Source organism: Taudactylus pleione, unplaced genomic scaffold (assembly GCF_031769625.1).
Source record: "Taudactylus pleione unplaced genomic scaffold, aTauple2 ptg000571l, whole genome shotgun sequence".
NCBI lineage: Eukaryota > Metazoa > Chordata > Amphibia > Anura > Myobatrachidae > Taudactylus > Taudactylus pleione.
In genome coordinates, this window is record NW_028284973.1 from 3,056,610 (window position 1) to 3,200,788 (window position 144,179).

At 44.1% G+C, this 144,179-nt stretch overlaps 1 protein-coding gene across 4 annotated transcripts; it reads right to left on the reverse strand.

Annotated features, from left to right (window-relative positions):
• Positions 1-31,104: 31,104 nt before the first annotated feature.
• Positions 31,105-106,994, reverse strand: ETV1 (ETS variant transcription factor 1). 4 transcript variants are annotated; one of them, XM_088453097.1, is made up of 13 exons: positions 106,660-106,994; positions 106,073-106,201; positions 105,482-105,569; positions 104,860-104,907; positions 98,180-98,233; positions 74,550-74,679; positions 70,881-71,069; positions 64,371-64,618; positions 51,653-51,721; positions 51,497-51,565; positions 38,106-38,275; positions 34,444-34,545; positions 31,105-31,661 (listed from the first exon to the last, which is right to left on the reverse strand). In XM_088453097.1, the coding sequence occupies exons 2-13, from the start codon at positions 106,115-106,117 to the stop codon at positions 31,440-31,442; spliced, it is 1,434 nt and encodes a 477-aa protein (XP_088309223.1). In that variant the 5' UTR covers positions 106,118-106,201; positions 106,660-106,994; the 3' UTR covers positions 31,105-31,439. The 4 variants fall into 4 exon arrangements, with proteins under 4 accessions (XP_088309223.1, XP_088309224.1, XP_088309226.1 ...); XM_088453098.1 differs by lacking the exon at positions 106,660-106,994 and adding an exon at positions 106,305-106,391; XM_088453100.1 differs by lacking the exons at positions 51,497-51,565; positions 51,653-51,721.
• Between the last annotated feature and the right edge of the window lie 37,185 nt (positions 106,995-144,179).

The window sequence follows — 144,179 nt, forward strand, 5'->3', positions numbered from 1 at the left end:
AGTGGTGACACTGCTGTTGTTGCTTTATAAGGCGATGCATCTACCCAGTGGGCTGTCACAGTCATATAGTCCTTATTCTGCCCTGTTCCACTTGATCACATGTCCGTGGTTAAGTGGACATTGGGTACAACCACGTTTTTTAGGACACTGAGGACACTTTTTCTGACGTCTCTGTACATTCTCGGTATCGCCTGCCTAGTGAACTGGAATCTAGACGGGATTTGGTACCGGGGACACGCTACCTCCATCAATTGTCTAAATCCCACTGCACTAATGGTGGATACCGGACGCATGTCTAACACCAACATAGCTGTCAAGGCCTCAGTTATCCACTTTGCAAGAGGATGACTGCTGTTATACTTCATCCTCCTTGCAAAGGACTGTTGGAGGGTCAATTGCTTAGTAAAAGAAGTAGTGGTGTTCCAACTTCCTCTATGGGATGATGAACGACTCCCAGCAGCAACAGCAGCAGCAGTAGGCATAGCAATGCAGGATCCTCCGGAGGAATCCCGGTTAGGAGAGGAGTCAGTCATGCCAGTGACATGGCCTGCAGGACTACTTCCGATCCTGACTGAGGAGGAAATTGACGAGGAGGGAGTTGATGGTGTGGTTTGCAGGCGCTTGGATACAACAGGACAAAGGGATTTAGGTGTCCCTGAACTGTTTATGGTCTTAGCCACAGTTTGTGAACTTTACAGTAACACTTTATGAACGCTCTGCAGGTGACGTATAAGGGAGGATGTTCCAAGGTAGTTAACGTCCTTACCCCTACTTATTACACCTTTACACACGCAACATATGGCAAGACAGTTGTCTGGATTTGGACTGAAATATTTCCAGACCAAAGAGGTGGAATGTTTGGTCTTCTGCCCAGGCATGACGATGGGCTTTTTCATCCCACGGACAACAACTGTCTCTTCCGGTGCCTGATTTAAATAAACCACATCACCATCAGAATCCTCCTCATCAACTTTCTCCTCAGCGCCTGCTACACCAATATCCTCATCCTGTTGTACTTCAACAGTGACATCTTCAATTTGAATATCAGCAACTGGACTGTGGGTGCTCCTTCCAGCACTTGCAGGGGGCGTGCAAATGGTGGAAGGAGCCACCTCTTCCCATCCAGTGTTGGGATGGTCAGGCATCGCAACCGCCGCCACACTTGGACTCTCCATGGGGATTTGTGATATCTTCTTAGAACGCACAGTTCTTCACTGTGCTTTTGCCAGCTTAACTCGTTTCATTTTACTATCGGGAGGAGGGCTTCCATCGTCATGTGAAGCTGAACCACTAGTTATGAACATAGGGAAGGACCTTAGCCGTTCCTTGCCACTCTGTGTCGTAAATGGCATATTGGCAAGTTTCCGTTTCTCCTCAGATGATTTAAATTTATTTTTAAAGGTCATTTTTCTGCACTTTGGCATATGGGATTTTATATGCCCTATACTATGACATTGGGCATCGGCCTTAGCAGACAACGTTGATGGCATTTCATCGTCTATGTCTTGACTAGTGGCAGCAGCTTCAGCACTAGGAGGAAGTGGTTCTTGATCTTTCCCTATTTTATTTTTATCGGACAAATTTTTGTCCTCCATTTATGTGATATTGATATATACGTGCAGCTAAGGCCCACACAAACACAGAATTTTATTTTTTTTCCAGCACTTTGGGGGTTACACCACCCTTCAACAGATGAGCCAGGCGGCCCTTGACTTATGACACAGGCGCACGCTTGGCGCTGCTACTTTGTTGATGCACGTGCGGCTACAATGCACACAAAAAGAAAAAAATTTATTGTTTATTTTGCACTTGGAGGGAGCACCCCTGATGGACAGAGCACCCCCTGGACAACACTACAGCAACCCTTTAGGACTACAGCCTTTATGGGACACTGCACAACACAGCCCAGCCAGCCCCTATGGACTTTGGAGTTTGGACACAGCCCCTATAGACAACAGCAGCACCAGCACAGCAAACCCCCACCCTCCCTCTTCACTGTCCACAGCCGGAGTGAAAAATGGCGCAGACGCAGGGACCTTTTATGGAATCCAAAACCTGCGAGAATCCGACAGCGGGATGATGACATTTTGCCTCGATTTCAGATACGAGCCAGGTGGGAAAACTCAAACCTGACTCGGATCCGGCTCGGATTGGGGGGCTCGGATCTCAATATTCCGAACCCGCTCATCCCTATTATATATTATCTATATATAGAGTTTTTCAGCACACAACAAATGGGACTTCTCTTACCCCTTCTACTCCCTTAAATATATATGGCTATGCGTCAAAAATGAGTCATGCTTTTAAATAGTATTATTGTTTAGTATTTACGGTGATGAATTAGTCCCGTGACGCAAACACTTTCAGCAATGTATCAAGCTGCCAAATCAAAGACAGTGGATGAAATTTATTGTACTGTACTTTTACTGGCCATAACGCCTGTGAAATGGGGATTTTATGGTTTGTTGTAGAATGATGTGTATAGTAGACTATATTATCGTGTTTGCTTTACCGACTCAGTAAGGGTGTCAAATAAAACATGAAAATGACCTAAAAACTGAACCTTTCACTTCTTTTTCCACTCAGACTAATTAGCAGAAATTCTAACAGACAGGCAGCCCATAAACATGTAGAATCAACAGTTTCATTTGTTACTAACACAAGTTTCCGAGATTTATATAGACTTGTGTTAATGTTTTTGGTGGAAACTTTGTGGCAAGCTGCAACTTGAGATGTTACTTTATTTGGGGTGGAGGAGGAGGGGTGCAGAGAGTTTGCTTTTATTTTAGACATTATTTAAATTCCAATTTTATCAAATAAGATTTATGCAAACATAAATGCCATAAGTGCACCTATTAAATAGGAATGAAAGAGGTGAATGGAATAAAATGAAAATATATACCCTTATATGTACTGCATACCTCATTATATATATATATAAAATAGCAAACAGAGAGAGGGCACTCAGAGACTGTCATCAAAATAAATCTAACATATATTGAGGTGAAATAATGGTGACTACAATATATTTAAATTCAGGGAATTTTAGTTCCAAAATATTGCAATAATTTGTCAAGCTGGAAAAACCAAGTCACGGTCTCCCCTTCTGGTCAATGCTTGGGTGTGGTTCTGTCTCTTTGAGCCTGGAAGAAGCATTATTTGTATTTAAAATCTAATGTAATAGCTGGCAGGGCCGTAGCTAGGGTAGTGCGGCCGGTGCCATCGCACAGGGCACCATAGGTCAGGGGGCGCTGTTTGGGCCTGTCAAATTTCTGTTTATTATCATTCTTGCTTGTAGCTTCCTCTTAATTCATCCCCAGCATCTCCTGGCCTCTCCTATCTCTTCCCTGGCCCTTCCCCATGAGGCCACGGCCCTTTTTTGGGTGCATTGTGTCCCTTTGAAAAATGAGGGAACGCCAATGCTCTTTCTGGCACAGGGCACCAAAAAGTCTAGCTACGGCTCTGATAGCTGGAGCCAAATGAGGCAGAGCAATGCTCACATTTTTGAGTGTCAGTGTAGGGACTGACCAGAATGGGAAGACCGTGAAGTGTTTGGTCAGGGTGACAAATGATTGCAATATTTTGGAACTAACATTACCTGAATTTAATAATATTACAGTTTGGAATATAAGCAGGTGAGTGCTGAGTTTGCGTATATATATATTATTAGGCAAAACAGTAAACACGTGGGGTTGTATATTTTAAAAGTTAAATATATATATGTATATTTATTTAAGCTATATAATATACAACCACACGTGTGTACTGCTTGCCTAATAGTAAATATATGATGTATATATAGAGACAAAAGCACTGAGGAAATTGTTGATGGGTGGTATATATGTCCCAGGTTCCTAACTCCTGTTTGGTAGTTATCCAGATAATGAGCAGCCTTGATTGACAGACAACCTGAGAGAGGCTGATAAAAAGTGTATCAGTTTCTCTAGGCACTCTACTTGGGGAGCAGGCTGACAGACCTGTTGAGAGACACCGATATGGCTCCACGTACGTGCTGTATGTAAATGCTGCTTTGTGTACATTGGACAATAGGTCCTCCCAGTGATGGAGACTTATGTATAGTTAATGCCGGACAGACTAGAATTTTTTTCTATGCTTTGTTTATTTTGTGCTGTGAAATAAAACAAGCTGGGGATATTTGGAATTATGTAGTAATAATCGACTGCTGCAAGAGAAGTGCTAACATTTGACCTGATCTTGTGACAATATGTATATAATATATAAGTGTAATTTATTTAATTTTTTTATGCGGCGCAGGGTTTTCAGCTCTGAAAACTCTGCGACCACTTTTTTTTTAATTGGATACCACGAGTATCGGGAGTGCGCATACCCGTGGTAATTAAAAGTGGGGTGCAAGGTTTTCTCCTCGCTAAACCTCGCATCCAATTGAATATGCTCCTTAGAGTGTCATCCCTATATCTATCCCAATCGTCAGCTATATCTTTACTAATATAATAAGAACATTGTGTCTGCCTGTTTGTTCCAAGTTGGTGCAAAAATACTGAACTGATTTTCATGAAAGCTGCATCTTTTATAGTGAAAACCCCTAGAAATAATCTGCACTTTGTTTTATCTCAATCCTTCAACTTAAAGCTGAGCAATAACGAAAAAAAATGTATTGACATCATCAATACAAGACATAGGTGTGACCTCAAACGCGGCCAGTAAGGGTTGAAGGGAGAGGTGTTCTGGGGCTGCGGTCACTTGAATAGGAGAGGCTACATAGCTGTCTGTGCACAGGGCACACACTGACATTGGTGTGAGTGGTGGGTGAATAGGAGAGGTTACATAGGAATCTGTGCACAGGGCACACAGTGACATAGGTGTAAGTGGTGGGTGAATAGGAGAGGTTACATAGCACTCTGTGCACAGGGCACACAGTGACATAGGTGTGAGTGGTGAGTGAATAGGAGAAGTTACATAGCACTCTGTGCACAGGGCACACAGTGACATTGGTGTGAGTGGTGGGTGAATAGGAGAGGTTACATAGCAATCTGTGCACAGGGCACACAGTGACATAGGTGTGAGTGGTGGGTGAATAGGATAGGCTACATAGCAGTCTGTGCACAGGGCACACAGTGACATTGGTGTGAGAGGCGGGTGAATAGGAGAGGTTACATAGCAGTCTGTGCACAGGGCACACAGTGACATTGGTGTGAGTGGTGGGTGAATAGGATAGGTTACATAGCAGTCTGTGCACAGGGTACACGGTGACATTGGTGTGAGAGGCAGGTGAATAGGAGAGGGTACATAGCAGTCTGTGCACAGGGCACACAGTGACATTGGTTTGAGTGGCGGGTGAATAGGAGAGGTTACATTGCAGTCTGTGCACAGGGCACACAGTGACATTGGTGTGAGAGGTGGGTGAACAGGAGAGGTTACATAGCAGTCTGTGCACAGGGCACACAGTGACATTGGTGTGAGTGGCGGGTGAATAGGATAGGTTACATAGCAGTCTGTGCACAGGGCACACAGTGACATTGGTGTGAGTGGTGGGTGAATAGGATAGGTTACATAGCAGTCTGTGCACAGGGCACACAGTGACATTGGTGTGAGTGGTGGGTGAATAGGAGGGTACATAGCAGTCTGTGCACAGGGCACACAGTGACATTGGTGTGAGTGGCGGGTGAATAGGAGGTTACATAGCAGTCTGTGCACAGGGCACACAGTGACATTGGTGTGAGTGGGGGTTGAATAGGAGAGGTTACATAGAATTCTGTGCACAGGGCACACAGTGACATTGGTGTGAGTGGTGGGTGAATAGGAGGTTACATAGCAGTCTGTGCACAGGGCACACGGTGACATTGGTGTGAGAGGTGGGTGAATAGGAGAGGTTACATAGCAGTCTGTGCACAGGGCACACAGTGACATTGGTGTGAGAGGTGGGTGAATAGGAGAGGTTACATAGCAGTCTGTACACAGGGCACACAGTGACATTGGTGTGAGAGGTGGGTGAATAGGAGAGGTTACATAGCAGTCTGTGCACAGGGCACACAGTGACATTGGTGTGAGTGGTGGGTGAATAGGATAGGTTACATAGCAGTCTGTGCACAGGGCACACAGTGACATTGGTGTGAGTGGTGGGTGAATAGGAGGGTACATAGCAGTCTGTGCACAGGGCACACAGTGACATTGGTGTGAGTGGCGGGTGAATAGGAGGTTACATAGCAGTCTGTGCACAGGGCACACAGTGACATTGGTGTGAGTGGGGGTTGAATAGGAGAGGTTACATAGAATTCTGTGCACAGGGCACACAGTGACATTGGTGTGAGTGGTGGGTGAATAGGAGGTTACATAGCAGTCTGTGCACAGGGCACACGGTGACATTGGTGTGAGAGGTGGGTGAATAGGAGAGGTTACATAGCAGTCTGTGCACAGGGCACACAGTGACATTGGTGTGAGAGGTGGGTGAATAGGAGAGGTTACATAGCAGTCTGTACACAGGGCACACAGTGACATTGGTGTGAGAGGTGGGTGAATAGGAGAGGTTACATAGCAGTCTGTGCACAGGACACACAGTGACATTGGTGTGAGTGGTGGGTGAATAGGATAGGTTACATAGCAGTCTGTGCACAGGGCACACGGTGACATTGGTGTGAGAGGTCGGTGAATAGGAGAGGTTACATAGCAGTCTGTGCACAGGGCACAGAATGACATTGGTGTGAGAGGTGGGTGAATAGGAGAGGTTACATAGCAGCCTGTGCACAGGGCACACAGTGACATTGGTGTGAGAGGTGGGTGAATAGGAGAGGTTACATAGCAGCCTGTGCACAGGGCACACAGTGACATTGGTGTGAGTGGTGGGTGAATAGGAGAGGTTACATAGCAGTCTGTGCACAGGGCATACAGTGACATTGGTGTTAGTGGGGGTGAGTAGGAGAGGTTACATAGCAGTCTGTGCCCAGGGCACACAGTGACATTGGTGTGAGTGGTGGGTGAATAGGAGAGGTTACATAGCATTCTGTGCACAGGGCACACAGTGACATTGGTGTGAGTGATGGGTGAATAGGAGAGGTTACATAGCAGTATGTGCACAGGGCACACAGTGACATTGGTGTGAGAGGTGGGTGAATAGGAGACGTTACATAGCATTCTGTGCACAGAGCACACAGTGACATTGGTGTGAGAGGTGGGTGAATAGGAGGTTACATAGCAGTCTGTGCACAGGGCACACAGTAACATTGGTGTGAGAGGTGGGTGAATAGGAGGTTACATAGCAGTCTGTGAACAGGGCACACAGTGACATTGGTGTGAGAGGTGGGTGAATAGGAGAGGCTACATAGCAGTCTGGGCACAGGGCACACAGTGACATTGGTGTGAGAGGTGGGTGAATAGGATAGGCTACATAGCAGTCTGTGCACAGGGCACACAGTGACATTGGTGTGAGAGGTGGGTGAATAGGATAGGTTACATAGCAGTCTGTGCACAGGGCACACGGTGACACTGGTGTGAGAGGTGGGTGAATAGGAGAGGTTACATAGCAGTCTGTGCACAGGGCACACAGTGACATTGGTGTGAGAGGTGGGTGAATAGGAGAGGTTACATAGCAGCCTGTGCACAGGGCACACAGTGACATTGGTGTGAGAGGTGGGTGAATAGGAGAGGCTACATAGCAGCCTGTGCACAGGGCACACAGTGACATTGGTGTGAGTGGTGGGTGAATAGGAGAGGCTACATAGCAGTCTGCCCACAGTGACACTGGTGTTAGTGGGGGGTGAAGGTGCTGCTACCACCAGCCTGTATAGCGCTGCTGGTCGTGTAGGTCACTCCCGCCACAGGGCCCCTATGCAAAGCAATACAACTAGAGCACCTCAAAATAAGAAATTGTTAGCAGAAGCGATTTCACCGTGTGTAAAGCCAAGGGCGACAGCTAGGCCCAGTTGTCAAACATTAAAAGCAATGCACACTCTCCTTGGAGAAGTACGGCACTCAGGGACAACAAAGCAAACAAAAAAAGAAGTGTATTAGACCAATGTTCCAAGCCATCGGCCTTTTCTTCAGGGTCTCATTAACAGAGCTTGGCAGCTTTCTCTGGAGGTAAGTAATGCACACAGCCTGTCCTGAGTGGCCACAGCAGGCAGGGTCACATACTGCCATATTTCTTTTATGTTAATATTTTCTCTTATTTGTAAAGTGACTACATATTTTATGCACTTTAAGTTGAGGGAATCATGATACAAATAAATGACATATCAGGAAACCGAAGGTAATAATCTCTTCAACTAAGGCAGTGGTGTCAAACTCGGGCCCTTCAGCTTTTGTGGGACTACATATCCCAGCATGCCCTGCCACAGTTTTAGCATGCCCTAATAGCAAAACTGTGGCACTGCATGCTGGGATGTGTAGTTCCACTACAGCTGGAGGGCCCGAGTTTGACACCACTGATCTAAGGGGTCAATCCGATTAGGTGCGAATTGTGAGGTGTAAGGTGCGAGGTGCTATGTTCTCTTCGAATTCGCATAGCAACTAAATTTTGCAATCCAATTAGCAACTCGCACTGAACCAGTCAGACTGAAGTCGCATTTTTCCATTCGCACTTCCCTGAGGGTGAGAGATGGAGAGGAAAATTTTTATTTAAAGGTTAAAATGTTGGGACACCGTGCAATACTTCTTGGACACCTCCCTAATGACTAATTAGGCTATTGGAAGTTTCAAATTAGCTTAATTAGTCCAATAATTACGTTATTTTTTGGGGTAAAAAAAAAGTGTCCTCAAATTACCCCAAAATCAACTTTTTTGTTAGTTTAGGCACCAAAAATTGAACTACAATGTTTTTTTTAATTGAAAATAATTGTTTTTTTTTTATAATTTATCATGGTGCCCTCAAAGTACCCCAAAATCTAATTTTTTCCTACTTTTTTTTTGCATTTTTCGTTTAATTAGTTTGAGCCTAAACAAAAAAAGTTTGTTTTTTATGATTTTCTTGCATTTTTAAAAAAAAAAGCATAAATCAGCCATTTGACACCATTTAAAAACTTACAACACCTTCCTATTGCACACAAACAGCCTCCTATGCGGTTCTGCTAACAAAATTATCCATTTTGGGGGGTCCAGGTTGGTCTCCCCACTTTTTCATGCACTTCTCTCAAATCTTATTTGGCAGTCAATTCGCAAACCTCCGCTACGAGTAAGGTGAATAGGCATTTTTAATTGGATTGAAGAATTCTGGGAAGAGCGCATCGATGCGAAGTCTGCAAGTTTCAAAAAACAAACTCGCTACTCACAATTCGCACCTAATTGGATTGACCCCTAAGAGAACTAGGCAGACTAGGTCACAGTTACTCTTCTATGGACCTACCATGGAGAGCTGGGCAGTTATCTTCCCAAAAGAATAATAGATTCAATAAAATAATATAAATAATAATAATAAAATAAAATCACGGAAAATCAGAATTACCTGCTTTTTTCTAAAACCTGTGGCAGCCTAATTAATATGTTTGTGCAACTATGGCTATTAAACAACACTGAGCAAAGGCATTGTACTGAGCAAAGGGAAGTTGGCATACTGGTCATTTTGCCAATATTGAAGACAGCGTTTACAGAAAAATAGAGGTTCTGTTAATAATAATAATATCAACGTAAGCAAATGTACATGAACACGTAAAGGTCCACGTGGGCCTGGAGCTGACATTTATGAAGGGTCTATGGTGTGCCGCCGCAGGGGGTGTGACCAGTGCCACGGGGATGTGACTAGTGTTGTGGGGGTTTGGTCTGCACAGGCCATGTATTAATAGTGGCATTTGAGGAAGGTGCTTCTGTAGAACCGAAACAACTGTTGACGGGCAGTCATGCCATGTGATGGCCACTGCTGATGTACCAAAAGCAGGTTTGGACATATTGAAACTGATGGCCTCAATGAAAAATACCCTTGTATACTTGTGTATGTTTCATTACATTTTTCTACAGTTTTTCAAAAAAGTCTTGAGTGCCGGTCTCTGGTGATTATACTGGACTGCAACATGCTTAATGTTTATGGCCAGCATTAACATTATTTTTACTAAAATAAGGTGTAAAAGGGTGTTTTCACACCCTTTTCACATTATTTTAGTTTCACCTAAAGTTACTATAGGGCAATTGGAGTAGAATTCGTAAAATTGTACTCCAACCCCTAATTATCACTTATTCTTAGTAAGCAGCTCGCATTTCCCATAATTGTAATGGGAAATGTGATCTGTCTGCAAGTTACTAAAAACAAATTGTGAAAAAATACCGGGGGAAGCCCTGTGATAATAACACCACCTGGATCAGGATGTGGCACAAAATGGCTGCCCTCACTGTGTGTTAGCAACAGAATCGGTATGAAATACCGCCGGTTCGATTCCCGGCAGCGCCTGGCCGTCAACAGCAGAGTGTCACGCTGGGAGGCGGGTTTTTGAAAGCCGAGGTCTGAGGCTGCGGGAGGAGGCGAAGGCGAGGGGCCTGGACGTATGATCTCCGCATCCACAAGTCTTGGTCGTTGGCTAGACCTAGTCAATGGTGCAGAGTTTAACTCACAAGGAGGTGTTCGCCAGTGACCCCTCCAAGCGGGATATGGGCTTGTGCGGCTCCCTGTAAGCAGGTCACGGTCCTTTGACTTGGTGACCAAGGCCTGCAGGGAAAAGAGAATCAAAAACACCTGTGGCCCAAGGGTAATGCCTGGAATAGGCACGTGGGGAGTGGGATAGAACTCCTGGCTGGAGAAAGGCGCTTGAGGTGCTGGCTAGAGAGGTGTGGAGATTTATTGGTAGGCTGAGGTAACAGCTGGATATCCCACGAAGTATATACCGGATTGCCGGCTGGAGATCATGCACTAGGGTGCAATGAGATGAAGCTTAACCTGCACACAGGCTGTGATGGTGAAAGCACTGTGATGAGATGAAGGGTTAACTTGCAAACAGGCTGTGATGGTGAAAGCACTGCGAGGAGATGAAGGGTTAACTTGCACACAGGCTGTGATGGTAAAGGCTCTGCGATGAGATGAAGGGTTAACTTGCACACATGCTGTGATGGTAAAAGCACTGCGGTGAGATGAAGGGTTAACTTGCACACAGGCTGTGATGGTAAAAGCACTGTGGTGAGATGGAGGGTTAACTTGCACACAGGCTGTTGATTAGTAAAGGCACTGTGGTGATATGGAGGTTAAACTTGCACACAGGCTGTTGATTAGTAAAGGCACTGGTGAGATGGAGGTTAAACTTGCACACAGGCTGCTGATAGTAAAGGCACTGTGATGAGATAGCTCAGAAGCTCTGGAAGAAACACACTGGAAGCACGGGAACCTGGAACGAGACTGCTCTAGTTACACTAGCGGCGACAATGATTGTTCAGGCAACTACCTGGAGCACAGGAGCCGGATATATACCCCTGGAAGTCTGCTGATAGGCCCACAGCGTCAGCTGACCAGCCGGGCCACTCAGGGAAGGAAGTACTGACATAGGGAAAGTGTCATGGCGGCACCCATGATGGAAACTGAGATTCCCGCTAACCGGGTCGCCTGACACCACAGCTACAGGGTGAATGCTCAGCTCCTCCCACGTCACCGCGCCAGCCACCCGACTGCCCGGGAAGTCAGAGGAAGCCGGCGGGACGGTAAGGGATGGCCAATCCCCGGCTGAACTCTGACAGTACCCCCCCCCTTTCAGGGTGGACACCGGACACCCACCAGGCTTACCAGGAAATTTGATGTGGAAGGCTCGAATTAATTGAGGTGCATGAACATCTGTGGCTCTGATCCAGGCCCTCTCCTCAGGACCATAACCCTTCCAATCAATGAGGTATTGGAGAATGTTGGATCTGAACCGAGAATGCAGAATCTTCCCAACTTCAAATTCTGTACCTTGAGAAGTTTGTACTTGAGGTAATTTAGGAGAGGTGGTTTGGAACCGATTTAACACCAAAGGTCGCAATAGAGAAATATGAAAGGTATTAGATACCTTCAATTGAGGTGGGAGTGCGGTATGGACCAATGAAGCGTGGGGCCAGCTTCATACTGGGAACTTTCAGTCGGATGTTCTTAGTAGATACCCAGACTTTATCTCCAACTCTCAGCAGAGGAACCGCGACCCGTCGTCTGTCAGCGAATCTTTTATAATTCTTGGATGATTGTTTCAACGAGGCATGTATCTTCTTCCAAATGGCTGAAAAAGATTCTACAACGTCAGTAACTGCAGGGACCTCCACCGAAGGTAAATGTTGGAAATCTGGAATCCGGGGATGTTTACCAAACACAGTATAAAAAGGTGTGGAATTGGAGGAAGTGTGGTACTTGAAGTTATGTGAAAACTCGGCCCAAGGTAGTAAGTCCACCCAATCATCCTGTGAAGAGGACACAAAAAGTCTTATAAAGGTCTCCAGTTCCTGATTAATCCTCTCGGTTTGCCCGTTAGTTTGTGGGTGGTAAGCTGATGAGAATTTTAATTTGGTTCCACAAGCGCTGCATAACGCCCTCCAAAACTTGGCTATGAATTGGACTCCTCGGTCGGAAACAATTTCTCTAGGAAGACCATGTAACCTAAAAATCTCTTTAACAAAATTTTTTGCCAAATGGGGAGCAAATGGCAGGCCTATTAATGGTATAAAATGCGCCATTTTTGAAAAACGATCCACCACTACCCATATGGTGTTATGTCCTTTGGAGCGTGGAAGCTCAGAGATAAAATCCATGGATATATGGGTCCAAGGAATAGTAGGAACGGGTAACGGGCGTAGAAGACCTGCACTTTTTTTGCGAGAAACTTTATGCTGTGAGCATTTTACACATGACAAAATAAATTCTTGAACATCTTTTCTCATCGAGGACCACCAATAAGAACGCTGAAGAAACTTGTATGTTTTGAAAATACCAGAATGCCCAGCAAATAGAGAACTATGAGCCCAGGTTAACAACTTTTTTCGTAATTCGGGAGTCACAAAAATTTTCCTCGGAGGCGGAGTCAATATTTGAGTTGAAACGAAGACCATAGGATCCAGGATTGGGCGAGATCTTAGATGATCTTCTTCCTGTGTGTCGAATAGAAAAGAACGGGAGAGAGCATCTGCTTTTTTGTTCAAATTACCGGGGCGAAATTGAAGCTTAATGTTAAACCTTGAGAAGAACAAGGACCTGCGGGCCTGCCTGGCGTTTAAGCGATGAGCTATCTGAAGATAAATTAAGTTTTTATGGTCAGTAATAATGGTAACTGGAAACTTGGCCCCTTCCAGAAGATGACGCCACTCCATTAACGCCAGACGCATAGCCAGGAGTTCTTGATCTCCAATCGCATAGTTTTTCTCTGCAGAGGAAAATTTATGAGAGAAGTATCCACATGGATGATTCTTCCCGTCACTGGAAATTTGGGATAATACCGCCCCTACACCCACCGAAGAGGCATCCACTTCCACAAAAAAATGGTTTATCCAGTTGGGGTTGGCAAAGGATAGGGGCAGTAGAGAATGCCTCTTTCAATCTCTGGAAGGCCTGTATGGCTGAGTCCGGCCACTGGGCTGGGTTAGCGCCCTTCTGTGTGAGACTAGTAATGGGAGACACCACAGTGGAAAAATTCGGTATGAATCGCCTATAATAGTTTGAAAATCCCAAAAAACATTGGGTAGCTTTTAAAGATTTTGGTAATGGCCATTCAGAGATCGCTTTCAGTTTCTCTGCATCCATCTGAATGGTTTCCCCAGAAATTATATGTCCTAGGAAAGGAACTGTGGTTTGTTCAAAAAGGCACTTGGATAACTTTCCATAAAGGTGGTGTTTTCGAAGGCGAGCTAGAACTTCTCGAACATGTTGGCGGTGAGTTTGGAGATCCTTAGAAAAGATTAGAATATCATCTAAATAGACGATGACAAAGCTGTAGAGAATGTCCCGAAAGATCTCATTTACATAGCCTTGGAATATAGCCGGCGCATTGCAGAGTCCAAAAGGCATCACTAGATATTTGAAATGACCATCTCTGGTATTGAAGGCGGTCTTCCACTCATCCCCAGCTTTGTATCGTATCAAATTGTATGCCCCATGAAGATCTAGTTTAGAGAACACTTTAGCTCCACGGACCTTGTCAGCTCAGGAATTAAAGGTAAAGGATACCGATTTTTTACAGTAATTTGGTTGAGGCCACGGTAGTCTATACAGGGCCGGAGGCCTCCATTCTTCTTGCTCACAAAAAAGAACCCTGCCCCTGCAGGGGAGGTGGAAGGCCTTATGAACCCTTTGGCTAGATTTTCCTTAATGTAAATTGCCATGGCGGTTGTTTCTGGAACTGACAAAGGATAGGTCCGGCCCCGAGGGGGAATCTTCCCCGGGAGAAGTTCTATTCCACAATCCCACGACCGATGAGGAGGGAGTAGATCAGCAGCCTGCTTGCAGAAGACATCGGCAAAATCTTGATATGCTTATGGTAGACTGGAGACAGAAGGATCTTTTGGCTTGTCGGTCGGGGGGAACTTTGCACCTGTACTGGGGTGCACAGAGTGGGTACATACAGGAAGTACGTGGGTTAGGCACCGATGGAAACAGTTTGGTCCCCATGATACAATTTGCATATTGGACCAATCAAAGGTAGGATTATGCTTCCTTAACCAAGGTAAATCCAGAACTAGCTCGTAAGCATAGTTAGGAAGTATGAGGAATTCAATGGTCTCTTGGTGCAGGCAACCAACCCTGAGAGTCACGGGCTGGGATTTCAAGGATATGAATTCATGTAGCACGGTTTTACCATCTACACCGGAGAGCAGTAGTTTGTCAGGTAAAGGTACCACCGAAATACCAAGGGACTGGATTAAAGATTTGGAGATAAAATTTCCCACAGCACCGGAATCTATAAGGGCTTTAACATCCCTTGTCCTGAACTGGTGGGAAAGAGATACAGGCAATAAACTGTCAGTTAATTGGGAGTGCTTAAAAATGACTCCTAATTGAATGCTCCCGACATCAACTAGGGTCTCGCATTTCCTGCCAGCAGGGGACAATTCTTTAACATGTGCTCAGGGGCAGCGCAATAAAGACACAATTTATTTTGAAAGCGCCGATTGCGTTCGGCCGTGGTTAGCCTGGTTCTGTTGATCTACATAGGTTCCTCACCCCTGGAGGTGGGGGAATAGGATTGACTTCCTGAGGCCGGACGATCTCGAGGGCGATCCCCATGACATCTATTACCCCACCGCTCCCTATGGCATAAATCAATCCTTATGCAGAGGGAAATAGTCTCAGAAAAAGACGTAGGTAAATCCCTGGATGCTAATTCGTCTTTCATCCTTTCGGACAACCCATGGAGGAAGGCTGCTTTGAGTGCATCTTCGTTCCATCTAAGTTCCGATGCAAGGGTCTGAAACTGCACCACGTACTGTCCCACCAAGCGAGTACCTTGGCGGACACGGAGTAAGTCGGAGGAAGCAGAAACCGATCTGCCGGGCTCATCAAAAATCTGTTTGAAGGCTGTCACAAAGTCTTCGTATCTAGAAACTAACGGATCAGCCCTTTCCCAAAGAGGGGAAACCCAGTCCAATGCAGCCCCAGTCAGTAATGAAATTACATAGGCGACCTTGGACCGGGAGGTAGGGAAATTCTGGGGGAGGCACTCAAACTGGATTTCACATTGGTTTATGAAACCACGACAACGTTGTGGAGTACCGTCAAACCTTTCAGGGGTGGCCAAGTGGAGATGAGACTTCTGTGGCGTAGCCCCTTGAGGTAACCCTGGAGAACCAGCAGGAACGACAGGTGGCGAGGCCGTGGACATAGATGCCAGTGTATTTTGTATGGTCATTAACTGTCCGGACAATTTGTTGCAGGTACTGAGCCACATGTCGCTGTGCCATCTCTTGGTTATCCATACGGCTTGTTAACTCTTGAAGAGTCCCAGTACCTTGGGCACCTGCGGCTTCCATTGGGCCTGAACAAACTGTCACGCTGGGAGGCGGGTTTTTGAAAGCCGAGGTCTGAGGCTGCGGGAGGAGGCAAAGGCGAGGGGCCTGGACATATGATCTCCGCATCCACAAGTCTTGGTCGTTGGCTAGACCTAGTCAATGGTGCGGAGTCTAACTCACATGGAGGTGTTCGCCAGTGACCCCTCCAAGTGGGATATGGGCTTGTGCGGGTCCCTGTAAGCAAGTCGCGGTCCTTTGACTTGGTGACCAAGGCCTGCAGGGAAAAGAGAATCAAAAACACCCGTGGCCCAAGGGTAATGCCTGGAATAGGCACGAGGGGAGTGGGATAGAACTCCTGGCTGGAGAAAGGCACTTGAGGTGCTGGCTAGAGAGGTGTGGAGATTTATTAGTAGGCTGAGGTAACAGCTGGATATCCACGAAGTATATACCGGATTGCCGGCTGGAGATCATGCACTAGGGTGCAATGAGACGAAGGGTTAACCTGCACACAGGCTGTGATGGTGAAAGCACTGTGATGAGATGAAGGGTTAACTTGCAAACAGGCTGTGATGGTAAAAGCTCTGCGATGAGACGAAGGGTTAACCTGCACACAGGCTGTGATGGTGAAAGCACTGCGATGAGATGAAGGGTTAACTTGCAAACAGGCTGTGATGGTAAAGGCTCTGCGATGAGATGAAGGGTTAACTTGCACACAGGCTGTGATGGTAAAAGCACTGCGGTGAGATGAAGAGTTAACTTGCACACAGGCTGTGATGGTAAAAGCACTGTGGTGAGATGGAGGGTTAACTTGCACACAGGCTGTTGATTAGTAAAGGCACTGTGGTGAGATGGAGGTTAAACTTGCACACAGGCTGTTGATTAGTAAAGGCACTGTGGTGAGATGGAGGTTAAACTTGCACACAGGCTGCTGATAGTAAAGGCACTGTGATGAGATAGCTCTGAAGCTCTGGAAGAAACACACTGGAAGCACGGGAACCTGGAACGAGACTCCTCTAGTTACACTAGCGGCGACAATGATTGTTCAGGCAACTACCTGGAGCACAGGAGCCGGATATATACCCCTGGAAGCCTGCTGATAGGCCCACAGCGTCAGCTGACCAGCCGGGCCACTCAGGGAAGGAAGTACTGACATAGGGAAAGTGTCATGGCGGCGCCCATGATGGAAACTGCGATCCCCGCTCACCGGGTCACCTGACACCACAGCTACAGGGTGAATGCTCAGCTCCTCCCACATCGCCGCGCCAGCCGTCCGACTGCCCGGGAAGTCAGAGGAAGCCGGCGGGACGGTAAGGGACAGCCGATCCCCGGCTGAACTCTGACACAGAGTTCCCAGCAGCAGAAGCCCGACAGCGCTGGAAATCCTGATAACTAACCTAACCCCCTAACCCTAACCCTCCTTAGGGGTGCCTAACCCTAACTTCCCCACCAAGTGCCAAACCCTAATCCCCCCTCCAAGTGCCAAACCCTAACCCCCCCTTTCCCGCTGTCTAAACCTAAGTCCCTTGGGGGGGTGCCTAACCCTAAGTCCCCCCCGGGGGTGCCTAACCCTCCCTCCCCCTAGGCTAACCCTAACCCTCTTCGGGGGGTTGCCTAACCCTAAATCCCCCCGGGTGCCCTAAATCTAACCCTCCCCCCCGCGGCTGTCCGCTCGGGGCGCCCGGCATCCCTTCGATCGGGATGCCGGGCGCATGTCTCCCGGCGTCGGGGAAATGTCAGGCATCTACATCTAGACGCCTGGTATTAAGGCTTCCCGATTGTATACCGTTAGCAACAAGTACTTTGTAGATGTCACTCAGGTGATCAGGTTTTAGGTGTTTGGTTCACATAGGATTGGACCCAAGTGGGCTTCAGTGAGCCTGCTCCCATATATGCCCCAAACATCTCTGTGCGATGGTGCAGACACTGCATAATTGTTACAAGTTGCCGGCACAACTTGTCACTCTCCGACACTGCGGACATTGGGTCCACTACTTCTGCCTCACATGTGCACCATCAGTTTCTAAGCAACCCGGACACCGGATGACGTCACGAGTTACTGGGAACAAGAGATGATCACCCGCAGGCCCGCCAAGAGCCGCGGCAGGCCTGGGTAAAAAGGGGGGTGTGACCTAATTGCGGGAGGCGTAGCCATGCCCCCTTTGAGAATTAAAAAAAAAATTGCAGCATAGTTCGCTGGCGAGGGGGCGCTCCAAGCCCCCTCAGCCTGGCGCAAAACTAATTGGGATGCGATCAGTGTGATCGCTCTCCCCCTACAGGCATAGAAGGATTGCTGTGGCTGCTGCTGTGAGGGAGGGATGGGGCGGCGCCAGACCTGGGCTCCCACTGGGCCCCTCAGGAAGCCCGGGTAAATAGTACCCGCTCCCCCCCCTCTTGGCGCCCCTGATCATCCATTGATTGGTTCCCCACCTTTTTTATACCAGGCAGTGTCTTCATGGCTTTGCCAGACTCAGCGTTTCCTGTGAGATCTCCTAGCTTTGCTGCATGGTCCGTCCCCTCTCCAGCCACACTGCCAGCTCTAAGCCGCATCTCACCACCGGCTCTCCAGCCACACTGCCGGCTCTCAAAGCCGCATCTCATCACCGGCTCTCCAGGCACACTACCGGCTCTCTAAGCCGCATCTCGCCACCGGCTCTCCAGCCACACTACCGGCTCTCAAAGCCGCATCTCACCACCGGCTCTCCAGCCACATTACCGACTCTAAGCCGCATTACCTTTCCGGTTTCTGTTGCTAGACTCAGCGTTTCCTGTGAGATCTCCTAGCTTTGCTGCATGGTCCGTCGGCTCTCTAGCCACACTACTGGCTCTAAGCCGCATCTCCCCACGGGCTCTCCAGCCATGTTTGTGACGCCCACTTCTGTCGCTTAGCTTAGTCAGCCAGCTGGCTCGGTGCAACCATTTGGCCTAAACTGGATGAAATCAATAATGTGCGCTGTGAGATGATCAAAACTGCCTGGAAATAAATGTTATTGAGATTAATAATACTGTAGGAACAAAAACAGGCCCAAATTATATGATTTCAGCTGTTTTTTTAATTTTTTTGAAAAAATACAGATCCAAAACCAAAATATGCAAAGGGCGGTTTTGCAAAACCAAGGGCCTGATTCAGACCCGCTCGCTATATGCGTATGCAAATTTTTCAAAGTGACGGCATGGGAAGCGATTGCTCACCAAGGCATAAGCACGCCCACCATGTCTTAGCGAGTGATCACTTTGTGTAAGCGTATGCCCATTAATGTAGGCAGAGCCGCCCACCAGCACATGTCATCTACAAGAAGTGTATTAAAACATTGGTACATCGAGGACCATCGGAAGCGAACGGAGTGCTTGTGGTTGCCTTTACCCTACCGCAAGCTCTGCGAGGATTTCAGTGCAAAAAAAAGGCAAGTGACGTGTACTATGACGCTGCCTGTTAATTATGCACTCCTCTGAAACTGGTTTGAAACACTCAGGCACGCCTGCGTTCACACCTCCACTCCCCCGTTATTACAGGACAGCCCATGTTACCACCCACAAACGGCCTCTCCTGTCACTCATTACATTGGGCTGTCTTTGCTGGGCGAGTGAGCGGTATGCGATCGCAATGAGTAGTTCTCGCATGCGCGGAACGATGCGTGCGCATGTGCGTACGCAGACCATCGGGCCGCTTGCGAGAGTACGCATCTAGCGAGCGGGTCTGAATCAGGCCCCAAATCCAGATCTAAAGCATAAAGGAAATACAGATCCAAAACCAGCAAAAATGGGCCGTGCACATCTCTAATTACAAGTGCCCATGTGTGGAACTCTGCTACTGGTGGATGGGGGAAGAAAAGCGGAGGTAGTCTACAGAGAGAAAATCAGACCAGTAACAGAATCCCTGGGGGCAGATCTGCCAAACAGAAGAGGACAAAGGCCTGTAAATTCAAATTTAATATGAGTAGTCCGGCATATGGTAATTAGGAGCAAGTTGCTTTAGGTAAACATACAGTATAGGAGAGAGAATGTCTAATCATGAGGTTTAGAGCTGTAGATTTCATCATAACACTCAGGCAGAATACTGTATTGGGTCCTAAAATTAATTCCCTTTATACATAAGCTTACTGTGCATTTTATTTTAACACCATAACCTAAAACAAGTGCTACAGAAGGGCCAGATTGCCCGCTTCCTTATCACAGGCTAATCTATTCTTGGTAGGAGAGTGTGAGAAATATTATTTCACTATATCTAATTAATAAAAATAAGTTTAGACAGAATCTCCTGATTCCCAGCTTTTTGGCAGATTAAGGAACACCCAGAAGTGACAAATCTGTGCACCTCATTGAGGCACATTAGACGGTCTACACCCGTGCACGCAGGGGGGGGTTTCCGAGTACCTACAAACCCCTCTGCCCGCAGCTGAACAAATTTTTTCTTTTTTTTGTAAAGAGACACTGCCTGGGCTGGATGTAGGGGGAGCTGCAGCGTGCAAGCCCATCCCAGTCAGTTCCCATAGGCCGGGGCACCGTGATCGGATGAGAGCGCCTGCCGCTCTGTCCAAAACTGCAAGCCAGCAATGTGGAGTCCCGGAGCCGCAAGACGTAGGTGGGGGAGGGGATAATGTTTATTGTATAAAGCCAGATAACTATTGTATGTCTATGCGGCCTGCTGCCACCATAAAACTGCTGTAGGGGCAGTCAGGTTCTGTGTGCAGGAACCCTCTCCCGGAGCCCCGGCTGTCAGATGATGTGACTGCAAGACACGTTTATGGGAGCAGTCATCTCCAGGTCAGTGACCGCCGTGACTGTGCTCAGTGCTGGGGGGTATCTTCCTCTGTTCTCCCCAGCCCCAAGGGTCACTTACACAGGACTCCAGCGGAGGTAGGGAGCTGCTCCCAGCCACCTATAATATCCTAGGGAAGGTGAGTGAGATGCAGGCACCATGTATGTACATGACTGCTGCCGCCTGAGTGAGGGATAGACAGTATATGAGAGGTGCAAGAGGTAAATAAGTAAGGGATGGAAGAGGAGCAGAGGTAACATGTGAGACATTAAAGAAAGGGGAAATAAAACAGATATGGGGAACAGGTGGATGGTATGAACACAGGTAGGATAACTTTCATGAAAATGGGTGCAAGCATATCTTTAAGTTCCTAAAATGATTTTTAAAAATTCTTCAAAAATGCACCTGTCGCTTCTACGGCAATGAAGAAAACACCCGCCGCATATAAGGGAGCCCCTCTGGATTTAATGTTGCTATTTTAGAAGTGTTTTCCCTTAATTTTTTTTTCACCCCAAAATTTAAGCTCATTTTTTGGGGTGTCCCGATTATTATTATTTTTTTTACATAGATATTTTTTAGGGGAAATTTCCATTCTATTTTTTTGAAGCCTGCACCCCTAAACCCCAATTCTGCACTTTTTTTGCCAGCAAAAAGCTGGTGAAAACGTATCCCCGTTTTTTTACATTGACTTATCGCACCGGCGAAAAGTCAATGTAATTGAATATGGGGATAATTGAAAGTGTTGAAAATGACGCCATCGGCCATAATTTCGCGGTTCCAACATTTCACCAGATAATTGAATATGGCCCATCAGTGGCGTCCCTCCCCGTGGTGACACCCGGTGCGGGGAGGGACGCCATGCGTGCGGCACCCGCCGAAATGTGGCCGTGCCCTTCCAGAGGGGGTTGTGTCGGGGGCCGTGGGCTCACAGGTCGGACCTTTGGGAGGGGCATGGCCTTGCGGCGCGAACCCGGCCCGTGGCCGCGGTAAACAAAATGTATGAAACATTATGTATCAATGGGGTGGTGCCGGTGGGGGGTGCAGGAGGTGCAGGCATGGGCAGTGCCGGCTCCCTCACTAACATGAGCCGAGTGCTGCACTTAATGCTATAGTGCAGCACCCGCCTCCTGTCACTGAGGTGGAGCCTGCACCTTGGTGTCACCCCTCGGCTGGTGACACCTGGGTGCGGGCCGCACCCCCCGCACCCAACTTGTGACGCCACTGTGGCCCATAGTGTTAAAAAGTATCTAAAATTGATTTCACATTATCAAAATCCCTAAAGCTTTTAGGGTTCTAAGTGTTCTCCAAATGCCAGGCCATTCAAGTCAATATTCAATACCCAAACTCACTGATTTTATTGCCAGCATTCTCTCCTGTAGCCGTATGTGTGTGTATCACATGTTGGGGGTGCCGGCGGGGGGAGGGGTGAAGGATCTTTAATAAATGATGGTGTACTTACAGTGTACTTATTTACCCGCATTCAATTTGCCTGCACTCACGTTTTTAAGTGAACGAGGTCTCTGTCAATGTGTGTGTCTGTGTGTAGTTTTGTCAGGGTGTCTGTGTCAGTATGTGTGTGCATGTCTGTGTCATTGTTTGTGTAATGCCGAACTGTCCAGTAAATACATGTATATGGAATATTTATTGTGGTTAGATTTTTTTTTTATTGGAAAACCCCCTTTCAAAATCTTTTGTTTGCCACTGGTCTATCACCGAAGAAGTTACTACAGACTCATTGCGGCACATTAGATGGTCTATCACCGAAGGTTATATCCTTACTACAGACTCATTGAGGCACATTAGACGGTCTATCATCGAAGAAGTTATATCCTTACTACAGACTCATTGAGGCACATTAGACGGTCTATCATCGAAGAAGTTATATCCTTACTACAGACTCATTGAGGCACATTAGACGGTCTATCACCGAAGAAGTTATATCCTTACTACAGACTCATTGAGGCACATTAGACGGTCTATCACCTAAGAAGTTATATCCTTACTACAGACTCGTTGAGACACATTAGACGGTCTATCACCTAAGAAGTTATATCCTTACTACAGACTCATTGAGGCACATTAGATGGTCTATCACCGAAGAAGTTATAGCCTTACTACAGACTCATTGAGGCACATTAGACGGTCTATCACCGAAGAAGTTATAGCCTTACTACAGACTCATTGAGGCACATTAGACGGTCTATCACCAAAGAAGTTATATCCTTACTACAGACTTATTGAGGCACATTAGACGGTCTATCACCAAAGAAGTTATATCCTTACTACAGACTGACGAGCACCAATCCCGTTTATCGTCCCAGTCTGTGGATCACACACAATGCAATCATCAATCCCGGTAGCACTGAGCCACCTTCTCCCTGTCATTGTGTGATGCCAACATACTGGGCAGGGCCTTAGTGCAGTATGTGCCGCAGGGGCTGCACTTTATATAGTTGCCCCTCAGAGGACCCCCTTAGTGTGCCTGCGGTGGGGCAGTGGGTATTTGGTGGGGGAGGGGTGTTAAATTAAAGCATTACCCCTGGCGCCAGAATATGACTGGTATAAATGTGGTCAATAGATCGCAACCCCAGACCAATAACATGTTCAGTAGATACTGTCACTTTCTGTAAGAGCTTACAATCGGTCATTGTGCTTTTCCCATACCAAACCGCAATGCAGTTAGTCCATACTTGCCGCCAGGTCAGCACTGCAGGGGGTGTGGCAGTGCCATAGGTGAGCGATGCGGGGGTGTGGCAGCACAATGGCGCCATCGTGGCCCCACCTCCAATATACAGTGCTGAGATCGCAGGCATTGTAAAGCAGGTGGAAGGGGCTTTGATGACACTATTCATCGTGAATCAGAGCAGGCAAGTGTGAGTTAGTCAGGATGTTTTCTACAGCACAGTGATAAAATTAACATACAGTAGGTTCCTACAGACAAATTTACAGCCCGCAAATTTGTAGGTAGAAAAAAGAGTCTGCTGCTTATTTCACCAAGGAGGAAATATTAATGGCCCAAGACATATCCTCAGAGAAGTGGACACTCAGCAAGTCTATACCTCTGCACCATTCAGAATTAATGGATGCAGGTCTGACCAAGAAGATCATCTAAAATCGATAACTATCTCCTTGTTTTATAGTAGTTAGGACAAAATTATTTTCTTTACTCCACTCGGCAAGTTATCGACTTCCCTCCGATTTGCCATCTCATCCCAGTATGAATGAGGCCCACAATGGTGGTATCATCCGCAAACTTCACACTTGAATTAAGTCTAAATACTGAGACTCAATCATAAGGAAAATAAAATCGAAACTTAAATCACCCCCTTACGGTGTACCAGCACTAAACCTAATATGGAGTACAATACAGGAGTCTGAATGGTGGCACAGTGGTCACTACTGCACAGCGCTGAGTCATCAGTACCAACAAGGGACCTATCTGTGTGCAGTTTGTATGTTCACCTTGTATTTGCGTGACTTTGAGAAATGAACCCATAGTTTGTGAGTGGGGCAGGGAATTTAGAATGTAAGCTATACTAATGTGACTATTGCAATATACTGTAATTAATGCAAAACTACATACTGTAAATGTTGGTAATATACCAAACCAACGCACGGCAAAATGATTCTATGCATTTCAAGATACAGAGAAAATTGGACTTTCTCTGTATCATAGTTTAAATAGAATATCAATGAATTTTATGTTTAAATTTTATTTTTTTTAAAAGCTGCTTCATTCCAAGAAGATTATTTTGCTATTATCATTTCTTTAAAACAGGATCAAATAAAGAAATTGAACTAAAGGACATCATAAGCTTTTTTTCCTTTTATTTTTCAAAACAAATGTTTCTCCTCCTACATGATATAAAAGATTGGTGAATTTGGTGATTTGTGGAAAATAGAGATATTGGCTTAATATGACACTTATGTTGGTGAAGGAAACCACAGGAAATACCCTCAACTGAGAGCTGATGCATAAATAAAGGTCATTTTGCGCAGAGGAAATGGCTGCGCATCATTCATTTATCTTATTACAATAATTTCTGGATTAGACCAGGCCCATCAGTGTCCTCTTCCATACTACAGTAGGAGCACCTTCCCTCCTCCCAATTCCGCTATAGCTTCCCCTCTGCCTGTGACAATCCTATACAAATGGCCTTTCGCTCTGCAAACCTCTGTGGTCAGGCTGTTTTGCACTATGGCCCTCATTCAGAGCCGCTCGCTATTTGCGGTCGTTCGTTTAAAAAAAAAGGGGTGGCTATTCAAATGAACCGTTCGCACTTTGCGGTCTGTTCACGCCTCTAAGTCTGAACGAGCGAGCAAAACTTGCGGTCGAAATTTTGAAAAATACGCCCCCTGGCCACTCGCATCATACGTCATGTCCGCTATTTATTAGATTAATCGAGTACATCGAACAGCGTATGAACTGCTCGCTATTCTTGTGGTTGGTTTTTTCAACCGCTATTTTGCAAGTAGTTCTGACTAAAAAAAAAATAAGTGACGTGGTCAATGACGCTGCTGGATTAATTATGCACACCCATAAAACGCCCGTTTTGACCTTTAAGCACGCCTGCGTTCTGAATTCCACTCCCCGTTTTCAAGCACCTTCCCCTGTTACCACCCACATACGCCTCCTCTTGTCACTCAAAATAGCAGACATTCGCTATTTTGCGAACAAATGATTTTCGGACGCACTGACTGGTTCGCGCATGCGTATTACAATCCGTACGCATGCGCAGTTGTGCGAACATCGCTCAGTGCGAACGAGCGGCCGCTTATGAGCGGCTCTGAATCAGGCCCTATGTCATTGACCCCCAGTGTATGGGAATGGTGATACGTGGACAGATGAGCAAGAACCATGATTATTACTTCCTATTCAGTCCTCCATGACCAGAAGCGGTTAGTAACATGCATGCTCCTACACTGAGGTATCACCTCTCCCGGGATTAGGAAGCCATTAGCACCAATACTATGTAATAAAGCATTGGGATAGTATTAATGGGGTCATCTTGAGTAGAAGTCCTACTAATTTTGTCCCCTGTATTTCCACAACCAGGATAAGCTCAATGAGCCTGGTGCTTGTTGATGAAAATACGGGGGACCCCTATGTAATTTTTCCCCCTGTATTTTATCAACTAGGACCGGCTCAACAGAGCTTGGTGCTGGTTCTTAAAATATGGGGGACCCCTACTCAATTTTCCCCCTGTATTTTAGGAACCTGGACAGGTTCAACAGAGCCTGGGGCTCATTATGCTTTTAGGGGAGAACCCCACCTCTTTTGTTATTTACATTTTGCTATTTTTTTTTACATACAGAAGCATGCATGGATCTGACTAATCTGTGCATGTTTCTGTGTAACTCGGACCTGCTCAGGCTAAACTCGCTAGTTAAACACTCGCACTCTATTACATTGCCTGACCTGAATGGCAAAACATTTGGACGTGTGTTTTGTCATTGTCACTATGTTGGATGCACCATTTTCCCAGCATGGTGGTTGGATCATTTGTGAAAATTGTGTTCTAGCACTCTGTTTATTGCATTGTTGTTTTCACTCACTTAATGGAGATTTATTGACTTTTGACCCGGTTTGCACAAGCACTACTCTATTTTTTGTTATTGTTGATATTTCGGGGGTTGGATGTCAGTTTAAGGAAGAGCATTTCACTCTGAAAAAGGGAAAAAAAAACTATTGATAAGTGAATATATATCATAACTCTGGTACGCCTCCAATTAGATATATTTATGGTGGTGGACACACATTTTAATTATGTTCACAATATGCTTCACTAGATGGCGCTATCTTCTCCCCCATTGCTAGAGATTTACATATAACAGGTTGAACAATGGGTTTTTGGGTTTTGTATGGAGATGTTTCTTCCATATTACTCAGATGTATAAAAAGACTATTAACAAACTATATATTAGGGTGGAGTCAGGGACAAAAAAAGGTCCAAATGTCGACAGTGAAACAATATATTTCGACAGTCAAAATATGGTCACAGTTAAAATGTAGACAAATCAATAGGTCGACAACCAAACTGTAGACACAGTTAAAATGTTTTGTTCAAAGCTTGTTATTTATGAAATACAAACAAGTGATCTTCTCTTATGCATAGTAATTTGGTTGGTAGGGGAAACTCTTTCTTTGGAACCTGAACATTTATTTTTTTATTTTTTTTATAACGCTAACTGATCAAAAAGTCATCCCGACTCTTATTACCTATATGCCTATATTTTTACGGATTACTTACAACATTTTAAAAACAATTAAAGTAAAGTATTTTAATCAGTAGATTTCCCTTTGATATAAAACCAGGTAACTATTATTCTTGCTCTTGCAGTTCGCTATGGCTTTTGGAGCGTATCTAAAGAGCTGCGACGTCAAGATAAGGACAGGCTCATTTTCCAGGCTCCCGAGACCCTAAAATGCTGACTTGCGGGCCCCCTCCACTCTCGAGCGGTTCCACTGCCGCCGCGGCTGGTGGGTGCAGCAGTAGAGTCTGGCTTAGTGCCAGAATCTACTGCGCATGCGCGGGACACCAGTACTGCGCATGTGCGAGTCACCGGGAAAATGGCCGCCGCCATTTTCACAGTGATTTTTGCTGCTCTGCTGGCGCAGCATTCTGGAAACAACGGACAGGTAAGTATAAAGAGTATATGGGTGCAGGGAGCGCGGTATGGGCCCCCCTATACCCAGGGGCCCGGGTGCACCGCACACCCTGCACCCATTATAGATACCACAAAAAAATAGGCCCATCACCATGACAGTGTTATGATGACCAGCCACCCAACTGGTCACACAGTCGCCATAAATCAAAAGTATTAAAATTGTATTCCTATTTTCCACACAAAATTATGCAAATTTTCTATTTTTTTAATGTATTTAGGGAGCATTGGGGCTGATAGTGTAAAGGTGTAGACGCCCACACCCCCACAGCAATGGCCACACCTCCCCCACTGCTCACAATAGGCCCCTGATCATTTTCAACCTCAGGCCCATGTGGCCCTTAATCCGACCATGGTCCTCGTCTGCCTTTTCGGTTTGTCAACCTTTTGACCCTGACGACATTATGACAGTCGACCTTTTGGTGCTGAGTTCTGACTACATCCCGTATTGGAGAACATAGAAATGTTCCTATAATGCTTTGATTTGGTTCTCTAGCAATACATGAGGATGCTGCTCCGCGGTTAGTGACAAGGAAATTGCATCAATGCAGAGGGTCAGGTCTGTCTGACACCATCTCCCTTACATGTCAGCGATCACTTCATGTGATCTAGAAGTGCAGAACCATTGCAGTGTCCTTTCCTGCACCTCACCATGCCCAGCACAAAAAGTTGGCAGCACACAGAATAGCAAGGCTTTCTTGCAGTAAAAATGCCCGGGATTCTATCTGCATACAGTTCATATATTCATCCCGTCTTTGCATTATTTTCAGCAAAATGGAACACAGACCCGCAGTACCAGTAGCTTAACTCTAAATTTCTCTTTGTGTAGGTCAGTGGCCTGGAATTTTGACTGCAAACTCTATTGTGGCAGAAGATAATACACCTGTATAAAGTTATCTGCTTGTAAGGCTGTTGAATTATATAAACATAAAAATACAAGAACAGTGTGCTGAATGAGGCAGGACACAAATTAATAAACTCGAAGTCCAAAGCCATTTAACAAGAAACTTCTGGCCCTAATCCCTCTCCCTAACATCTTAAACTGAAATCCAAACTCTAACTCTATTCATTACAGTTGGTATTTTTATTATAGGATATAAATTGGAGTATTTTTTGGAGTTATGTACAGGAACATGTAAAAGTTTTTTTTTTATTGGTTTATCCTCTAAAATGCAAATAAAAAACATTTATTCCAAAATGACAAAAAGAAATGTGGTTGGGTGGAGATGTTTGGCTTCCATTCAGGGGGAAGGATGATTTTAGGTGGAAAAGGCCGTCAGGTGGCCACCCTGTTACTATATCTTTACAAATGGAACTTATGCAATAAAACCATGAGCGAAACTCAGCTGCATGTATTGATAGACGCAACAGCTTACAAATCATCTACAAATGCATGAAGGTTGTATACAATATTTTTTTTTAATTGAATGACAAAGTGTTTAGTAAATTTCGAACAAATCCTGCATAAAGTTTGGTCAATCGGCAGGTTAAAAATCCCATTAGCGCAAATACATTCATCAGAATCAGCCTTTGCGCGATTTGTAGCTTTCCGTTCCACGGTGCCAATGGAGAGATTTTTTGTCAAAAAAAAAAAATTAGGAGTGCATCAGTATTTTCACTTATAGGTGAACTGCAATCTTGCCTGGGAAAAAAATGAAGATAAAACAAAACACAAAAACTAGGAAAAAAAAAAAAATCACACAATTCATATCGTTCCCATACATTTTCAATACATATTCTTTCTGTACAGGTATTTTCTTAAAAATAAAACAAAATGTCATAAATGTAACCTTAAAGATTCTCCCAATCATATTTGCTTTTCATTTACATTAAGCATCCAAAGCGGGTGGCAGCAGAACCAGTCAATATATCAGCTTCAAAATTTGCCTCCTAACAGTTCGTTAATAGACAACTTCGTATTTTGTGTTATAAAAGATCCCGCTGAGCTTCCCACACAAGCAGACGCTTACCAGTCATTTGTTGATGCGTACTAGTTGATTGCAGTGCAGCTAAGCTATGTCTTAAGCAATAAATGATTTGAGTCATCTACTTTGTCCTGAAACGCTACCTGTAGTTACAGCATTGCGTATAATGACCTTATAATAAATCTAGCATCCAAGAGAGTAGTACAGAAAATATACAGCAGCAGAAGCATTTTTTTTCTAGCATTTATACATGTTATGAACATAACACAGCAGTAAAAGGCATTAATGCATATTAATGGGTCATGTGTCTAAAAATGACTAAAGTAGCTATTTAGTGTATTGGATAGTTGTTTTCTTCCCAAAGAGTGCGTGCTGTAGCCAAACAGCATAACATCATATGACCGAGTACAGTTAATTCCTATTGATTAAATAACTTATTCATAGTGTATTTTTTTTTTAATCTACCATCATTAATACTTACAAGGACATCTTTATTCAATAAGCTTTGAAGGCTGTGCGTTGTACTTCTTTTTGTTTTTTGTCACAAAAACAAGTTACCTAAAAATGTATCTTGTAATCTTCAAAAATGTAATTTTTATTATATTTTGGGAGGGGGGGGGGGTTAAAACTCCACCCAAAGCTTGAAAATTAGTTTTGGGTGGAGTTCGCCTAAAGTCACAAAAACAAGTTGCCTAAAAATGTAACTTTTAACCTTCAAAAATGTATATGTAAATTTTAGTATATTTTTTTTTGGGGGGGAGGGGGATTTAAAAGTCCACCCAAAGCTTGAAAATTAGTTTTGGGTGGAGTTCACCATTTTCTGATGAAATCTGAAACGCCTTGTTCTCCCGATCCACTAGGGACTCCAACCCTTTCAATGGTCCAGAAGAGGTCTATGGTATACCACCACGATTACTTGATTAAAAATAAGTCACAGGAACCCTCTCACTGTTCACTTCACATGATCATGCACTGGGCAGTTCATGTCCGAGGGATGCCACGGCAAGTTTGATTGAAACAAAACTATGAAGGCTACAGGGGATGTGCCCTGGATAGTTGAAGGCTTGGTGGATCGGGAGAATGACGTATCGTAGGCAAGTGCCACCTGCAGATTGTCCTAATATGTAGTATTAGGGGGTCCACCTAAGTTAAGGCTTGGGCAACGGTCTTCTTTAATGTTATTCTAGAAGTAGTTAAGATGTTTGATGTTGTATTGGACTTTAATACCTAATTCACTGACAGTTCAAACGACCATTTTTGGGCAACCCTCCAGTTTGATTGGGTCACCTACCCACATAGCATTTTGCGAATGGTTCTGCTTAATTATCTGGACTAAGACACTGTAGTCTAGTTTGACAGGATATGGTGGAGAACAATGGCTGCAGAGACCCAAACCCTTACAAGATTTTAGGACTGGAGATGACTGAATTTATTACACACATCCTGGATAGGCAGCTTCTCTGTCCTTCACCCAGTCTTTCACGCAGGCAAGACCTTGAGTCTGGTGTGCGGGTATTTTCTCAGTGAGGAATAACTATGTATACAGCAAATAATTGTTCTGCATTTGCGAAAGTTGTGAATACGGTAGCCCATCCACATACAGCAACTTACATTAAGGATTGATTGGTATTTCAAACAGCAACCAGGCTTTTTGCCCAGCCACCAGAATTTCTTTGCAACTACTCCATGCGGCAACTCATATCAGAACAAAATATTAAAAAGAAACAAATATAAGCTACAAAAAAAAAATATGTAATCATTTTCTGGGTTCTTTGAAATATTTCAATCAGAAAAAAAAATAAATACAAAAAAAAAAATCCTAAAATTAAAACAAATAGTTATTTATACAATAAAAATTAACTGTACCCTGTGTTTGTAGAAAAAAGAATGTAGAATATATTATGAGATCTTAAACGGGGAAAAAAAAAAAAAAAGGAAAATTGACATGACTTAGTAACGATGTACCATAAGCTTTAAGTTCCCTTCCCAAGCATAAAAGGAATATTATGTCCATCTTTTTCTTGTCCTATTACATACATTGTTTACATTTCATCCCCTGTCCCACAAATAAAGTGCTCTGTCCGCGGCAGACCATTGTAGATATGCAACAGGAAAAGCCAATTTATGAACTACTAAATATATATATATATATATATATGTATATATATAAAAAAAGTATATTTTGCTTTTCTTGGTTCTTTCGAAGAAAAGTGGAAACGATCCTCAGCGTTTTATGTCTTTATCGTTTAGTAAACGTATCCTTCATTGTATGGATGACTATTACAGTAGCCGCCGTCCGGCATGTAGGGAATATTTTCGTCAAAATGGGACAGCGGTACTGTGTCTTCTTCATTAATGTGCCGCTCCATGTCCGTTTTCAATAACGGTCGCTGATTGTCCGGAAATGCCATGGAGAAAAGAGCTTCTGGATCGCATACAAACTTGTACACGTATCTCTCGCCGGCGACCTTAAAACGAGAAGAAGAAAAAAAAGTAATTGCACCAATTCTCTATGGCCTCCATCTTCCAAGGTGGTAACAACCACTGAAAACGCTAAACTGATCTCCAGACTATACTTTTAATGAAAGTTGTCCTACACCAACCAGTAGAAGCTAAATCACATGAAGATACTTTGCTGGTGCCTCAGAACATCTGTACCCTTCAGGCACAACATGAATTCACAAGCATGGTAAAGGAGGGCAGAACATTTGTTACTAAGGGGCTGGTGCGGAGGTTAACACAAGTGAATCATACGGACGTATCTTGCATGTTCTCACAAAGCGTCAGCTCTGAAACCGAGTGAACTGCAAGTATGGGCGATGCAACCCTCGTCGCATCCGAAGGAGCATAGCTAAATGGTATTGGGGCGAGGTACAATGAAGGGAGTGCCAAAGTAAATGTGGGCACAGGTGATGAGGACCAGGCATACAGAGAGGCGTACAAATTTGCATTCGGGAAAATACATGCATTTTATTCCAGGCATGCAGTGTGTGGACAATTACGGCTGGCTCGCAATCAACTCTGCAGCAGCCCTTCTGTGAGGAAAGTACAACAGACACAAAACCAAACCAAAAGAGCTTTCAGACTTCTAGAGAAAAATACAGTGTCCATCTGTACCTACATCGATGACTGGACGGCTGTTACTATGGTCCTACCATCTGGGGGAGAAGTTGTGTTTCAATAAAAAAATATTCAAGGCAGGAGACATGTTTTAAATTTTGCCGCACTGCTCCTTTCATACCCAATAATGCTGAGAAGGAGCAGAGGAGAATTGTAAATGTACAAACAAGGGAAACGTAGCTTCTGTGAGTAGGCTGCACTAGAGAGTTTATTTAGAGGAGTGGATGACAGCTGCTGTAGTAAATCTTACTCCCAACGCCAGTCTAAGGTGTCACCTGAACTCTAAACCAGACAACAACTCAGAAAGCTGTAATTAGATTATCTCAAGTAATTTGGAAAATTTTACATTTCTAAATGAACCTTAGATTCGCTTAATCCAGTCACACTATGGCTGGAGACCTAAACTTTCTGTAACTAAGGCACTCCATGAAGACAGGTGTAACCAACCGACTAAGCAGATACATCGGAATGGGTATGTAATGCCGGCTGTCGTGATGCCTCCTGTCAGAATACCGACAGCAACATCCCGATGGTTGGTATCCCGACAGGGGTCGGGTTAGTATACTTACCCTCCCCCCTTCCCCCCTTTAACCCTCCCTTCTTGTAGCCTAACCCTTACCCTCCTCACCCCGCACCCTAACCCTCACCTTTAGTGCCTAAACCTAACCATCCCTCTTAGTGCCTAACCCTAACCTCCACCCCAGTGGTGCCTAACCCAAACCCTCCCCAAGAGGGGTGCCTAACCCTAACCTCCCCGCCCCAAAACCTAACCCTGCTACGCTCCCTAAACCTACTCCCCCCCCCCCCCCCAGCGCATGGCTAATGCTAAGGGTGCCCCGGACTTGCCTCGTTCGGTCTGACGTCCTTCGGCGTTGGGATTAAGATAGGCGTCGGTATTTGGACGCCTATCTTAAGTCCCTTATCGGGATTTCAGTGTAGGTATTGGGACCGGCGGCATCATAACTACATCCCGATACATCTATGCCTGCTATGCCCTGAGCAAAGTCAATGAATATCATTAAGGTTAAATTACACAGGTGATACGAGGAAAGGGAACAAGGCAGCATCATAATAAGTAGTAGAATTAAGAACCAACAACCCCCCACGGAATGGGTATGATATATCGTCAGCCGCATGGCCGGCGGTTTGATTCCCGTCAGCGTCAGCCCGACAGGTGCAGAGTGCGACGCAGCGGAAGCCCGACAGCGCTGGAAATCCCGATCGTGGATAGGTAAGTATCCACTAACCTAACCCCCCTAACCTTAACCCTCTTAGGGGTGCCTAACCCTAACTTCCCCCCCAAGTGCCTAACCCTAATCCCCCCTCTAAGTGCCTAACCCTAACCACCCCCTTCCCCGCTGCCTAAACCTAAGTCCCCCGGGGGGGTGCCTAACCCTCCCTCCCCCTAGCCTAACCCTAAGTCCCCCCCGGGAGCCCTAAACCTAACCCTCCCCCCCCGCAGCTGTCCGCTCGCGGCGCCCGGCATCACTACAATCGTGATGCCGGGAGCCGGTCTCCCGGCGTCGGGGAAATGCGGGCGTCTATATCCAGACACCCGGCATTTCACCCTTGCCGGGATAAGACAGTCGGGAAGCCGGCTGCCGGTATATAGGCAGTCGGCTTCCCGATTGCTTCCCCCCACACACCCCCAAAAAAACAAAAAACACACAATACATCTGCACTGTTGGGTAATGGACAGGAATTACTACTTCTAGAACAAAAATATAAATTCAGTGATCATTATGCTAACAAAATACCTTCCCCTGATTCATGGATGCGGGTGACGACACCTGGCATACGGAGTTTGGCACACAAGACACGTTTTCTCTAGATTGTTTTTAGTTTCAATAAAAGAACTGGCATTTCCTGATTTCTTTGACACAATACAATTAAAATAATTAGCCATACTCACCAATGGAAAAAGACCTAACACAGTAACAGGCATTATATAAATGTAAGTGTATTTCTACTTAAATAACAGGGAATTCTAAAAAGACCAGGAAAGCCTGAATAAAAAATAAATTAAAAATGAAAACGGTATATGGGTACAGGCTGGCACCAGTGGTACAAATGTCTCTGAAAACTAGCCAATCGATTCTAATACATCGATAGATAAAGTTGATGCCTCACCTTCTGCATAATTCCCTTCTCGTAATAATAGCGCAGGGAGCGGCTGAGCTTATCATAGTTCATAGCTGGTCGGTTCTTCTGAATACCCCATCGCCGTGCCACCTATGACAATAAGCACAATGTGTTATATATGTATTTAACACAATACGTCTAGTGATGGTCACTCACTCGCTATAGTTTATGAATATAAATATAATATATATAATATAAAAGGAACAACTTTGCAGGTGGAAAAACCATGTTATGCTGCAAGGGGTACAAATACATCTATTTATTTTTGCATGCAGGGTAAATACTGGCTGCTTAGCATGTAGCCCACAAATACTGGCCGACTCTACTTTTACACTGCAATTGCAACTTAGATTTGAGCCTGGACAATGCCCTCCAAAATCTAAATAATCTCTGTACCTTATATGTTTGTCCCACTGCAGTTACTCCTTTTATTTTTGCTTAACTTATAAGTCTGAATGAGCCCCAAAACGCAGATAGTGTCTCTGTAGCATCATCATCTAGCAATCCAAATATAATTGCTTAGTCCGGGAATCTGATCTTTCCATCTGGTTACAATGACATCTCTTGTTGAACGAACCGTTTCGCTTAGAGGTGGAGACTTATTAAAGTAAATCATTTGGGGTGACTGGCGTGCCAACAGCGGCAACAAATAATGAAAACATTTTAAATATGTATTTAAAAATTCATAATATAAAACTAAACTGTACACAGACCTCATTAGGACTAAAAAAATGGAACAATCATTGTTTATTTGTTTTTTTTCCTACAGTCTCTCGTTTTTCTTTTATAACTTAGGGCCTGATTCAGAGGCGCTCGCTATTTGCGAGCGCTCACTCTGAATCAGGGCGGATTTGAAAAGAAAAAAAAAGCCTCCAGGCCTCCCATAGCTGTGGATGAGCACCCTCAGCTTTTGCGAGCGTCTTGACAATGGTCGCGATTATCGCGACCATCAGGCTTGCGACGAGACCCTTGTGGTAGGGTCTCGGTTCCCGCAAGCCCGAGTGAACTTCCTGCTCTAATAGAGCAGGAAGTTCACTACTGACATCACGAATGATGTCAGTAGGGCCGCCCACAAACGGCAGACGTTCCTGCGGGAATGCCTCCGTTTGTCCAGCCACCCCTCCTCCCCGCCTACAAAACGTGGCGAGCTGTCGATCAACACCGTCAGCCGCCCCGTTTTGTAGTGAGCCCCGGAGCGAGTGAAGTTCTCAGTCGCTCCTGAGCTGGCGCTTGCGCACTGGCCGACCATCGACCCGCTTGCGAGCACTATGCGCTCGCGGGTGGGTCTGAATCAGCCCTTACTTTACTCATTATTGAATATTATTCGTCATCCTCTCAGCTTCCCCTTATGCCACCCTATGCAATCAACTCCTATTTGCTACCCATTTACCTGATTATATTCCATTCTTTCACCAAACATTACGCATCACAAATCCCCTCCTCAATAAATTTCCACCTTACATTTTGGGGCGGGATGCATGACGCATCGCAGGCGGGATGCGATGCATTCCACCGGTCTTCGCAGGCATACCGCCGCTGGTAATGCCGGTGTGCATAACGATCAACACAAAGGACCGCTCTGACGGTAAGAGCGGCCTTTGCGATGGAGGGGCTTCCAGATCTATGACCCAGAAGTCCTTCCGGCATCCTTCTGCCCAGGCACAGAAGGACGCAGCGCCGCGGGGGGTGCTGGGAGGGATCAGATTGGATTCCTCTATCAGTACTCTCCCGATAGAAGCCCATTGGCTTCTATCGGTAACACCATCAGGAAAATGGCGTTACTCACCGCAACCAAGTGCATCGCATTCCAGGGCTTGGTACATATGAGAAATGCGGTCAAACGCATTTTTGGGGGTTGGACTGCATTTCTCCCCTTCCTCCATCCCACCCTTTATGTTTCACCCATTCGCTTTTAGATTGTAAGTTCACTTGGGCAGGGACTATTGTGTATATTATAGTTTGTGATCTGTTTGTGGTACACCGTGGCATCACAAGGGGGGTGCGAGCCGCACCCGGTTGTGTCACCCGCCAAGGGGTGACAACAAGGTGCAGACTCCCCCTCAGTGACAGGAGCCGGGTACTGCACTGTAAAATAAGTGCAGTACCCGGCTCCTGACAACTGTGGGGGAGCCGGCTGGAACATAGGGCAGTCCGCACCTCTGCCACTCCCCCTGTCCCCCCCCCTGCAATAATGGGTCCATGGGGAATCGGCCGTGAGGTCACGCCCCTTCCCGTGTGGCCACGCCCCCTTTGTACCATCCCTCCCCGCACCAGGTGACACCGCGGGGAGGGACGCCACTGGTGGTACAACCTCTCAATTTTGTGCATGTGTGTGTCGAAATCGGTTTGTGCTTCATAAATACTATAAACTAACCAACAACAACACTGGCAGCAAATTTAGTGCAGACGTATCTCACAACGAGTGAATCCTTGAAGAGGCTCCAAGTCTGCAATACAAACATTCTAACCTATCACTTTCCGTACACTCAGTGCTTAAAAATAGAATTTAAATAACTACAAGACCTTGTGATTCCAGTTTTAAAATGCACAACAATAATGCAAAGATTTATTAGTCATTATTTTTTACATGAAGCACTCAGACGATGATAAGCTCTCACTTCTCCAGTCATCATTTATTTAAACAAAATTCGGTTGGAATATAAAATGCAGACGAGACCTGTTTATCAAAGTGCCGGCATTATACTGTACATTACTTTGTAGGCAATACTGAAGTGCATTGTAGTCAGAAAATAAACCCCATTAATAGAATTACTTTTTATGTTTAAAGAAACCATATACTAAAAAAAGTGGTGCCTTTCTGAAAACCTTTGCACAAGTAACTGCAAATAAAATATGCGGCAATTATTAGCTGTGAGATTGTAATAACCGTTTAGAAAATGAAAGCAAATGACAGATTTGTTCCTATTGGTTGTGGTACCTTTTATTTACTACAGACATTCTGTGGACCACTTTATAAAGAAAGAGCCCATTATTTTATTTTTTTTGTAATATAACAAATATTTCAGAGTAAAGTCCTTATGTGTATTAACTTCTGCAGAATTCCCATTTTGCAAATGCCAGGAGTGAGTGAGCCAAACAATGGTAATGAGCCAGCAGGGGGCAGCCTTCTGTCAATATCCGATAACTTATTTGTTGAAAAGACTTTTATTTTTTATAAAACCAAAGACAATGGTTCTCCAGACCTATCTAAGCAAATGATAAATGGCTCATAAAAAGTTCCTCTAGTGAACCAAATCTGCATTCAGATGTGTCCTCTTGCATCTGTGCCGCTCACGCTGCAAACGTGCACACGCATCGCGCCATGCGATTAGCCGCAGAAACATATGCCACGGTACGCCATGCCGCACATTGCGTTCGCACCATGCAATCCTATGGAGTCGCGGGTGCTGACGCAACTTACATTACCGTGCGCGACTTGCGCCATGCATGGCGCGACTTGCCGCACAAACAGCAAATATGCAAGAGGACATATCTGTACCGCTTCAGAAACCATGTATGGCAAAGTAATCATGCCTACCCTGTGAATATTACTTTTAGACGTCATGGTCAAACTCATAAAACAACTGCACAGACCTGTACGTAGAACAATATACGTGAATAAGGTATACTACAATGAAATATGAACACACCTCCTCTGGCTCAATCAGTTTAAACTCCATGCCTCGGCCTGTCCAAGCAATAAAGTGGGAATTCGCCGGGTCATCAAGGAGTGCGACCAAGAACTGCCACAACTGAAGTGAACCTCTCCTCTGATAGGTCGGTCCTTCACGATACAACCCTGGCTCCTGTTTAATGTCACCTGCAAAAATAAAGTCCAGATATTGAATTCATATACACATATGTAATCCAAGAAGGTAATACAACAGTTCACATGTTAAGTATATGGGGCATAAGAGTATATTTTTGTTGCCTGGCCTCTAAAAACAGTCTGGGGTTTTAAATATGTGTCCCTCAGAAGTAGAACGGTGCAGAGAACATTATACTTACAAGACAGTGTAGGCAATCTACAGTTATTATTCTGTATGTAGTAGGAGTGGAGATCCAATGGGAATGATTGTTAGATAAGTCATTAAGGTGAAAATGTGTCATACCTTCTAATAAGTGGAGAAGTTGCCATAGCAGCCAATGAGCTTCTAGCTAGCATTTATCAAGTACATTCTATAAAATGATAGGTAGGCATAGCAGGGACAAGGTTCAGATCAATATATTACATGGGGCTTAACATCTGTGCCCTTAGCAACAGGCGGGGGATTCCATAATGGATGTCTTCATTGTACTTTAACACAGATGTCCATAAAACCTGTTTTTTATGGTCTTAGTTTAAAAAAAAGGACAGAATTGTTGAGTCATGGTAGAAAATTGTACAGATAAGAACAGTAATCCTTCATTTTATTTTATTGTTTAATTAGCTGTAGCATTGCCATTGCTTTGATACTCCCATTGTCATGGTCTTGTGGCTCCAGCACACCGAAAAAAAAAGCGTTTCCCAATAAAATGTGTTACAGTAGATCCCAGAAATTTTGGGACCCCGCTACAAAGGTACCATATATTTGTGCCGAAGACCCTAAGATTTCTTAAAACTGGTTGGGAAAAAGTCCCTAAAGAATTGTAAAACTTTCCACATTACAACTTACGTCTAACCTCGGCGTAACTGGAATATTTATCTCACTGGCCAGCAGTGCCCACTCCACCCTGGGTGTGTTCCCAGGTATCAAAGCAATTTGAAAATGAAAATGGGACTAAGCTACAGCACAGCAGGTTTTACAGAAGTAGGACCCACATCACTAAGCTACAGCACAGCAGGATTTCAAGAAAGTAGGACCTGTATAACTAAGCTACAGCACAGCAGGATTTCAAGAAAGTAGGACCTGTATAACTAAGCTACAGCACAGCAGGATTTCAAGAAAGTAGGACCTGTATAACTAAGCTACAGCACAGCAGGATTTCAAGAAGTAGGACCCGTATAACTAATCTACAGCACAGCAGGATTTCAAGAAAGTAGGACCCGTATAACTAAGCTACAGCACAGCAGGATTTCAAGAAGTAGGACCCGTATAACTAAGCTACAGCACAGCAGGTTTTACAGAAGTAGGACCCACATCACTAAGCTACAGCACAGCAGGATTTCCAGAAGTAAGACCCGTATAACTAAGCTACAGCACAGCAGGATTTCCAGAAGTAAGACCCATATAACTAAGCTACAGCACAGCAGGATTTCCAGAAGTAGGACCCACATCACTAAGCTACAGCACAGCAGGATTTCAAGAAAGTAGGACCCTTATAACTAAGCTACAGCACAGCAGGATTTCCAGAAGTAGGACCCACATCACTAAGCTACAGCAGAGCAGGATTTCAAGAAAGTAAGACCCGTATAACTAAGCTACAGCAAGCAGGTTTTACAGAAGTAGGACCCACATCACTAAGCTACAGCACAACAGGATTTCCAGAAGTAAGACCCGTATAACTAAGCTACAGCACAGCAGGATTTCCAGAAGTAAGACCCATATAACTAAGCTACAGCACAGCAGGATTTCCAGAAGTAGGACCCACATCACTAAGCTACAGCACAGCAGGATTTCAAGAAAGTAGGACCCTTATAACTAAGCTACAGCACAGCAGGATTTCCAGAAGTAGGACCCACATCACTAAGCTACAGCAGAGCAGGATTTCAAGAAAGTAAGACCCGTATAACTAAGCTACAGCACAGCAGGATTTCCAGAAGTAAGACCCGTATAACTAAGCTACAGCACAGCAGGATTTCAAGAAGTAAGACCCGTATAACTAAGCTACAGCACAGCAGGTTTTACAGAAGTAGGACCCGTATAACTAAGCTACAGCACAGCAGGTTTTACAGAAGTAGGACCCGTATAACTAAGCTACAGCACAGCAGGATTTCCAGAAGTAGGACCCACATCACTAAGCTACAGCAGAGCAGGATTTCAAGAAAGTAAGACCCGTATAACTAAGCTACAGCAAGCAGGTTTTACAGAAGTAAGACCCGTATAACTAAGCTACAGCACAGCAGGATTTCCAGAAGTAAGACCCGTATAACTAAGCTACAGCACAGCAGGATTTCCAGAATTAAGACCCGTATAACTAAGCTACAGCACAGCAGGATTTCCAGAAGTAGAACATGCATCACTAAGCTACAGCACAGCAGGATTTCCAGAAGTAGGACCCGTATAACTAAGCTACAGCACAGCAGGATTTCCAGAAGTAAGACCCGTATAACTAAGCTACAGCACAGCAAGATTGCCAGAAGTAGGACCCTCATCACTAAGCTACAGCACAGCAGGATTTCCAGAAGTAGGACCCTCATCACTAAGCTACAGCACAGCAGGATTTCCAGAAGTAGGAGCCTGTGCCATAATGCTAACAGGGGTTTCTGTGTGGCATAAAATGAACTCGGGGCACTACAGTGTGTTTAACAGACTTGTGGTGCTGGGTGTATTACACAGGAGTGGAAGGAATGATGAACATGTGGGGAGATCTCCTTTAATGCGTACAGTATAGTAAGCTAAGTGAAAGAGTGGGTTACAACTAAAACATTTAAATACTAATTTCTCCCCTCTATTCTGTTGGATTATTCTCATTGGCTTCTGAAGCAGCTTTCTTGACTTGGGAAAATTAATGTGGTAAAAATGAATACCCTTCCCAAATTGCTTTACCTCTTTCAAACTTTACCCATTCTTTTACCTGATTCCTGGTTTCGCTCTTTGAAGGTCCCGGAAAAGACCTCGGCGTAGACGTGACATCTTATCACGGCCAAAACAATTGGGGGGGGTCTTCATATTCCAGAAATCAAATCTTATTACCATACTGTACACCTTAATAGAATTCTTGAGTGGACTAGATATAGAGAGGTTAAGCAATGGGTTGCTCTTGAAGGCTGCTTCATGAAACTTCCCCCAGAAATTACACCTTGGTTACCCTTCCTTACCTAAACTAAACATGCCTCATCCAACTATATCTCCTTCTCTTTCTATTTGGAAATCCCTACGGTACCTACAACACATTTCCTCACGCTTTGGCCCTCTTACTTCTAACCTGGATTTTCTCTCTGGTCTCAACCTATCGCATTTTCATATTTGGGTGCTTGAGGGTCTCTTCAGGGTCGGCCAGTTGGTGAACAAGTTGGGTGTTAAACAATTTGCTGAACTGAAAGAAAAATGGACAATCCCACATCCTGACTTCTGGAAATTCCTCCAGGTTTGTCATTTCCTGACCTCTGCAGATAGCTCACCTCATTTGAAAAACTCTTTTAACTAATTCGAACTCTCCTATCCCCTCATGGGCTAAAAGGTGGGAATTAGACCTGGGCGTTTCCATCACAGAACAAGAATGGTAAACTATATTTCTTAAAACTCATTGTAGCTCTGTTTGCACGAGTGTCAAGGAAACTCAATACAAGATTCTAATCCGGTGGTATAGGCATCCTTCCTTACATCATACTATGTACCCAATGATATCTGGCTCCTGTTGGAGATGTCTTTCATCTCCTGGGTCATTGTGACATATCTGGTGGGATTGCCCTCAATTACCTAAATTTTGGTCTGAGGTTATTTCCATCTCGCAACATATTCTAGGTGTCCCTGTACCTACTGATCCCACATTTTGGCTGCTTAATCATTCTCCTACCTCATTGGGGTCCTACAAGAAATCCTTACTTCGTCATCTTAGCAATGCAGCTCGTGCGGTTATTCCATTACTTTGGAATTCCCACACCCATCCTACCCGTAAAGATTGGTTCCAGAGGATCGATTACTACATGTCGATGGAAGACCTTTTAAAATCCTCTACAGATAAGCCCTCCACTTTCATCAGTACTTAGTTCCTATGGCTGGAATATAAGTTCACTGTGGAATTTAAAACTTATATGTCTCACGTCAATTTACCCCACATATGGTGACCTCTCCTTCCTCCCCCCTCTCTCCCATGATCCCTTACTTTTATATATTTTTTAATATTGTTCTATTGTATTGGATTCCAATATTTGTCTATGTCTATTTCATTTTTTTGTTCTGATATGTATGTTTGTATTATGCTATTTTTGTATAGCTGTTATTTGGAATCTTTAATAAAAACAGAATACACAAACAAAAACATTTAAAAACAATAGGTGAGAAATAGTTCCTGAGTAAGCTTATTTAAAAGACACGTAGATAAATTTTCAAAAAATTCTTCCAATGTAGCTGGTATAAACACAGTAATAGAAGCAAAATAGGCTAAATGTAGGGCCATCCTGTGAAACTAAGCCATCATTCTCCAGTGAGCCCCTCATTTCACATGGAAGCAGCCATTTTGTGTAGTGGACCAATGTGAAAGTACAGTTCATCAATTCACTATGAATCAGTGATATCCCAAGCCAGATCATCTTTTAGGCACTTACGACCCAGTGGACTGTAGAGTCATGAATTCTGCTTGGATGTGAAGTCTGCTTGGCAAAATAAAGATGGAGAAGGCAGCCTGAGTCAGTATCTGGACATTAGTGAGTCTTGAGTCATTTTAGACCAGCCCGCAAAATGGCTGCTACATTTAAACATGTCAGACAGGCATACCCAATTGGTCTCTACCCCTGTGAAAATCCTGCTTTTGTGCACAATCCCCCCACTTAGGGAAAGATGAAATTCTTACAAACGAGATAAACCATTTTAGCTCTTTCACTGCTAAGGAGCGGTCTGACTCATCACCGAAACTATAGTTTGTTCTAGAACTTATGTCAAGTGCCATTATACAAGTAATTTAGTTATATAGCATTGCATTCCCTGGAAAGTATCATACAATCCATACAGTACAAAAATTTACAGAGAGGCTACGCGTGGTGAGGTCAATGGCTGGGGAGGCACACATGTATAAAAACAGTTTTTATATCAAAACTCTGGAGTATGACATGGAGTATGATAGGGGAGGGAGTATGACAGGGAGTATGATAGGGGAGGGAGTATGACAGGGAGTATGATAGGGGAGGGAGTATGAGAGGGAGTATGATAGGGGAGGGAGTATGACAGGGAGTATGATAGGGGAGGGAGTATGACAGGGAGTATGACAGGGAGTATGATAGGGGAGGGAGTATGACATGGAGTATGATAGGGGAGGGAGCGTGACAGGGAGTATAATAGGGGAGGGAGTATGACAGGGAGTATGATAGGGGAGGGAGTATGACAGGGAGTATGATAGGGGAGGGAGTATGACAGGGAGTATAATAGGGGAGGGAGTATGAGAGGGAGTATGATAGGGGAGGGAGTATGACAGGGAGTATGATAGGGGAGGGAGTATGACAGGGAGTATGATAGGGAGTATGATAGGGGAGGGAGTATGAGAGGGAGTATGATAGGGGAGGGAGCATGACAGGGAGTATGATAGGGGAGGGAGTATGACAGGGAGTATGATAGGGAGCATGACAGGGAGTATGATAGGGGAGGGAGTATGAGAGGGAGTATGATAGGGGAGGGAGTATGAGAGGGAGTATGATAGGGGAGGGAGCATGACAGGGAGTATGATAGGGGAGGGAGCATGACAGGGAGTATGACAGGGAGTATGATAGGGGAGGGAGCATGACAGGGAGTATGATAGGGGAGGGAGCATGACAGGGAGTATGATAGGGGAGGGAGCATGACAGGGAGTATGATAGGGGAGGGAGCATGACAGGGAGTATGATAGGGGAGGGAGCATGACAGGGAGTATGATAGGGGAAGGAGTATGACAGGGAGTATGATAGGGGAGGGAGCATGACAGGGAGTATGATAGGGGAGGGTGCATGACAGGGAGTATGACAGGAAGTATGATATGGGAGGGAGCATGACAGGGGAGGGAGCATGACAGGGAGTATGATAGGGGAGGGAGCATGACAGGGAGTATGATAGGGGAGGGAGCATGACAGGGAGTATGATAGGGGAGGGAGCATGACAGGGAGTATGATAGGGGAAGGAGCATGACAGGGAGTATGAAAGGGGAAGGAGTATGACAGGGAGTATGATAGGGGAGGGAGCATGACAGGGAGTATGATAGGGGAGGGAGTATGACATGGAGTATGATAGGGGAGGGAGTATGACAGGGAGTATGATAGGGGAGGGAGCATGACAGGGAGTATGATAGGGGAGGGAGCATGACAGGGAGTATGATAGGGGAGGGAGCATGACAGGGAGTATGATAGGGGAGGGAGCATGACAGGGAGTATGACAGGGAGTATGATAGGGGAGGGAGTATGACAGGGAGTATGATAGGGGAGGGAGTATGACAGGGAGTATGATAGGGGAGGGAGTATGATAGGGGAGAGAGTATGACAGGGAGTATGATAGGGGAGGGAGCATGAGGCTCTGCCTCCCCTGCCTCCTCTGACTGCACGTCCCTGGGTTACAGCTTGCTTTGAATGCATTCATTTAGCTATAGCCTGAATGTTCTCTCAGTCACAGTTGTGTCGGTAATATTCATATAATACACAAATGTTAATACATCTATTAATGCCTGTATATAATATCAAGGATGTCATCAGCTGATTCCCTTGCATTTTTGTGACAACAGTAACATGACTTACAGTATAATATTGATATAATGTACAGTAGACAGTGCATTAACCCATACACATATACTGTAAGCTCAGGATGCAAAAGCACATTTAGCACAAATGTATTTATATTTAATTAGTGTTACACAGGAGCGGCTTGTGTCGGTCATCTTAATGATGTGTGCTAGGTCTTCTTATTCTGTGCTTGTTAATTTCTGGGTCTCCTTATATAAAAGATGTGTAAAAAGCAGGGATAGGCCGATGGGAAAGCTATGAACTTTCGTACAATATTCTATTAAAAAAGTATTTTTGTCTTAATTCAGTCCCTCTAAATATAATGTTTTCCATGTTATTCTTGAAAAACAAATAAATGATTTTATACATGTTCATTATCCTGTTCTAACATCAAGAAGACAGAAGGACAGCGTAAGGCAGGTGCAATCTGACTGAGCCAGGTTAAACCCCGTGGTTGTGGTAGCAGTATACCTGTAAAGCTGGCCACAGACTAGACCAACTTACATCCAACCAGCCAACTTGTTGATTGGTTGGAATGAAAATCTGGTAAGGAATGGGAGTAACTGATGATCAGGAATTTGCTCCTAAATACCAGAAAACAGATGAAAATGGTCGTTCAGACAAGTTTGTTAAATGTTTGATCTAAACAATTTGTTCAAACAACAGTTTTTGTCCATTTTCCAGCGTTTGGGAGCAAATTGCTGAATGTCATTTGCTTTCATACCTTACCAGATTTTCATTCCAACCAATCAACTAGTTGGCTGGATGGATGTAAGTTGGTCTAGTGTGTGGCCAGCTTAAGAATTTTGTTGTTAGTGTCAGACATTAGAATTAGCCTATAGGATTCCTAGGGGGTGTGGCCTTGCTGGTATATAAGGTCTGATATGCATAGACTCAGCCTCTTTGTTTCTGGAAATCCCACCCTCCCTCCCTGTTTTGTGCTATGTATGTTGTGGCGGAAAGAACGGTAGTGTGTTTTTAGTCATTAGACAAGTTTGATGGGTGCGCTCTCCTTGTTCAATGATAGGCCAAAACGACCCTACAGGGAAATGACACAGCCCGTCCGGGCGTGCTTTTTTCTGGAGAGTTGAACACCAACGAGTGATGTGTTTGGTCTGCATGTGTCTGTGGGAGTGTCCGTTCCTTGTTGTCTGCCACCATACTAACTTTAAGCTCACAATCAATTTCAATTGGCAACATCTAATTATCTAACTCAATAGCCCAAATTCAATATTTAATTAATTTATTAATTGTTAATAATCTGATGTCAAATAAATTTGACCTTTAATTTTAAATCCAACTCCTGTTGTCCGTGTGTTTATTTTTAGATAAGTTTTTAGTCGTTTAAGTCATTTAAGTCTGTAAGGTATAGTGCACATATCAACCATTAGGGAGTTTTAAATGCCTGTCGGAATATAAACTACTGGGCTGTGTCAGGATACATTTAGGTGCAAGGGTTAAAAATGTAAGGCGTGTCCCCTTTTTAAGGTTTGATTTGGGTAGTCCTATTAGAGGTAAGGGGTGGAGTTTTGGGGAGTTGCTGGTTTATAATACTGATTACCTTGTTGGGAGGTCTCTTGACTCTTTGGAAGCCGCCCACCCTCTTATTGAAATTGTTAGCTTTTTTGTTTTACAGGACAAAACAGTAAGAGTGTCTATCTTGCCTTAGGTCTCGAAGTGCTCTCTTCACCAATGCATGGATCATATTTATATAATAGAACCCTTAGGCCACTTCTTCCCTACTGGGGTCAGCAACGCTACCAGTACCAGTGGACCTTTTTGTGTATCATTGGCAGGGGAGTTTTGATACTTGGAATTGTTGGTGATGGACTGGCAGTTGGGCCTTATCTAGGCATTGAGTTGTTGGCGATGAGCTGGCAGTTGGCCACCCATCTTAAGCCCCGTACACACTAAACGATGTGTGTATGGAGCGACCTCCTCCGCAACGGACCCGGCAGGGTGCAGGCATTGGCAAGTACATACACACTTGCCGATGCTGGCAACAACAAACGATGCTGGGGGGTAGCGGGGCCATGTTGCACTCGGCAGCATGGCATCGTTAGCGATATCCCCAGATTGTTCAGACGACTGGGGATATCGTTACCGACCCGTGGGAGTGCGGATAGTTAATCGCCTAGTGCATACACACGGGTCGATATGAATGATATATCGTTCAATGATATCGTTATCGTTCAGGGATATCGTCCAGTGTGTACGGGGCTTAAGCGTTAACTTGTTGGCGATGGGATTTCAGGTGCAAGTGGCGTTACTACTGAATGGCTGCTGTCACACACGGGAGGCTGAGGACTGCACTTCTCCATAGAAACAACCAATTTACAATACAGACGGATATTCGAGTAGGACTTGCGATCGCTAGAGGCACCTGTAATTGCGACCACATTACATCAGTTTAGAATCAGGCACATAATGTGCACTCTATAAGAGTGAGATTTATTGTGACATAATTGCCCCACGGTCATTCCTCATAGGTTCGTACAAGATAAAGGGGACAGAATTAAATGGTGAGATCTTATAACACAGCGAGCAGACGGGGAGAACATATCAAAATACAAGTAAAAGCAAAATTGTTATTTGTCACCTAACCTAATAGAGAAACTGGCCCTCATTCAGAGACGGTCGTTAGATGCAAGCAGTCGCACTGAGTCAGGACGGCCGCTTGCATCCTGAACGGCCGCCTCCTTGTCGATCGTTAAGCTGTGGGTTACCACCCACAGCTTAACGACCGACCAGGTTGATGGTCGCGATGGTGATCACCATCGCGACCATCGGGGCTTACGACCAGACCCTAAGGTTGGGTCTGGGCACTCGTAAGCCCCAGGGAGCTTTCTGCTCTGATGGAGCAGGAAGCTCCCCACTGACATCACTGATGATGTCAGTGCGGCCGCCCACAAAACAGTAGGCGTTCGTAAAGGAACGCCTCTGTTTTGGTAACCACCCCCCGGCCCGCCTACCAAACGGGGGCAGCTGTCGATCAACATCGACAGCCGCCCCTTTCGTAGCGAGCTCCGGAGCGACAGAGTTTCTCTGTCGCTCCGGGGCTTGCGCATGTGCAGTGCGGCCGCTGCGCGTGCGCAGGCCTAACCATCGAGTCGGTTACGAGCGCATCGGCGTTCGCGACCGACTCTGAATAAGGTCCACCGTCCTTTACAATTTCCTCCACGCCAGTGGAAATAGATAACGAGTCACGCCTGTTTCAAGTGGTCAAACGCTCAACTGACCTCTTCACATATGAATTACCAGGACTGTGCAAAAATGAAAGGGGCGACAGAAACTGGCCCAATCACTTACTGCATACTAACTTCAAATACAGCAGAAACCCAAAACAGGTTTATTTGATTTTTGGTTTTCTTTAAATAGAAAGTTAAGTACATTTAAAATATGTATCAGATAAGGACAGTGCAGAAAGAGGACTACGGTATTCATTTTTCTTTTGAATGTTTCAATATACTGGCTGCGTGAAGGAAGGAAGAGCATTTGCCGTAGGGATCAAAGATCTCGGTGACCAATCTTTTGCCTGTCCTCGGCACATAGAAAGCAAAGGAGTGTATATCCAGTGTCCCTAATATTCCTCTCCCCCTTTGATAGTCAAGAGTAGACCACCATTATACATCAGTCAGCTAGACAAGTATTAAGATACAAAAACAACCCAAAATAGGATGAATGAAAACGCAATTCACAGTGAAATGAATGGAAACCCCGCTAGCAATATGGGCTCAAAGCAACATTTATATATATTTATTTCTCTTATGGGGGAAATGTATCCAGCCTTGGAGAGAGATAAGGTGGCGTAGTTCCCGAAAGCAACCACGAAGCTAACTGTTTGCTTTGGGGGGCAACTTCTCCACTTTATCTCTCTCCAAGGTTTCTCCCCCATGAAAGTCAAACTAATTGTAAAGTATAATGCAGTATTTCCTCCAGCAAAACTATACAAATCACAACTCAGCCCTTTGATTACAATTTCTTATACAGAATAGAAAAGTAAAATAGTTACTCTTAGCATTATCTTTATTAAAACATTACTGGTCATATCCCAGTGACGAGTGCTTGGGAGGTGCAACCAAACCCACTTCTGCATAGGTTCGGTGTACAACAAGGCATCGACAACACCCACCCCCCACACATGCTTGGCCATGCGTCCTTCCACCCACTAGCGGCGTCCAGGCCTAGCACATCTCACCACCATTCTCATAGGCAAACGTAGGGGGGGTTTCCATCTGCCTGGAAACCCCCCTCCCCAGCCCACACCATGACCACAATAGAAATAGTAATATAATGGAATTTTACTAGCGCTGCATGTTCTTCTCAGTATCATAAATGAAATAAATAGCACCACCTGTGGATCTTTTAACATGTATCAGTCAGTAATAAATAACCTGTGCACCAATTAGGGGATTTGGAAAACATGCACCGTTAGGAATGCACTGCTATAGAGCCCAATATGTACATATATGTTCAGGGCAGTGCTAGGTTCTTCTGTTGTTCCCCCAGACTCCCGGACTTGCTCCCATGCCCTGAAATGGTGCCCACATCTAAAATAAAAACACTCAGCTACGGCAGGGTGGCCCTACTGCCGCATTTAATGGCTTACTGTGATCTCTGGTCCTGTATATGCTGGAATTATGACACACAATGCACTTTGTATGACGCATATTAATGCAGGATAAGTGGTAATTATGCCCTCTTCATGGACTGGCCACACTCATTTGGAAACCCCCCTCTAGAAAACCTGCGTTTGCCACTGATTCTCAACAGAATGAGCCAATAATTACCGTATATACTCAAGTATAAGCCGAGTTTTTCAGCACATTTTTTGTGCTGTAAAAGTACCCCCTCGGCTTATACTCGAGTGCAGTGTGTAGCGCTGACCGGACAGAGTTCGGTCAGCGCTACACAGCACAAACACACAGTCGCCGGAGCCGGCAGCTGTGTGTTTATTGTAATCAGCAGCCGCTGAGAGTCTGTCAGACTCTCATCGGCTGCTGCTGCTCCCACATCATGAGTAATGACATCTATCCCATGCAAAGCGGCCGGAGGAGCTGTTAGCGGCGGGACCAGGAGTCGGGGTTTCAGGTAAGTGTTTATTTATTTTTTTAATTACGTCTCTCTACTGGGGGGAGGGGGGGACTACTGGGGGCACTACCAGGGGGCGATTACTACAGGGAGCACTACCAGGGAGCGATTACTACAAGGAGCACTACCAGGGGGCGATTTCTACAGGGGGCACTACCAGGGGGGGATTACTACAGGGGGCACTAAAAGGGCGGATTACCACTGGGGGAACTACCAGGGGGGATTACTACTGGGTTTAACTAAAAGGGGGGATTACCATCGGGGGCACTACCAGGGGGGGAATACTACTGGGGGCACTGAAAGTGGGGATTACCACTGGGGGCACTACCAGGGGGGATTACTACTGGGGGCACAACCAGGGGGAATTACTACTGGGGGCACTACCAGCTGCTGCATTTCCCACCCTAGGCTTATACTCGAGTCAATAAGTTTTCCCAGTTTTTTGTGGTAAAAGTAGGTACCTCGGCTTATATTTGGGTCGACTTATACTCGAGTATATACGGTAGGCCAGCAACATTCATACATTAGACAGAAAAGATATTTCTTGTGGGAAATATATTTGTACATGGTAATCTCTGTATCAAATTATACCTAATAGTTTCAGTGGTTACACAGCAAAAGTGAAATTAGAAGGGAGTAGAAGACACATTAAAAAAAAAATGACAAACCCGAAGTGCTAAATAAAAAAATTCCAATGTATTAACTTTCTGCTACATTCTGTGGGAAAATAGCCAAAATGAATATTTATTTGGAGCTGTTTACAGCTGATAAGTATCAACCATTCAGTTTGAAATTATAGAAGTCTGAGCTCCCACTGACCGACCATTAAAAGCTGAATTAAAACTTTAGCAGCTTGGTTTTGCCACTTCAAAATGTCTGTGAAGGGTGAGCAGATAGACAAGAACCAAAATCAAGAGTGTGACTACTGTCCGGTCCTGCCACTCACTCCAGAGCGTCACACGGCACAGAGTTATAGTTTGGAGCTTCGAGACGAACCAGGGAGTAACAGCTGGATGAAGCAGCTCCAGATTGCCGGGGAGGACAGGAGACCATTATTATAATGCACTAATGCAACTTTAAATGACATTTACTAAAAAAAAAAAAGTAACTTTCTGCACAACCACTGCTAATGGTAATTTCTTGCAACATTGAAGCTGCACAAACAATTACCAGCAGAGATGAAATGCTGATAAAGTATGTTCAATAAAATGTTGCAGATTCCCTTATAGTCAATGACAAATAGATTTTTTTAATATTTTTTTTTTAAATGGACAGACATTAGTTAGATATTATCTACGTGACACTTCCTTCTCCGGCCAACAAATGGCCGAATGCTGCCCACTAGGCATACAGACCAGCACAAAACATGTATGGTTTTCCACTGTCCAATATACAAAGGTCAGCACATACCATCAAACTTCTCAGGAACCACACACGTGTCATCAAAGAACTGCCGGGGACCTTTCTCAAACATACAACCTGAAACGGTAACACAAAGCATGAGCGCCAGCAGGCTGGGAGCGATACATTGTTGCAGTGTAGTGAGACAGGTGTAGGGGGGCATACCTTCTGCTCCATTGGGATGGGCCAGGAAAGCTTCTTGCCTCATGTAAATGGAATGGCAGCTAGGCACTTCTGCAAAGGAAGCAAAGACAATGCTAATCAGAGGGGTGTCTGGAACGGAGAGCGCGCAGGTTATCAATGAGACAGGCCGACGACAGAAGAGTAACAGAAAGGGGCACACGGTGCAGCGAGAGGGAACCTGTCAACACATGGCTAGCGTTCTCCCAGACACACGGACACGGCTCTGCACGACGAGGCTCCGATATGAGGGAACATTGATTTTATCTAACGCACTCACTTGAACTCAAACTTTCAGCATAATCAACCTTGCTAAAGGTTAGCTCCTCCAGCAATCACACTTTACTTAAAATAGCACAAAGATTTCCTCTTTTTTTTTTTCCTTGCAAATCTGATTCCCATTTGCCTGAAATAATATTTTCTGATTAATTACATCTCTAAACTCCGTACAATCTTCAAATGATCATCAGACTCTTCATCTCTTTTGAAAAATCTATCTATCTATAGCTATCAGAAATCTAATATACAGTATGCATGTATCTATCTATATATCTATATATATATATATATATATATATATATAAAAGTCCCAAATTAAAACTAATTAACAAAATAATTAACAAACGTATAAGATAAAGTGAGATGTTTCCTATTTCATAGACTGCATGTGTCCCAGAGTCTAAGGGGTATATTTACTAGAGTGCGAGTTTATAGAAGTGGAGATGTTGCCCATTATTTATCTATCTATCACCTTCTAGAAGATAATTGTTAGAATCTGATTGGTTGCTATGGGCAACATCTCCACTTCTATAAACCCACACTTTAGTAAATATACCCCTAAATGTTATGTACAGATTTATAGCAGTTGACCAAATGCTTAGTGGTTCTCACCCGCTACCTTTAGGTTTTCCCAACAGGTCCTGTTCTGAGGATTTCTGTCTGTGGAAGCAGGTGGGGTAATTACTAACCCATTAACATAGATTAACTGTGTATTACTCAAAATAAATCCAAAATGACCTGTTGGTGGTACCTGAGGACCCATGCTATGGGAATCGGTATGAAATACCGGAGGCTCAATAGCGGCATCCCGATATCTGAAGATACCGACAGGCGGGGCTGATTCAGAGATGGAGGCAATGCCGATATTTATGCAGCTGAGCGATTATCGGTGTTCTGCGCATGTGTCTGAGTCACACTGCGCATGCGCCACGTTTCATTTTCATTGTTGCCCGCAGCGAGGACCTATGCACAAAGTGATTGACAGGCAGGGACAGGCAGGGACGGTTTGTGGGTGGCAACGGGTAGGTGGCGTCTCAAACGCAAGAGTGTCGCAACCAGTTTCGGGGCTTGTCTCTGCGCGACCATGGGGTTACTCAGAAGTCCGATAATTAACTGATCTGCGTCCGATGCTGCGCCTTTGTACGCAGTCGCCTGGATTTGCAAAGCCGCTAGTGGGCGTCTCAAAAAACAAATCCCGGCGACCGCAACATTTGCACAGCCGCTGCATACAAACGGCATTGGCGTACATCTATAGATCAGGCCCAGAATCAGAAAAGTGACATCTGATGGCTGACAGAGGTTATTGCATGCCATTTATTTAAAAAGAATAGAAAATTACAGCCACTGTAGTCAGTGGCAAACGCAGGATTTCTAGAGGGGGGTTTCCAAACGCTTGATTTTAGAGCGAGTATGGCCAATCTATGAAGAAGATATGGCAGTAAGCCACCCTGCCTGAGCTGAATGTTTTTATTTTAGATTGTGGGCACCATTCCAGAGCATTGGAGCAAGTCTGGGAGCCTGGAGGAGCAGCAGAAGAACCTAGTACTTTCCTGGACATATATGTACATATTGGGCTCTATAGCAGTGCATCCCTAACAGTGCATGTTTTCCAGATCTCCTAGTTGCTGCACATGTTATTTATTACTGGCTGATACATGTTAAAAGATCCACAGGTGGTGGTAATTATGTAATTTGTGATACTGAGAAGAACATGTAGCACTAGTAAAATTTTATTATATTACTATTCCTACTGTGGTCATGGTATGTGCTGGGGAGGGGGGGTTTCCAGGCAGACGGAAACCCCCCTTGCGTTTGCCTATGGTAGTGGCTAAGGGCTCTATTTATTAACATTATTTTTACTAAAATAAAGTGAAAAAGGGTGTTTTCACACCCTTTTCACATTATTTTAGTTTCACCTGTAGTTATTACAGGGCATTTGGAGTAGAATTAGTAAAATTCTACTCCAACCCCTAGTATCACTTATTTTTAGTAAAGCAGATCGCATTTCCCATAATTGTAATGGGAAATGTGATCCGACCATAGTTACTAAAAATAAATTATAAAAAAATACCGGGGGAAGCCCTGTGATAATAACGCCACCTGGAGGTGGCGTTATCCAGGGTCTCCCCCGGTTACCGGGCTCCCACTCTGCTCTAACGGGGAGAGCAGAGGCGGGAGCCGGTACTAGTAATCAGCTGTGTGGTCTAAATAGACCGCAAGCTGATTGCTGTAAAAAAAAAAGAAAAAAAAATTAAACATTTTTTTTTTACTTACCTGAATCCAGGGACCGGTGATCGGGCCTCCAGTGATGGCTCCTCTCCGGTCAGCTGGTCTCCCACAGTGCACTGCTGCCCGGTCATCAGGTGATCGGGCCCCAGTGCAGTATGGGAGATCACCTGATCGGGAAGCCCGGAGAAGATCACCGGAGGCCAGGAGGATGCAGGTAAGTGTAATGAAGGGAGGGGGGGGTCGCGGGGGGGGGAGGGGGGGTCACGGGGGTCCGCGATCGCGGGGGGCAGGGCTTAGCGCCGGGGACGGGGCTTAGCGTCGGTGGGGGTAGCAGCGACGGTGGATCGGCGCATGCGCGGGCTCTTAGTCGCGGTATTTTTTCCGAAAATACCGCGACTAGAGTGCGGATGGGATCCGCAGGGAGAGAGCTTTATCGCAAGCTCTGTCCCTGCAAGGGATTTATAGTAAATCCCTGTGATATTGCCTGAATTCTCAATGCGAATTCACTCGGTAATATCACACTACAATCCGCATTCAATATGTAGTAAATAGAGCCCTAAGAGATGTAGATGCCATTGGTGTCTACAGAGAGACACTACATTTGGATTTACCAAAGTAATGATGGAACGGAGAGGGGAGAAGAGCATTGGACATCTTATAATTTTGCCTGTCCCATCTCATACAGTTTGGTAAACCACCCTGTATGACTGTATCCATGTTGCCCTGTACAGATTAAAGCCGCGTACACTCTAGACGATAACTTGAACCATGACGATATCATTATCGTTCATCGCGTTTAATATTGTCCAGTGTACGCTCCCGCTGAACGTTAACAATGTCTTTCATCGCCCGCACTTGCAGGGCAACCAGAAGATATCGTCAGGTTCTGCAAGTTCAGGGATGAGGGTGGACGCCGTCACTAAACGAGGTCGTTAACGATATTGTTCAGTTTGTATGTTCAATGTATTTAACAACATTGAGCCCGGCAGTGCAGGGTAAACACTTAACGATATCGCACATGGAGCACATCATTAAGTGTGTAAGAGCCTAAAGGGCAATATTTAATAAAGTGAGAGGTTTTAGAAGTGGAGATTTTACCCCCTGCAACCAATCAGATTCTACTTATCATTTATCTAGCACCTTCTAGAAGCTAATACCTAGAATCTGATTGGTTACTAGGGACAACATCTCCACATCTATAAACCTGCACTTTAGTAAACATACCCCTAATGCTCTAGTGAGGGTCCTTCTCCCCCCATATTCACCAACCAACAAGGAACTGCAGGAAGGCGGATTACAAAACATGCCAAGTGTGCATGACGAAATGAGCAAAACAATAAAAATAAAATGTATTGCACTGACATGTTACACAGTATGTGAATGTAGTTTGATTAGTCTAATCCTTTAAAATAGGTGAGAAGACCAAAATCTAAATATAATTTGAAGTGTTATACAGTTTGTGTTTGCCCCATACAAAGTCATACAGATAACAGACTCTCAGAGCCATGGGAAAATTATATATGGTGGATGACTTAGATATGCTGGTATTCCCCTTTAATCTAGGCCATATGGGATGCAGTACACAGTATCATTAAAGTGCACTCATTGCTGACAGTGGAGTCTGCCATTTTGAGCCTAAGGGGCATCGCTCATAGAAAGAATAGGCTGCACTTCATGAATAATGGTTCAGTCCACAAAATGGACTTCTCAAGAGAGCAACTGGGCCAACGACCCTGAATGACACCAAAGTAGTTTGCGTCGTCATGCGAACATCAGAGATTCTCTCAGATCATTATTGCCCATAAGGTTATTCCAACAATATTATCACATCTGTCTGCAGCCATCCACAGCTGTGGCCAACATGTATATCTGAGACGTGACACATAATTTATGCAAATGTATTCAAGATGGCGCTGAAGGTTGGACCACAATGACTACACAATTGGGGGTATATTTATTTACATATTTATGCTGGCTTGGGAAGTGTTCACTTCAGCAGGACTCATTCTCTTGTGGCCGTTCAGGGTCAGAGTGTCTATTTTATGACATTTTCATCTCCTGCAAGTCTGCTTGAAATCAGTGAAAAAAAGTGGGGCTAGAACCTGTTTATTTTAAATTACTTGTATCCATATATAAAGAAATTTTAATTGGAAATATTTAGACCCACATGTAGCACAACTCTGAGCCAACTGGGTGTGGTATATTTTGTTGACATTCATAATGTCGACATGGTCATAATGTTGACATTGAACACACCAACATTCATCATGTCGACACTGATGCCCTCAATAGTAGTCCCCCTATACACTGCACCCAGTAGTAGTCCCCCCATACAAATACAGTGTCCCCAGTAGCGGCCCCCCTATACAGTGCCCCCAGCAGCAGGCACCCCCCCATAAAGTGCCCCCAGTAGCGGCCACCCCCTATAAAGTGCCCCCCCCTGCTGTGCCAGGCTTGCCCACACACACAGAAGAACAAAAAATACAGCTTATCTGATCCTGCTCCTTACGCAACCGCTGCTGTCCGTTCCGATTCCCTGCTCTTCTCTTGCAGCATGAGAGAGACGTCATGACATCTCTCCCATCACCCGCTGCGAGGGGGGGGAACCAGAAGACTGAGCTCATTAGTGAGCTTCAGACGGCTCCCTCCGTGGACGACGCAGCCACCAATGAGAGTCTGTCTGACTCTCACTGGCTGGCTACTATAACAATCACACAGCCGCTGCTGGCAGCTGTGTGTTTGTAATCTGTGTAGGGCAGACCACTCTCACTGCGGACTGCCCTACACTTGTAGGGCCGGGGAACTAGCGGGGGTAGTCCACCCCTTGGCTGCTGGTGGCACTGCCGGACGGCGCTCCCCCTTTGGTCGGCGCCCCTGGCGAGTGCCATCCTTGCCAATGGGTAGATACGCCCCTGCTTCCGGTCCTGATGACTTCCAGATCATTGTGCGGCATTTCTGAATATATCCTTAAGGCCTAACTCTAACCCTCTCCCTAGAGCCTCCCGCTACATAACCCAGACCCTCCCTCTAGTGCTTAAACCTAACCCTTCCCTCCAGCAGCAGAAAGTCGACACTTCACATGTCGACATTGTGAACATGCCGACATACTGCAGACGCATATATGTTCAATGTCGACATTTACACAATGTCTGCATCCTAATTGTTGACACTGTAGTGTCGACATCTCAACGGTCATCAATGTAAGTGCCGACATTATGACTACCTTTCGTGTCAATTGGTTCTTCAATGGTCATTGGTAAATACATGCAATCACTGAACACAGAAATTGGCCACTTGTTAATGTCCTCCTCCGGTGTGTATGTTAGATCTACCCCAGAACTATTCCGTATGACACTGTAGCAACATTTTGAAAAATTGATGGGTACTTAGATTAATTTCAATCATAGGGCAGTGCAATTTATATTCAAGGTCTAGAAAAGCCTTAAAACACAAATCGGAATAAACAGTGGCGTAACTAAGGGAGGTAGGGGAGGGTATGTGCCCTGGGCACCATCGGACGGCGTCCAGGTCACACTCGTACTACTTGGCGGCGGTGTGCACCCTGCTGCACCCAGGGCCGGAGCCAGGCTGGAGATCACTCATGAGCCACGCCTTCTGGCTCCCGCACTGGGTGAAGGGAAAGATGTCATGAGGTCTGTCCCATAGTGCCAAGCAGGACCGGAGGAGCGGACGGCGTCAGGAGCGGGGATTTCAGGTAAGTATAATTTTGTCTGTCTACGAGTTTTATGTGTAAAAGGCAGTACTATTGGGGGCACTTTATATTGGGCATTATATGAGGGGCACTACTGGGGACACTATACAGTATATTGGGTTCTAGTGAGGGCACTGCATAAGGGGCACTACTGAGGGCACTGTATAAGGCGCACTACTGGGGGCACTGTATATTGGGCACTGCATAAGGGGCACTACTGGGGGCACTATATAATGGGCACAACTGGGGGCACTGTTAAGGGGCACTATATATTGGGCACTACAGGGAGCACTGCATAAGAGGCACTACTGGAGACACTGCATAATGTGCACTACAACAGTGGGCAATGCATAAGGGGCACTACTACTGGGGGCAGTGCATAAAGGGCACTACTACTGGGGACATTGCATAAGGGGCACTACTACTGTGGGCATTGCATGAGGGGCACTACTACTAGGGGCATTGCATGAGGGGCTCTTCAACAGGGGGCACTGTATAAGGGGCACTACTACTGGGGGCATTAAGGTGCATATGGGATGGAAGGGAATGCTTCCAGAATGATGAGAAACGGTGGTGTGTCATGTTGACACACATCATTTTTCAGTGGCCACACCCATGTGGCATGTGGCCATGCCCGCTTTTCCGGCGCGTGCACATAGGGGGAAGGGTGCATTTTTCATCTTGCCCTGAGCTCCAAATAACCTGGTTACACCACTGGGGATAAACCTACATCTAGACTGAAAGTAAATTGGAAAAAAAAGGACTGCGTGAGAAGGCTGGATTACCCGATCTACTTTCTAGGGATCTATTTTGTATATGAAAAAAAAAACTCAGCAACGTTATTAAAAAGTCTTGCAGGGCACATTTTGACATGGGCAGCGGATATAATGATCCTAAAGAAGATTACTAGGTTTGCACAGAGCAAATATTGTGCTGGCATTTGAACAATAATTGCATTTTTTCGGCAGGATGACTAGGGAGTTGCAAGAACTTGCAGGACCCCACCGAGAAGACACACGTGCAAATTACTCAGCTGCTGAAAACGGTTTTACAGTAACTGTTAATTTATGACTATCAGAGTGGGTCAGACCCTAATCAAATTGCAGAAACATTTGCAAAGTGATTATTCAATCAAATGACTAACATGGTTAATTAGAAGCCATAAACATTGCTCTGAAGTTCATCAAACTAATGACTTAACCAGAAAAATAGTAGCTAATTAAATTGCCGGCTGCTTCCATTTTTACCTTATCTAATAACAAGGCACATCAATGAAATTTAGCATTTACAGTTACAAACTGCACTGAATGTGGATGCAAAGCACAGAACTATATGCACCGGTTAAGCAGGGTTACTTCAAAGCCACCAATTAGTTGACACTGGAGACTAATTGTATCTTTCCCCATGATTAAGACATGCCTAAAGCACAGCAAAGGTAATTCCAAGAGGTTATCTTCATCCCACTTCCATACCAGATTGAAAAAAATAGATTATAGTGAATTGGTTTTATCACTCAACCTATTCAACAGCTTGTGTCAAGTATGCACGAGAAATGACAAATGGCTCTGCACAATGTATACATGCAAAATCAGCTTTGTACATAGGCATCATTAAAGAAGCAACAACAAAATGATTCAATAAACCACTATAATAAAACAGTTCATGTTTTGAGGCTAAACATGAAATGAAACACAGTTTAGTTGACTGGCTAAACTAAGCGACAGAGCAGCAGCACAAACACATGGCAGTTTAAAAAAAGAATACACAGTAGTACATCTGGGAAACAGAGTGGCACAGCAGTGGCAGACAGGATGGCAGTTTAATATAAACTATACAATGCTAAGCTAAAGAATTAATCAAGAACTAGTTCAGAGGCCGGGGGCAGTACAGGGAAATGGAGGTGGAATATGTATGTAGCGGAAGGCAGGTAAAAAAGAATGATTGATTGATCGAATAGTTAACATAAAATAAAATTCAGATGTGGCCTAGCGAGAGCTGTCTTGCTGCAAATGAGAAGAGAAAATGCCATAAAAGAATTCAATGTCAATGTCAATAGCCAAGGATTCCTGACAAGGGTTGCAAACGAAGCTAGCCATACAACCCCCCCTCCTCCTCCCTTCTAATTGGGAAACACCCCCCCGTAGTATGAAACAACATTATATTTCTTAACACATAAGTTTTATATTAAGAATTTTTAACTGTGCCTGAACACACAACAAACTGCCTCACAGCGCCCCTAGTATAAGCCGGGCAGCACCCTAATAATGATATTATATTTTTTAACACACAAGTTTTATATTACATATTTTTATAAGAGCCTGAAGGCCCTAAACACACAACAAACTGCCTCAAAGTGCTCCTAGTATAAGGGTGGCACTTTGACGTTATTTTTTAACACAGTGCCTGAACACACAACACAATGCCTCCCAGCGTTCCTAGAAATGTAACCCTAATGACGTTATTTTTTAACACAGTGCCTGACCACACAACACAATGCCTCACAGCGCTCCTAGTAATGGTACCCTAATGTTTTTTTGTATTTTTAGCACAGTGCACACAACAGTGTTTTATTTTAACACAGTGCATGAGGAACACAGTGCCCCTTTAATCTAGTGGTCCTAACGGCTTTTTTTTTTTTAACACAGTGCCTGCCTGAAGCCCTGAGCACACAACACAGTGTTTTTTTTTAACAAAATGCCTTAAGCCCTGAACATACAACACAGTGCTTCACAGTGCTCCTATGTTTGTTTGTTTTTTAAATAACCCAATGCCCCTTTAACACAGTGCTCCTAATGGCATTTTTTAGTGCCTGAAAGTGTCTCACAGTGCTGCATCACACAGTCCACACCCTCTTCACCCTTGATCCCTGTGTGAAATGGCACCCGATCACAAGGGAGGGACATTTATATGCATTCCAAAACGTGCAAGCTCTGACACCAGGAAGATGATGTTTCTGCCTCATTTTGGGATCCAAAGTTGGCGTGAAGACCCGAACCAGCGATGCCCATCAATGGCTTAACCATCAATGGTTGATGGTTTTAAACCATCGGTAGAAAAGCATGCGCAGACCTCAGTCACCGGACTAGCACCGCCGATGTTATCTCAACATTGGGCAACGCCATTAATGGTTCAGCTTTGGTGCCACACCATCTATGTTAAGAACACTTACCATTAGTCGTTCACCATCGATGGTTGCAAAAAACATTGATGGTTAATGGCCATCCCTACTCTACTTTCTTGGGAGATCTTCAGAAATTCAGGATAGAGTAGTGGCTGCATCAGTACAATGGGGGTGCTCAAGTACATGCCCGGATTAGGGTTGACAATTTCCTCTAGTAAACAGAGGACTGGATTGTATCTCAGTGCTCCAGTACCAGATGCCAATGCACTGTTTATAAAAGCCATACTCCGTACCCCAAGTGGTTTTTGGTTCACACTTATTAACTTCCTTATTCTATAACATCTGCAGCTCAGCCCCTGCTAGGTTTCACCAGCAAGCTCAGAAGAAAAAAGAAAAGTTTTTCACAGCAATCTGTTCCTTTTTTTTATCTTTCACAGTTCAGAACACAGATTTATACATCTGTGTATATCCGGTACACGAAGCCCGTAAAGCAGAGTCATATAACATACTGGCACAGCCAATGAACATTAATCACCGCTTCAAGTTATCTGGCAAGCAGAACAGCTGATGGAACGTGAAACCTCCCAGCTCCACATTATTGAACGGCTCAGATTCTTTTTTTTTTCCAGTCTACTCCTCGTCTTTATGAATGAACCTCTGAGCTGTACAAAGCCCATTCATGTAAAAGACAGCGCTTACAAAAGGCGGCCCCCTGGAGATCAATCAGTCATCGCTAAAACCTACGTGATTGGTTTAAGACCATCCACAGACGTCCATTATGGACTTGAAAGCAGTCTGTGTTCTTCTGACCCCTGTTAATGCATAAGGAGTAAATCCAGACAGCAGAATTCTCAAATCAAATAACTAGCGAGACCGTAGTACTTACAGTAACTCTTGATCTCAGAGTGATGTGTGTTTGTATGAAAAGCTGCTGCACCCACAACATAATTTCACTGTGTGAAGCCCACTGGTGAAATCTGTCTGAACGGTGGAAATGTTTAAAATCAAATATAGCCGCAAAACTTTTGTTTGATGTTGTAGCCCTGAAACATTCAGAGTCTCTTGACTTTGCTGTGGCAGTCATATATTATGCGCCTGACTTAAAGATGGACGGATTGCAACTGCGAAAATATGACTCACCTGCCATACAGTGCTTAGAGACACCCACTGAAAGCATCTCACATCCGCCGCTCACGCACATAACCAAAAACATCGACTGCAGATCAGGCGGCCATCAGCCACCTGAGTAAGTCTAAGCTGTGGCAGACACAGCGAGTCTCCAGACACACAGAGGGCTCTTCTGCTGCCAGTAAGGATGCGGTGACTAATTTATGCACGCCCTCAAAACAGCGTTTAAACGTTCCAACTGCGTTTTTCTAATATTTCCTCCCGCAAACGCTGACTACGTTAGGGAGGTATTTAATTATCGGCAATGACTGCGCAATGTCTGTGTTCTGGCTGTGTCTCCGGTACATCTCAGCCACAGACATCGCAAAATCTTCCTAACACCTTTATTCAAACATCTGCAATATTGCAGTGCTGAGTTATCAGTAATAGGGGCATGAATACATTGCTGATAATTGAATACCTGCGCCTCTTCCCTTAGAGCTTTCTAAAGTCAGGCTACTGATTTGCAGTCTGCCATTTATTCTGCCTGTACACTTACCTTATTCAAACTTATACTGGAACCTAAATGATTATGTTAGTGCTGGATTACCTCATTCCAGTCTGTTCAATTATGGCCCAATGAGCTTGGATTCAGGCCCTGATTCAGAGCCGGACGCTCTGACAGAGCGCTCGCTCTGAATCAGGGCATCCCTCCTCCTTTTTGGAGCGGCCTCCTGGCCGCTCGCATAGCTGTGGGTGACCACCCACAGCTATAGCGAGCGGCCAAAATGATGGTCGCGATGGTCAAGACCATCTCGACCATTGGGCTTGCAACGAGACCCTGCGGTAGGGTCTCGCTGCCGCAAGCCCTGGAGCGCTTTTGGCTCTATTAGTGATGTCAGTGGGGCCGGCCCCAGACGGTAGGCGTTCCCATGAGAATGCCTCCGTCTGGGCAGCCACGCCCCCGGCACGCCCACCAAAGGGGGCGTGCTGTCAATCACCATCGACAGCACGCCCACTTTGGTGCGAGACCCATAACGACTTGGCCGTCGCTATTCGGGTCTCGCGCATGCGCACGACGGAGCCGCCTCCGTCGTGCGCATGCGCACTTGGGCAACATCGACCCGCTTGCGAGCGCTCAGCGCTCGCGAGCGGGTCTGAATCAGGCCCACAGTCACAAGGGCCTGATCAGTTAAAATATGTAATTTAGGGGTCTATTTACTAAGCAGTGTTAGGAGACAGAGTGAAAAGTGATAAGGTGCCAGCCAATCAGCTCCTAACTGCCAGTGAATCACAGGCTGTGTTTCAAAAATGACAGTTGGGAGCTGATTGGCTGGCACCTTATCACTTTTCACTCTGTCTCCTAACTGCTTTGCAATTTCAGCTTTTTAGAACACAAAAGCTGATTTTTGTTATTGGTTATTCAGTGTGTTTTTTTTTTTTTTGTCCTTTGTAATGGAGATGAATGTAGCCAAAATAAACCAATACAGTACTAAGAAAAATCTGCTGGGGAGAGATAAAACATTGTATTTTATCTACAGACAACACGTGTATTTTCCTGTACAATTGCATCTGCCAAAGGTTCATCAGTAGATCGGATGGCAATTTGAACAAATAAACTGTACAGATCAGATTGTTCACCAATCAGGCAGAGCAACTAAACTGCAAATGGCAGTTGCGCAGAGAAACACTGATATGCTATCATCAGGTGACCTAATCAATATCTGATCAATTACAATTGGTTTCTCTCTGGCCAGCTTTAATTAGCCTTGGACGTACATGATCCTCTGAGTTGTTCCAGCATAGTCTGTTGCGCATGACAACTGGGAACAAAACAGTAAAAAGACGAGACTGGATAATAACAGAACCTCAAAGACATGTTAAAAGGGAGGCTGGCTGGAGAAGTAAAGGCCCCCATACATCAGCAATTGATTGCAGAAATCGTGCAATTTGCAATCGATTGTGTATAAAAATCTTTCCCTTTTTCAATCGATTGCAGATTGCAGAATTGCCACAATCGATTGAAAAAGGGAAAGATTTTTATACCCAATCGATTGCAAATTGCACGATTGCTGCAATCAATTGCTAATGAATGGGGGCCTTAACAGTTTGGTATTTTCATATCTTTCATTGGCTACAGTTGTAGAGAAAAACATCCCGGTACCAAGAGAGCCTGGAAGTGCATTTCCGGTGAAAGAGGGGTTTTATAAACATTCATGAACACATCTCATCGCCATTACTATCAAAATAATTACCAGAGTCGTAAGCAAAATCTCTTGGCTCCTGCTTAATCATGAGAGCTGGAGGGAAGTTCTGGTTTGCTGTATTCCCAACCATAGTGCCATGTTCATAAACTGGATCGTGGTATTCTTGCTTAAATCCTTGAGGAGGAAACTGGATGCTGGGTTCGGACATCTGCCGCTGGTAGACTGGCCGGCCTTCCCTTGGTAGTGCGGGGAGCGGAGGGAACGAATTACACGGTTCCGAGAGCTGCCGGCGAAACCTGTATTTCAAAGATAAAAACACCCAAACCTTTAAAATTGGCAGAAATTATTAGAAGAGTAGAAAGACGTCAAATACAAGTTAGTGGGTCCGATTCGGAGTAAGATACAGTTGCGGCCATCAATGTGTCTTTTGCATCAGGCGCGCCTGCAAGTTTATGCTAATGCTGCTGCAAGACCCTTCCCTGGTGTAGAGCCGTGCATCTGAATGAGCAAGGACTGAGACGCCCACTCTCAGAGTCTATAGAGGCCTCCTATGGCTGCAGCTGGGCGTCTCTGTATGCAACCGCTTTCAACGACACGTGTGCGACACTCCTGTAAGACGCAGCATTATCGTGCATCATTTTAGCCACTGCCCTGGTACCTCCCAGTCACTGTCCACGAAAACTCCTTACATTTCCGCTACCGTGCGTCTAAATTTGATCTGCTACTCTGTACGAACAAAATTGGGATGCATTCGTGGTGCGACTCATGTTGCATGACTGGCGAAAAACATTGCTCTGCTGCCTTTGATATCGCTGCTGTGTGAGCCTCTGGGTCGGGCACAATAATTGGTATTCTGGCAAATGAGCACTGAGGTAGAATTCTGGGCATTTCGATATAAAGTACATTCTATTACAATTCTTACATCAAGCAGGTTTTGTGTGCAAAGTCAGCAGCCCCCGTCCTCCAAATACCTTCTCATCATCCCGCAATGCATAATTTAGGTTATCAATGTAACACAGGTCTGTTCACAGGAAAAGTACATAAATCTGTTCTGTAAAGTTACTGCTGAAGAGTTAGCAAATCTACTACCACCCAGTTATTCAGCTTTCACTAACCTTTCATTAGCAGTTCACATAAAACAATCCCATAACAGGATTGCCATCACTTACATTTTTATCTAAGACTACTACGGCCTCCACTGTTCAGAATACCGGCAGCAGAACCCCTACAGCCAGAATCTCGACACCCATAAGAACAGATGGTAAGTAATTTCCCAACCCTTACCCTAACCTTCCCTCCCCGATGCCTAATTATAACCCCCCCCCCAGTGCCTAAGCCTAACCTCCGCCTCCTCGCACCCCCGCACCCCCTCTCCGGTGCCTAAACCTAACCTCCACCCCTAGTGCCTAAACCTAACCTCCCCCTCCCCGCACCCTAATCTTAAAGGTGCATACACACACAACGATTTTTGGAACAATTATCGATAATTATATCATTTGTCGTTCAATCGTTGAAAAAATCGTTCACTTTCTGAGTTAAAACGATGAACGATTATCGTTCATGCGCGTTCACGTTTGTAGTTTAGTCAGACTGACCAACACAACGAATTTCCGTAAGGGAATATGAAAAAATCGTTTGTAGTTCAAAAAAATCGTTCATTACATTTAGTAAATGAACGATTTTAGTAAACGATTTTCGTTCATTTTTCCCTTGAAAAAATGAATGAAAATCGCTTACTAAAATCGTTCATTTACTAAATCGTTCTGTGTGTATGTACCTTACCACTCCCTACACAGTGCCTAACCCTAACCCTGCTACCTAACGCTAACCTCCCCCTAACACCCCGATATTTACCTTCAGGATGCCGACGGTCGGGATACTGATGCCAGGATCCCGACCTATCGGGATTTCAGTGCCGGTATTTAGACCGTCGACATCCCGCTCGCCGGGATGCCAACTACATCCCCCTCCGGAAGCCCTTTACAGACAGATAGGGTACCTAGTATCCATAGAAAGTGATGCTTGCCCTATGAGCAGTTTACAGTCAGGTGATTAAAAGTCAGGCAGTAATTTTTTAGCTCTAGATGTGAATTGATCCAGTAGCTCTTTTATATGAAACAATTTTTTATCACAGTTGCGATAACTCCTTAGCCAGACAAAATTCTTCAGTAAAATGGAGCAAACACTTGGATGGTTGCTAAGGACTACAGTACAACCACCTGTTACCTGTGCTTCCCCTTTTATCAGCAACGCAAGTCTGCAAGAAGAAGCAGAGCCCCCTATGGAATCAGTGGCTTAATGCCAGCGGCCATTCTGTTAAATGTGGGTTGAAAATAAACCTCTATTTGGAGACAAAAATCTGAAACGCTTTGTAGAACATACAGTATTGGTACGTTTCATGTAACTGCTACCTGGAACACGATAGTGGCCTAGTAACCTCTAGATCAGGGGTGGGGAACCTTTTTTCTGCCGAGGGCCATTTTGATATATATATATAACATTATTCGTGGGCCCAGTCCAGGCCACACCCCTCCATGTGATGTCACATAAGGGCGGGGTCACAATCGACGGTGATTTCAGCAATGCCCGGAGCATCCTGAGGATGCTCTGGAGAGCTGTAAGGGCAGCGGTGTGACCGTCTGAAGTGTCCTAAGGACGCTCCAGGCGGTACTGCTGCGTAGATTCTGGCTGCAGGGCACCATTCTAGGCACCCTGCTTGCCAGATGAGTCTAGCAGTAAAAAGCTCTGAGGGTCAGCAAATGATTCCGAGGGCCTTATAAGGCTCCCAGGCCTGAGGTTCCCCATCCCTAACCTAGATCTTGGTAAACAAACGAGCTACAAACTGTCTTAAAAACAAATGCTTAAAAAGAGTAAATGAAATGGTTCTAGATTAGTATAGTTATACATTTTATTTTATATATTTTTTATAAAATGTACCTGCAGCTCTGAACATAGGGGCTGATTCTGCAGAGAAGGGAATTGCACAGTTGCACGCAGGCTATAGATATATGATGTATGCACGCAGGCTATAGATATATGATGTATGCACGCAGGCTATAGATATATGATATATGCACGTAGACTATAGATATATGATGTATGCACGCAGGCTATAGATATATGATGTATGCACGCAGGCTATAAATATATGATGTATGCACGCAAGCTATAGATATATGATGTATGCACGCAGGCTATAGATATATGATGTATGCATGCAGGCTATAGATATATGATGTATGCATGTAGGCTATAGATATATGATGTATGCATGCGGGCAGCTTTGCAATTCCGTCCTTGCTAATATGCAAATGCAGCAGGAGGTGTCTGACACCCCCTGTTGCATTTGCGGTCCCAGCACTGTGACCAACGTTGCAGGCTGGGATAACCAGCGATGGTGGACAGCGCCGGCCAGCTGTGTAAGCCGCAGCTTATGTAGGCTGGCCGGCTTGCGAGGCCAGGAAACTGCATCCGTGGACGCAGATGCTGGCCTTGCCACTCCCATTTCCGGGAACGCCGGCTATCCCCCGCACCGCCATGTAAATGCCTCTGCCTATTGGAAGCAGACAGAACATCATAATATTTTCCTCGGCTGTTGCAAGTCCCAGAGAGGAGGTTTCAAGCCAGTTTCCAATGCAGAATTTTAAAAGAAATATATTTTCGTTAAAGAAAGGGGATTAAACTCCAGCAGTTCCGTCAGAGGTTAATTGTGTGATAATATTTTAGAAGGTGCACAGCTCAATAGGCAAAATGATCCTTCAGCATTAACCATTGAAGGTCACAAGTGGAGTAGCAGATTTATGGATGGGAACAGCAGGCTGCAACAAATCAGAGCCCCGAATGAAGTGATTTATGCTGTAATACTGACACTTTGCATCCAGACACCATGATTCTAAACCATTAGCTAACAACATAGTAGCATTTTAGACTGCACTAGAAATCATTTGCAATGCAAAACGTATTCAAAGAGTAGAATTTCCATCTTTCTGCAGGAATATGGGGATAAGGAAGCACCAGTGACTACACGACATGCTACACGGATGTCTAATCTTACAGACCAGTTTTCCTTTGTGTAAAATAACTCTGTCCAGATCTATAACTTCAATTACCCCTGCCCACCCAGACGTACAATAACCCTACACTGTACAGCAGGCTTGGACGCCCAGCAGTCGGGGACTTACAAGTGCCAGCGTGCCACCGGTTGCTAAGCTCTGAAGTACAGTGCGACTGTCTAGTTCTTTCACTTTTATATTACCAACATATGTTCCTTCTGCTCTCATATCAGATAGTATTGGGCACAAAAGGACACGTGTGACCTGGATATTGTAAAAAAAACAGGCAAAATCTGCAATGCTGGATAATCTAAAAATGAACTACGGATAATTAAATGGAGATATAAAGTAGAAGTGAGAAGTTGAGGTGGAGGGAAAGATATGATTATAATTTTATAGGTGAATGTTGCAATAAGAGGTTTTATGGAATTTTTGTAAAAAACTAAAAGGTGGTTACTCAACCAAAAGACACAACTGAAGCCCCTAATGTCACTAAAATTCAATGGTGTATAAAATCCTCGCAGGCAGCTGGGTATCAGAATCATTCAAAAGTTACTCTCGCAAAATGAATATTGATGCGCTGAAGTGCCTCCATTGTGCATACAGAGCTCACTGTTACTGACACCATTTACAAATGTAGAGGGGGGAGGGGGGATGCACAATAAACAGGTGATGCACCAAACAAAACAGTGAATAATAATATAACAAGAGAGGGATAAATAGAGAGAGAGGGATATTGGATGGATGGATGGATGGATGGATGGATAATGAGATAGATAGATAGATAGATAGATAGATAGATAGATAGATAGATAGATAGATAGATAGATAGATAGATAGATAGATATGGAGTGTCACATGATTTCATTTCTGATGCTAACCTGATTTGAATAAAAGGTAATGAGGCAGACAGACAGATAGTTAGACAGATAGATAATGAGATAGCTAGATAATGAGACAGATAGACAGACAGATAGATTAATATGGACAGATAGATAGATAGATAGATAGATAGATGAGATAGCTAGATAATGAGACAGACAGATAGACAGATAGATAGATAGATAGATAGATAGATAGATAGATAGATAGATAGATAGATAGATAGATAGGATAGATATGATATGCAGATAGACAGATAGATAGATAGATAGATAGATAGATAGATAGATAGATAGATATGAGATGATGATAGATAGATAGATAGATAGATAGATAGATAGATAGATAGATAGATAGATAGATAGATAGATAGATAGATATGAGATGATATGCAGACAGATAGATAGATAGATAGATAGATAGATAGATAGATAGATAGATATGAGATGATATGCAGACAGATAGATAGATAGATAGATAGATAGATAGATAGATAGATAGATAGATAGATAGATAGATAGATAGATAGATAGATAGATATGGAGTATCATATGATTTAATTTCTGATGCTAACCTGATTTGAATAAAAGGTCTCTATAATGTAGTAATGTACCCACTATTGCAATTTCAAGGATATTACAGTCATATAACTACATACTGTAATAAAACAAGGACAAACAAATTAACTTTTTTATATTTTTTACGTAACTTCGAGTAGATTTATAATATATTTATACATTTAATGAATACTTAACAGATGATAACATCACTAAAACCCAATTATAAGAACATTTGTTCCGTTATTAATACTAATCCCATTCATACAATATGCCAAAACATTTTTACTTACAGCACAGTTTAAACAAATAACTACGTAATTTATTTTGGCGCACACAATTTATTCTCATTAGGGGCTCACGTCACGTCTATCAAAGTTAATCCCAGGACTCGATTTTAATTCAGCATTGGTAAACTGTGACGCTAATAAAGTAATACTGTACATTCTTCTGCAATACACATTGCTGCTAACTGGGCAGTTATTTAAGTTATTTAAGTCAGTGGGGACGATTCAAATGTTTAGTGAGCGGCGTCCAGTGTTGCAATTCAGTTGTACTTGGTGCCCATTAATTATCGCGGTCATCACACCCACATAGACCAGGTTTAGCCATGTAAAACGAATATACCCATCTAAAGTCCTGGTTGGGACATCCAAACTGCTGAGGATGTGAGCAGAAATGTCAGCGCTGGCGGCTATCGCGTCTCAACAGAGCAACCTTCCAATTGAATCACTCCGTCGGGCGCCCAAAACAAATAGCAGCCCAAAAAAAACAACTGAATCGTCCCCAGTGACTTAGGATGAACCTTCGCATATGAGTAACGTTTCAACATCCAAGACAAGATCATACCGTTTATTCACATAAAAGCTAAAGAGGAGACTGGATGGAAGATGTTGATGAGCTAGAGGGGAGAAGTTACCCATAGCAACCAATCAGCTTTCAGCTGTCATTCATCTAGCACAGCCTATAAAAGGACATTTAGAAGCAAATCGGTTGCTATGGGCAACTTCTGCACTTTATTCTCTCTAGGTGAGAATGGAGACTGGCGAATGGCAGCACTGCCTTACCTGTGGTCCATTGAGTAGTTGCTGTCTGGGATGGGCTGGGACGGTGGAAGGTGAGTGGGGAAAAGTCGTTCTGGTTTTGGATTCTGTGCTGTATTGGGTGATGCATGGTGTAATGGAGACACTGGAGTGCTTGAGGGTGTTGGGGGGTTCGAGGGCCTCATTCCAACGTGTGGTTTCTGATCATAGGCACTGAAAAGAATGACAAAAAACTATAAGCAAAGACAACTGCACGTCACACTCTTGTGTTCCGGAAATCATTACACTTCTCTCTGCAAATGATGGGGGGGGGGGGGGGGGGGCAGATGTAAATGCCATCTTTAAGAAGAGATATGGCGCCTGTCGCTGCATTTTCGGGAGAATTTAAATGCGATTATGATATTTTTATTTTATTTTGTTTTATAAGGCTTTAGGACCCAAAAAATAACTTTGCTTAAATGTGTCTAGGACAGTGAATACGAGGAGGCATGGTTACAGATATCTCGCTGTGCAGGCTACTAGCAAAGTTTAGGGTTTAGTGCCTCCTTGTCTGCTCTCAATGCAATCATCTGTCACTGGTCAAGTCCCCAGTGACAGAGAACAACAGCCTTAATGAGGATATCAGACCAGCCCCCTGCCACCAGACCACCGCCCCAAAGCCTTTTATTAGGTTAGCACACTTGAGTAAGACAGAAACTGTTATCACACATGAGTAAGCCTGACAGAAAGGCTTTGGAAGGCGATAAGGGGGAGATGTATCAATGCTTGGAGAGAGATAAACCGATCATCTCCTGTCACTTTACAGGCTGTGGGGTCTATTTACTAAGCAGTGTTAGAGTGAAAAGTGATAAGAAAGTGATAAGGTGCCAGCCAATCAGCTCCCAACTGTCATTTTTCAAACACAGCCTGTGAGATGACAGTTGGGAGCTTATTGGCTGGCACCTTATCACTTTCTTATCACTTTTCACTTTGTCTCCTAACACTGCTTAGTAAATAGACCCCTGTGTTTGAAAAATGACAGTTAGAAGCTGATTGGTTGGTAATTTATCTCTCCCCACTTTATCTCTCTCCAAGGGGGATACAATTCCCCCTTGTCTCTTATTGTCCAGAGACCAAAATATAAAATGGCTGCAAAAAGTCTTATCTGAATCGAATACCACCTTGGTCTTCCAACTGTTGGACGCATCCTACGAGCCTGTGATACTCCACCACCACACAGCTTTTAAACTTAATATTTATTTTTTTTAAATTTAACTTCGGTGGAAAATGTGGAGAAAATTTTTTTTTAAATTGAGCAGGACAGCGTCGCTAGTGTCCGGTTCACGCAAAAGGTCACAATATCTGTATGCGTTATCAGGCAGTACATTTTCCACAAGGCCGCCTTCGCAGACGTTTTATTGCCCTTGTTTCAATCAACCAAATGAGCCCTATAAAACAGACAACCTAATGTTTCAGGATAAGGTCTTTTAAGTGGGGATAACCAGACTATTATTTCAGACTATAAACAAACCGAGAAAGGCTTACGACTTGTTACATTAACAGTTATATAAAACTAAAAAAAGAAAAAAAAAAAAACAGGAGTATCACCTGATCTGCAAGATCTACCTACGAGCCCCAATCCATTCTGAACTGGACACGCAGCAGGGCGTAAATCACTTTAAAAGCCTGTCTCGCCTATACTAAACAAAAATGCATTACGGTAAAGAAAGCAAAGGTTAAAAAGCTTTTTGAAAACACTCTACAGAAAAGCATTATTTTTCATCTATGGGAACGTAGAGCCAGGAGGCCCCATAAATTATACAACTGGCAACCAGTGAATTAGAAAGGTGTCTTAATCTCTTTGGACGGTGATTGTGAATTCATCTGCTGAGGTTGCAGAGAAATCACAAATAAGATTCAATAACACAAACCACATATTCTAACCAAAATATATTTAAAATGTTACGAATGAACTTAAGATTTTTTGCATTGTTATTCTATTTTTAAAATAGAAAAAATATATATATTTCCCTTTAGTAAGAACTGTTAGTCATTTTTTTTGCGGCCTTCTGGTGGAAAAATTAACCCATGCAGGGCGTTTTAGCCGACAGGTGCAAAGTTTGATTGAAAAGAAACCTGTATGAGTTTTGCACTACAAACACGCTAACTGGTAGTCTGTCAGGTATACAATCGGGATACCGGCAGCCGGCTTCCCGACTGTCAAATCCCGGCGAGGGTGAAATGCCGGGCGTCTAGATGTAGACGCCTCACATTTCCCCGACGCCGGGAGCCCGGCATCCCGATCGAAGGGATGCCGGGCGCCGCGAATGGACAGCCGCGGGGATAGGTTTAGGGCACCCGGGGGGGGCTTAGGGTTAGGCACCCCTCTGGGTGGGCTAGGCACCCCCACGGGAGGGTTAGGGTTAGGCTAGGGGGAGGGAGGGTTCGGGTTAGGCACCCCCAGGGGGGACTTAGGGTTAGGCACTTGGGGGGGAGGGTAGGGTTAGGCACCCCTAAGGAGGGTTAGGGGGTTAGGTCAGTTTATACTTACCTTAGGGACGATCGGGATTTCCAGCACTGTCGGGCTTCCACTGCCGGGCTCTGCTCATCTGTCGGCCAGGCGCTGCCGGGAATCGAACCGCCGGCCGCTTACCGATTCCGTCTGTCATAAGGGGCGTAACTAGGTATTTGAAGGCCCCATAGCAAAAGTTTGTAAGGGCCCTTATGTACCCCCCGATGGTGAATAATGTATATTACACATGTAACTGTGACAGGGAAGATGGGTCCCCCTTAGCTCTGGCCCCATAGCAGCTGCACCTATGGTAGTTACACCCGTTGCTGTCATTACTGCATTCTGCGTTCCACCATTCACTTTATAATAGTTGTAACAACATTGCAGCTATTCAAAGACAATCCTTAGTGCTGAATGTGGTACATTTATTATTAATTTACTTATTTATTAATAGTTAATTTATATAGCGCACACAGACTCTGCAGAGCAGTACAGAGAATATTTCAGCAATTCACATCTGTACCTTCCCCAGTGGAGCTTACAATCTATATTCCCTAACACACACACACACACACACACATAGGGTTATTTTATTTTATAAGAAGCCAATTAACCTACCTGTATGTTTTTGGATTGTGGGAAGAATCTGGAGCACCCAGGGCAAATGCCCACCAACATGGGGAAGAACATACAAACTCCAGAAAGATACAGACTTGATCACAAAGTAAACTTATGACTTTATGGCTGAGTTGCAGCAATGCTGACCACTACGCCAACTTAGCTGCCCCAACATTTGTGTTATTTATAAAACAGCAGAGCAGAAAAAAAAAAATTCTACTTGTTGCTTAACAAATTATTTTATTATTATGAGCTGACATATATGAATAAAAAGTAATTCCTATTTCTAATAATGTTCATTCAATTGTGTACAACAAACCTGCTATCAAATGTAAAAGCATAATCTTGGCTTTCCTATTTCTATGCATGTTTTACCAAGAGCCTCCTCTTCCCTGATTGTCACTGTCAGTCAAAGGAGAAGACAGACTCAGCAGGCATTGTGGTGATCTAATAAGACAAATGGCTGCTGCCAAAGTAACTTTTGAGTAGAGGAACATATAAATGCACACGGTTGTGGGCCGTACGAGGCGCAAGAGGGTGTTCAATAAATACTCAAATAAAAAAAAAATGGCTGCTGTGCTTACCTGACATTGTACAGGCACTTTTCTCCATAGCTGAACTTAAATGGCTGTTCCTGGCCACATGCAGTGTTCAATTCAGAGCAGGGACTGTGGGGCTCTTTCTTAATTTTCAAAGGGACACCATGAAAGGCCACTAGGAAACAAAAAGCATCCATGGTTATTAAAAAGCAATGTTCTATTGTACAATACTTATTAACGGTAAGCAAAACACCCAACAAAATGTCTTGAGGCTGGATGTACTAAGCACCACATCGTTACATCCCGCCATTTATCGGGTACATACCTAGAATGTATGTAACTAATATGTACCAGGCTTGCCTAACCTCCCGATTTGGCCGGGAGCCTCCCGATTTTCGGGTGCTGCTCCCAGCCCCCCGGAAAGGCAGGCAAGCCTCCCGACCCCCCCCTTGAAAAAACAAGAAGCCCCCGTAGCGGGAAGGGGGTGGTGACGCGATTTGCGCCATCGTGGCCCCGCCCCATGCTTCTCAACGGCTTTGTGAAGAGGGGGCGGGGCCACGATGATGCGATTGAGCAGCCCCACCCCCGGCTCCACCCCCAATGTGACAGAAATGGTCGGCCACAACCCCAAATGTCACGTCAATCGCCAGCCCCGCCCCCCAATGTTAGCCGACAATCAGCTCCCTCCCGGAAGGCTGGAGCTGATTGTCGGCAAGTATGGTATGTACCTAGAAATGCGACTACAAGAAATAACAGCTCTCCCGAAAAGTGCTGTCCTTTGAGATAGAGGGACTTTTGAGTTTAATACCCAGAAGTCCCTCTGTGCAGAGTGGCTCGCGCCGCCGTGGAGGACACTGGGAGGGATCTAACTGGATCCCTCCCTGAACAAAACTCGTAGGATTCTATTGGGTAATGCCATCCAAAGATGGCGTTACCCACCGGGTCCAGTTATGCATTCCGGAGACTGGCAAATATGAGAAATGAGGTCAACGCCCCTCAAAACTGCATTATTGGGGGTTTGACCGCATTTTTGCCCATAGTACAGTACATCCCACTCTTGATCTTGAAAGAAAATACACCGCCAAATATCATACTGGTTAAATTACCAATCCAAAGAAAACTTGTCAAGCACATAGAGAAAATCCAATCTCAAATCGCACTTCAAAATGAGTACGTCTTGTGTACTGCAACACTGTAAATACACTGGAAGCGTCTCACAGTGCCTGGATGATGCTACAAGTTTCTATCGGACAGATACTGCTTAAGTGACAAACTGGCTCCCTCCCTTGTGCATAGGACACAGTGGGATGTTTCTTGATAACAGTAGTGATGGCACTGCTCATAGGTTCTAGAGACTGTCAGATATCTACTACAAATGTAGTAAATGAATGGCAATGGACAGCTTAGAGTGACCTCCTCTTTACAGTTACAAGCAGAATTATTCGAAGAAGGCCCTCATTTAGCTCCTGCTCCAGAAGCACCCTGTACACTGGCACACACTACTTTATAGCCCTATAATTCCTCTAAGTGCAATCCAATACAACGCAAGGACGTCAGCAGCCAATGCTGAATAGTTACATACATATTACAATTATGTCACAATTAAACTGACTGCAGGGGAAAACCCACAGCACTGGCGTTTTATTTGTGTGCCCAGGGGGTATATTTACAAAGCGGCGGCTTCTGCGAGATGCTGCTTCTCCGCAGGTTTTACCTCAAAATTTAAAGTGACACTAAATGTTATGTGCAAAGCCCGGCATCTTTGGACTTATTATTAGTGTTGCTTTAAATTTTGACGTCAAATACGCCATTTCTGATATAGGGAGGAGATACATCTTCTGCTGTCGCCAAGCTTTGATATAGCAAAACTTGGAGAGAGAGATAAAGGGAAGAGAGATAAAGAACCAACCAATCAGCTCCTCACTGTCATATTTCAAACACAGCCTGTAGAATGGCAGTTAGAAGCTTATTGGTTAGTACTGTATCTCTCTCCAAGATTTGATACATCTACCCCAAAGTGGAGAGAGATAAAGTGACAACCAATCAGCTCCTAACTGTCATTTTTCAAACACAGCCTGTAAAATAGCAGACACTGGGGTCTATTTACTAATCAGTGTTAGGAGACAGAGTGAAAAGTGATAAGAATGTGATAAGGTGCCAGCCAATCAGCTCCCAACTGTCATTTTTCAAACACAGCCTGTGAGATGACAGTTGGGAGCTGATTGGCTGGCACCTTATCACTTTTCACTCTGTCTCCTAACACTGCTTAGTAAATAGACCCCACTATTTGGTAGGTACTTTGTCTCTCCCCACATTATCTCTCTCCAAGCTTTGATAAAACTACCCCTATATTCCGAGGACTCTTTAATGGACAACCTTCAGTCTACTTGGAGCACTTTAAAGCTTTAATATCCTAATTGAATACTTTGCATAATAAGGCTGTTTACCACATAAACCATACCCTGAGCCTAAATAAAAATATATGTGAAGAGCGTTTTCAATGCATGACAGGATATGCCGCAAATTAAGTATCTAAACCAAAACAATAACAAATTATAAGAACCCCACAAAAAGCTCCCCGATTTCCATATTGGTCTTCTGGTGCTCTAATACTTTGGAACCTCACAATTTAACTGATTAATCTAGATTAACTGGTATTGTGATCAATTAACTGAAATGAGCCCTCCCAGCCCCCCCCCCCCAAAAAAAAATAATAATAATAGTAATAATAATAATTGTTGTATTCAATAAAGCAATGTAATGATTACACACCAAAAGTTTAGATCAAAGTTGTTCCTCATAAATTTGAAAATAAGGTACATAAATATGAATATAAGAGATAAGATTAGGTGTCGTCAATGTAATGAGTAAAGATGTGCGCTGACCCCCGTGTTTTGGTTAAGGATCTGGATTAATCTTTGTGTTTTGGTTTTCCAAAACCACCCTCAAGTGTTTTGGCTTCGGTTCTGGAATTTAAAGAAAAAAAAAATGGTAAAAAGTTTTTAAAAACAGCTAAACTCATGTAATTTTTGCAATCCAATACCCAAAATTCGGATTTACATTCTGAATTCCGAACCGCTGGAAGATCAGAACCGCGACTTGGATTTATGTGGATCTACTCAAGAGATTAGTACCGCGACTCTGTACTGTCCGGATTCACAAAATTTGGGTGGATTTGGTTTTCTGGAGAACCGAACGGCACATCTCTAGTAATGTTTACATCGCTGCCATGTAACTTTAAAATGACCATCCTGGCAAAATATGAAATGAGCGCCTGGTGTCAGGTGTCTGACTTTCGTAAAAGCCTGGGGTGTGTGGTCATTTTATGCTGTGGGATGTCTCAACTAAATTAACACAAAATTATAGAGCTCTAACACTGTGTGCTCGTTCAATACCAAATAAGATTATCCGCCATTCGTATGCATTCAGTCAATATTGTCAACTGGGCCAGTAAATCGCAATAATAGAACAATGAGTCGAGGGGCTAGACTACTGAATCGGCTCTAAATTGTACCACAAGGTTGATCATGCTCTAGTCAGTTCTACCGTGTCTGAGCTCAATGGTCACGTTGCATGATATTTCTAACAGTTTTTCGAAGTGAATTGTGAAACGCGAACGCGTGCAGTAACAGTCCCTATGCCAATTAAAATAACACTGTTAAAAATAGAGTAAAATGCAGCTATTTAGGCTCAAACTGGCAACAGTTAGAAGAACTTGCTCTCTCCAAGCTGACTCAATGGATGATAGTTTATCAAACCAGCCAAATTCACTCTCATGTGGAACCAGTTCTAAATATTCAAGGTCTCTACTGCAGACTTGTAGAACACACAAAAAAAAACAACATATGCAACATATTTCTAAACTACATTACAAAAATGGCAGCCGATATCGGTGCCTCAGTGAGGTCACTAGTCCCTGAATAAATAAGCCGCTTTCATTGAATATTGGCTCAGCCCACAAAACGGCTGCCTCTGAGGTGTTTAGGCAACGGATCTACGTTATATGGTTAAATGCATGCCATAAACCAAAACTATTCCAGATTCTGAAATATATGTACAGGGTGAGACTCCCATATCCATAATTATATTATCTGAAATATTCCAAAAACTGAAGTATTTTGTGGCAGTAGTGACGTCATGACGTGATCTGGCGTCATGACGTCACAGATCAATGACCAATCACTAGCGGCGTGGGTGTGGTCTATATGCCACGCCCCCCCCCACTGCAGCGCACACCAGGCACTTTGTGACACCTGCCGGACTCCCCCGCAGCACCTGATGGAACTTATTGCTACAGCCGCCGGCCCCCCAGTGACACCCGCAGGACCCACCCCCGCTGCACATGCCAGGCCTCACATGACACCTGCCGGACTCCACCCGACGGATCCCTCGCGACACTCACCGGACACCCCCGCAGCACACGCCAGGCCTCCTGTGACACTCACCGGAAACCCCGCAGCACACGCCAAGCCTCCTGTAACACCTGCCGGACCCCTCCGCTGCACACGCCAGGCCTCCTGTGACATCTTCTGGACCCCACCCCCCCCCCGCAAGGTATTCTGAAAACCGAAACTATCCAAAATCCGAAACGCTCCTGGTCCCGAGCATTTTGGATATGGGAGACTCAACACACATATATATATATATATATATATATATATACATACATATACATATATATATATATATATATACACATATATACATATACATATATACATAAGAAGCACTAATCCACGGCACTCACCACTCCTAGATTTGAGGTGTAACATGGTATGTGACCACATTGTTTAAATAGAAATCACAGGGATTCTGCACTCACCATAATAAATAACAATAATAATAATAACTAACAATAATAATAATAATAATAATAATAATAATAAACATAATAAATAGTGGGGTTTTGACTGTTTATTATGTTTATTACAATTATTGTTAGTTATTATGTTGAGTGCAGAGCCCCTGTTATATATATATATATATATATATATATATATATATATATTATTTTTTTTATTTTTTTTCATACATTAGTCATTTATGTATAGTGCATACTAATAAAGAACAGTATCATTTTTTTCCAGTAAATAATGAATATTAATTGTTTTGCCAACTTTGATTTTTGAGACAAGGGGAAATTGCAAGAGGAGCAGGTTGTTTATTTAATGTTCTTTTCTTCCACAAAGACCTGAAAGGAATGCCCTGTACTTCCCTTTAATTCACAGTATTTTGTGCTTCTGCATCTGCTAAGGACGCACTCTGCCCCTCGCCAGGATTTGCAGAGGAAAGCAGCATACTCAATTCTACAATTTGTTTCGCCTTTCCACATGGAGCTGGTTGATGTTAAAACCTGTTAAGTACTAAATTATTCCTTATCAAATCACCATCATCTGGAGTCATGATCAACACTAATTAAATTAAAGTCGCTGAACGCGGCTCCAGTCTTCTGCCGGCTATATACATTTTGCTTGCACGCTGTAGGAAAAAAAAAAAATCTTTAATGTGTATGGACTGTGCTGCATCATCTGAAGTTTGAGAGTGGGGTACTCAGCAATGCCTACTACAGTAACACTTCATCCAGAATGCTGAATAAGTATCAAGTGCTGATACAATGCCTACATTATGCCAGTGTTGCAGAATCAAGTACACACAGCATAACCTCAGACAGAGAAAGAGAAAATAAATAAATTATACAATGCATATTGAGCAGATCTGGAAAGCAGTTACTGTATGTACTGAATCTAATTTTAAATAATAAATAATATTAATAATATATAAATTCAACCTGTCGCAGGACTAAGAGTTACCGAACTTCTTTTTATAGTGTAGTAACAGTGTAGCAAAAAAGTAGTCTGTAATCCCCAAAGTTCTTTTTTTTTTTTAGTGGGTAGTGATGGAACAGGACTTGGGCGCGGTATAAAAGATAAACAATGCAAAAGTCGACAGTCAATAGGTCGACACAAAGTGTACGACATGTAATAGGTTGACCTGTACAAAAGGTTGACTGACAAAAAACAGTGCAGTATGTCGACAGGGTTAAAAGATCGACAGGTTCAAATGGTCAACACACAAGTGGTTGGCTTTTTTTTATAAATTATCCCTAATCCTAATCCTCCCCTGGTGCCTAACCCAAATCCTTCCCCTAGTACCTAAGCCTAATCTAACCCTTCCCATAGTGCCTAACCGAAATCCTTCCCCTAGTGCCTAACCCTAACCTAACCCTATCCCTCCCCCTAGTGCCTAACCCGAATCCTTCCCCTAGCGCCTAAACCTAACCTAACCCTATCCCTCCCCTAGTGCCTTACCCTAACCCTTCCCCTAGTGCCTAACCCAAATCCTTCCCCTAGTGCCTAAACCTAACCTAACCCTATCCCTCCCCCTAGTGCCTAACCCAAATCCTTCCCCTAGTGCCTAACCCAAATCCTTCCCCTAGTGCCTAACCCAAATTCTTCCCCTAGTGCCTAAACCTAACCTAACCCTATCCCTCCCCCTAGTGCCTATCCCTAAAGGTACGTACACACTTGGCGAAATGACTTGTAATTGTGCAATCGCTCAGTAATTGTGCAGAAATCGTGCACTATAATGTCGGAAACGACCAGCGATGCGCGCTCTCGCTGCACGTTTCTGGCATCTATCATCACCTGAACATGCCGGTCAATCTGCCGATAATGACAGATTGGCCATGTTCAGGAATGATAAAGGGTGCCTACACTGAACGACATATTGTTCAGTGTAGGCACTACAAGGGATCAGGAACGACTGTACGATTACGATGTTGTAATGGTACTGTCTTTCCTAATCGCCCAGTGCGTACACTGCTTAACACTCCCCCTGTTGTCTAACCCTCCCCCCTGTGCCTAAACCTAACCTTAATCCTACCCTTAGTGCCTAACCCTAACCTTCCCCACTGGCAGCCTAACCCTCTACCAAGTTCCTTAAACCTCCTCCTAGTGCCTAAACCTAACCCTAGCCTAACCCTAACCCTCGCCCTAGTACCTATCTCTAACCTTCCTCACTGGCAGCCTAACCCTAACCCTCCCCTAAGTGCCTTACCCCAAAAATATTGCAAAACTATTTTAAAAAAGTGCAGGCAATTTTTGTGTCGACCATTTGAACCTGTCAACCTTTTAGCACTGTTGACCTTTTTGTACGTGTCCCTTTTTGCATGATGACTATCTGATGTCGACCTACTGACTGTCAACCTTTACATTGTTGATCTTCTATTCCGATACCACAAGACTTCTATATTTACATACTAAGCTGATCCAGGTCAGCTGCTATCTCCAGCACACAAGTAGATAGTTGTTTCTAACCTATGTGGTTTAGTTTTGCAGATATGGTCACAACATTCTGCCTGTGGGATAGAACGGTGTGAATTTCCCTCTGGGCACTTGTAGGTTAAGAAAGTTTTTTTTGTTTTGTTTTGTTTTTTAAACACCTGCATTAGGTTTGAGTACTGTAACAAGAAGACCAATTCAAAAATATATTTGTCCAGCATTCTACTAAACTGTAAGCTCTTACGCATACCTTCTATTAGAGGCTTAAGGGCTGATTCTGAGGAGAGCAAACCAAAAAGATTGAGTAAAGGGGCCCATACTTCAGCAATCAATTGGGGGCAATTCCCTGTTTTGCATATAATTGTGTAAAAATATCTGCAATGTATGGGATTCACTGATTGCTGATTCCGACTAAAAGTGATCGGAATCAGTAAAATCAGGTTTTCCAGCATGTTGCTTTTCACCGACCAATCAGGGCTGTAGATTGCTAGAGTATGGTGACGATCAGCCGATTTGCCAATCGTTACTAGTAAAATGAGTCTATCACGACTGTCAGATCTGTTATTTGCTGAAAATTATCATGTAATGTATGGGCGCATATTGGAGGATTAGGGAATCGTGAATTCTGGGGGAAAAAAAAGTAGAATCATTTGATCAATTTATTTGATTGCTGATGTATGGGCCCCTTTACTTTGCCCCTGGATAAAACCATGCTTGCTAGCCGGTGGGGCGGATGTCAGATGTGCAGATTTAGATCTGTGCGGGGCATCTTAAATATAACTTGTGGTGTAAACATGAAGCAGTCCAGCATTTGTGGGTTACATACAAATGTAGCCAGTATTTACCCTGAAAACTCACCTCTTCAGACAAGCTTATCAGATTCCAGAACCGACCACATAACCTTCATAGCTTCCATGTCTTATCACATCCCCTCTCACAGTCCACACATAACCTCACATATTGTCTTTCTTTCACATACTCCTGACATTTTGCCGATATTCCTGTGTGACTGGATCATGCAGCCCACCAAGAAACTCTGCATTCTGGCCAGACCAAATTGCAATATATATAGCACCTATCCTTGTGTATCAATGCCTGTTTCCCTATAGATTGTAAGCTTGCAAGCAGGGCCCTCTTACCTCTATGTCTGTCTGTTATTACCCTGTTTTGTTCTATCAATGTTTCCAATTGTAAAGCGCAACGGAATATGCTGCGCTATATAAGAAACTGGTAATAAATAAATAAATAAATACTCTGCATGCAAAAAAATAAATGTACTTGTGCCCCTAACATTGCAACAAGGTTTGTCCAGGTGCAAAGTTACCTGTTTTTATAATTTTTTTGCTTTTGCTTCTAATTCAGAAATAGCCCCTTAAACTGCAAACCTGCGTTTATTCTAGCGATTTAGACCAGTCACCCCAGTGTGACTATACATTTCAGGCACCGGCTTACCATATAAATGGACAACGTTATTATCTGCAGATCGAGTGATCTGCAGATATATCTGTAGATGATGGTCGTTCATACACACTGAACGGCCATCATCTTCCAGGCAGCCGCGGATCCCGCAGGCCGGTGGGCGGGGGCGCTTCCGCCTCCCTCCCCGCGGCTTCCGCTGCATGTGTGTGCAGGCGGTCTGCAGACTGTCCGTACACACTTGCCGATGGACAGATATGTCTGCAGGTATATCTATCATCGGCTGTACAGCACAGCAGATGCGATATCTCTGAACGGCGTAATTCACAGACATGGTACACACTGGCCGACGGGAAGCTGATATATTGGCCGATCAATTGAGCGACCGATATATCGGCCAGTGTGTACCCAGCTTAAGGCACTTATTGTGTCTGACAACTTTTACAGCTTATTGGCAAAGCCACTACTGACGCTCTACATTTGGTTCTGAAATAGCGGCATTTGTTTTATTAGGATTGTGTATATAGCACAACAATGTTACGCAGCGCTGTAAAGAGATCATCAGTCCCTGTCCCACTGGAGTTTACAGTCTAAGGCCCTCATTCAGAGCCACTCGCTAGCGGCAGTATGCTCGTTCCGAGCGATGTTCGCACATCTGCGCATGCGTACGGTTCGTTATACGCATGCGCGAACCAGTCAGTGCGGCCGAAATTCATGTGCTCGCAATATAGCGAATGCCTGCTATTTTGAGTGACAGAATGAGGCGTATGTGGGTGGTAACAGGGGAAGGTGCTTGAAAATGGGGAGTGGAGATCCGAACGCAGGCGTGCTTAAAGGTCAAAACGGGCGTTTTATGGGTGTGCATAATTAATACAGCAGCGTAATTGACCACGTCACTGGGTTATTTTATAGCCAGAACTGCTCGCAAGATTGTGGTAGCAAAAACCAACCACAAGAATAGCGAGCAGTTCATACGCTGGTCGATGTACTCGATTAAACTAATAAACAGCGGACATGACGTATGGTGCATGCGGCCAGGGGGCGTTTTTAACAAATAAACGAGCGTATGTTTTGCTCGCTCATTCAGACTTAGAGGTGTGAACAGACTGCAATTTGCGAACTGATCATTTGAATAGCCACCCCTTGTTTTAGAACGAACGACCGCAAATAGCGAACGGCTCTGAATCAGGCCCTAAATTCTCTACTACACAACACACCCGAGCACCCAGAGGAAACCCAGCCAAACATGAGGAGAACATACAAACTCCACACACATAGGGCTTTGGTGGAAAATCAACTATATATATATATATATATATATATATATATATATATATACACATATACAGGTTGAATCTCCCATATCCAAATAGTCTGAAATTCTGAATATTTTTAGCATGACTGAGATAGTGAAACTTTTGATTTTTGATGGTTCAATATACAGAAACTTTATTAAGACACACAATTATTAAAAATAAAGTATAAAATGTCCTATAGGCTGTGTGTATGAGGTGTATATGAAACATAAATGAATTTCATGTATGCACACAAACTTTGTTTGAGCCACAAAATTATTGACTTTTTTTTATAAAATGACCTTCAGGCTGTGTGTATAAGGTGTATATAATACATAAGTGCATTCTGTGTTTAGATTTGGGCCCTGCTCCTAAGACATTTCAATATGGTATGCAATTATGTACAGTAGGTGAGCAGCCAGGGACAAGCGCCAGATAAATCCTGGCGCACATTAGTGCAACCCTGTTCGTGTAAAAGCCCCAATCCACAGATAGGGGCAATCTGACAACTTCCAGTATCCGACGCATCCTGTGACTACAGCGTTCTGAACTACAACTCCCATAATTTCCCCCCATGACGTCCATTGTAGAGGGAACAAAAGCTGGATGGCGGCCAAGACTCCAGATAGGAAGGTAAGTGCTAATCACTCATATGAGGTCATGTTCATTTCAGACAGTTTGTAAGGGTGACTACTATTTAACTATCAGTGTTTTAGCATCTCCAATGGTTTGGGGTTATTGTAATTTAAATTTTCAATAACAGGCTGGATTAATAGTAGATAGATTCTGCAACACCAATGTTGGGATGTTCATACGGGTTCCGGACTATAGACAAACAGTAATCAGTTAGACTATGTCTAGATAGACACCAGATGTTAGACAGTTAATAGGTCGACACAGACAAAAGTAAGACACACTAAAGTTAGACATGTAAAAAGTTTGACACATACAAAAGATCGACAGGGTCAAAAGTTCGACATGAAAAAGAGCGACACCAAAATGGTCGACACATTTTTTTATTCTTTTTTTAGGATTAGATTAGGGTTAGGTTTAGGGTTAGGCACCAGGAGGGAGGGATAGGCACCAATGGGAGGGTTAGGGTGAAGATTAGGTCTAAAAAAAAATTAAAAAAAATTGTCGACCATTTTTCTGTCGACCATTTTCATGTCGAACTTTTTACATGTCTAACTTTAGTGTGTCTAACTTTTTTCCCTGTCTAACTATTGACTGTCTAATATCTGGTGTCTATCTAGACATTGTCTAACTAATTACTGTCTATCTCTTACATACAATAGTCCGTTCATATACAATAGTCCAGTAGAACTTCTTCTAGTGGTAATAGCTTCACATCACACTGGATCGAAGCGGAATATAATGCACCTTTGACTTAATGACTATAACGCAGGGATTTAAGGAACTTCAGTTAGCACCTGGTTAAATTCCAGAAGGAGGGAGAAGGCCTGTGCGCAGATAAGGACAACAGTGTCACAGGCTCTCTCAGTCTATCTTCCTGTACACAAAACAAGACTGAAAGCACTTGACATATATCAGAGGCTCTCACAGATTCTCTTCCAGTACATTTACCTCTGCCAAACCATCGCCCTTCCCCCACGCCAAAATCCATTACTGAAAGGCCTAATCTCAGCTATCAGCATAGAGTGCCTTTTATGGAACCATTAAACCATTTTTCTTGTTTACCGTGCCCGAAGAAAGATGTGAATTATGTCTGTGACAAATCTAGCGATAACATTTCTAAACTGCTATTAAAACGTAAAACAAAAAGTAAAAAAAAAAAAGCAAACGCACAACACACGGACTGACCTTACTTTCTCCAGTTCGGCGCTGTGATAAGTGTGACGTGCCCCGGTTAAGTAACAAAAGTGCCATTTGTTTTTTTTTCAAGCCAATGTCCATGGGATAGCAGCCCATCAATTCACTAGGAACCAGTGATCTCAGTGAGGTACGAGGCGTTTTTTCTGAGAACATTGTTTACCAAGAATATCCAAAAAGTATTAAGGGACGCCATGCAAAAACAAAACACAGGATTTCCGGGAAGATGTTTTAATTTGTCAACCTGTAAATATACCTTTGATGATTGGGGTTTACCTGCGAGGTACCTTTTAAATGATTCAAAATACAGGCAGACTCACCGTAATCGTAACCCGTTTATGAATCTCTCAGGCGACTGTATAAGCCCCCAGGTCAGAGTTGAGCAGATACCATTCATGTATTCATTTACACTAGTCTCTTTAACCCACCGACAGGACAGTATCTTGCACTAAGTTGCACAACAAGTGTAAGCACAATGCCTAATACAGATATGTCCTCCTACATCTATCCTCAATATACCATGCAGAACGATATGCCTGGCATGAGTGCACCGTCCGGTCCCGTGCAGCTCTGCTAGCGGTGGGCATCTTTTTGCCCAAAATACATCTTAGTTGCAATGCAATGCAAATAGGACGTACCAGGAGACTGTGCTGATTAATTTGATATGTGACACTTGCATATCTGTGTGCGACTGAGGGCCTGATTCTGCAAGGATCACAATTGCAAAGCTGCATGCAGGCTATAGATATGATGTATGCACGCAGGCTATAGATATGATGTATGCACGCAGGCTATAGATATATGATGTATGCACGCAGGCTATAGATATATGATGTATGCGCGCAGGCTATAGATATATGATGTATGCACGCAGGCTATAGATATATGATGTATGCACGCAGGCTATAGATATATGATGTATGCACGCAGGCTACAGATATATGATGTATGCACGCAGGCTATAGATATATGATGTATGCACGCAGGCTATAGATATATGATGTATGCACGCAGGCTACAGATATATGATGTATGCACGCAGGCTACAGATATGATGTATGCACGCAGGCTATAGATATATGATGTATGCACGCAGGCTATAGATATATGATGTATGCACGCAGGCTATAGATATGATGTATGCACGCAGGCTATAGATATATGATGTATGCACACAGGCTATAGATATGATGTATGCACGCAGGCAGCTTTGCAATTGCCATACTTGCAATAATGCAACTGCAGCAGGAAGTGTATGATAACCCTTGCTGCATTTGTGATCCCAGCACTGCGACGGAGGTCGCAGGCTGGGATCAGCATCGCAACCATCGGTGGTCAATGGTCGCGATGGTGGACGGCGCCGGGCGGCCGACCGGCCAGCTGAGTAAGCCTCAGCTTACTTATGCTGGCCGACTTGCGAGCCCAGCAGACTGCGTACGTCCACACAGTCCCTGGGCTGGCCACTCCCGGAAAACTGGGCGTACATGCGCCATTTCCAGGAATGCCGGCCACCCCTGCCCCCACACCGCCCCTTAAATGCCTCTGCCTGTCAGTCAGGCAGAGGCATTCAAGGGTTTGTGTGCATCTCAGCAGGACCCATTCTGCACAGTCGCAGAATGGGTCCTGCGCACACTGAATCAGGTCCCGAGTCTGTAAACGGAACGTGATGTGGAAAAAAAAAGCTGTGCCTATTGCATCGTAGCACTTTGCACGGTGATTCCGAAACTCAGTCGCACACAGATATACAAGTGTCGCATATCAAATTAATCAGCGCAGTCTGCTGGTGCTGCCTTGTCGCATGGCATTGTGACTAAGTTGCATATTTTTCGGCATAAAAATATGCAATAGAGACACCTGGCACTAGCAGAGTCTCACAGGATCTGGCGCGCCGAGTGGGGCTGTTTGGCGACTGCAGCATTGGTGTGCGAGGACACATCAGTACCTCAAGTTCTCAAACTTTTACAAATATATCTGTGAATCTTATAAAGTAGATCTTATAAGCCAACTTTATTTTACACTGAGTGCTCTTGGGACGAGAATTTGGTAAATATTTGCAAACATAAAAAGAGTATCTGATAAAAAAAAAAGTAATTATAAAGGGGGCACTTAGAAATTATTCACAAGCATTACGGAAAAAAAATATATAAATAAATGTTAGAAAACATTGTTCTAGATGTCACCACTGCAGACGAGGTGCATTCTGAATTAATAATCAAGGTTATCTGAAAGAGATCCAAAATCCCAAATCATCACATCAGTTATCGCTTCTGTCTGCTTGAGGAAATAATGTACATTTGTACATGGACAGTTATGCTGATCACACCCCAGAAGTGATTGATATGGATACAGTACATAGGGGCAGAGTTAAATAGATGTTAGGTGCGGCTGCAGGCACTTCTGAGAATTACGGTCAGCCAAACATCATTTCTTTCTCACACTGGGTTCGAGTAGAAATAAGTATTGTCCTTCTACCTAAATATCCTGCGAAGAATCATTGCACGCAGCACCGGCTACATAATCTGCCCCATAGAGTTTTCATTTACAATGAAGTCTGAAAATGCAAATTCACATTGCAGGAGACAATCACTTTGTGGGTTTAGCGCCTTTCAAAGCACTAACAACATCTTTGAGGCTTGAGGCACTACATGCCTCAGTTATGTCACATGTTCCATATAAACAGTTGGTGTAGCCAACAGAATGGCTGCTTCTATTGGGCAGGGCTGTACCAAGGTCGGTGTGACTGGTGCTGCCACCAAAAGCACCAGGCAGTAGGGGGTGACACAGCTGCCAACTACATGACCAGTGTCACTGGTTCCCGGTCCATGCAGTGGTTCCAGGCTCCATAGAGTAAGTACAATTGGGAGAGGTGCAGGAAAGAATGAAGGGGGGGGGGGATTTCAGAGGTGCCAGTGTGCGCGGGGGTGCTGGGAAAGTTTTGTAAAGTTGTCTGTAAGAGGCAGATGGATGAAGTTGGTAATCACAAAAGTGCTGATGAGTATTTGTGGCTTGTAGAAGTGCCAGAGAGGGCCGAGGGTGAGGGGCGATGCTGCGAAAATGTCCAGGTACGAAACACTGACACTGCATATAGGCGAAGAGCACTCTTTAAACATTACCTCCACCACTTTCTATATACAGCCTAGGAGAACATATTACAAAAGACAGAAAGACAGATGGTCTTTATTTGGCTCAACTGTGCAGCTGTAAAATTTGTTAAGGGCAAAGGTGATTCCTGCTAATGACGCTAGAAGGATATGGTGTTAAATCCTAGACTACCTAATTGATTTTCTGTAAGTGAGCAGTATATTTTTTTTTGTCTAGGGTAAAACTAGTAATAACTAAGTATAACCTAAGCCCCCTGGGTCATTGTCACATTTCTTCAATAGGAGTGAGAACTAAAGCCAACTTACTTTATATATATATTTATTTGATTATTCTATTTTTAATTATATACTGGCTTTGCTCCTTAAAGTCAGACAAAGACTTTGCTTCACCAAATGTCAAATCTTCTTTATTGGAATATAACCTTAATGGATGTTTAAACGTCCTATGTTCATTTGCATAAACTTTGATTCAATTACGACCTTTTTTTAAAAAAAATTTCTAGGAACATGTTGGCATGCGATAAAGTGCCAAAAATTGCAGAACATGTATCGAATCCTATTGTTGCAAACATAAAATGTAATTAAATAAAAAGCAAACAATTATATATTTTTTTGCTTACGATGTAAATGTGCTCAATGTATTATTAGTGTTATTTTTTTTTTTTGAAAGTTTTTAGTAAAATGTAACATTTTCAAAGAAAAACATATTGCAGAGTCCAAAAAAAGGTTCCCATCATGACCTTTTGCAAACGGATTTGCTGCAATATGTACACTGGTATTTATATAAACTCAAGGACTGCCAAAAGGTTTCGCTTTAGAAGCAATAACCTACTGGCTTCTGTAGAATGTTATCTGACGTCAGTATAGAATTCTATGCCCTATAGAAAAGCAGCCGCTGTCTCATAATATAGGAATGATGAGACAGCCAGTAAAGTTCAATGGGCTCAATCCAATTAGGTGCGAGTTCCCAGCGGCACGAGTAAGTCCGTCTGTATGCCGCAATTATGGTACAGATTTTTGTTTGCAGCCCCATAGTGCTGAGAACAAAAATGTGCGAGTCCTGTGTGAGACCAGGCCGCGAGGGGGGCGAATTGCGGTGCCTTTGCCAGCGTTTCCATGCCGTCGCAACGCCAACTCGACGCCAATTGGATTGAGCCCAAAGAGTCATAAAACAGAAAACAATACAAGACTGAAGTTGATTTTATTCTTTTCCCAATTTAGTCACCTTACCCCATCACATGACACTCGTATCACGAGACCGCCTTCCCATTACGCAGGGAGATCAGTATGTACCACATGATCTCCCTTCCTTCATCCACAGGACAGAGCTGTATGATTCCTACTACTATCAACTCAAGGTAAGGGCTGTATAGGCTGATTTGGCTCCATTTACATATGTGAACATTCTCTGTAATAGGGGCACATTACAAACCAACAAGTGCAGCAGGGTGACAGATCGGGACTTCTCTGCAGAATTGTGTTATGTCGGTTCCAGGCTTAAACCAAACTATTCAGAAGGGGCGGAAAATCTGGTCACCCAGAAAACCCACTGAATGGTCAGATTTGTTTTATTTATAGCTTCACTTGTTCATCTCACAGGAAAATATCAGCTGATATTACTGATCGCAGACTATTTGATTAAATGCATTGTTTTAACTTTTTAACCAAGCTCAAGGGAAATGAGCAGTCTTTGTGAAGGATAGTGGTCTGAACTTGTGCCCCCCGAAGTGCCGCCCATCACTGACCTAAAGAGTATAAAAAGCCTTTGACCTTGCCACCTTTCCGTATTGTCTAATCTTCTTGCCAAGCTAGGATGCCCATATATAACCTGTTAATGATGCAATAGTCAATAAATATGTTTACACCATCAAATCAAAGAATTGGATGCACTTTTGTTTTGCCCCAAGGCAATTGCTGTAAATGAAAGCAATGTAAAACAGGCACACCGTATGGCACCTTGCTGGTTAATATATGTGGTGCGATGGGCTTTGACAGGAGGCAACATGGTGTGACTTATGCATTTCCCAACTTCTACGTATAAGCCGGAGGTTCCCACGCGGTGGCACAAGGCACCCCAGCAGTTCAGGTTGTAGAGATGTCCATGGTTGAGCACAGGTGGTTTAATCAAATTGACTGAGGCACTAATTAAGACACCTGTGGTCAAGCATGGATATCCTTAAAACCTGGACTGTTGGGGTGCCTGGAGGACCGGGTTTGGGAACCTTTGGTGTAAGCAACCAACAAGCCACAATTTAGAGACGCCATTCACAACAAAAATATGATCTGGTTCGATCAATAGAAACCAGTTACTAGTCCAGCATGGAATATATTACTAGAAAAACAAAATAATAATTTCATACTGTCCACAGGATTGTAGTTTTAGTTGTAAGCTAAGAGAAATCTTGACTCCATTTTGCAGGAAACAGACAGGTGTAAAGCCATCAAAAAATACGAATTTTGGTTTTGAATGGGATACCCCAATTACAAGCTGAGTGGTTGCTTAACGTCAGGGTATAGGACAGGTCACTGACGCGTTCCACCCCCTCCTGCTGGCAGCTGTTTTGTACCAACAACAAGCCGCAAATGGAAAAGACGGACAACAACAGGATTGCCAGATGCCAGGAAATTATCCGGTGAACAAAACATGAAAATTAAACAAGTACTTTCTATCAATTCCAAAATGTTTTCACATACACCCTGTTACAGGCAGCCTGGACAATCCCAGCAACGTGCAGCAGGCAGAGGGGGATCTAGAATGCTATTGCATAATCAACAATAATTATGCATAGTATTTATTGACAGTAATGCTTATTCCCTATAAGGCCTGCATTAAAAGTTACACGCAATGTCATTGGACGCAGTGGAGCGATTGTTTTGAAACTGCGTATAGGGTCAAAGCCTCACTGCAGATGTGCAGCGATGGCTTAGTGCTGGCGGTCGCAGAGAGTATTTATTCACAAAGTGAGTGACAGGTAGTCAGCATTTTTTGGGGGGAGATAAAGGGGAGTGTTTTAAAATAATTGCAGGTGTGTTGGGACCATTTTCTGTGAGGTTCTACAAATTCATTCACAGCTGCAGAGGCCCCGGCGTCTTAGGAGAGCCGCTCTGACCGAGACAGCCTAGGTTCACTCAGAAGTTTGCTGTGCGACCACTGTTTCCGATGTTCCCGCTTTTGTACATATGCGACGGATGTCAGACGCCGGAGGTGGGCGTCTCAGTACATGACGCGCCGGCTGAGATATTAGCATATTTTTTTATATTTTTATAAGTCCGCTGCGTACTGTATCGCAGTCACGCCAGGATATGCGTGCATCTCTCTACCAGGCCCAAAGCCCACAGAACATTATTACCAAATCATGATGTGGGCACCTCCCCAATAGATCTCTCTTACTGTATCCTGTCTAGGTTGCTCATTCCTACCATGACTATAGAATCTGGGGGATGGGGGATCCATAAATTGTCATTAGGACCTTCTGCCGTCAGCACCTACACTCTTTGCAGGCACAACAATATGGAAGGTACTAGAACCCTGTACACACTGGCAACAGGTATCACATTAACTACGTCACTTACATTATTACTCGTCACTGTCCTCTGTTGTCAGTCTCTTCAAGCAGTGTTCTTTAGGAAAGTCAATGACAGCAATTCTAGTGGACATATACCAAACCACACCAACATACACCTCTTCACTCATCTCAAAATATCTCCCAACCCAACCTCTCCTCTCAGCACAAGATCTGCGTCTCTCATCCCCAAGCATTACTTGCTCCCATTCACGGTTACAGGACTTTCTTCGGGCTGCACCCACTCTATGGAATGCCTCACCACGCACAATAAGACTTTCCTCTAGTCTCCAATCCTTCAAGCATTCCCTGAAAACTCACCTCTTCAGACAAGCTTATCAGATTCCAGAAACAACCACATAACCTTCATAGCTTCCATGTCTTATTACATCCCCTCTCACAGTCCACACATAACCTCACACATTGTCTTTCTTTCACAGACTCCTGACATTTGGCCGACATTCCTGTGTGACTGGATCATGCAGCCAACTTAGAAACTCTGCATTGTGGCTGGACCAAATTGCAATATATAGCACCTACCCTTGTGTACCAATGCCTATTTCCCTATAGATTGTAAGCTTGCAAGCAGAGCCCTCTTACCTCTATGTCTGTCTGCTATTACCCAGTTTTGTTCTATAAATGTTTCCAATTGTAAAGCACAACGGAATATGCTGCGCTATATAAGTAACTGTTAATAAATGAAATAATAAATAAATATACACGCACATCATACATCGCTTATATCATGCATAAGCGACCATTTGGCAAACAGAATGCGGCTTCGGTATAAATAAGCATGCCATGCACTCAGGCCTGTAAGTACAGTAGGTGATGTGTGTAATGGTGGATCCAGACCTCTAAAGTGAACATATGCAAACGTTAACTGTCTCTGCAAATATTAGCAGCTTGCCGTGTACAGAGGAGAACAGTAAGCCATGTTTGACATGAATAAAACAAACTGATGCATGACCAAGCTGCAGGTAATTAGCGCACGCAAAGCAAATTAAGCCTGAAGAATCCAAACACGTTTCCTAGTCAACTTTACCCATATTTTTATTCTATTAGCACAATAGGAACAATTAAAATTAGGTTCTCAGCACAAGGTTATCCGATTCTAACATATTAGCAAACCAACCAGATTCTATTATTTTAGATAAATGATACCTACAATCTGATTGGCTGCTACGGATAACACCTCTACTTGTCCAAATCAGGGAGGAAATGGGTTAAACTTTATAATGAGTGGCGAAGTGGACCTGTTGCCCATAACAACCATTCAGCTTTGTGGTAGCATTCATCAAGTACTTTCTATAAAATGATAGCAGCTACGTAGAAGCTGATTGGTTTGCTATTGCTAAGGGCAACTTTTCCAATTTTTAGAAGGTTAAATACATATCCCTCTAGAAGCTTTAGCACATCTACCCCAAGGTCAATGATCAACTATGGTAGTGGTCCTTCAGAAATCCAAATCTTTATTTATTTGCCCCTTTTTGTGTGCAACTTGGTTAGGTTTATTTCAAAGTGTAAAACCCGGGTGCTGATGCGTCACCTAGTTATCTCGGCTCATAAAAGTAATTTCACTAGAGAGTTTCATATGCAGTAAATCTGTTGCAGGAAATATTCTCAATCCAGATTAAACTAACTTGGGTTTTGAAAACAAAATTTTGAGTTCTACAGACTCCTTTTATACAGCGTCATATTTTATATTTAGGCGTTAAGGTTATTTCCCAGTTCTGTCGTCCATTCTGTATAATAGCAATGTTCACTTTTAAAAAGTGCAGTAGTTCTACGCACATCTGTACAAATTATGTCAGCCCATAGTTTCCCTACCCAACTGAGCTTGCAATCTAATTTTGCCAATTATGAATAGGAGTTGACAATTGACAAGACCATGTGGAGCGAACTGTATTTTAGAACCAAACTCTCCAGTAATCTAGGAATCTTATCTTGATAATCTGTGTTCTAAACAGAGACACCTCTTCATAAGCATTAATGATGGCCAGTATCAAACTTGTAATTTACAAGCTTCGAAGATACTAAACGGGTTAAATCTATTAAAAGCGAAGCCCGCAAAGTGCCACTGAAATGGCGTGGGAACGCATGCAATGGTGGCACTGTACCTTTTGCCTTGCACCCCCGGAGGGGTGTGAAGTGCAAGAAGCAATACTGCACTGCTGTAATTATCCACGATGTGCAAAGCAGATTATCGGATGGCCCCCAAAAACTGGTTAGGGTAGAGGTGTATGTCCAGCCAGACTGCCAAAAGATTTAATCAGGTCAGGCCCATGGTTTGACAATGGCCGTACCCTCCGATTAAAATTACCAGGTTATTTTGCCCCACCGCAAAATGGGCACAGAAATGGATTGGTGATCTTACAAGTTTAGTAAGGACTGTTGCAAAAGTCAATTTTCCGTCTTCAGAATTTTTTTTTTTTTCTTTATAAATCCATGTCGCACTAATTGAACAATTGTGAACAATTTCAATTCAAACTCTAAATGTAATAATTGTATAAGTATATTTTTAGCACCTGATTGCTCAAAAAAAAAAGAAAAAAGAAATGTTATGCATTCCCCTTAAAACATGGACTCGAAGCGGTGTTTTAAAAAAAAACATTTCACTTGAGAATGAAAAACATACTAGGTGCTTCTGTTAGACTCTACTTTCTAGGTGATCAGGTCAGTAATCTGTAAGTGACAAATGTACATGTCACACCTCACAGCGTTACAGTATAATAATAATAATAGAACAACAGATTTTCAGGAAATATCTAGAAAGTAAAATAAATATATAGTCTGAGTTAGGTCAACAGAATATAGACACAGTTCTGGAGCTAACAAAGAAACTCAATTAATGTTATATATGTGTATGCTGGATATAAAATGTTTAATCATGTCCTTGAACATTTTTTTATTCTAAAACTTTATAAAAAGTCTGATAACACTATTCTTCAGTTTAAACCTAAGTGAGGCCGAATGGTATCTATACTTTTCATGGTGACACATTTTTGGTCGTACAGGCAATAAATACAGCAAGATCCATTCTTAAAAATAATCAAATTCAAACTAGGCTGCTACGACTTTACCCTTTCTTTGACTAGCTCTGAAACAGATTTAAAAAGTATATGAAGCAAAGTATCTGATATTTGTACAAATTCTCAGTCCCCATCACAGAAATTCATCTATTCATAACAACATTATGAGTATTGATGCTAAGCAAATTTAAAAAAAGAAAAAGAGACACAAGCACTGTAGTAAATCAAGACCACTGTCCACTTTTTTTTTTATACAAGAGCCTTATGCACCGTATATAGTTTAATAATGTTATTGTTGTTGGCAATGATATAGGATAGGATAAGACACCCTTAAGAACTCCAATGGTTGTGGAATTACAATTTCCAACATGCCCTGCTAGTGCAAATTGTGCCTACCCACAAACTTTCATGAACACATCCATCTACAAACCCTGACACTACCAATGCATATATTCTACATTATACACTGAGTTACAACAGGCTGTTGTGGAACTACAAATAGCAGCACAACCCTATAGTTTGTAGTTCCACCTCAGCTGACTAGTTACAGGCTGCCTACCAGTTTAGTTCTGATGCACACTGCCAATAAGTTATTTTAAAATCTATATAACTCAAACTTATTTCAAAACTTCAGCGCTTCACCTTATTCAGTCGCTTCAATGACTGACGGACACCTGACTTTTACCTGCGCAACAGTCATCTTACCTTTCTACAATGCGTCAGTGTTCTATGTACACATACAAGGCAAGCAGACAAGCTCGCACTTGTTGTCTGTCTGGAGCCCTAACTTTCTTTGATATTGCTGTAAATCTTTAAAGATTGTCAAGTCTTAATGGATAAAAAAAAAGTTAAACTAGTTTGACTAAGGTAGAGGAATTAAATTTAGCTCCTAAAGACATGTATTATACATACTTCTTTATCATAAAGACGCTATACATAAAAAGATGGGCAACTGTGCCTCGGTTAAAATTAGCTCCACAGTCAATGTTTGTTACACACTAACTTGAAGTGTTTAGCAATTTGCCAGCAGCCTTACCTGTATGTCATGGTACAGAGGCGATTGTTAGATGTTTTAAAGGAGACAGCAACTAGTTGAATATAAGTCCCAAAAGTAATCTACGCAGAGACCATGTAGAATTTTGGAGAAAGCTGGAAACTTTAAATAAAAGTATATTCACACCCATAGTATATCCAAAAAGCTCCATAATAGAGGAAAGAAAAATCAAATAGGTAATTGTTCTTGCTGCTCAGATATACGGGTACTTACACAGACACCAGGCTCCTCCTACTGCAGTCACTGTGAGGAGCCCTGCTACACAACGTGATGAGGCGTGAATGCCAGAGGGCAGTCAGGGGAAAAAAATCAGGTCATTTTTGCAGGTTTTAGCCATGGTAAGTCAATTAATTTTCCATTGTGGAAACAACCTTTATTCCAAAAACCCCAAGTCACGAGCACTTCAGATAAATATCAAAGTGCAATTCCAAGTAAGTTTGGGAGGGAGGAGGGGGAATAGAAATTCAAAAAAATGCACAAAATAAATGCACAGAAACCTTTTAGGGTGCAAAAAAAACTAAAATTCGGCCGACTTACAAAATATTTGAAAAAGTATTCAAGAAATGGCCTCAGATCACAATTGCTACAAACGTCTTTTACAATGTTCTAAACAATTGCAAGGAACATGCAAACTCTACCGGGCGACATCATCATGGTGCGTGCAGTTGAGTATAGTGATTAACCATCTAAGCTTCTTAGGGCAATAGAGTTTATGAAATAGGATCATTCAGAGAAGGTGGTTGGGAAAATTTTTAACAGTTTAAAATGAGCACAACTACTATGTAACTTGTCAGACTCTAAATATCCAACTATGGTGCACTCGTTGCCGACAAGTTCTAATAGTATTGTATATAAGAGCCACACAAAACAACTGCACACATAGATACTAAATGTTTTTAGTGCAACTGCAAACAGTCTGAAACGGAATTCAGAGTTATATTAAATGTCTAGGTTTGATCCACTGGTATTAGATAGAATATACAAATTTCACTTAATAAAATCAAAATGCATAAACCACATGTTAGGGTTATGACAAGTTATAAAGAGGAACTCTAAACGAAAAAACAATATTGCGTACACATACACAAGACACACAGTACTTACAGTTTTCAGCCTGGTAATCTGGAACAAACTGTTCGTCATTGTCTGGCACTTGAGCTGCAACGGATAGCAGAGAAAAGTTAGATTTCTATACAATAAAACAAAATAACAAAACCCCACAACATTTAATAAAACAGTGGTCATTCAAGGTAGTAAAAAGGTCAATAGTACAATATAAAGCCATTATGTAAACATCTAGATCATCTGTTTAAAATATTTCTGATACATTATAATGTTTTTATTCAGCTTTCGACGATACAGCCAGTATAATAACTTCATAGATCACAAAGCACATAGGGTCACCGACATTAACATATTCCCTAACACTGTGTCAGTATTTAGAATCCACAAACTGACGATTGTTCTTTGTGCAGTCTCTTGTGCGGATTCTTTGTATATTTAGATAGTTAAACCAACCAGGAAAATAAATAAATACTGCTCCACTTCGTATTGTCTTATTAATGGTTACAAACAAGATGGGCTCCTATTATACACATTTCATCAAGACGTTTGCCAAAATGCACAACGTAACTTGTGGTCTTAAACAAATAATAATGAAAAAAAAATCATCAGAGAAATAATAATATTAATAAAGTATTTTGGGGGCTTTGGTCCATACACCATGGAACCTTAAACCTTAAACATCTCATTCATCACACCAGGTAGCTGAGAATATGTTGATTAAACCGATAACGATGGATGGAAATGTCCTGACTTAATGTGGAATTCTCCACTTAAAACCATTTCTCGGTCACTACCAAAATTCCCAGAGGTTTGGTGGGTAAATCCCTTAGCAATATATTCCAAAAAACCACACTAGAAACAAGACCGAAGACAGGTGTATAAATTCCCAAATATTAAATTCTGCAATCATCGAACATTCCAAAAGTGAACACGGAGGTGAAAACATATTTAACTTTTTTTTTTTTACCATCAAGCCAATGGTTTCTGTATAAACCATTGACAGGTTTATAAAGTTCTATCGTCAACAGAATTATAACTTACAACAATACACTAAAAAGGTGTCCAATTTAACACAGAAACGCTCGAAAAAAATTGAAATGTTGACCAGACTAAAAGACTTATGCAAAAAAAAACAAAAAACTGCACAACAACATTTTTAGGAAACGCTACCGAGTCTTTAAATGACAGCTCTGAGAAATGCAGACACTGAATGTGCAGCTGGGGCATCAACAGTTAATGCTGCCATATGGGCTATGCAACATCATACTCAGATTACATAACCATCAATCACAATAATGAGGGAGAGCAACCAATGGGCTATAGGTTTAACCCATTAGAATCCATAATCCCAATGCGGCAAAATAAAATGAAGACTTTATATTGTAAAGTATATATCGTTTTCCCTTCAGGACTGCGCAGACAATTATCCTAAGGCAAACAAATAAAAAATAATAATCTCTTTATTTTTGATCTGCCCCAAAACTTTTCTAATATAGATCTGCGAACAACTTTTGGCAAGCAGGCGACGCCAGTTTCACTGGATGGTCCGAGAGAATAGCACACGACTTTCTATAGACGTTAGGAGAGAGGGTGGGAACCACATCACCATACACTGGCAACGAACAAAGACTCTTGTTTGTATAAAACTAAGGCCACAAATGGCTTATTCAAAAACATGCAAAGTGCATAGATGTGTTGCAACCAATAGCTGCCAATCAAACATCAGTCTTGACCATTTTATGCTAATGAGAACGAATATCTGGTTAATAGTTAGGGGGGGGTAGGGAAACAAGTCCCTATCTGCATCACAATATTAAATAAGCCTTGAAGTGTTAACTCCAACCAAAAAGAAAGAAAAAAACATCTTTGTAAAATACATGATGTAGCAATCCCTGAAAGAAGAATTTCTACATGGCTTTATAGATGCAAAGTTTGCTGTAGAGACTAAAGTACAATAATATAATGTTGTGCTACCAGCTATTTGGAGATGGAATCTGAAGCCTGTTATTCCTTTATTATTAGCGGCTGCGGAGGTGGAGATGGGAGCTGTATTAACATCTACATGCCAGCTCCAACCCACCCCCAAGATGTCACGCTTTTACTAAATCAACAGGATAAAAAAAATAGATATATGTAGATACAATACACGCTAGTTTGAATCATGACAGTGGCTTCACAAACACAGCATCACGAGTGCACATACATGTTTGTTTCAGGAATCGAGGCAAATCCTTAGCATCCAGCATGTAATGGGTTAGCGTTTTAATTAAAATGAGCTCTATCCACTGTAACAATGACCCACAGCCAAAAGAGACAGAAGATGTATGAGTCACACTGCCTGCCAGTGAATGAGACAGCTGATCTGTTAAACAATTGCTGAAGACAAGCAGTCACAACTGGAGTCTTGCCTTCATTCACAAAAACACCGAGCCCACACTGCAGCCCAGGCACAGTCTTTCGGTGTCACACCTTTCTCTGGAGAACCCTTGCAAAAAAAAGTCAACATTCAGGCTGTGAGATCACAATAGAAGCACCAAAAATAGGGCCCACCGTCAATCTCTGCCTAACCAACAATAGTATTATAGTACAGGATCATCTGTATAAAACTTAAGAAACTTCCGTTAATACCCCAGCATGCATGAAGATTAGATACCGGATGCGCATCTGGTTTAGAAAGCAACAGCAAAGTATACAGGACCTAACTACTCTTTATAGCAAAATCGTAAATTATGACTTACCCAGTAAATCATCTGATTTTGAATTATTATGGGTGAAAATAGGCTACAGGAAAATGAATTACTGTTAAATGAAAATGCATTTGGTAAATCACAGCACAACATACTGTACATAACGAAATATTGCCAACGTCAGGTTGGTCTGTAGCTGGACGGTCAGACAAATCCAGGCATCACATCTAAAGTTTGTCCACTGAGTGCGGTTAGAAGTTCAAGCAAGCCGGTTACATTGGGAACTTTGTCTAAATCAGGGGTCTAATCATTTATTTTTTTTTAATCAGGGCGTTGGACCAGAAAATCTCAGAAACCCTCTGCTTTATCTTAGGAGTTCAATGCTATAAAACATCTAGCTCCTTAAGGTTATTTCGGTTTAAAGAATCTGATTGTGGGAGAACTTCAGGGTTACAGGTTTCGAGGAGGAAAATCAGCATTTCTTTGGGAACACCAAGACATGCCAGTTATCACTGCCACAACCGGAAAATTCTAAAACATCAAATAGCACAATCATTTTATCTACTATAAAGATAAAAAGCAAATATTGTTTATTTAATACAATTAAAAAGGAGCATTTGATGCGCACGGAAGTTATGCTTTCTGCCCAACTTTTACATTTGCAGGTACCTCACCAATCAGTCACACCTACATGTCCGTCAATGAATGGAAGCAATTGAGAGAGACACAGACAACTTGGCAGTTTTGATGTTCTGAGAGTCAGCGCAGATTTGTTCCCTTCCTATTAAAAAAAAAATGGTGCTCTCCACTACAAGTGTTTGTAGTAACCTGCTAGGTTTATATGAAGTATTCAGAAACTTACTGGGGAGCCATCTGCCATGCACAGGTCAACACTGAGCCAGCCTCCTCCCCTCTCCAGACTGGTGGCAAGTTGACTTTATGAGCAAGAAATATTATGCCTTGCCTCTACGTACATGGAGACGGTCGTCCAACACAATGGTTTTTCTAAGAACAGTCAACAGCTAGTCATTAGGTGTTATTGAACAACATATAGGCAGATATCATATAATTGGTTCAAGTGATCCCTCTACTGCATCCCATCCCCAAAGTGGCTTTTGTCCCCTACCCTTAATTTTTAATCTTTGTGCATTTACAAACTCCAAAGACATACGCTCAGACACAATCCCATGTATCATGTTTTCTGTATAGTGCTTTGGCATCCAATTACACAGATGCAATGGAAGCCATTAGTAAACACAGAACGAGGGATACAATTTCAGCTGGTGTACAAAGGGGAAAGAAGAAAAAAAATTAAAAAAAATCAATATTTCTCGAAAGCATGAAGCCTACAGATTATAAAGCGCTGCCAAAATATGCAGGTCAGCAGAGGGGTTAAATACGTTACTCCTCTTATACACTGAACTGTGTCCCCAAATGTACCTTCTCTAGAAAATGGCATCGCCTTAATAACACCAGTGACCATGTAACATCACTGAACATATATTCAACAGTGGATTAATAATTCTTTATTATTAATTATTATTATTATTATGTACTTTTTTTTATCATTATTTAACAGACTGTAAACATCTTAACACAAGCTCACCTTCTTACTCCATTTCCAGGCAATAAAAACTAAAACTAAAAATATATTTAAAAAAAATACATTCTGTTCACGCCATTGGCTGGGTCTTCGTGTGTCAGTCATTGCACCCATTTACTATAAAGTCAGTAAGGATAAGAACTTCCAAATTTTTTTTATTTAATTTGTGCAAAGTTCCCAATCAGGACATGGTCCAATGGTTGCCCAGTAAAGTTTCAGAGAATGGGGATGAAAACTTTAGCATGCTTCAACATTTCCTTAACATGGTCACGATCACATCAAATATTATTAAAAACACTACGAGTTCTTCCAAAAATAGAAAAAAAAAAAGTTTATGCCTTCTACGGAAGGCCTATCCACCGTACCAAAAGGCAAATAAGAATCAAGTCTTATATCTCACAAACTAGTCTAGCAATACAAGAGACGAAAAAGCAGGCACAATACACAACGGTCCATTTTTATAGCTGTACAATGTACACAAACAACTCTGTATCAATGTTACAACTGCATTCACTCCCACGCAGGCAATTTATATACATACTTAGTATAAAGCATCCCATTGTTACATTTAACAATACAAGGATAGTATTTCAGATCAGGAGGAAATAATAATAAATCAAAAAACACCACAGCCCCCAAGAAGTTTAAATATTTACAACCTCTAGCTCGGTTTTTACAGTTGAACCTGCCCCGACAGGTATGCCTACACCTGGAGTTTCAGCCACTTGACTGATTCAATAGTACTCGGGTAACACAAACGAAGTAGAGCCTCACTGAAGGAAGTTATATAGCATATTAAAAAATCAACTGCTTTTAAAAGGAAAATAAGTGTAAAATCTACGTACATATCTAAACATATGCTGGATTGCTAATACAAAAATACATTTCAACATGCACATATTTACCCTTTACTAAAAGCTGCAATAGTCTATGCCGACTGTCCACAGGAATAGTATAGTAGTGTACAATAATAGCAAAATATAAAACGAAATAAAAAAAGAATCCTACTCTACTAATTTCACATAGGAGTCTTCCAAGTATTTGATTTGTGTGTGGAGGTGATTGATATAACAAAGGAATGAATGGATGACAATGAAAGGAAGTGATGACAAGATAATGGGAAAAGTAGGATTTAACACACTATTGAAGCTTTAATGTTAGCTGCCCAGTTAAACAACTGATGTCCATACACCATTTACAATAATGTCATGGGAAACTTATGAAATGTAAAATCGAAACTCAGTATTAAAGTTACTTTTGGTGTTGACTCATCAAAGTACAGCAGCATAAACTTTTAGATTTTATCCTGTATTTATATAACTAAAAACCTTAACTGTAGATTTTACTATCATAACATAACAGTATAAATACAGCGTATAGGTCATTACATAGCAAAGCAAAAATGTAACATTAAGCAACCACCACAATGCTATCTGAATCCAAGTCAAGTTCTGCAGATGGAATGAAACTCTGTAAACTGAAATAATATTAATGCCCGTAAAACAGGGTTGCAAGGAACACAAAACACACTGTAGCCAACTAAAACATTCAGTAAAAGATGACAAATACCATTAAAAGCAATGTCATTTAGGGAGGACTTTCCGTATAAGTCAGTATTTATTACTTAAGTACTAAAGAGTTTTCGGTTCAGATCCGCAGATAACTTTTGACTATATGCAACAACAAACTAAACATAAGGAATGGAATTCACATGTTTTGAAGTGACATCGTATAAAAACAAACATAAGTCCTATAAAAGAAGAGTAAAAAAAAAATATATAAGATATTCATAAATAAAGAAAAAAAGTTAAATTGTATTAAAATTGCTATACCTAGAACAAAAATTCAGATATAGGATAAAACTGCAACATCTTGCTTTCAAAAATAAATGCCATACACACCTAGAGTCCTATACTGTGCACAAGATGGAAAGAAGACACTTGAACTTAATTCTTGAAGCATCCCGTCCTTGTAAACTCAAGGAAGCCAATTTCTGCCATCAGAAAGCTACTCTTCTAGAACGCCAAAGAGTCATGTGCGCTGTGCAAAGACAACAGCAATCCCTGCTCTGGCTGTATGTAGTCTCTTGAGGTGCACTGATATAAACCTGATCAATTGCAATTAAAAACTCAACAGAGGCTCAGAACCTCAAGTCTTGCAGCATTAGTTCTTGCCAAAAGCAGATGTGATTGTGAGCTGGAAGCAATTTCTCCTGGTAATTTGTGATGACACTGGGTAGAGCAGCCCCTCGGTCCCCAAAGACAAACTCATCAGAGCCTCTAATGTATGCATGACACATGAGGTGGCTCTTTTAAAGCTCAATTAATTGGGCTGAACATTAAGACAGCAAGTTCAGGAGTTTTTTTTTTTTTTTTCCCCTCCTCTCTCTCTCCATGCTCTGGGTTAACATGTATGGGTTTTGTTCTTACCTTCTGCAAGCCACGTTTCTTGTAGCTGGCTCAGATCTTGGAAGAGCTCTGAAGATAAAGTTTAATATTTGCAGTTTAATACATCATGTATTACACTTTCTCGGAGATCTTCATTAGACAATTTTTTTTATAAGCCTCACCACATTCACCATCTCCTAATTAAGGGCTGGTTGGAGCACAAGTCTGATGTTGCTTAATATCTACCCTCATGATCTTTTGCACCCCCTGTGATGTGTATTGATCCAATGGCGTTCTAACAAGTTTACCTGCCACACTATGTGCTCCAGATACAATTATTAAACCATGCATTAGTGCACAGACAGCCCACCGTACCCAGTATTATTTGACGGCTAAGTGACGTATTGTAGCCGTCACTTGAAAACACCGAACGTTAAGTAAGGAAATAAAATGATATCACTTATTTTTGTGAGCCCTGTGCAGTTCTAGGTTTAGTAACGTCACTAAAGAGATCTAGGGATCTGGGTAAACACTTCATGTATACACTGGATCAAGCTTCGTAAAGGTGATCCTATTAAAGTAGGTTTAGCCCATACAGTATATGTTTTGTGTGTGTGTGTGTGCGCGTGTGTCAAGGTGTAAAGACAGACAATCCAGCTCTCACCTTCTGAGTCATGAGCCAGGTCTCTATTTAAAAACTTTCTTTTCCTGGCGTTTGTTGTCCTCTCGTGGCAGATTCTCCCACTTTCATTCTAAAAACAGCAAGAATCACTATCTGATGCACAATGTCAGCTAAACAGCTCATACGCAGCTTCCAGCAGCCAGCAGGACGCACTGAGCAATAAATAACCTCATTAAAGAAACCTAGCTTGCCAGTCCTTAATATAAACATCTTATGAACTCTACAGCAAGACCGAAACCAATCGGTAACATCTATAAGTCAATACTTTGCACACAGACCTAACATTTGACACTTTTTTAAAATTTTGTTTTTTTTAAATAAATAGAAGAAATCAGACAGACTGACAGTTGACAGTGCCATTAAAGGTAGAAGCTGGCAGCACAGGAAAATTTCTGGAAAGGGAGCAAAAAGATCTAAAAAAAACAAAAAAGAAAAACTTTGAACTACGAAATCTGTAATAAAGTTTAATAAACTTCCACAGTGACACATTAAACAGGAGCTTCATAATGACCCCCTCTCCCTCCCCAGACAGTCTTCTAACTATAAGCAGGGACTTGTGTATTGACCACTCACATTGTTCGCCATGTAAGGCACTTGCTGGTCATAAAATCCATCCATCCTGAAGCGTTTAGGCAAATCTTAAGTCAGAACTGGGTGCTGTGTGCATAGATCTGGTGATTTCCTCAGGCTCTGGGATGTAACCTACAGGGAACAAGATGGCTTTAGAAAGAAGAAAAAAAAACACACACACACACAAAAAAAAAAAAAATCTTGAATGAGAGGCTGAATTTGCATAGCTAATTACCCTTCAACAGCCCCATTCATAAAAATCCATCCGCAGCTCTGAACTACATTTGCATGTATGGATGGAAAAAAAAAACTTGCAAATAATAATAATAAAAAAATACACTTTAAACGGAAGTAACGACCTTTCTATTTTGTATATACACCTCCCCCCTCCCTCCCCCCCCCCTGGGCTGCAAGTGGGAATCACTGATTCGCAAACGTGTGCAGAAACTAGTAATGGCGATCAACATGATTTGCTGTGCACCTAACGGGGAACTGGAGGAGGAGACACCTCGACGTTCCCTGGGATAAAATCCACTAGGACGATGGATTGCAAGAGGAAAAAAAAAAAAAGTTGTTGCAAAAAGACCCACCTGATGGCGACCGGCTGCACCGAGCTCCCTGTGCAAATTTAATAAAAAACATGAATTATTTCCCAGCACTTCCCCCTGTGCAAGCTGGAAGCTCCACTGACAGAGCCTGGATTGTGTGGCTTTTCCTCATCTTCTCCTCCAGGGGCCTCCTATCCAAACCCATACATCTCCCCCCTCCCATTTGCTCTCTGTCTCTTTCACAGGATCAGATTTCTGGCTGTCAATCAGGCTTCTCTCTCTTCCTCTGATAAGGGAAACACAATGGCTCCCTGACCCCCCCTCTCTCTCCACTCCCACCCCCCAGGGGGGAGAAGGGGGGGATATGTCACTCTGACCTTTCCTCACCCTCACAGTGAAAATTCTGAAACGTTTTGTTTTCACTCCAGCAAATATGAACTTCCCCAAACAAGCATGCACAGACAGACATGCCACAGTGTATCACACACCCCTCCTCCTCCTCTGCACAGATTGTGTAGGGGGGGGGGGGGGGGGCATGCAGGGGTTAAACTGCCAAAAAGTTCTGTTGCAGAATGGGGGGATTTATTGTAGATAGATAGATAGATAGATAGATAGATAGATAGATAGATAGATAGATAGATAGATAGATAATTTTTAATTTTCTTTTTTTTAATGCAGCCCCCAGCTGTAAATCTGTTTAACTTGACAGCATTTTAGCGTGTTGAGGAAAGAAAGGCTTCTATCATACATGTTAATGAATAATAATAGATAAAAACAGATGCATGAGGAAGGGGTTTGGAGAGGGCAGCTCTTAAGTGCATATTGTGGGACATTAGAATAATTATATTTTGCACACGATTGTGTACAGAAACTTGGGCAGGGGGGATTGCATTAGCAGAATTGGGATGGGGTGCAACTTTTTAATAATAATAAAAATTATTATTATATATTAGGTTGCATGATTATAATGATTTAATTGCACGCGCTGATTATGTACAGAAGCTGTGGGGGGCATTGCATTAGCAAGACGAAGATGTTAGGAAGGATGGAGTGCAACTTATAAGTATTATTATTTATTAGGTTGCATGAGAATAATGACTTAATTGCACATAGTGCAAAGAAGCTGGGAGGGGGTCATTGCATTAGGAAGGTTTTGCACAGCTCCCAGTGAACACTGTTATTTCTTTCTGCTTTCTGCAGCAGGGATATTAGGTATCCAGGCTCCTGCTGCCTCCTGTAATGTGAGCAACAGTTTGCAGAGAGAGCGTCTGGAGCGGCCTGAGCAGGATTGGTTTCCCGGGTAACCCAGGCGGGGTTTGGATTCTGTCCAGTCTGCCCGGGCGGCTCAGCCAATGGTAGCTCCTGTTTCTCTAATCTGATTGATGTGTTTATTCATAGACTCTGGGCCCAGATCTGCCTCCAGGCCCTGAGCTGCCATAGAGCTCCATTCACAAAAATTCCACAAAGGGTCACATGGAACTCAGGGCTGGAGAACGAGCCAAAGTGAGCAGGACTGGGAGAGGGAGAGGAGAAGGAGAGGAAGCGTTTTGTTAAGTTAAAGGAAAACACATGCACACTTTTTTTTTTTTTACTTATTAATAGTATTATTTCATATTTGCAAAGCGGCATTCTGGAGACTTTTTTATATACTTTTCTGCCTTTTGCACAAGTCTGTTTACCCTTGTAGTTATTTAATTTGGAAGGTGTGGCAAACCTCCACAGCACTGGACAGACACAAAAACGTCCTGTTGACAATCACAATGTCGGCAGTCAAAAAGTCGACAACATTTTGCATGTCATAATGTCAGGATGGTTATAGTGTCGACACCCAACATATTAACTAGGGATGTGCGCCGGACCATTTTTGCCGGATTTGGATTTGGTTCTAATTCGTCGTCCGGCTTTGGATTTGGATTTGCCAAACTGCGGTGACTGGCTTTGGATTTGGATTTGGATTTTTTTACAAAAATTGACAAAAAAAGCTAAAATCACATAAATTGGTCTTTTTTTTCTTCCTAGAGTATTATTAACCTCAATAACATTAATTTCCAGTCAATTTAGACCATATCACAGCTTATAATATTGTTTTCAACATTATTGGCCAAAGGTTGCAGTGAGCTGACTGGTTACTAAGCGACAAAGCAGCGGCACAACGACACAGACACCACAGTATAAAGCACATCTATGACACATTGCCACACAGCAGTGGCAGAAATGAAAAGTAGTGCACCCACCCAGTGGGGTACGGCCAGCAGAGTCACAGTACTTGTTTACAAAGTGGGCTACGGCCCTAGGAGTCACAGTGCACAATCTTATTAGCATTACACCGCACATAGGGCCTGATTCACATTACACCATAAAGTAGTGTCTCTTATTTATGTTACGACACACAGTAGTGCCCCTTTTACACAATGCCCACAGTAGTGACCCTTTTACACAATGCCCACAGTAGCGGTGTCCCTTACACAATGTCCCCCAGCAGTGGTGCCCCCTATGCAGTCTCCTTAGTAGTAGGGTCCACTATGCAGTGCCCCCAGTAGAATGCCCCCCATTAGCAGGCCCCCCCAGTAGTATGCCCCCCATTAGCATGCCACCCAGTAGTATGGCTCCCCCAGTAGTAGGCTGCCCCAGTAGCAGGCCCCCCCTGTAGTAGGCTGCCCCAGTAGCAGCCCCCCAGTAGCAGGCCCCTCAGTAGTATGGCCCCCCCAGTAGCAGGCCCCTCTGTAGTATGGCCCCCCCAGTAGTATAGCCCCGCCCAGTAGCAGACCCCCCCAGTAGTACAGACCCCCCCAGTAGCAGGCCCCTCTGTAGTATGGCCCCCCCAGTAGTATAGCCCCCCCCAGTAGCAGGCCCCTCTGTAGTATGGCCCCCCCAGTAGCAGACCCCCCCCAGTAGCAGGCCCCTCTGTAGTATGGCCCCCCCAGTAGTGCAGACCCCCCCCAGTAGCGCCCCCGGACCTTTGACAAGTAAAAAAATAAAACTTACCTGATTCCCCGCTCCCGCGCCGTCCGCTCTGTCACACGCTGAGGTGGGAGCCGGAAGACGGAGCTCATGTGTGAGCTCCAGCCGGCTCCCTCCGTGCAGCAGCCAATGAGAGTCTGTGTGACTCTCATTGGCTGCTGTAACAAACACACAGCTGCCGCTGGCGGCTGTGTGCCTGTGTAGGGCAGAGCGCTATCACTGCGCTCTGCCCTACACGCGAGGAGACCTGATGTCGGATTCTCTAGTGAGAATCCGACATCAGGCGGCCGCCGTTCGATCCCGAACGGGGATCCGAGTCAGGCGGTGAACACCCGAACAGGGTTCAGGTGGACTCGGATCCCCAATGTTCGGAGCGGTTCGGATTCCACAGAATCCGAACCGCTCATCTCTAATATTAACACCTGCAAATAATCACTGTAAAAAATGTAACAATACAAATTTTAGAGTTACTAGTCTTACAATTGGATGTCAATATTATGTACCAAACTGACATGTCATTTGTTGACATTTTGTCAGCGTAGACATTTTGCACGTCAATGTTCTGAGCATGTCAGCATAATGTACGTGTCGGCAATATGGTGTCTAAATAATGACTGGACTGCGTAGGCGGCCCTCCAGCTTTCAAATGTACTGCATGTTACCCTTCATCTCAGTAAGTTAAATCAATGTATTTAGGGACATATTTATCAACAGTTGTTGCAGGAAATCCCTTGAAAATACATGCAAAAGTGATGTAGCTCCAGAATTTAAGACAGTGGACTGCAGTAGATTTCGGCGACGTCTGCTGCAGCCTAGGGATGGCCATCGGTTGGGTGGCAATCAATGGTTACCATCGATGGCACACGAACCATATATGGTGTACCATCGATAGTTTGCACTCTGTCTATGGTAAACCCTGCTGCGGGCACGCCGGGCCGCGGGCCAATGAAAAATGGGACGGGGCATAGCGGTCGCCAGGGGCAGGCCTAAGCTCCGCCCTGACGCTAGAAAAAACGACATCGGCTCCTGCTCATTCATCGATGGCAGAGAACCAGTGGTTGACATCTGTCAACAACTATCGATGTTTTTGAAACATCGATGGCCAGCCCTACTGCAGCCCCTGTTTTCATTTGCAAAAACTGCCCCCCTTTATTGCTTTTTATGGGGTCTGCTAAAATGCGAAATGTACTAAGCTCCTGAATGGTGTTAGCTACTGAACTGTATGAATTATATATTGTGAACATATTTGGAAGGACATGAGGTAAGTACAAGAAAATTATTGAACTTTTTTTTGTTCTAGGGAGGCTCAGCTGCATGGTGACGGCTGAAGGCAGCACAGACGGTGTAGTGGTTAGCATTACTGCCTCACAGCACTGAGGTTGTGGGTTTGATTTCCAATACGGCCCTATCTGTGTGGAGTTTGCATATTCTCTCTGTGCTTGCGTGGGTTTCCTCCCACAATCCAAAAATATACTGGTAGGTTAATTGTCTCCCAACAAAAATTAACCCTAGTGCGTATGTGTGTGAGCATGTAATAGGGAACACAGATTGCATGCTCTACTGGGGCAAGGATTGTTGTGAATGGCCAAATATTCTCTGTACAGCGCTGCGGAATATGTGTGCGCTATATAAATAACTGCTAATAAATAAATAATGGCTGTGTGATGAACCTCTGGATCCGAACATTGGGCAAGGTAGCTATAAATTGAGGCAGGATCAATGTTTCTTTGTGAAGTCAAAACGTGTTGGTCCTAGCATATTATACATGTGTCAGGTGGGTGGCATTAGTGAAGTAGAATGTAATATGCATCACACAATTCTCTTTATATCGCCCCCTCACTACTCCTTTCATCTCTTATTAACTCATAAACTATATTCATATTAGTGATGAGCTGTTTCGGCTTTGGCTCAGATTCTGTCGCCAAGTCTGGATCTCGGAACAAGGTAAAACGTCATCTTTCATGGTCAAAATGTCATTTTTGTCTGTGAAAGATGACACGTTTTCCCTCGTTCTGAGATCCAGACTTGGCGGGAAGATCCGAGCTAGAGCCGAGCAGCTCATCACTGATTCCTCTCTGTATTATTAAACTGTAACATCCTCAACCTGTTGCCAGGAAGCAGAAACTCACACATTCTACAATGATCTTTTTTTTACCTCTCTCCTCTTCCATTAGCTTGGTATATGTCACCAATGCCAGACCCTCCCCATACAGGGTGGGAGGAAGCAGATCCTCGTCTGCCCCAGCGCTGGCAGGCACTGTGTTGTGCAGCAGCAGCCAATCGCCGCGCAGCACCGTATCCCCCAGCCAATCAGTGGTTACCTCCTTTGCTCCTGCTGGGAGCAAAGCCAATCGCCGCTTGTCCCCAGCCAATAGCGTGTCCTCAGTCAATTGGCGCCGTGTCCTGACACCTCCTCTCTCCCCCCAGCGCACCGCGCTCTATCTCCATTCCCGGCGGAGGCTGGAGCTACCCGGTGAGTGTAAATGGAGATGGGGAAGCCAACATAGGCTGGGCAGCAGCAGCAGAGAGGAGCCCGGTTCCTGCAGGCTGAGGTGGAGGTAGAGCATCAGAGTAGAGGCAGCAGGTTCCTGAAGGAGAGCGGCATCACCCTCTAGCAGCCTGCGCTCCTTCAGCCAGCTGAGCTCTCTGCACGCAGGAGGCGGTGAGGTGGACACTGCACAGGGTAGAAAGGACTGCAGGCGGACAACAGTGACCAAGGGCTCCCAGCAGGAGCAAAGGAGGTAACCACTGCCCCAAGTGATATCTACCCTTACCCCCTCCCCCAGGGCTGCCCCAGCTGCTAACCTGACCCCCTAACCCCATCCTTGCCCCCCAGTACTGTGCCAGCTGCTATCTAACCTTGCCACCCCTTCCTACCCCTAGTTCTGCCTGCCCCTAACCCCCCCAGTACTGCGCCAGCTGCTGTCTGCATAATATCTGATGGGACCCATAAACAATGGATTAGGACCTCAATTTTTTAAAGTGAGGGGTCCCTGGGGCCCACAATTTTTTTTCTCTCGCCGCGTCACTGATAGTGTATGTATAATGTAGCAGCAGTCTCTGTGTGGCACACAATCAGCTGTGCTCCTCATTGCACTGTAATTTAATTAATAAGACTCCTGCACCTTTGTTCTGGGCCATCATATACTTTTGTCCAAATGCTATTTAAAAAAAAAAATCATATTAATGTACATTTGGGACCTACTGTGGCATAATGTGAACTTGGGTTTTAATGTGTGGCAATATATGTTTTTGTTCCTACTGTGTGGCATAATGTGCAATTGGGCCCTACTGTGTGGTATAATGTGCATTTGGGCCCTACTGTGTGGCATAATGTGCATTTGGGCCCTACTGTGTGGTATAATGTGCATTTGGGCCCTACTGTGTGGCATAATGTGCATTTGGGCCCTACTGTGTGGCATAATGTGCATTTGGGCCCTAGTGTGTGGTATAATGTGCATTTGGGCCCTAGTGTGTGGCATAATGTGCATTTGGGCCCTACTGTGTGGTATAATGTGCATTTGGGCCCTACTGTGTGGCATAATGTGCATTTGGGCCCTAGTGTGTGGTGTAATGTGCATTTGGGCCCTACTGTGTGGTATAATGTGCATTTGGGCCCTACTCTGTGGCATAATGTGCATTTGGACCCTAGTGTGTTTCCTAATATGAATGTGGGCCCTACTGTATGGCATATTTTGAATCTGGGGCAAGTATGGGCATGTAGCAGAATCTGCTAACCAATGAAGAGGCATGTGTGGCAGTCTAATGGCATATGGGGAGGTTGAGGGGCACTGAAGGGGCATGTGTGGTGGTCTATACAAGTTTTTATTTTGGTCATGGTCTGGCTCCTAAACTTTTAAGATGGCTCCTAGATTTTACAAAAAATTGTCGAGCCCTGCTCTAAGGGGTCTGTTTACTAAGCTTTGGATAGAGATAAAGTGAACAGAGATAAAGTCCCAGCTGATCAGCTCCTAACTCCAATCAGATTCTAGCTATTATCTTCCAGAAGGTACTAGATAAATGTTAATTAGAATCTGATTGATTGCTTTAATAAATATACCCCTGAGCCTCTGTTCACGGACGCAAATGGTGACCTTTTTGCATACAGTGCATGAGTAGAAGCGAATTTACGCATTTTTGCATATGACCCTTCTATTTTGAGTCAAATTCAGCTTGTCCAGGTCGTCCATGAAATAGGGTGTTTCGGGGCGAGAGCTTTGACAATATCACATGTAACCACCCTGACTTGTGGGAGTGTTGTGGGTGTGTATTAAAAGCTCAGTGGGATTCTGAATATGGGGAAAGGAAGCCTGTTTTTCATGTATCTCTTGTGCCTAGGATGGGGTTGGTGCACATTCTAATGATGGCCGAACACCCACCTTAGTTGAATGGACACTCACATTAGCATAAGGTAAATTTGGCGTCCGTGGCTTCCCACAACTACAGCCACTTTGCTCGTGACTATTGCCCTGATTCAGAGATGTATGTAGGTTCAGTCGATGATGAACGTACATCTCCGAAGTTTGGGGGTTTGGGCCTACGCAGGACCTATGCTGCAAGGGCCTGATTCAGAGCCACTCGTAAGCGGCCGCTCGTTCGCTCCGAGCGATGTTTGCCCAACTGCGCAGGCGTACGGATCGTTATACGCATGCGCGAACCAGTCAGTGCGGCCGAAATTCATGTGCTAGCAAAATAGCGAATGCCTGATAATTTGAGTGACAGAAAGAGGCGTATGTGGGTGGTAACAGGGGAAGGTGCTTGAAAACGGGGAGTGGAGATCCGATCGCAGGCGTGCTTAAAGGTCAAAACGGGCGTTTTATGGGTGTGCATAATTAAAACAGCAGCGTCATTGACCACGTCACTGGGTTATTTTATAGCCAGAACTGCTCGCAAAATTGTGGTAGCAAAAACCAACAACAAGAATAGCGAGCAGCTCATACCCTGGTCGATGTACTCGATTAATCTAATAAACAGCGGACATGACGTAGGATGCGAGCGGCCAGGGGGCGTAGTTTCCCAAAAAAAGACCGCAAGTTTTGTTAGCTCGTTCAGACCTAGAGGCGTGAACAGACCGCAAACAGTTCATTTGAATAGCCACCCCTATTTTCAGGACGAGCGAGCGCTAATTGCATCCGGCTCTAAATCAGGCCCCAAGTCTGGATCTCAGAACGTGTTGGTGGACACAGATTCCTGGCTTCTTAAGTGACCAGCACTCGGTCAGGCTGCAGGAAGCTTCAGTTCCCACAGGTTGGACAAAGGAGCAACCAGTCGCGATGGTGCTCGCAAATGCAGCAAGGAGGAGTCTGTCAACTCCTTCTGCATTTACATTAAGTTGAAAGGAATTGCAAAGCTGCTTGTGTGTGGCTCAGCAATTCCATCCATCTCTGAATCAGGCCCTATGTCTGTAACCAACTAACATTGATCAGTAACCTCTTCCTCTCTAACAACCTCAACCTTCTGGAAATAACAGAAACATGGCTCCCACAATCAGACACCAGCAGCCTTTGTATGTATCAGTCTCCACTTCACCCATACCCCCAGAATTGAGGCAGACAAGTAGGTGGGGTTGAAATACTCCTTTCCCCACACTGCACATTCTACCTAATGCACCATCACTCACTGTCACAGATCCAGTTCCAAGACACTCCAATCCCTAACTGTTGTCTGTAACTTTGTCCAGATCAGCACTCACTTGAGCCTGCGTGATGTGGGTCAGTTAATTGAAAACAAACAACTAGTCTGTCTACAGAAAGGATTACACTCCCCAGTATCTTTCCAACTTACTATTAATTTCCAGTGTCTTCCACCATGTACTTTGTTTTATGACTGACACACTCCATGTAGAAAGTTTCTGATCTCCCTGTACAATTGCAATTAGGTATCATTACCCAAATAATAAACTGTAGGCCAAATATGTAACATAGGTTGGCCAAATCCAAAGGTAAAATTGATCTAAGAATCACAGAGACCAATTTTATTAAATTAAGTTTAATATGGTAAAGAGGACCTCATTCAGAGGCGGTCGCACAGAGCGATTGGACGTAGCGAGTGACGTTTTTTCCAACTGCGCATGCGTGTACCTGGCAGTGCGCGTGCGCAAGCCTGTCTTCCCGACCGCAATCCTCTTGCTCTCTAGTCACTACGAGGTCGTAAGCTGTGATTGACATTTCGTGCCGTTTGTGGGTGGTTACAGGGGAAGGTGCTTGTGAAAGGGTGTGTGGTGGTGCGCACGCAGGCGTGGTTGACCTTAAAAAGGGCATTTTAAGGGCGTGCATATATTACTGAGCGAGTCATCACACACGTCATCTCGTTGCAATAACGATGCTACTGCTTGCAGAGCTAAGGGTAGCCCAGGGTCTACCTTAAGCATTGCGAGTGCTGGCGATGGTTACTGCCTCAACTGATGTTTGTAGGCAATTAACAATGTATCAGGTGTTAATCGTGTTGCCGCCTGCGACCGATTCTGAATTAGGCCGTAGTGATAGGAGGTGTGCTTACATTGTTGTGGGTGTTTCCGCGCTTACGATGTGCTTTGCGACTGAGCGCTCGTTTTGCATATTCTCGGTCACTTTGGGTGCTCCCGAGCGACCACCTCTGAATGAGGTCCTGAGTGCTTAAACTACAGTATATACAAAAACAATAAAAAATTATGTCATACAAAGGAGATCTTAGACAAATAATTTTCTTATAAACAAAATGGAGATAATGAACAGAAAAGTTTCACTTACATATTTATGGGAAGACACAAGAAGATGGTGCAATTCCCAATGTCCTATTTTCTCCCAAGAATTGTACAAAGTTTTGCATGTGGTAAATGGTAGTATCCCTATTTGGGTGTCAGGTTGCCCCCCCCCCTCCTCTGGGACAATGCAAATTAGCCAAGATTCTGATTGCCAACACCTATGTTCCTTAAGTGTTAGGTTGGGAATGAGCATGCTGTCATAAAGTTGGGGAGGGATGACAGTCCCCAGGTCAACCTCATCTTGGTAGGAAAGGCAAGCCCGAAATGTATAAGACCCCATAATTTTACCTTTTTTGTCTTGTTGGATCATTTGCTGGCAGTCCTAATGGGCTATATTTATAAATCAGGCAGCCTCCCCCTCACATGGAATCTTCTAAGACTAATAATTACCACAGCTGCTGGACATACACATAAAGGTTCACTTGCAGGTCACCATGCTTGTAATTAAAAGAAATACACTTAATAAACATAAAGGATTACATGTTGCCTAATATCTTGTGATCCATAACATAATCATACTGTACAGTGGCAAACGAAGGATTTTGAAAGGGGGGTTTCCAATAAAAAAAAAATCTAACCACAATAAATATTCCCTATACATGTATTTACTGGACAGTTTGGCATTACACAAACAATGACACAGACATGCACACACATACTGACACAGACACACTGACAAAACTACACACAGACACACACATTGACAGAGACCTCGTTCACTTAAAAACGTGAGTGCAGGCAAATTGAATGCAGGTAAATAAGTACACTGTAAGTACACCATCATTTATTAAAGATCCTTCACCCCTCCCCCCGCCGGCACCCCCAACATGTGATACACACACATACGGCTACAGGAGAGAGCGCCGGAAATAAAATCAGTGAGTGAGGATATTGAATATTGACTTGAATGGCCTGGCATCTGAGGAACACTTAGAACCCTAAAAGCTTTAGGGATTTTGATAATATGAAATCAATTTTAGATACTTTTCAACACTATGAGCCACAGTGGCGTCACAAAGTGGGTGCGGGGGGTGCGGCCCGCACCCGGGTGTCACCTGCCAAGGGGTGACACCAAGGTGCAGGCTCCCCCTCAGTGACAGGAGCCGGGTGCTGCACTATAGCATTAAGTGCAGCACTCGGCTCATGTCAGTGAGGGAGCCAGCACTGCCCATGCCTGCACCTCCTGCACCCCCCACCGGCACCACCCCATTGATGCATAATGTTTCATACATTTTGTTTACCGCGGCCACAGGCCGGGTTCGCGCCGCAAGGCCACGCCCCTCCCAGAGGTCCGACCTGTGAGCCCATGCCCCCGACACAACCCCCTCTGGAAGGGCACGCCCCCATTTCGCACCGGGTGTCACCACGGGGAGGGACGCCACTGATGGGCCATATTCAATTAGCTGGCGAAATGTTGGAACCGCGAAATTATCGCCGATGACGTCATTTTCAACACTTTCAATTATCCCCATATTCAATTACATTGACTTTTCGCCTGTGCGAAAAGTCAATGTAAAAAAACGGGGATAAGTTTTCACCAGCTTTTTGCTGGCGAAAAAAAGTGCACAATTGGGGTTTAGGGGTGCAGGCTTCAAAAAAATAGAATGGAAATGTCCCCTAAAAATTATCTATGTAAAAAAAAAAAAAAATAATTGGACACCCCAAAAAATGAGCTTAAATTAAGGGGTGAAAAAAAAAAATTAAGGGAAAACACTTCTAAAATAGCAACATTAAATCCAGAGGGGCTCCCTTATATGCGGCGGGTGTTTTCTTCATTGCCGTAGAAGCGACAGGTGCATTTTTGAAGAATTTTTAAAAATCATTTTAGGAACTTAAAGATATGCTTGCACCCATTTTCATGAAAGTTATTCTACCTGTGTTCATACCATCCACCTGTTCCCCATATCTGTTTTATTTCCCCTTTCTTCAATGTCTCACATGTTACCTCTGCTCCTCTTCCATCCCTTACTTATTTACCACTGACCTGGAGATGACTGCTCCCATAAACGCGTCTTGCAGTCACATCATCTGACAGCCGGGGCCCCGGGAGAGGGTTCCTGCACACAGAACCTGACTGCCCCTATAGCAGTATTATGGTGGCAGCAGGCCGCATAGACATACAACAGTCATCTGGCTTTATACAATAAACATTATCCCCCCCCCCCCACCTACATCTTGCGGCTCCGGGACTCCACATCGCTGGCTTGCAGTTTTGGACAGTGCAGCAGGCGTTCTCATCCGATCACGGGGCCCCAGCCTATGGGAACTGACTGGGAGGGGCTTGCACGCTTCAGCTCCCCCTACAGCCAACCCAGGCAGTGTCTCTTTACAAAAAAAAATAAAAAATGTGTTCAGCTGCTCGCCGGCGGCGATGGAGCAACAGGCAGGGGGGGTTTCTAGGTACTCAGAAACCCCCCCTGCGTGCGCGGGTGCTGTAACACTTACCCCTTTTAGAAGGTGTAAAGGGGAACAGTGACCCGTGTTACAGATTCTCTTGCTCACCAGTCATCACACTTTTAACCTTCCTGGAGTCCATTGGCATTAACATGTTCAGAACCCAATTCATATGCTGGATAAAAAAGTTATATTATTGAAAGTTTAAGCTCCATCTTAGTTGCTTTCCATGATCTCCAGAAACCCTGTTCAGCCAATTAAGAGGATTGAGGTCTGTAATGACAGTGACATCTCACCCATACAGGTAGTATTGTAATTTCTGCTGGGCCCACACTATGGCTAAACACTCTTTTCACTATGGCATAGGCCACCTCTCTGGGGAACAGATTCTTGCTTAGGAATTATAGGGTGTTCTTTTCCATGTTCAGTTATGTGAATGAGCACAGTTTCTAGCCCACAGTTGGAGGCACCTGTCTGCACTATAAGCCTTTTGAAATCCAAGGCCTGCAGTACAGGAGATTGGGCCTGGACAGATTTCAAAGCAATTAATGCTTTTTCACAGTACTCTGTCCAAGAATCTGCCAGTACCCCCTACTGAGATCCACTAGTACTACTAGTGATATAGCGTACCTGGCAAGCCGATCTATCAGTTAATCTATCCAAAGCAAAGGATAGGCATCAAAGACAGTGGCATCATTTAGCCGGGGTCCAGTGTATAAATAGACAGTAATTAGATAGTGACTGTCTAGATAGACACCAAATGTTAGACAGTCAATAGTTAGACAGGGACAAAACGTCGACAGGGACAAAAGTCAGACACACTAAAGTTAGACATGTAAAAAGGTCGACAGGTACAAAAGGTCGACAGGTTCAAAAGTTCGATGTGAAAATGGTCGACCCAAAAATGGTTGAACATTTTTGTTTTTTTAGGGTTAGGGTCAGGTTTAAGGTTAGGCACTTACTAGAGGTTTAGGCACTTACCCCCACGCATAAGGTAAGGCACTTGCCCAGACGGTTAGGGTTAGGCACCAGGGGGAGTGTTTGGGTGAAGATTAGAGCTAAAAAAAAAAAATGTAGATCATTTTTGTGTCGACCATTTTCAGGTCGAACGTTTGCCCCCTTCAACCTTTTGTACCTGTCAACCTTTTTACATGTCTAACTTTAGTGTGTCTGACTTTTGTCCCTGTTGACCTTTTGTCCCTGTCTAACTATTGACTGTCTAACATCTGGTGTCTATCTAGACATTGCCTATCTAAGTACTGCCTATCCCCGCACCCCATTTAGCCATCTATACTCCAAACAGAACAGGATGCATCCACATTATTTCCTCAATTTCTCTCTTCATATTTTCCAGTACTTCACAGAGGTACCAACACCAGAACTTCTGTCCCACCTCAAAAATGCATTCCCTAGCACTGCAGTCATATCATTGTTTTGGTTTTGTCCTCAGGTTTTGTACCATCCCCAGTAGGGACTGCATTGTCTCCCAGAATTGTACCACATAGTGAATCACTGAAGTTTCCAGTGTGATCACTTTTACTTCTCACTCTTCTGTAATGAGATCTAAAGGGCCACACACCCAGAGCCCATAAAAAAGTTAAAAGAAGGAGAAGCTAATGGATTGCTGTGGTACCTCCCTGTATGCAAAGAGGAGGTGTTGTAGAAACTTCTTCGTGTCTCTTCCCTGGGACTCCACAAAGGTTCTAACCATCTGTTTTAGGGTGCCATTAAAGCATTTGCATAGTCCATTCGTTTGCAGATGATACGGGCTAGTGATCAGGTGGTCTACCTGCAACTTCTTACAGAGGATCTGCATTGTGTAAGACATAAACTAGGTACCCTGATCAGTTAACATATTCTTTGGAAACCCTACTCTGGAGAACATTGATTTTAAGAGCATCAGCCGTCTTATCTGCCTGTATGTTGGAGAGAGCCTCAGCTTCTGGGTACCTGGTGGCAAAGTCCACCACTGTCAGTATGTATTCTTTCTCTGAACTACAAGAAATGGCTAGGGGCACCCACAATATCTACAGCAACCCAATGAAAGGGATCAGCTATTATGGGCAGAGGTATGAGAGGGGCACACCCTACATCTCCAGGCTTTCCCACCATCTGACAAGCATGACAGGAGTGACATTTGTGGGCTATTTCAGTCAGCACTCTTGGGCAGTAAAAGTTGTGTACTAAGCGTGACTTAGTTTTATTATACCCAAATGTCCTGCCAAAAGGACTTCATGAGTTACTCTCAATAACCCTTTTCTGTATGCTTGGGGTACTACAAGCTGTTTCTTAGCCACCCAACCTCTTGCACATCTTTCATGTTTTCTCTTTATACAGTCTTCCTCTTTCCCAAAACACTCTCTCTCTTGGTGAGACTCAGTTGGAGGTCTGTCCGCCCTCCCAGGGATGCTAAAGAGGGATCTGTCTGTTGTGCAAGCTAGAAAGCTGGACTTCTTATTTGGTGGTCAGTGCATGAGTAGAGGGAGGGGTATGTGTGTGTGCAGGGTCTGCAGGAAGAGGGGTGAGAGTGAGGGAACCTGTCTCAGTAACTTCTGCTACTGACAATTTACTAATCCCCTCGGGGGTTAATGCGGATGCTTCTTGCTGTAGGGTAACCTTGGGGAGCACAGGGAGTCTATAGCCTTCATTAGCAAGTACAGCTATCGTAGACATTTCTATTTCAGATACATTTACACAGAGTATTTCCCCATATATCTCTAGAACTTATGAACCAACATGATTACTCTCCACTACAGCAGAATGAATAACGTCATCATTAGATACAGGTGAACCCACTTTTCCCTGATCAGCCTGAGGGATCTGTCAGCCTGGAACTAGAGGTTGGCTAGAATGGCACCAGCCAGGGGTGCTGGTTGATAGGCAAAACTATAGCAGACAATCAATAGGATTCCTCTGAGAGAAGTCGCAATGCCAAGCTAGCCGTGCCCTGCCCAGCATTATAAACGATGCACATGGAACTCCTGTCTGTTGGCCCATCTCTCCCTCCTTCGCCGGTCTGCATGGCGATAACCAGACAGCACTTGGAAAAAGTGACAGCACAGGACTCAGGACTGGAGCTTCTGCAGCATTCAAAGAAGCTGAGATAGCACATTAGTAAAAAATAGTATGGCGGACAGTGTTACATATAATGTCAAATAGAGACTGTCATAATGTGAATTGGGGGAATACACAATGTGGCATATAATGTGAATTAGGGGAATACACAGTGTGGCATATAATGTGAATTGGCAGTATGCAGAGTGAAAATGGTTGGGATCCAGGGGCAGAACTATGCGAGACAATGGAGGCGCCTGCCGCTGGGCTCCAGCTCTGAAGGGGCACCTCCTCCATTTTGCCACAACATATTCACCCCACTTAGGTCTGTAACTATGCACCCGGAGTGTACCGTCACGGCCGCCCAATACATGGAGTCACGCTATGGTATGGGCTTGGACCCGGAGTGGAGTCAGATGCGGAATGGAGGCTTGTTTGTTGATACTGGAAGACAGCTGGTCTTAACGGAGTATGACTCATGAGGTCAGTGGGTACACGGAGGGCGAGGTGCCGCTGAAGGAATGCGGACTATACTCAGCGACTGGGGTACCCGCAGCGGGTAGCGGGTACAGGTGGCAAACTGGTATGCAGAGCAGGCGAGGTACAGAGCTGGGAAGTGGTAACACTGAGACAATCTGGAACTGCAGCAAGTATGGAGCAAGGGAGCACAGGAACTAGCTCACAGCTATGCTGTGATAAACGTACTGGCAACTAAAGGGCCTCTTGACAGCCCTTTAGTACCCTCAGGTAGTGCAGGATTGGCTGCAAAACACTCCCAGGACAGCTGTGACCTGATTGGCTTCACCAGACACCTGACCAAAATCCAACATGGCCGCGCCCAGTAGTCTCCAGTGCAATGCACTGTCAGTTTCACCTGCTCACAGCTCCCTCCAGATGAGCCCCCTTAGTCTGTGGGGACCCCCTTTGCCCAGCGCCACTCTCCAGGACCCTGCTCCACCGCCAGAGGGACCGCGCCAATGTGCACGGTGAGGTAAGAGTCGCGATCCTGGCAGCCTGACAGTCCTAATCGTGACAGTACCCCTCCCCTTTATGAGTGGCCTCCGGACACTTCTTGGGTTTTTCAGGATTCTTCATATGGAACTGACGTACTAATCGAGGAGCATGGACGTCCTCTGCCTTTACCCAGCATCATTCTTCTGGTCCATGCCCTCTCCAATCCAACAGGTACTGAAGTTGACCATAGCGAAAACAAGAGTCCAAGATCTGCTTGACTTCATATTCTACACCTCGCTCAGTGCAGACTTTAGGGGAGCTTGGAAGAATTTTCTGGAAGCAGTTTAGGACAAGAGGTTTCAACAAGGAAATGTGGAAGGAATTTGGTACTCTGAGGTAGGGTGGAAGCTTTAGTTTGTAGGCCACTGGGTTAATCACTTGAGTGATAGGAAACGGACCAATGAAGCGAGGGCAAACTTCATGGACGGAACCTTGAGGCGAAGATTACGGGTAGAAAGCCAGACAAGGTCGCCCTCCTTTAGGCTGGGCACCGCTCTTCCTTTCTATCGGCTCCAACTTTGTAACGGTATGAGGTTTTCATAGAGCGGAATGCACTTGAGACCATATTTGTGAAAAATTCTGTAGTGTAGAGGTCACTGCTGGTACATCAAACACTGGCAATTCTTTAAATTCTGGTACTCTGCGATGCAGGCCAAAAACTGTGAAGAATGGAGTACGACCTGTGGACGAATGGTACTAACTATTGTGAGCAAACTCTGCCCAGGGTAGAGTGTCCGTCCAGTTATCTTGAGACGAGGACATATGGATTCGTAGAAAGGTCTCCAGGTCCTGATTGACCCTCTCCATGGAACCATTAGACTGGGGCGTGGAAAATTTTAATTTATCTTGAAAGATGGAACAGTGGCCTTCATTCAGAGGCGGCCATGTTTTGTCAAGTGCGCATGCGCACGAGGGAGCTGTCTCCTTCGTGCGCATGCGTGAGACCCACTATGACCGACAGCGCCGGTCGTAGCGGGTCTCTTTCCAAAGGGGGCGAGCTGTCGATGTTGATTGACAGCTCGCCCCGTTTGGAAGGCGGGCCGGGGGGGCAGCCCAAATGGAGGTGTTCCCATGGGAACGCCTACTGTTTGGGGGAGGCCCCACTGACATCACAAGTGATGTCAGTGGAGAGCTTCCGGCTCTGACAGAGCCAGAAGCTCTCCGGGGCTTACGACAAGTGAGACCCTACCCTAGAGTCTCGTCGTAAGCCCCGATGGTCACGATGGTCTCTGACCATCGCGACCATCACCCTAGCGGTCGTTAGAGCTGTGGGTGTAAACCCACAGCCTAACGACCGAAACAGAGGCGGGCGGTCAGGATGCAAGCGGCCGCCCAGTTTCCGAGCGACCGCTTGCATCCTCCGACCGCCTCTGAATGAGGCCCAGAGTGCCCTCCACAATTTTGCCACGAACTGTACCCCGCGATCTGAGACAATCTCAGTCGGAAGACCATGTAGACGGAAGATGTTGACGACAAATAATTGAGCTAGCTCTGGAGCGGAAGACAGTTTCTTCAGAGGAATATAATGTACCATTTTCGAGCACCGATCCACCACTACCCTGATGGTGGTGAACCCGTCAGATATAGGTAAGTCGGTTGCAAAGTCCATGGATAGGTGTGTCCAGGCGTGAAGCGGTACAGAGAGAGGCAGTAGGGTACCGGCTGGAGCCTGCCTGCATATTTTATGTTGAGCACACTGTGGGCATGAGGAAACAAACTCTGTTATTTCGGACTTCATGGCGGGCCACCAATATGACCGTTGTAGGAATTCCAGGGTTTTATGGATACCTGTGTGTCTGGAAAAGTGAGAAGCATGAGCCCAATTCAGTAGTTGTTTGCGTAGGTTCTCCTCCACAAAGGTTCTCCCAGGAGGGGGTTGGTTGCAGGTATTGGTAAATACTTTGGATTCCAGAACTGGAGTTTCTTTAATATGTTCAGTAGATGTTCCAGTGGAGAAGGAACGGGAGAGAGCATCCGCCTTTTGGTTGAGTGAACCAAGATGATAAGTCACAGTGAAATTGAAACGGGAAATGAAAATTGCCCAACGAGCCAGCCGAGGACTAAGGCACTGGGTGTTTTTCATATACAGAAGGTTTCAATTATCCGTATAAACGATGGGGAATGTGGCCCCTTCGAGGAGATACCGCCATTCCTCAAAAGCCAATTTAATTGCCAACAATTCCTGCTCCCCAATGGGGTAATTTCTATCGGCTAGCGAAAACTTCTTAGAGAAAAATCCACAAGGATGGAATTTGTTATCCTTGAATTGCTGAGAGAGTACTGCACCCACGGCTTTGGAGGACGCGTCTACTTCTAGAAAGAACAGGCTGTTAACGTCCGGTTGTCTCAGCACCGGAGCCGAAATAAAGGCTTGCTTCAGGCCTCCGTAGGCAGTATCAGCCTACGGAGGCCATCCTTTTTCGAGTTAATGAGGAAATGGGTGCTGTAAAGGTGGAAAACCCCTTGATGAATTTCCGGTAGTAATTCGCGAACCCCAGGAATCTTTGTACCGCCTTAAGCGAATTGGGGCGAGACCAGTCCAGAATAGCCTGTACTTTCTTAGGATCCATCTCAAGGCCAGAACCCGAGAGAATGTAGCCAAGGAATGGAATGGTCTGTACCTCAAACAAGCATTTCTCTGCCTTACAGTACAGATGATTCTTGCGTAGACGAGTCAGGACCTCCTTGACTTGAGCCCGGTGTTTGTCAATACTAGAGGAGAACATTAGGATGTCATCTAAATATACTACCACGGAGACATAAAATAAGTCCTGAAAAATCTCATTCACGAAATTTGGAAAACATGAGGGGCATTGCAGAGACCGAAGGGCATCACCAAATATTCAAAATGACCGCCTCGGGTATTAAATGCGGTTTTCCATTCGTCTCCGGCCCGGATCCTGATGAGGTTATAGGCCCCTCGTAGATCTAATTTGGTGAATATCGTGGCACCCTTTACACGATCGAACAATTCCGAGATAAGGGGTATCGGATAACGATTTTTGATAGTTATGTCGTTTAGGTACCGAGAATCGATGCAGGGATGCAGACCTCCATCTTTTTTGGCCACGAAGAAGAACCCTGCACCAGCTGGCGAGGAGGATGGTCGAATGAACATTTTCCTGAATGTAGGCCGACATGGCCTCAGACTCAGGTAAGGACAGTGGATATGTACGACCACGAGGAGGATCCTTGCCGGGAACCAAATCCATAGGACAGTCCCACTCCCGATGCGGAGGCAGAGTATTCGCACCTGTTTTAGAAAAGACGTCACTGAAAGAGAGGTACTGGGGGGGTATTTGCGTAGTTGCTGCCATACAGAGCTTATTGACTGGTTTAATCTGAGGAAGGCAGGATACATGACACGCTTCTCCCCAGGACAGGATTTGCATGGTACCCCAGTCTATGTTTGGAGAATGCTTGCACAGCCAGGGATATCCGAGAATGACTCCGTGAGAGGCTTTAGGTATAACTAAAAACTGGATTGCTTCCGTGTGGAGAGCACCCACACGGACCTGCACAGGTTGAGTACGAAGGATCTCATTCAGAGTCGGTCGAAGCGGCCGCACGGTCGTACGGGAAAAGGGGCCGGATATTCAAATGATTCCCTCGCAAGTTGCGTCCCTAAGTTCGGATCGGTAGCTGGCCGACCAAGGGGAGGAAGCGGTCGGAATTAAAAAAAAATACGCCCCCTTCTCGTACACATTGCACGTCATCTCCGGGCATATAAGGATTAATTGAGACCATCGGGAACCATCGAAACTGGTCGCAGAGCTTAAGGTTGACCATACCCTCTCTTAAGCTTTACGATCATGTCAGTGTAAAAACCTCCCATGTCACATGTGCCATGACGCTACTTTGTTAATTATGCACTCCCATAAACCGTATGCACTCCCATAAAACGACGTTCGCATAATTAGGCATGCCTGCGTTCGGATCTCCACTCCCCCGTTTTCAAGCACCTTCCCCTGTTACCACTCACAAACGCCTCATTCTGTCACTCAAACTACCGACCTGGCTGTGTTCAAGGAGAGAGAAATTTCTGATCGTAGCGGCTAGTTTGCGAACGTGCATTGCGAACTTTACGCATGCGCAGTATAGCGAACATCAGTGGCGTACGACCGTGCGGCCGCAACGACCGACTCTGAATGAGGTCCACAGTCCAATTAGTAGTTTGGGTACCATCCACGGCAGATAGGGTAAGTGCATGTTCGAGGGAGAAGACCGGAATTTGGAGTCTCTGGACGAGTTCAGCGGTGATGAAGTTCTCGGCAGCCCCTGCATCAAGGAGAGAGAGAACAATTTTAGGACGGAGCGTTAACTCCAAGGTAATGGACAAGGCAGACTCAGCTTTAAGTGGAGACGAAGACATAACTCCCAACCTGGTGTCTCCGGAACCGGTTAGGAGCGGGAGTTTCCCGGACGGGTAGGACAGGCAGCGACCAGATGACCGGTCTCTCCGCAGTACATACACAAATTTTCTCATCGACGCCGCTGTCGCTCCTCAACAGAGAGATGAGCTTGATTAATCTGCATCGGTTCATCGCTAGTTGGCTCAGGCAGAGGGGCGATGGTAGTAGTAGTGGACCGGAACTTGAAACGATCTCCCCTATTCTTTTCGCTCTGACGCTCCCAATAGCATAAGTCCACCTTATTGCAGAGAGAACTGAGGTAATTTAGGGTAGTAGGAAGGTCCCGTGTGGCAAGGTCATCCTTAATGCGATCCGACAGCCCGCTCCAGAAGGCGGAATTTAGGGCCTCCTCTTTCCATTTTAGCTCAGATGCCAACGTCTGGAACTGGATGATGTACTGGCTAACTGGGCGATTCCCTTGACGAAGGCGCAGGATCTCGGCTGCTGCTGACGTAGTTCTTCCTGGTTCGTCAAAAATCCTTCGAAAAGCTGAAAGGAATTCGGAATAATTATCCAACAGAGGATTGGACCTTTCCCAAAGGGGTGAAACCCAGTCTAGAGCCAAGCCGGACAATAGGGACACAATATAGGCCACCTTGGATTTTGGTGATGGGAAGTTCATAGGCTGTTAGCGTTCCCGCTAGGCTGTTTTAGCGGGGCACGGCGCCCTGCCCTCCTTCTGGAGGGCAAAAAGCACCCTGCCCTCCAGGAGGAGGGCAAAAAGCGCCCTGCCCTCACAGCCTGCGGGAGCCGTTCTCACCCGCGGAACGCAGTGTCCCGCGGGTAGAGAAACATGCGGTGACCCTGTCACCGCCGGAGAATAGATGCCGGGCGCATGCGCCCGGCATCTATTCTCCCTGTCTGCAGGGCTTGGGGGCTGCCCGGCGTGTCCGTAAGTGCCGGGCATGCCCCCAAGAGTGACGAAAAGGGGATGCGTCTTATAGACACGCCCCCTTTTCCGATGACCACGTCCCCTTCTCGGCCGCGCGCGCGCCTTCGGCACGCGCACGGGCATGCCCTCTCTAGCTCCGGCGCCCTGCCTCCCACCGGAGCTAGAGGGAACACTAGGCTGTAGCGTGAAATGCACATCGCATTGGTTCAGGAACCCACGGCAAAATTTAGGAGTACCATCGAATTTATTAAGCGTCGGGAGGTGCAGATGGGGTGGTGCGGATGGTGCGGGAATGACAGGGACCACTGGTTGGTTCGTGGCGACAGGCATATTCACTGTGACCAGAGAGGCCTGCAAGGTATCCTGACGAGCAGACATCTCCTGTAGAAATTGGGCCATTTGCCGCTGTGAAGCCTCTAGACCTTCCAAACGGCTGGCAATGCTTTGGAGCAGGTCAGCCCTCGGATCCTGTCCACTAGCTGAATCCATTTGGCCAGTTCACACTGTCACGGTATGGCGTGGGCTTGGACCCGGAGTGGAGTCGGATGCGGAATGGAGGCTTGTTTGTTGATACTGGAAGGCAGCTCGTCTTAACAGAGTATGACTCATGAGGTCAGTGGGTACACGGAGGGCAAGGTGCCGCTGAAGGAATGCGGACTATACTCAGCGACCAGGGTCAGTTGATCCGCAGCGGGTAGCGGGTACAGGTGGCAAGCTGGTATGCAGAACAGGCGAGGTACAGAGCTGGGAAGTGGTAAAACTGAGACACTCTGGAACTGCAGCAAGTATGGAGCAAGGGAGCACAGGAACTAGCTCACAGCTATGCTGTGATAAACGTTGCACTGGCAACTAAAGGACCTCTTGACAGCCCTTTAGTACCCTCAGGTAGTGCAGGATTGGCTGCAAAACACTTCCAGGATAGCTGTGACCTGATTGGCTCCCACCAGACACCTGACCAAAATCCAACATGGCCTCGCCCAGTAGTCTCCAGTGTAATGCACTGTCAGTTTCACCTGCTCACAGCTCCCTCCAGATGAGACCCCTTAGTCTGTGGGGACCCCCTGTGTCCAGCGCCGCTCTCCAGGACCCTGTTCCACCGCCGGAGGGACCGTGCCAGAGCGCCCGGCAAGGTAAGAGTCACGAATCGTGACACATAGCACCCCTACCGGGCACCTGAGAAGCCACAATACACTAGTGGAGAGCTCCATGTCAGACCACCAGCTGCTTCCTTTGTCTATCTATAGCCTGTCTGCATGCGAATTGCTACATTACAGTGTCAGCAAAATATAACTTGCCTCCGGGCGTCTGGGATGATCTTATGCCACTGTTGGGATTGTTTGATTTGATTCTCAAACATGTTTGATCATCCGGACCGTCGCCCTGCTGATTACATGTGATTACAATTAATTTTGAGTAGCAAAAGCTGAGATGTGGGGTATATTTACTAAAGTGCAGGTTTATAGAAGTGGAGGTGTTACCCATAAGATATCATTCAGATTCTAGCTATTATCTTGAAGAAGTTGCTAGATTAATGATAAGTAGAATCTGATTGGTTGCTATGGGCAAAACCTCCACTTCTATAAACCTGCACGTTAGTAAATATAACCCTGGCCTGGGAAAAGCCTGAAGTAGATAAGTCATAATACCGGGCCAGTGGTTGCATTGTTAGCACATAAATTCAAAAATATAAAATTACCGATTTAAACAACAATCATTTCAATATAGTCAATTAGTATAACAGCCAACAATAAAACACTGTGCATTTGTGTAAGTTGTTATTTTTTAACATATTTGATGGACTTTGCTGAAACAAATAGGAAATTAAAAGACATTTTAAGGCGTAAAATTTCACGACCATAGTGGTTTGAATGGGAGAATACCAAAAACAACATTGCTGGCCACCTCGGGATGATTCAGAAGGTTCTTGGAAGAATGTTGTCTAGACATAAGATGAACATGGAACTTTTTAGTATTATTGAGAAATGTTATTTTTAGAGAAACTGATATTCTGTTTTCCAACAACGGAACCTCATCCAATTGTAGGACATGATGGTGGGAGTCTCATGGTTTGGGACTTGTATGACTCGAGTACTTTAAAATCTATAAGAGCAACTACTGTATAAGGGTCCATGTATGAACATGCAAAATTGTGTGACAATGCGTGTGTTGTGGAAATTTGCCTTTTTATACAGGAATCAGAACTGAGAGTCAAGATGGCGAAAGTTACTGGGTGGAGAAAAGTTGCATTTTTGTGAACGGGAGAACTGGGTGGCTCAGAGCCCCTTATGGACAAGATATTTATATGAGACTCACTTTTAGTGGGGTTGGGGGGGGACTGATTAGCAGGTGACCATAGATACCTCTTTACACGTCCTACATGGACTTGAGGTGCTATTCTTTCAGTAGGTTGATTTTATTGTAACCAAGTGCATTTTTTTTAAGCTGAGCACATTTATCTCAACATTTATCTTGCCTGCTGCCCCAGATGATGGCAGAATACAACCAAGTGTAGTAGAGTGAATACACATCTCTGGTAGAGGGCAACAACTATCCCATACAGATTCAACTTAGACCCATGTAGGGGGACACAACTCTTGCAGCCCCCCCTGCAAGGACCAGAGAGCTCACAACAGTGACCCCTGTATCCCATACTCCTACTGTCCCCTCCTATAGGGATGCAGTCATACATCTTCTCCAAGTCCTCAAAACTCATGCAGAATTTAGTAGCAAACTCCCACCATTATGTACCTGCAAGAGCTACTGTCCTACAGTCAGGATGGAAGCACCCACTTATAGGGATATTAGGTACAGTAGGATGACATGTTGGGTCTCCTTACAGCTGTAACACACCCTCTTGCTCTACTTTTTTTAAAGCTATGGGGCCCCCTGCACCAGTTTGCTAATCCCGTGACACTGACTGCCTTCCTTGTAGAAAAGGCACAAACTCATCCACTCTATCTGTATTACCAACACCTCTGCTCACTATTACACCATGGCAAATATCATAGACTCCAATCCACCAAAGGATTCCACTCTTACCCCATCAGGACAGGACCACCAGGCAAAAAATATGTGCTAGCCCTTCTGCTCCATGGTAGATTTCTGTCCTCCCTGAGCTCGCCTTAGGACACCTGCGTTATGGTTTGACAGGTGTACCGCCCCAGTCAAACTCCCCACCTGCAATCCACGAAAGGATTCCACCCCTTACCCCATCAGGACAGGACCACCAGGCAAAAAATATGTGCTTTTGTATCTGCATAAATAACCCTTTAATAAGTACCTGCATAAATATTTAACATCAATAGCCCCGTTCCTTCTGCAAAATGCAGTGATTTGCAGCACCATTTAGCAGGGGGCAGGTGTAATGGTGGGTTTCACCCATCATTCACTGGGGAACTAAAGGGGTTCCAGAAGGGTGGTCTACTCTCTCAGGAGTCCGGGTAAACTCACCCAAATTTGTGAGTCTTCATGACATTCTGAGACAGTAGGCAAACAGATCGAAGTAATTGTGGCTGTTAAACCACAAATGGCAAACATTGAATGCATTAATGAAAAAGTAAAAAATGCATGCATATTCAAAACTGCCAAATTAATCACACCATACATGCAGGTCAGCCCAAGTAGAATTCCAGTTTATGCCCAGTTTACATCATTTCTTTAACCGTCTTTGTTACTGGAATACACATTTGCTAATAGACATCGATAAAACTTCGAAACCTCTCTAATACAACCTCTCTAATACAACGGAAACTACTCTCTATTCCATGTATGGTAAAACAAATGGCTAAAAAACAGACACAAAAACATAATATATAACCAAGCAATTAAACAATTGCCTATCAGTATCATCGGTGCATTCTCAGTCAGCCGATTATTGGTTTGCTGCTCCCAGGTGACCATTATCATCATCAGTGCTTTTGCATCTGCCCCTGACAAACCCCTTTCATGCAAGATACTCTACACAAACTGGCGCTTTACCTTGTTCTAAATAATTTGCCACAAGTTAATAAACTTGGGGGATATCAGGATATTTCACAAGACAGTGGTGAGTGTTTATGAAGCACAACAGCTTTTGCTGCACAAAAGCACCTTTGGAGCTGCTGTGCACCTGGATTTTTGCACAGGAACTTACAGTTCCATATGTCTTACTATAGTGCGGAGTTGGCTCACTGGCCAAGATAGAAGCAGCACCTGCATCTATGAACCAAGTCTTGTGGACATGTTAAAGTATCTCTGTTGGCAGGAGGCTCAATGTCCCAAAACGATCTTCTGCAATATATTTTACAACACATCTTCCTGATGTTGTACTGTCTCGCCACTGGCTTCCTGCATTATAATGTATTGTCCCTTCCAAGCTAACTCTACCTGCATTCACTGCATTGTGGATGATTGTAAGAAAAAAATACATATCTACCCGGTGCTAACTTCAATACTATGCCGCCAGCAGTACCGGCCCAGCCAAGGACAGGATGAGGGGAGAAAGAGCAACTAGCAAATAAAATGTGGACTTTAAACTGTATACAAGAATGGAAGTCTGCTTTTCATACTACCTACTAGACACAGGGTCTGCTCAGGCCACTGTAATTGGGTTCTGCATTATGGACTAAACAGCAAATCACGATGCATTGTATAATCAATGAAATTGTCACTAGCACCTGGGTCTTCTCTGGTTCCTTGCCAATATAATTTAGATTTGCTTTGTATACTAGCCACCAGGATATTGTGTATTTTGGGCACTCAACCGCAGAAAGGCATCTGTATTGTGCCTTGCTTACTATACTAGCCAAACAAAAAATAAATGCTAAATAGTATCTTTATAGTTTTGACAAGTATGCAGGATTAAAAAAGAGCAAGGATATTAAATGCAAAACCAGCTAATATTATTTTCATTTTAAATCCCGTGGAATCTGGCATGACTGGCAAATTGAGAGGCATGGGCCTAATGAAGAAGTTTCTTGCAGAGTGTCACGGCCAGGGTCTCTCGGCATGGTGGTCGGTGGGTATTACCTGGGAATACAGGAGGCAGGTCATCTCCCCGCTTATATCTCCCTATGCCAAGCAAATTCGATGGCAATCCTAAACTCTGTCGCGGATTCCTAAATCAGTGTGATATACACTTCACTCTACAGCCTGATCATTTTTTAACTGCAAGAACCAAAGTGGCTTACATCGTCTCCTTGCTATCTGGCCAGGCCTTGGATTGGGCTTCACCACTCTGGGAGCCGTTTAGACCCGCTGCTGGATAATTACGCAAGCTTTGTGTCATCATTTAGGAGGATTTTTGATGAACCTGGGTGTACTGTATCAGCATCGTCAAGCATCATGACACTGAGACAAGGAATCCGTCCTGTCAGCCAATATGCCGTGCAGTTTCAAATCTTGGCATCAGAGCTCAAATGGAATGAGGAAGCCCTCACCGCAGCCTTTTGGCATGGCCTGTCAGATCGACTAAAAGATGACCTGGTCACCCGTGAGCTTCCTACCAACCTAAACGACATGATTTCACTTTATAGTAAAGTTGACCTGCGCTTCAGAGAACGTCAGGCTGAAAAGCACAGAACTGACCGGCAAAGGTCATTTACCCCTTCCTTTCCTACCCATCCTATTCCTTCCCCTACAGATGAAGAACCAATGCAGGTGAATCATACCCACCTCTCCAAAGAAGAACGTCAGAGAAGATTACAAAAAAACCTCTGTCTGTACTGCGAAGAGTCAGGTCACCTGGTGGTCTCTTGTCCCCGTAAACTGGGAAATGCCAAATCCTAACTGACCCTGGGGACATTAAGTTAGGAGTTATGAGCCCATCCCCAAATACTAAAGATTTCAAAATTACCTTAGCTTTGGATCTCAAACCTAAACCTGTCTTTGCTACTGCTCTACTTGATTCTGGAGCAGCCAGAAATTTCATGACTTCCAGCTTAATCGACAAACTACAGATTCCTTGTACATTTCTCAATCATGCTATTTCCCTGACCTCTGTAGATAGACATCCTCTAACTAATGGAATAGTCACCAAGGAGACTCAACCAGTACTAGTCCGAATTGGGGCACTTTATTCTTTAAAGTTTCTTGTGATACCAGAGGCTTCTCAAGAAATTATCCTAGGACTACCCTGGTTACGCCAGCATAATCCCAGGATAGACTGGTGTTCCATGCAGATTCTTTTCGTGGGGTACAGACTGTCAGAAATCCTGTCTTCCCAAAATACGACCTATAAGAAAGACAGCTCCATTAATTTCCCAGATGTTCGCTGATGTGTTTTCTGAGCAACAAGCAAATGTCTTACCTCCTCACTTAGAATGGGATTGTCCAATCGATTTAATACCTGCATGATACCTCCTCGTGGTCGTACCTATCCGTTATCCTTGTCTGAGACACAAGCCATGTCTGAATACATCCGGGACAACCTGGCAAAGGGTTTTATACGTCCTTCCACCTCACCTGCCGAAGCTGGGTTCTTTTTCGTTGGCAAGAAGGATGGTGGCCTGAGACCTTGTAGAGATTACCGGGGTCTTAATGAAATAACAGTAAAGAATCAATACCCTCTTCCCCTGATTACAGAGTTGTTCGATAGGGTCAAAGGTTCCATCATATTTTCAAAGTTAGATCTAAGAGGGGCTTATAACCTCATCCGTATTCGTGCTGGCGATGAATGGAAGACCGCCTTTAATACCAGGGATGGACATTTCGAATACTTGGTGATGCCCTTTGGATTATGTAACGCCCCTGCTGTTTTTCAGAGTTTTGTTAATGAGATTTTTTCGGGACCTGTTATACGTCTCGGTTGTTGTCTACCTGGACAATATACTAATCTTTTCATTTTCTGTAGTGAAACATCACGAACATGTGAAGGAAGTTTTAACTCGTCTGAGAAAGAACCACCTCTACTGCAAATTGGAGAAATGTGTCTTCAGTGTACCCAGTGTGCCTTTCCTTGGCTATGTCATCTCTGGTTCTAGTCTGGAAATGGATCCCAAGAAGGTACAGGCAATTTTGGATTGGACTCGACATCAGATTTTGAAAGCCATCCAGAGATTACTGGGGTTCGCCAACTACTATAGACGCTTCATCAAGGGATTCTCGTCATTACTGGCTCCCATTTCAGCCTTGACCCGTAAAGGTGCCAATCCTGCCCTATGGTCACCTGAGGCAGAGTCTGCTTTTCAGTTCCTAAAACAAACCTTTATTTCTGCTCCAGTCCTTCGACAGCCAGATCTGGATAGGCCTTTTTTAGTGGAAGTGGACGCGTCATCAGGAGCTGTGGGAGCAGTCCTATCCCAGCGTTATGAGGACAATCGCGTTAAATCCCTGTGGGTATTTTACCAAGAAATTCTCGCCTGGCGAAAGAAATTACGCCATTGGAGAACAAGAACTCCTGGCAGTGAAGTTGGCATTAAAAGAATGGACATACCTGCTGGAAGGAGCAAAATTTACCTTCGCTGTGTTTAGGCCATAGAGATTATTAAAAGAAGTTTTCCACTCGCCTCTAGCCCAAATTTGAATGGGATTATAGGCGCCGCAAAGATCCAGCTTAGAAAAAAATGGTTGCCCCTTTAACTGTGTCAAAAAGATCAGAAATAAGTGGTAGAGGATACCTATTTTCGATGCTGATCTCATGTGAATCTCTATAATCTATGCTGGGAGGAAGACTCCTGCTCTTCTTAACAAAGAAAAAACAACTTGGGCCAGAGAGGACGTGAGACAAATACATTCTCTGTCTAAATCCTCCTTTATATTCTCCGTTAATGGCAAGGCAATGCAATGATAAATGATACACTTGACTTCTGGGAGGAGTGTTGCCAAGTAGTAAGTCAGTGTAACAATTCCAGTCCTTATGTGGAGAGTCTGTGCTGCTTGTTTGTTAAAGACACCTTGATAAGCTGGTGGAAGTATCAAAATCTTAGAATGAAGAGCAACTCGAGTAAGCAATACACATTGAAGGCAAGTTTTCTTGCATGTTTCACCCCAAGCTAGACTTGAGACTTGAACAGATAACCAAGCACCACAGGATGAGAAGCTTTGGTGATGATGTGGAACTTCAGCACTTCGGAATGCAAGATGCCCACTCTGAGCCTAATTGCAGCAGTTTGATGGATAATAGCTCCTCCTGGAATTACACTTCCATTGACAGCGGTAAGGTAAATAGGCAAATTACACATCCAAATGTTCATCTCTTGAACAATGTCTGAGGTAACAAATTTTTCCGCCGCTCAGGAATCATCAATTTGAAAGTGTTTGTACCGTCATTATACTATAGGGCAATAATTCCCAACCTCAGTCCTCAAGACACACTAACAGTCCTGGTTTTAGTGATATCCATGCTTGAGCACAGATGGTAAAATCAAAATAACTGAGGTACTAATTAAGTCACCTGTGCTCGAGTATGGCTATCCTTAAAACCTGGACTGGTAGGGTGCCTTGAGGACCGTGGTTGGGAACACCTGCTCTAGGGTAATGGTAAAAATACAATCAGGATGGACCGGAGAGTTCAGTCACACCTAGCCTGTCCTCTCTGGATACCACTTGGTGCTGGAGTTTCTAGCCTTCTTGGAACAGGACTGAAGAGCATGACCAGGACCGGCACAATACAAACATAGCTTTTTCACAAAGACAACTCTGTCATTCCTCTGTAGAGAGTTTAAATCGATTAATTTGAGTAGGGTCTTCAGTACAGGACAGCTGTGTTTGGTGACGAGGAACCACCCTAAACTTACTTTACATCATCCCTCCCTCTAGGGCACGTACTCTGAACCAGAGATCTACTTTATTGCACAGTGAGATTAACTCTTTAAGAGTGGTTGGTAAATCTTGAGTGGATAACTCATCTTTAACTCTTGTCAGAGAGTCCCTGCCAAAAGGCAGCATGTAACCCCTCGCTGTTCCATTTTCATTTTGAGCCAGAGTATAGAATTGGATGACATACATGGCCACAGTACCAGACCCCTGAAGAAGCCATAGAATCTCGCTTGCGGAGGAGACCCATCTCCTAGGTTCATGGAATATTCTGCGGAAGGTGTCTAAAGTCAGAGAGGATAGGATTGGGTCATTCCCAAAGAGGTGATGCCAAGCACAATGCTGATGCAGAGAGCAATGAAATTATATAAGTGATCCTGGTGAGGGCTGCTGGGAATTTGTTAGGCTGCAGTTTAAGTGAATCCAACATTGATTAAGGACTCATCTGCACAATTTTGGATCACCGTCGCATTTCTCTGGTGTGGGCAATCTCAGATATGGAACAGAGGTGCTGGAGGTAATCTGAAGAGTCTAAGAAACAGAAATGACTGTAACTGCACACATGAATATGCAGGTTGAAGCAGAGAAGCAGACTGGTGTTTCATTAGGACTGAGCAGCAAACAGAAGCAGGAATCAAAAGGAGATGAGCACAGAAGCACTAGCAGAGGAAGCAGCAGTCAGAGAGTAGGAATAAGTGATAATACTAGTTGTCCTGGCAGTGAGCAAGTTGCAAGTGAGGGGTTTAAATAGGGCGTTCTGGACAGTCATTGGTTGCATATGTCAACAACTGACCACAGCAAGATGGCGGCGCCCATGCTGCGATGGCCTCAGACCAACACACTTGTGCTAGGTAGTGACAACATGTGCAGATTGGGTAGATTGACCAGTGGGAACATGCCAGCCGATGATCCGACAGTGCCTGGTGCGGTAAGAGGGTCTGGGAGCTCGCCGTGTGACAGTTTTAAAATTCAAATTGTCATTTATGTGATCCACAGTACAGAAATAATTAGTCAGTAATCAGGAGTGCAGGTCCTCAGAAGAGTTGCAGTTACTTGTCCTGCAGGGGCCCCAATAACAAGCTTTCTTCATAGCATCAGACAAAAAAATATAAATAGCCAGATTAATATAACAGATTAAAGTTTTAAAAAATTGGTTTTATAACATTATTTACAAAATCAAAAAATAAGCATAAAACCATTTTTTTTTCCAAAAGTCTCACGTCAATTGCGAAACTTGCGTGTTTCATAGGAAACATCTGCTTTCTCATTGCTACGGACATGATTTTTCAGCTTTTGGCAAGCAGATTTGCAGTGGGTTTCATGTCATTGTATAATTCTAATGGGGAAAAATCGGGATGGTAGTTTCTGCTCAGATGTATGGTTTTGCTGCGTTTTTGAGCTTTCGTGATGGGTAACATCATAATCCCATTGAGAGTTCATGTAAATTTCCCTGCCATGTCTTATAGGGGTACATTTACTAAAGTGAGAGTTTTTAGAAGTGGAGATGTTGCCCCTAGCAAGCAATCAGATTCTAGCTATTATCTTCTAGAAGGTGCTAGTTAAATGTTACGTAGAATCTGATTGGTTGCTATGGGCAACATCTCCACTTCTAAAAACTCTCACTTTAGTAAATATGCCCTAGTATCCCTGAGTCATTCATGAAAAGCACACAGACATGACTGCTCTCTCTGCCCCCTCTGTCTCTTCTTAATGTCATTGAATCATTTATTCCATCCAATCGGCATTGGGTCATTTGTGTTAAGTTGCTTTGACAGCCAGAATTCAGTTTAGGTGTTTCACAAATAAAATATAATTTTATATATATAGACCACAGCAGCTACTGAACCAACCTCGATCTATTTATAGTCAATTAGTGAATAAATCAGAACAAAAAATAATTTTATATATAGACCACAGCAGCTACTGAACCAACCTCTATCTATTTATAGTCAATAAATCACAATGTTGCTTTGTGTAGTAGAATTAAAGAACAGAGAAGTATTAGACCACAGACTTCTATAGTGTTACACGGTTCTAATGTAATACACAGATCTAGTGATGCACCCACCTCCTGTTCCTCCATTTTAACTAAATCAGGAGATCAAAAGGACAGATGCCCCAGCATGCTGTGAAAGGGAACTAGTTACTGGAGCTCTTAATTATATTTATTTCATTCCATCTGTGGGCAGACAGCTACATTCTCATTCTCGTGACTGCTTGATGAAAGCCACAGAAAGTGTCTTAGCAATTAATATGCATACTAATAATGATATTGCAGTCTGGAGAAGTGTTAACGCTTTGAACTCAGTGAAAGAGTAGCCAGAACATGTATTTGTTCCAAAAGGCATGGCCCTCCTCAGCATAATTAGATGTCTTGCGAGTTTTTATTATACATGTTCTGCTGCTTTACAGTGGCAAAGCTCAGCTTATGTGCAGCTCTAGGAGTTAAAAGGTTTGTAGACTTTTGCGAGAGTGATTGTGTTGTAAACCTGGGCAGCGTCTAGCGCAGGGGTGGGGAACATTTTTTCTGCCGAGGGCCATTTTGACATATGTAACATTATTCATGGGCCTGGTGCAAGCCACGCCCCCTCTGTGAAATCACACAGGGCGGGTCCCCAATCGCCGGTGATTACAGCAATGTCCGGAGTATCCTGAGGATGCTCCGGGGAGATGTAAGGGCAGCGGTGTAACTGTCTGAGGTGTCCTAAGGATGCTCCAGGTGGCACTGCTGCATAGACTCTGGCTGCAGGATGCCATTCTAGTCACCCTGCTAGCCAGATGAGGCTAGCAGAAAAAAAGCTCAGAGGGCCAGACCAATGATTCCAAGGGCCTTATAGGGCCACAGATCCTGAGGTTCCCCATCCCTGGTCTAGCGGGTATGATTCACTAAACTTCTTTGCTATTGACACGCTGAGAGGGAATGTGTGACTCTTTAGGATTTCATTTCTACAGGGGAAATCACCGAAGATGGTATAGCTGCGATACTCCATGAGGTGGTACCCTGCGATGGTTAACACAGGTAGCACAAAAGCTGTAGGTACAGCTCAGTACCCAAAGCATACGTTGTCACTGTCATACGGATACGTTGGCACTGTCATACGGATACGTTGGCACTGTTTGTACAGTGCGTACCATGCAATAAGGTAGACGGAGGTGTTGTCACTGTTTGTATAGCGCATAGCGTGCAATAAGGTAGACGGAGGTGTTGACACTGTACAGTATGTAGCATCCCATAAGCTACGTGGAGGTGTTGACACTGTGGAAATAGCATATGGCGTGCAATGAGTGGCACAAATGTGTTGGCACTGTGGGAAAAGCGCATAGTGTACAATGTGAGACATGGATGTGTTGGCACTGTGAGAACAGTGTGCAGTGTGCAATAAGATACACAAATGAGTTGGTACATTGGAAACAGTGCGTAGCGTGCAATGAGGGGCACGGATGTGTTGGCACTGTAGAATCTTAGCATGCAATGAGATTCACCCAGATTGCGGTCTAGTGTAGTTGATTACCACTGTGAAAGCAACAGTACTTAGCTGGTATGAGGACTGATATGGAAATGCGGGTCTGAATTAGGGGTGTGCACCGGCCACTTTTTGTGTTTTGGATCTGGATCTTTCTTCGTGTTTTGGATCTGGATTGGTTTTGCCAAAACCACCCTTCCGTGTTTTGGGTTCTGGGTTTTGTATTTTGGATCTGTATTTTTTTTTAAAAAAACATAAAAACAGCTAAAATCACAGAATTTGTGTGTTTTTCTGCTCCTATGCTATTATTAACCTCAATAACCTTAATTTCCACTCATTTCCAGTCTATTCTGAACACCTCACACCTCACAATAGTGTTTTTATATCCAAAAGGTTGCACCAAGGTAGCTGGATGACTATGCTAAGAGATACGAGTGGGCGGCACAAACACGTGGCCCATCTAGGAGTGACACTGCAGTGTCAGACAGGATGGCAGTTTGAAAAACTAGGCCCCAAACAGTACATAATGCAAAGAAAAAAAAGAGGTGCAAGATGGAATTGTCCTTTGCCCTCCCACCCACCCTTATGTTGTATAAACAGGACATGCACACTTTAACAAACCAAACATTTCAGCGCCAGGGTCTGCCACACGACTGTGGCTGAAATGATTGGTTCGTTTGGGCCCCCACAAAACAAGCTGGCAATTAATCTGTCCCTGCACAAACTGGCTCTACGGAGGCAAGATGTCGTCCTCATCCTCCGATTCCTCACCCTCTTCAGTGTTGAGTACATCCTCATCCTCACAGAGTATTAATTCGTCCCCGCTGGAATCCACAACCACAGGTCCCTCTGTACGTTCTGGAGGCTGGTCTCCCTGGAAGAGTTGATAATTCATTTTATGAACATCATCTTCTCCACATTTTGTGGAAGCAACCTCCTACGCCTTTTGCTGACAAGGTTCCCGGCTGCACTAAACACTCTTTCGGAGTACACACTGGAGGGGGGCAACTCAGGTAAAATAGAGCCAGTTTGTACAGGGACCTCCAAATTGCTTCTTTTTCCTGCCAGTACAGGTACGGACTGTCTGACATGCCTACTTGGATGCTGTCACCGATGTAATCCTTTAACAGACAGATGCACGCTTGTCGCTGCTGCTTTAAGGATGCAGGTGCGGCTACAGCCCACACATTTCACAAAGACAGAAAAAGAAATAAGAATTTTTTAATTGTTTGTGGAGCGCACTTTGAGGGTTACACCACCCTTTAACAGACAGACGCACGCTTGTCGCTGCTGCTTTGAGGACAGTATCATATGCAGTGACAGTAGACTTGTCAGAAATTGTTGGCACGTCCTTCAGTCCGGACCAGATGTCCAAACCGGCCCTTGACTTATGACACAGGCGCACGCTTGGCGCTGCTACTGTGTTGCTGCACGGCGGCTACATCGCACTCAAGTCACAAACACAAAAAAATATTTTTTATTTTTTGGAGCACTTTGAGGGTTACACCACCCTTTAACAGACAGACGCATGCTTGTCACTGCTGCTTTGAGGATGCAAGTGCGGCTACAGCCCACACAATTCACAAAGACAGAAAAAAAAAGAATATTTTTATTGTTTGTGGAGCACACTTTGAGGGTTACACCACCCTTTAACAGACAGACGCACGCTTGTCGCTGCTGCTTTGAGGATGCAAGTGCGGCTACAGCCCACACAATTCACAAAGACAGAAAAAAAAAGAATATTTTTATTGTTTGTAGAGCGCACTTTGAGGGTTACACCACCCTTTAACAGACAGATGCACGCTTGTCGCTGCTGCTTTAAGGATGCAGGTGCGGCTACAGCCCACACATTTCACAAAGACAGAAAAAAAAAAGAATTTTTTGTTTGTGGAGCGCACTTTGAGGGTTACACCACCCTTTAACAGACAGACGCACACTTGTCACTGCTGCTTTGAGGATGCAGGTGGAATCTAGACGGGATTTGGAACCGGGGACACACTACCTCCATCAATTGTCTAAATCCCACTGCACTAATGGCGGATACCGGACCCACGTCTAACACCAACATAGCAGTCAAGGCCTCAGTTATACGTTTTGCTTCAGGATGACTGCTGTCGTACTTCATCCTCATCGCTAGGGACTGTTGGAGGGTCAATTGTTTAGTAAAAGTGGTGGTGTTCCTACTTCCTCTCTGGGATGATGAACAACTCCCAGCAGCAGCAACAGCACTAGGAGGAAGTGGTTCTTGATCTTTCCCTATTTTATTTTTATCAGAGAAAGTTTGGTCCTCCATTTATGTTATATTGATATATACGTGCAGCTAAAGCGCACACAAACACAGAAAATATTTTTTTATTTTTGCTGGAGAGTAGTGCACTTTGTGGGTTACACCACCCTTTAAGAAATGAGCCAGCCGGCTCTTTACTTATGGGACACAGGCGCACGCTTGGCGCTGCTCCTTTGTTGATGCACGTGCAGCCACAGTGCACACAAGTCACAAACACAGAAAATATTTTTTTTTTGGTTTGGAGTGTACTTTGGGGGTTACAGCACCCTTTAACGGTCAAGCCAGCCGGCCCTTTACTTATGACACAGGCGCACGCTTGGCACTACTTTGTTGATGCACATGCGGCTACTGCGCACACAATTCACAAACACAGAAAATATTTTTTAATTTGGTTTGGAGTGTACTTTGGGGGTTACAGCACCCTTTAACGGTCAAGCCAGCCGGCCCTTTACTTATGACACAGGCGCACGCTTGGCACTACTTTGTTGATGCATGTGCGGCTACTGCGCACACAATTCACAAACACAGAAAAAATATTTTGTTATTTGGTTTGGAGTGTACTTTGGGGGTTATAGCACCCTTTAATGGTCAAGCCAGCCGGCCCTTTACTTATGACACAGGCGCACGCTTGGCACTACTTTGTTGATGCACGTGCGGCTACTGCGCACACAATTCACAAACACAGAAAATATTTTGTTATTTGGTTTGGAGTGTATTTTGGGGGTTACAGCACCCTTTAACGGTCAAGCCAGGCGGCCCTTTACTTATGACACAGGCGCACGCTTGGCACTACTTTGTTGATGCACGTGCGGCTACTGCGCACACAATTCACAAACACAGAAAAAATATTTTGTTATTTGGTTTGGAGTGTACTTTGGGGGTTACAGCACCCTTTAACGGTCAAGCCAGCCGGCCCTTTACTTATGACACAGGCGCACGCTTGGCACTACTTTGTTGATGCACGTGCGGCTACTGCGCACACAATTCACAAACACAGAAAATATATTTTTTTGGGTTTGGACTGGAGTGTACTTTGGGGGTTACAGCACCCTTTAATGGTCAAGCCAGCCGGCCCTTTACTTATGACACAGGCGCACGCTTGGCACTACTTTGTTGATGCACGTGCGGCTACTGCGCACACAATTCTCAAACACAGAAAATATTTTTTTGGGGGGTTTGGACTGGAGTGTACTTTGGGGGTTACAGCACCCTTTAACGGTCAAGCCAGCCGGCCCTTTACGTATGACACAGGCGCACGCTTGGCACTACTTTGTTGATGCACGTGCGGCTACTGCGCACACAATTCACAAACACACAAAAAATATTATTTTTTTAGCACTTGGGGGGAGCACCCCTGATGGACAGAGCACCCCCTGGACAACACTACAGCACCCCTTTAGGACTGGGACACTGCACAGGACTTTGGAGTAGACACAGCCCCTATGGAGAACTGACTGCACAACACAGTCCACCCAGCCCCTATGGACTTTGAAGTAGTGGACACAGCCCCTATTAACAACAGCAGCACAGCACAACACAGCCAGCCCCTATGGACTTTGAAGTAGTGGACAACAGCAGCACAGCACAACACAACACTACTCTGCACTAC

Excerpts from the sequence above, each read along its gene's own strand:
- ETV1 (XM_088453097.1), bottom strand. The coding sequence starts at position 106,117 with ATGGATGGATTTTATGACCAGCAAGTGCCTTACATGGCGAACAAT. Across the intron at positions 51,722-64,370 it reads AGATTTTGCTTACGACTCTG|AAGTGCCTAGCTGCCATTCC; the intron begins GTAATTATTTTG and ends CTTCCTTTGCAG. Across the intron at positions 38,276-51,496 it reads GGTTCCTGAGAAGTTTGATG|GTGACATTAAACAGGAGCCA; the intron begins GTATGTGCTGAC and ends TTATTTTTGCAG.